Source organism: Lepidochelys kempii, chromosome 24 (genome assembly GCF_965140265.1).
Source record: "Lepidochelys kempii isolate rLepKem1 chromosome 24, rLepKem1.hap2, whole genome shotgun sequence".
In the NCBI taxonomy this organism is placed as follows: domain Eukaryota; kingdom Metazoa; phylum Chordata; order Testudines; family Cheloniidae; genus Lepidochelys; species Lepidochelys kempii.
The window spans coordinates 12,799,045-12,937,448 of NC_133279.1; the positions used below are offsets into that span (position 1 = coordinate 12,799,045).

Sequence of the window (138,404 nt, forward strand, 5' to 3'; positions counted from 1 at the left end):
GCCCCCGGCTAGCCCAGCCTTGGCCCCCAAGCTCTGCCGGTGCCCCTCTCTCCCGACCCGCAGCCCCTGGCTAGCCCAGCCCTGCCCCCCAAGCTCTGCCGGTGCCCCTCACTCCCGACCCGCAGCCCCCGGCTAGCCCAGCCTTGGCCCCCAAGCTCTGCCGGTGCCCCTCTCTCCCGACCCGCAGCCCCTGGCTAGCCCAGCCCTGCCCCCCAAGCTCTGCCGGTGCCCCTCACTCCCGACCCGCAGCCCCCGGCTAGCCCAGCCTTGGCCCCCAAGCTCTGCCGGTGCCCCTCTCTCCCGACCCGCAGCCCCTGGCTAGCCCAGCCCTGCCCCCCAAGCTCTGCCGGTGCCCCTCACTCCCGACCCGCAGCCCCCATGCTTTGGCTGATGTGCTGCGCTCGGTGCCCGTGCCGTTAGGTGAGTGGTGGCGGACGGGGCATTTCCAGGAGCTGGTGAGGCCAGGCACCGTCATCACCAAGGCCCCGGCAGCATTTCCTGCCCCCGCCCCGGCGCTCGGCCCCCCCCCGGGCGTCACTGACAGGCTGAATCATCGCCCAGGCGAAGGGCCCATTTCCAGGAAACGAAACCCCACAAGAGCCATTTTGCTGACCTGCCCCCACTCGAATCTCAGCCCCCCCTGCTGGAGGGCGCAGCACGCAGCCCCCCTTGGTAACCAAGCTCCTCCCCCGCTTGTGCCAGCCGCTTTTCCCCACCCCGGCAAGATGGGGCTGGTGCCCCCTAGAGGGGTAAGACCCTGTGGCCCATTCCCAGTCCTCCTAAGCCAGCTGTAACCCCCCCCAAATCTCGGGACCAGATCAGAATTTTTAGGGATCTGCAAACAAAAAAAGGTTGAAATCCCCTGAGCTGGGACAGCGGGATCCCTGGGGAAAAGGGTCTTGGGTGCAGATGTGGGAGCAAAGCGCCCCCTAGTGCTGCAGTGCAGTATGGGCACTGACTGTGTGAGGAGAGCGACCGCTATTCACAGCCCGCCCCGCTCCCTGCAGCCCAGCCCCCCCCCCCCCCTTGCTGGGCCCCCGCCCTGCTCCCTGCATCCCAGCCCCCCCCACCCCACGCTGGGCCCCTGCCCCGCTCCCTGCGGCCCAGCACCCCCTGCTGAGCCCCTCAGTTTGGAGTTTGCTGCTCAGTCTCCCATCCAGCTCCTGACCCCTCCTGTGTGTGGCTGCCCAGGGCCCTTTGATGGCCCCTAGTCCCATGACAGCAGGGTGGGATGGGGGCCGTGCAGGAGCAGGGGGGTTGTCATCACCATAGCGATGGCTCTGCAGCCACCTCCCTTGAAGCAGCTGTGGCTAGAAACCCCCTTGCTGGCGGGGCAGGAAGGGGTACTCCAGGGGGTGCTGAGGGTGTTCCCGGAGGGGCTGGTTGAGGAGACTTGGGGGTGGGGGGTCGTAGCCCCAGGCCAAACCCGGTCTGAAATTGTCTTGACATCTAAGGCAGACAGGTTCAATTGCCCAGCCACCCAGCCCCATTCCCTACTCCCTGTCCCCACCCTGGGGCCAGATGAGAGCTGGCTCCCCCCGGAGGGGAAAGACCCCATATCATCCCATTCCTCCCCTCTGCCCACAGCCGAGCCTGATGCTGTTCAGCCCCTTGGCTGGGAACCCCAGGCCTGCGAGGGGGTTAGTGGCCTGCCCCAGAGAGAATCCACCAGGGGGGATGCAGCAGTCCCCCCTCCCCCAGCTGTGAGGCCCTGGGGCTCCCCCTCCTCCTTGATGGGTACCGCGGGCGGCGGGGAGGGGGGAAGATGGGCGGCAATGTCTGCTGGGCCCTGCAGGTGACTCACCCGGCTCCTGCCCTCGGGACGGTCCCTAAACCGCCCAGCCACTGGGGCTGAGTCAGTCGGGGGGGGTGGGGGTGGGCTATGGGACCAGACGTGGGTCACAGCCAGCCCCGCACCAGGATGGGGGATGCCATGGGTCACAGCCACCCCCGCACCAGGATAGGGGGGAGCCGTGGGTCACAGCCACCCCCGCACCAGGATAGGGGGGAGCCGTGGGTCACAGCCACCCCCACACCAGGACAGGGGGGAGCCGTGGGTCACAGCCAGCCCCGCACCAGGATAGGGGTGAGATGTGGGTCACAGCAAGCCCTGCACCAGGATGGGGGATGCTGTGGGTCACAGCCAGCCCCACACCAGGACAGGGATAGCCATGGGTCACAGCCAGCTCAGCACCAGGATGTGTGTGTGTAGGAGGAATCCATGGGTCACAGTAAGCCCCACAGTGAGATGGTGGGGAGCCATGGGTCACCTCCAGCCCAGCATCAGGACGGGGTGTGACGAAGCTGAGGATTTTTGTAGTGTTTTACATAAATAGCATGTGCGCGCCTCAGTTTCCCTGTGTGCTGCATGTTTAACAAGGTGGTGGGAGAGGGTTTGTTGTTGCAGAGGACCAGGTATGACCTCGCCTAGCAGCTGGGACCCCCGGACAACAAGCTGGAGATGGGGAACCCTAACAACTGGTGACCTGCTGACTAAGAGGCCCACCCCAGCTTGGCTGTCAACTTGTTCTGGCCAGTGGGAGGACAAAGGGCTGAGGAGAGAGGACCCCAGCAACCTGTTTACCTGGTACGAAGACAAAAGACAGGGGAGGAGCTGTTGGGGCTGGTGATATCAGACACTCAGCTGGGAAGTGCAGGGTCTTTGGATTGGAGAGGGAGAGCAGGCAGAGCCCACCCAGATGCAAGGGAGGCTTAGATGTACGGTGCTGTGGGAGGCCAGGCCTGAGGGTCTTGAGAGCTTCCTATGCTGGGTTCAGACACTCAATAAACTCTCCTGTTTTAGGCTAGCTGAGAGTCGCTCCGGTCTAGAGAACAGGGGATATTATTCCCTCTGGGAGTGGAGGCCCCGGGGATCCAGAGCGAGTGGACTCCCTGAGGGGGCCCACAGCGGGAGACAGGTGTGCTGAGGCTCAGAGAGGTGCAGTTCCAGGAGGAGAGTGGACCCCTGAGAAGGGCTGTCTCACTGAATGGGGTTCCCCCCAGAGACCCTATGGGGCCAGGAGTGGGCATGACCTGGGAGTCCGTGACAACGTGGTAGCAGAGGATGGTTTGTGGATGCACCCTGTAGACACTTTGACTGCGAGTGGAGGCGCTCTGCAGTGAGTGGCTGCCCGCAATAAAACGAGGGGATTAAAGGAACCAGCGCGGAAATGGCCTATAACCAGCTCTGTAAGAGGGATCTGGCACGTCTGTGCAGGGAGAGAGGGCTGAGCATTGGGAGGCTCACCCAGGAGCAGTGATTGCCTGGCTGGTAGAGATTGACCAGTCCAAGGGCCAACTTCCAGATCCCAGCAGGGCTTCCGGGATGCCTGGAAAGCCTGGGAGTAGCAGGGGGGCAGTTGGGGTAGTGGCAGGGGGTCCACTGGACCGAGTTCTCCAGCCAGGATCGGGGCTTCCCACCAGTGCGTGTGAAGAGATGGGAACTGGAGTTGGAAGTGAAGGAGCTGGAGGAGCAGAGGCTAGCTGGCCGCTCGGAGCAGAGACAACATGAGCTGGAGTTTTAGGAGCGGCGGACCAAGAGGACCTGCCGGGGGGTAAGTGGGGAAGGGCCCCGAGACACCAGTTCTGCAGGGAATCTAGACATCAAACTGCTACCCGCATTTAAGGGGGGGGATTTTGATGTCTACCTCACATCCTTTGAGAAGACTTGTGATCTGAACCAGACTGACCCCGCAGACAGGTTCCACTGTCTGACCCCCCTGCTGGATCCCAAGGCCACAGATGCCGTCAGCCAAATGGAGGGTATTCAAACAGGCTTTGGTGCTGAAGTTCTAACTGACCCCCGAGGCGTACAGGAAACGATTCCGGGGTGTACGCAAGACCTCAGGCATCACCTACAATTAGGTCGCCAACCTGCTGGGGGAACATCTCTCTGCAAGTGGGGAAAGGGCACAGGAGCCACTACCGTCAAAGACATGTATAACCTGGTAGGGTTGGAGCAGCTGTATGACATCTGCCCTCCAGACCTTAAGATGTGGTTAGTGGACTGGAAGCCTAAAGATCTGCACTGTGCGGGGGCACTGGAAGATGAGTTGTGGACAGCAGACTGGGGGCAGGAGGGAGACCCACATTGGGGACTCAGAAGGGGAGTCACCCAGAGACCTCTTAAAGGTGGGACTCCAGGAAGCCCAACTCAGGGGTGCCCATGAAGGCTGGGGTGGGCCGACCCCCATCATGGGACTTGAGGGACCTGAAATGTAATTACTGTGGCTGAAAAGGACCCAAGGTGGTGTCATGCCCAAAGACACAGGAAATTTTTGCCCAAGAGAACCCTCAAAGGGTTAACGGGCGAAGGGGAGACAGCCTGTAACAGAGGCTGAGAGAGTGGGAACCTGTCACCCAGCCGGCCCCTGGGGCAGAGCTGGCCAGAGGAAGGGGGAAGGCAGACAGGCTTCTCCTCCAAGCCCAGCAGATATGTCTGCTTGTGACCCCTGGGCTCAGGCCCCAAGTCAGTGGGGAAACATTCACGGAGGGAAGCGATTCTGGGATGAGACTCTTGTGGGTGTGATGCAACCTCACCAGCTGCTATGGGGCTGTATAACTTGGGGAAAGGCTCTCAGATGGCAGCCATTCATCCAGGGTTCGTGTGCAGACACAGGAAGGATCGGGGTGCAGGGCTGTTAGCTAGGGTCCTTCAGCACATCAGCTTTGATGTACTCATAGTTGCATCCAATGAAGTGAGCTGTAGCTCACAAAAGCTTATGCTCAAATAAATTGGTTAGTCTCTAAGGTGCCACAAGTACTCCTTTTCTTTTTGCGAATACAGACTAACACGGCTGTTACTCTGAAACCTGTCATAGAATCATAGACTATCAGGGTTGGAAGGGACCTCAGGAGGTCATCTAGTCCAACCCCCTGCTCAAAGCAGGACCAATCCCCAATTTTTGCCCCAGATCCCTAAATGGCCCCCTCAAGGATTGAACTCACAACCCTGGGTTTAGCAAGCCAATGCTCAAACCACTGAGCTATCCCTTCCTGAAAGATGTACTCTTGGGAAGTGACTGCGTCTCTTTAAGACAGGATCTGGACCCCGTGCCAAGAATGGCCAAAGAGCTGAACCCAGAGATCGGAAGGTGCAGAGGGCAGGAGCCAGTGAGCATGTGAATGGCCCATAAATGGCCCGCTGGCAGGGTCGGGGGTACTTTTCCCCCTGGCAAGTAGTACAAGGGAAGAACTGAGAAGCTCTGGTTTCCTGCCTGTCTGTAGCCAGGCCCTGGAGCTGAGTGGGACAACAGCCCTGCACAGGGGAGAGGTGGCTCACACTGGCTCTGATGCGGCAACCAAAGCAGTGGGCTTGCTCCCTACCCTCACTGGGACACGGGTGCTGGGGGTGGTCGGACCCCCAGTTAAGATCCTGTAGCGAGGACACATCTGAATGGGGGCCCCAAAGAGGTTGGGGTGCATGATCAGATACCTGCAGAGGTGTAGGTGGGGGATGGACTGAAGAACTGGCCAGACAGTGCCCTGGTCCTTGCCTGTGGCTGAGGTCAGGGAGAGCCACTTGGCTTGGCACCAGCAATCCACCCTGCAGGGGGGCGTGGAACCTCCAGTGCGGGGAAGTGAGTTGCCAGGGACAGGGCTTAACAGGGCTGAGACCAAGGCCTTGTCCCGAGATGGAAAAACTAAGGCACAGCAATGAGGGCTGGACCCCAAACCCAGCAGCTGAATTCTAGACCTAGCTGCAGAAGGATCCTTCCTGGAAGAAGCAGGGGCCTTGTGGACCCTGGTGTTGCGAGATCCTGGGGAAGGATCCAGGTGAGAGAAGCAATCTGGTACCAAGAAAGGGCTCCCTGAGGGAAAACTGAACTTGGGGGATCAGAGGGTGTCTGGTGGTCCCCCAGAAGTACCACCGGGGGGATGTCCTGTCTTCTAAACATCAGGAGGTTCAGTGCACCTGGCAAGAGCTGCTGCAGAATGTTTACTGCTCTGGAAATTCACAGGGGTCCACCCTTTTGAGTTGGGGTGTGGAAGGAGAAGGAGGGGACTCCTGGACTTGATGAGAAACAAATGGGGAATCGGTGGTGGATTCTGAACTATCGTTCTGGGGAAAGCTCACTGAGCTCAGGAGTTTGGCCAGGAAGAACCTAGCTAGGGCCCAGGAATTGCAAAAGGGCTTGTCCTAAATATAGAGAATAATATACCAACCAATTGGTTAGTAATGTGAGCACAGACCAGACCCTTTGTCTTCAGGACACTGAAAGTCAATCAGGTTCTTAAAAGAAGAACTTTATTTATAAAGAAAAATTAAAAGAATCACACCTGCAAAATCAGGATGGAAGATTACTTTACAGGGTAAATAAAATGATTTAAAATACAGAGGATTCCCCTCTGGCTCAGCTTCACAGGAAAGAGGATGAAGGGGCTTGGGGGGAGGTTTTGGGGGGATAGGGATTCCAAGTGACCCTTCCCTGAAATTTTGTGTAAATCACTTGGTGGTGGCAGCAATACCGTCCAAGGACTAGGAAAGGAATTTGTACCTTGGGGAAGTTTTTAACCTAAGCTGGCCACTGTCGGCAGGCAGGATACTGGGCTAGATGGACCTTTGGTCTGACCCAGTATAGCCATTTTTATGTTCTTAAGCTGGTAGAATATAAGTTTAGGGGTTTTTTCATGCGGGTCCCCACATCTGTACCTCAGAGTTCAGAGTGTGTGTGGGGCGGGGGAACCCTGACAGGGCTGGTACGACAATGTGCCTGATCGGGGACCAGAAGAGGGGTCTCAGCTCAGTGTGGAGAGCGCCTTGGGAGAGCCCTGTGAAATCAGCAACCAGCTGAGGGAGGTGATGCATGTGCTGAAGATGCCCAATTGGGCAGTTGTACCATGTCACCGTAATGAAGCTGTACTTTGACACGGAGACTGTTGGAGTGGCTGTGTGTGTGGACAGGGAAAATAGAAGGGGAAAGGGAATCTCTCTCTTAACTCAGGAGCTGACCTCCTGCTGGAATAACTTCCCCCTCTGACCAGCTAACCCCTCCCCACTGGCTGAGTTCAGAGGGGGTTTGTACCCGCAGCCTGGCGCCAGCTGGCCTGGGCTCACTAATCTAGCTGTCCCTAGGGGGAGAGGAGGTGTTCTCCATTCACAGGCATCAGGAAAACAGCATGGGATCTGGAATGAGAGGGCAGTGATATGCTGGTGTTAGGGTGATCTAGCCACCCTCCAGCCCCTGGGACTCACCCTTGGGGCTGGACCCCAAGTAAGACGGGTCAATCAGATCCAGTGTGCACTATTGGAAGCTCAATGCCGTCACCGTGTTTGATGCCTGCCCCATGCCCAGGACTAACAAAATCCTAGACGGGGGCGGGGGGGGGGGTGGCGTTACCTCATGTGACGAAGTGGGGATTTTCACTTGCTATGTTGTGTGTGTCCTGCTGTTCTGTATGGATGCTGTGTGTGACTTTTGCGGAAGCTGCTCCAGCTGCCTGCATGGATGCTATGGCTGCCCCTTCGTAACCTGAGAGCCAGGAGGGGGATGCGACCAGGTGACTCTGGCCCAGGAAGCAAGACAAAGGTTGGAGGAGGAGCAATGGGCAGGGCAGGGGCCAGGCAGCTGGAAGCAAGTCAGTCTCAGCTGGCTTGGGGCTCAGGGGGACAACCAGAACCCTGGCTCTGGGCTCCCCTCCCCCCAAGATGGACTTGGCTGAAAGTCACTGATTTCTGTGCTAACAAGTTCTGTTCTACGCTGTGTTTCTGTCGACTAACAAACATTCTGTTTTACCGACTGGCTGAGAGTCATATCTGACTGCGGAGCTGGGGTGCAGGGCCCTCTGGCTTCCCCAGGAGCCCTGCCTGAGCGGACTCACTTTGGGAAAAGCGCACCGTGTGGAAGGGGATGCTGAATGCTCCGAGGTCAGATCCAGGAAGGTCAAAGCTGTGTAAGCTTCTTGCCCTGGAGACAGTGTAGGGCACAGAGAGGAGGCTCCCCCAGAGTCCTGACTGGCTTTATAGGGAGTAGTTCCAGAGCATCACCCAGTGATTCCGGTGATTCCGTGGGGGGGGAGGGATAGCTCAGTGGTTTGAGCATTGGCCTGCTAAACCCAGGGTTGTGAGTTCAATCCTTGAGGGGGCCATTTAGGGATCTGGGGCAAAAATTGGGGATTGGTCCTGCTTTGAGCAGGGGGTTGGACTAGATGACCTCCTGAGGTCCCTTCCAACCCTGATATTCTATGATACCTCACTATTGTGAATCTAACCAGGGGATACTGGCAGGTGCCTTTGGACCCAGTTGCCAGTTGAAATCTGTTCCCATCACCCCTATAGGGCTCTGAGTTCCTGGTCCTTCCTTTCAGCCTCAAAGGGGCGCCTGACAGCCCCCAGTGCCAGGGGATCAGTTACCGAGGAGGGTGGAGGACTGTGTCTGGCATAGATTCATGATATCCGTGGCTACAGCCCGACCTGGGAGAACCGTGTGTCTTAGTAAAGAGGGGGCTGGTACGCCTCCAGGATGCAGGACAGATGATAGAGGCTGGAAAGGGTAAGATGAGGATGGCAGAGGTGTCGTACCTGGGCCACAAGGTGGGAAGCGGCTGCCTAAAGCCAGAGCCAGCCAAGGTGAAGGTACCCAGAGATTGGCCCATTCCTCAAACCAAGACGCAAGCTCAGGCCTCTAATGGGATGGCCGGGTACCACTGAAGGTTTGTACCCCACCTTAGCCCCATTACAAAGATTGCTAAATTGGACAAGCCAGACAAGGGGGTCTGGAGTGAGCAGTGCCAGGGGAGCGCTCTTTGTGCTGAAGGAGGCTCTAACCCAGGGGCTGGTAAAACCCAGACTTGGACAAACCCTTTAGGGTGTTCACCAGCACACCTCAGATGCAGGGCTGGGTGCGGTGCTGACGCAGGCCAAGCCGAAGGGGAAGAGACACCCCATTGTGTACCTGAGCAAGAAGCTGCTCCTCCGGGAGTAGAACTACGTGGCCAGAGGGAAGGAATACCTGGCCCAGGGATGGGCTCTTAAAAAGCTGCAGCCGTATCTATTTGTAGGGCGCTTTATGGTGTACACTGACCACTTGCCCTGACATGGCTGCACCAGATGAAAGGGGCCAATACCAAATTCTTAGTGTGGAGTCTGATCTTCTTTCTTATGGGGGTGGTCCATATTAAGAGGAGCGCAAATGTTATAGCTCAGAGGTGGGCAAACTATGGTGACTTGTTTACCTGGTACGAAGACAAAGGACAGGGGAGGAGCTATTGGGGCCGGTGATATCAGATGCCCAGCTGGGAAGCGCAGGGTCTCTGGCCTAGAGAGGGAGAGCAGGCCGAGCCCACATGGATGCAGGGGAGGCTTAGATGTACGGTGCTGAGGGAGGCCAGGCCTGAGGGTCTTGAGAGTTTCCTATGCCAGGTTCAGATGCTCAATAAACTCTCCTGTTTTATGCTGGCTGAGAATTGCTCCGGTCTAGAGAACAGGGGTGCATTCTTCCCTCTGGAAGTGGAGGCCCCAGGGGTTCAGAGCAAGTGGACTCCCTGAGGGGGGCCCATAATGAGAGACAGGTGTGCTAAGGCTCACAGAGGTGTAGTTCTAGGAGGTAGAGGTCTTAACCCCGAGAGAGAGTGGACCCCCGAGAAGGGCTGTCTCACTGAAGGGGGTTCCCCCCAGGGACCATACAGGGCCAAGAGTGGGCATGACCTGTGAGTCCATGATACATGGGGGTAGCAGTGGGTCATAACCAGCCCCGCACCAGGACAGGGGTAGCTGTGAGTCACAGACAGCTTAGCACTGGGACGGAGTGGGGTATAGCCATGGGTCACAGCCAGCCCCGCACCAGGATGAGGGGAGGAAGTGGGGAGGCCATGGGTCACAGCCAGCCCCATACCAGGACGAGGGGGAGGTATGGGTCACAGCCACGCCAGCACCAGAACTGGGGAGGTGGAGCCAGTGGTCACAGCCAAATAGCAGCAGGAAGGATGGGGGGAGCCATGGGTCACAGCTAGCCCCACACCTGGGCAGAGGGAGCTGTGGGTCACAGCCAGCCCAGCACGAAGATGGGGGTGGGGGTAGCTGTGAGTGACAGTCAGCCCTGCATGAGGACAGGGGGAGCTGTGGGTCACACCCAGCCGTGCACCAGGATGGGGGGGGGGGAAATCCATGGGTCAGCCCCGCACCAGTATGGGGTGGGAGCTGTGGGTCACAGTCAGCCTGGCACCAGGACAGGGGGAACCATAGGTGTAATGATGCTGCCTCTGGGGGGACACTACTAAGAGTACCAATATAGAACAAATTGCTTAGCGCAGGGCAGTCACAGCCCAACAATGGAATTAACTGCAGCTTCAAATCAAGTCTCAGCTGGGATGGGTCATTCAGTCCATTGTTCAGAGCTTCAGGTAAGAAGCAGGACTGAAGACAAGATGGAGGGGTTTCCAGGGCATTTTATATTCTCTGCCATGTGGAAGGAAACCTCTTTGTTCTTACTGTGGAAAATCACAGCAGCAAGATGGAGTTTGGAGTCACATGGGCAAGTCACACATCCATGAATGACTCAGTTCTTTTACAGGGAGAGCAGCCATTGCTCACATTGTACCTTGAATGTTCCCAGGAAGACTTTTCATGTGGATTGGAGTCTCCCAAGATCCATTGTCAGTTAAGTGTTTCTTGATTGGGCACTTAATCTGCAAATTCCTTTCTCAAGAAGCTGACCAAATGCTTCCCTAATGTAACTTGTATCTCAATGTGTTTGATTTTAAGTATATAGCCAATATTCATAATTTCAACCACAAAATGGATACATGCATACAGACAGCATAATCATAACCAGCAGATCATAACCTTTCCATAGACACCTCCTTCCATGGACCTCCTTTGTACAAGATTTGGTGCAAATATATAACAGTGGTTGCAACAATGATCTATACGTTCACAGTTCATGTTGATAACGTCACACCCCCAATGCAAAATTGATGCAGGAAGGGATAACACAAACATTGCTGACTGTATCCCAAGAGCTCCCCATCCTTGGTTCTGTCTTACTACAGCTAGTATTGTATTAGAAGCCGTACCAGTGTATAACTGAAATGGTTCATCAAAGTCATGTTCAATAACATGATTGAATCTCTTTACAAACTCAAGGTAAAACTTCGTTAGAACAATAGTGGATTGGATCTGCTCTTGCAGCATGATTCCTGTGTGTCTCGTGATCTTTCCAAGAGCTAGAGAACATAGCTACTTATCCATACAAGCTCTGGCAAATGTTTGGAAATCAATTAACATCAAGTTGCTGTAGATATTAATGTTGTCCACAGTATAGAAATCTTGGCATTTAGCCATGAAAGCAATATGGTAGTGTGCCTCAGTTTCCCTTTTCATACAGCACATTAGGTTTGGAACATCTTTTCCTCTGTGAAAAGTTCCAATACTGTTTACAGGCATTAACTGTGCAATGTCAGTATAACCAGGCCTTTTAGCATAAAGTGTGTTCTCATGTATTCCTTTTAACATGTTCAAGGGTTTTTTCAAAAGATCAGGCACATTGTACATTAATGTGTTGCTATTACCAAGAACTGTAGTTACAAAAATTACCATTAGCAATAACAACAAATCCATCAAAGAAAAGGAGGACTTGTGGCACCTTAGAGACTAACCAATTTATTTGAGCATGAGCTTTTGTGAGCTACAGTTCACTTACACGAAAGCTTATGCTCAAATAAATTGGTTAGTCTCTAAGGTGCCACAAGTCCTCCTTTTCTTTCTGCGGATACAGACTAACACGGCTGCTACTCTGAAACAAATCAATTGCAAGTGTCCATCTACAATCATGTTTGTTATTCCACACCTTTGGCTCAATACCGTTGGGGTTTTGGCATTTTAGGGTTAACCTGTGGCTTTCATTTGCAAACTTTTCTCTTTTTCCTCCTTGCCCTGAAGGATCAAACCCTGATTTCTCTTGCTTAATAGAATTCACTGGCAGATTGGGTGTGCTCTCTGTGCTAACAGCTATTAGCAAGTTTTTCTCCCTTCAGTCAGGTAACTTGCATCAACACAAACACTAGCTTTTAAATTCTCAGCTGCTACCAATTTCAAGGCTGGACATTCATTCTTCCCTTCAGCAGGATTGGGTTCTTTTCCCCTATGCCGTTTTTCTAGAAGGCTGAAAACTGAAACTTCCTGCTCACAGGAATTCCTTTGCTGGATAGGTGTGTTCACCAACTGCAGATTCTCTGTGCTTTGAGCATCTACACAGAAGCTCTTCTGCCTGCTTGCGAATCTACCACCCCCAGCAACTTAGAGGCTGGATTTTGTTTTAAAGCGATACCAAAACAATTCAAAGTACCTAAGGGTGAGTTTGCTTGCTTTCCCCTGTATTCTTAGGCCAGGGGTTGGCAACCTTTCAGAAGTGGGGTGCCAAGTCTTCATTTATTCACTCTAATTTAGGGTTTCCCGTGCCAGTAATACATTTTAACGATTTTAGAAAGTCTCTTTCGATAAGTCTTTAATATAGAACTAAACTATTGTTGTATGTAAAGTAAATAAAGGTTTTAAAAATGTTTAAGAAGCTTCATTTAAAATTAAAATGCAGAGCTCCCCGGGACGGTGGCCAGGACCCAGGCAGTGTGAGTGCCGCTGAAAATCAGCTCATGTGCGGCAGATTGCAGGTTGCCTACCCCTGCCTTAGGCATTCAGCCATAAAATTGCTCTGCTTTGAAACACCAATAACCAAATCTGGTTATTGGCTCGTTCACCTGCACATCCACCAATGTGATCTATGCCATCATGTGCCAGCAATGCCCCTCTGCCATGTACATTGGTCAAACTGGACAGTCTCTACGTAAAAGAATAAATGGACACAAATCAGATGTCAAGAATTATAACATTCATAAACCAGTCAGAGAACACTTCAATCTCTCTGGTCACGCAATCACAGACATGAAGGTCGCTATCTTAAAACAAAAAAACTTCAAATCCAGACTCCAGCGAGAAACTGCTGAATTGGAATTCATTTGCAAATTGGATACTATTAATTTAGGCTTAAATAGAGACTGGGAGTGGCTAAGTCATTATGCAAGGTAGCCTGTTTCCTCTTGTTTTTTCCTACCCCCCCCCCCCAGATGTTCTGGTTTAACTTGGATTTAAACCTGGAGAATGGTCAGTTTAGATGAGCTATTACCAGCAGGAGAGTGAGTTTGTGTGTGTATGGGGGTGGGGGGGATGTGAGAAAACCTTGATCTATGCAGGAAATAGCCCGACTTGATTATGTAAAGAGTTGTCACTTTGGATGGGCTAGCACCAGCAGGAGAGTGAATTTGTGTGGGGGGGTGGAGGGTGAGAAAACCTGGATTTGTGCTGGAAATGGCCCACCTGTTGATCACTTTAGATAAGCTATTACCAGCAGGACAGTGGGGTGGGAGGAGGTATTGTTTCATGATTTCTGTGTGTATATAAAGTCTGCTGCAGTTTCCACGGTAAACATCTGATGAAGTGAGCTGTAGCTCACGAAAGCTCATGCTCAAATAAATTGGTTAGTCTCTAAGGTGCCACAAGTACTCCTTTTCTTTTTGCGAATACAGACTAACACGGCTGTTCCTCTGAAACAAATCTGTCCTCAGACTTATGGGCATTAACTGTGAAGCACAGACTGCTCACTCAAAGAATTAGCATGGAGACATTTCTTTCTTAACAACCTTGTTTCCCCAACAAACTGGTCAAGCACAGGCACTTGGTTATAGGGCTGTTAAACTTTAACAGCTTTTACTCCATCTGAGAGTCTCAAAGCTATTCTTTCAAAAGGAAAGTCAGTGGATCCATTCACAACAGAAAATTTCTGGCTGTTAGGAACTAAAACTTCCTTGATCAAATTACTTCCACACCCTTCAGTTGTAGCAAATTGCTTGCTAAGACTACCATGAGGATTCCTTTCCCTAGGAGCTTCTCTATTTCACCCCTCACAGAAATTCTGCCCTTACCCCCTTCACCTAGGGCTTGTTCTAAAGGAACATTCCTGAGCAACAGACTCTTTCTGATCTCACTTACCAGATATCGGCTGCCAACTAGACATCGAGCAGTTGATCGCTACCCATTGAGCCCAATGATCTAGCCAGCTTTCTATCCACCTTATAGACCATTCATCCAATCCATGCTTCTTTAACTTGCTGGCAAGAACACTGTGAGAAACAGTATCAAAAGCTTGCTAAAGTCAAAATATATCACATCCACCGCTTTCCCCATATCCACAGAGCCAGTTATCTCATCATAGAAGGCAATCAGGTTGGTCAGGCAGGACTTGCCCTTGGTGAATCCATGTTGACTGTTCCTGATCACCTTCCTCTCCTCCAAGTGCTTCAATATGGATTCCTTGAGGTCCTGCTCCATGATTTTGCCGGAGACTGAAGTGAGGCTGACAGGTCTGTAGTTCCCTGGGTTCTCTTTCTTCTCTTTTGTCAAGGTTCCTTCCCCACTCTGAACTCTAGGGTACAGATGTGGGGACCTGCATGAAAACCTCCTAAGCTTACTTTCACCAGCTTAGGTTAAAACTTCCCCAAGGTACAAATTAATTTTATCCTTTGCCCCTGGATTTCCACTGCCACCACCAAACTTTAACTAGGTTTACTGGGAAACGTAGTTTGGACACATCTTTCCCCCCAAAATCCTCCCAACCCTTGCACCCCACTTTCTGGGGAAGAAGAAAAGGAGTACTTGTGGCACCTTAGAGACTAACCAATTTATTTGAGCATAAGCTTTCGTGAGCTACAGCTCACTTCATCGGATGCATACCGTGGAAACTGCAGCAGACATTGTATACACACAGAGACCATGAAACAATACCTCCTCCCACCCCACTGTCCTGCTGGTAATAGCTTATCTAAAGTGATCATCAAGTTGGGCCATTTCCAGCACAAATCCAGGTTTTCTCACCCTCCGCCCCCCCCAAACTCACTCTCCTGCTGGTAATAGCCCATCCAAAGAAAAGGAGTACTTGGCACCTTAGAGACTAACCAATTTATTTGAGCATGAGCTTTCATGAGCTAATACAGACTAACAGGGCTGTTACTCTGAAACCTTTCTGGGGAAGGTGTGGTAAAAATCCTCACCAATTTGCATAGATGACCACAGACCCAAACCCTTGGATCTTAGAACAATGAAAAAGCATTCAGTTTTCTTACAAGAAGACTTTTAATAGAAGTAAAGGAATCACCTCTGTAAAATCAGGATGGTAGATACCTTACAGGGTAATTAGATTCAAAACATAGAGAATCCCTCTAGGCAAAACCTTAAGTTACAAAAAAGACACACAGACAGGAATAGTCATTCTATTCAGCACAGCTCTTTTCTCAGCCATTTAAAGAAATCATAATCTAACACATACCTAGCTAGATTACTTACTAAAAGTTCTAAGACTCCATTCCTGTTCCATCCCCGGCAAAAGCAGCATACAAACAGACACAGACCCTTTGTTTTTTCTCCCTCCTCCCAGCTTTTGAAAGTATCTTGTCTCCTCATTGGTCATTTTGGTCAGGTGCCAGCGAGGTTACCTTTAGCTTCTTAACCCTTTACAGGTGAGAGGATTTTTCCTCTGGCCAGGAGGGATTTTAAAGGGGTTTACCCTTCCCTTTATATTTATGACACCTTTTTTAAAGATGGGCACTATGTTTGCCTTTTTCCAATTGTCCGGGACCTCCCCCAATCACCACAGATTTTTTTAAGATAATGGCCAATGGCTCTGCAATCACATAAGCCAACTCTCTCAGCACCTTTGGATGCATTAGATCTGGACCCATGGCCTTGTGCACGTCCAGCTTTTCTAAATAGTCCTTAACCTGTTCTTTCACCACTGAGGGCTGCTCACCAACTCCCCATACTGTGTTGCCCAGTGCAGCAGTCTGGGAGCTGACCTTGTCTGTGAAGACCGAGGCAAAAAAAGCATTGAGTACTTCAGCTTTTTCCACATCTGTCACTAGGTTGCCTCCCCCATTCAGTAAGGGGCCCACACTTTCCCTGACCTTCTGTTTGTTGCTAGCATACCTGTAGAAACCCTTCTTGTTACCCTTCACATCCCTTGCTAGCTGCAACTCCAATTGTGCCTTGGCCTTCCTGATTACACCCCTGCATGCTTGAGCAATATTTTTATATTCCTCCCTAGTCATTTGTCCAAATTTCCACTTCTTGTAAGCTTCCTTTTTGAGTTTAAGCTCACAGAAGATTTCACTGTTAAGCCAAGCTGGTTGCCTGCTATATTTGCTATTCTTTTTGCACATCGGGATGGTTTGTTCCTGTGCCCTCAATAAGGCTTCTTTAAAATACAGCCAGCTCTCCTGGACTCCTTTCCCCCTCATATTAGCTTCCCAGGGGATCCTGCCCATCAGTTCCCTAAGGAAGTCTAAGTCTGCTTTTCTGAAGTCCAGGATCCATATTTTGCTACTCTCCTTTCTTCCCTTTGTCAGAATCCTGAACTCAACCATCTCATGGTCACTGCTACCTAGGTTGCCACCCACTTCTACTTCCCTTACCATTTCTTTCCTGTTTGTGAGCAGCAGGTCAAGAGGAGCATGGCCCCTAGTCGGTTGCTCCAGCACTTGTACCAGGAAGTTGTCCCCAACACTCTCCAAAACCTTCCTGGATTGTCTGTGCGTTGCTGTATTGCTCTCCCACCAGATGTCAGGGTGATTGAAGTCCCGCATTAGTTCCAGGGCCTGTGATCTGGAAGCTTCAGTTAGCTGTCCAAAGAAAACCTCATTCTTCTGATCTGGTGGTCTATAGCACTCGCCCACCACGACATCACTGTTGTTGCTCTCACCTCTAAACTTAACCCAAAGACTTAACATGTCCATGCATGACTCAGCTCTTTTACAGGGAGAGCAGCCATTGCTCACATGCTACCTTGAACTTTCCCAGGAAGACTTCTCATATGGATTGGCAAAAAGAAAAGGAGGACTTGTGGCACCTTAGAGACTAACCAATTTATCTGAGCATAAGCTTTCGTGAGCTACATCCGATGAAGTGAGCTGTAGCTCACGAAAGCTTATGCTCAAATAAATTGGTTAGTCTCTAAGGTGCCACAAGTCCTCCTTTTCTTTTTGCGAATACAGACTAACACGGCTGCTACTCTGAAACCTGTCATATAGATTGGAGTCTCCCAAGGTTCATTTTCAGTTAAGTGTTTCTTGATTGGGCACTTAATCTGCAAATTCCTTTCTCAAAAGCTGACCAAATGCTACTTAAGAAGAAAAGGAGTACTTGTGACACCTTAGAGACTAACAAATTTATTAGAGCATAAGCTTTTGTGAGCTACAGCTCACTTCATCGGCTGCATGTAGTTCAGGAAAGCTTATGCTCTAATAAATTGGTTAGTCTCTAAGGTGCCACAAGTCCTCCTTTTCTTTTTACGGATACAGACTAACACGGCTGCTACTCTGAAACCTGTCATAATGCTACTTAGAATCAAACACATTGAGATACAAGCACATAGCCAATATTCATAATTTCAACCACAAAATGGATACATGCATACAGACAGCCTAATCATAACCAGCAGATCATAACCTTTCCATAGACACCTTACTGGACCTCCTTTGTACAAGATTTGTGCAAATATATAACAGTGGTTGCAACAATGATTTATACGGTCACAGTTTATGTTGATAACGTCACAGTGGGTCACAGCCAGTCCTGCACCAGGATGCGGGGGAGCCGTGGGTCACAGCCACCTGCACAAGGACAGGGGGAGCCTTGGGTTCAGCCAGCCCTGCACCAGAACGGGGGCAGCTGTGGGTCACAGCGAGCCCCACACCAGGATGGGGGGGGAGCCATGGGTCACAGCCACCCCCACACCAGGACAGGGGTAACTGTGAGTCACAGCCAGCCCAGTACCAGTACTGGGGGGGAGCTGTGCGTCACAACCAGCTGAGCACCAGGACCGGGGGGAGCCAGGTGCCGTAGCCAGCCCTGCACCAGGATGGGCGAAGCTGTGGGTTACAGGCAGTCCAGTACCAGGATTGGGGGAACCGTGCATCACAGCCAGCTCAGGATGAGGACAGGGGGAGCTGTGGGTCACAGCCAGGGCAGCACCAGGACAGGGGGAGCTGTGGGTTACAACCAGCCCTGCACCATTACAGGGGGAGCTGTGCGTCACAGCCTGCCCCACACCAAGACTGTACCAGCCCAGTACCAGTATTGGGGGGGAGCTGTGCGTCATAGCGAGCCGAGCACCGGGACCAGGGGGAGCCATGGGCCATAGCCAGTCCCGCACCAGGATGCGGGGAGCCATGGGTCAGAGCCAGCCCTGCGGTGGGTCCCTGAGTTTCTGGCTCACCCCCCCGTATTTTCCCCTTCGTAGACAGTTACAGGCCCCGGCCCGTTCGATTTGCATCTTCCTTTCGCTATGAATCAGCCCGCGGAGTCCCTGGCCCTGCCCAGAGGCCCTGGAGTCCTCACCTCTGTGGGACTGGAAACCCCAGCAACCCAGCAGGTCACGCCAAGGGGCAGTGACTGCTCAGGATTCCCGCCCCTCTCATCCTGATCCCGTCTGACACAGCTTGTTCAGGGGAAACTGCGGCACAGCGAGGCAAGGAACTTCTCCAAGATCAGACAGCAGCGAAAGGAGCCAGGTGTCCTGAGTTCCAGCCCTCCCTCCAACCACTAGATCCCACTCCCCTCCCAGAGTCAGGGAAAGAACCCAGGTATCCGGGCTCCCACAAGATAATTCCCTCTGAACTGGTTTCACATTGCACTCAGCCATGCCACTCTAATGTCATCTCTGAAGTTGAATTTCAGTGGCCAGAAATCACAACTTGGACCCTACAGTCCAGAGAAGAACCCACTTGTGGTTCTGAAGCCCCCCACCCCGCCATCCCAGCCCTAAGCTCCCCACCTCACTCCCAACCCACAGCCCCCTGCTAACCCAGCCTTGGGTTCCTCCTGAGCTCTGCTGGCGCCCCTCATTTCCGACCTGCAGCCCCCTGCTAGCCCAGCCCTGGGCTCTCCCCTCTTGTTCTACGGGTGTCCCCACTCCCGCCCCACCCCCTCTCTGCTAAGGCAGGGCAACTCGGCCCCCAGGGATGTGTCAGCGGGTGCCTGCTCTTCCTGGCAGAAACTTGCCCTGTCCCCATTTCCCACAGTTGTGGGCGCTGAATCATCCCCAGGCCCCACAGTGTCCCCTGCCCCCGCCCCCACCCTTCACTTTTGTTTCTCAGTAAAACGAAAACCAGCCCCTCTCGGTTATTTCTGGGGGGAGGGGGGGAATCGCCAGAGTCAGCCCATCCCCCACCCTGGGGCTGGCGCCCCCAAGAGGGGAAAGGCTCTGTGCCTCCCTCTGCCCCCCCCCCCCCCGCAAGCCAGGCAGAGGCAGTAATAGCATGGCTGGAGTGGGGCAGGGAACACAGGTGACCCTCGGGGTGAGGTGCCAATGTGGGGTGAAGGTGTGGATGGGCGGGGGGAAGGGTCAGGGAACAATGTGTTTTGGGGGCAGCCTCCCCATACAGGAGGTTCCCCCAACTGGCTGCAATGTGTGGGGCGTGAAGCTGTTGGGCATTGGCTCAGCCTGGCACCCCCAGGGGGGTGGGGCGAGATCCTGCTGGGAGGGCAGCAATGGGACAATGCAGCCCCCCTACCACTGCCATGGGGCCCTGCTGAAGCTGGGGGAGGCTCAGGAGAAACTGGACCCTGAGTTCTCATGACAGGATGGTACTGTCTGCCCCTCCCAGTCACTGGGGTGTGTGTGTCAGAGTCACATTCAGTCCCCCACACTCGTGTGTAACGTTTGTTCCCCAGCTGCCCTGCCCCAGAGGTGGCTGCATCCCAGCACCAGGCGAGCCGTGCCCATGCGGTGTTATGTGTGGTTGTTCCCCAGCTGCCCCGCACCACAGCTGGCTGCATCTTAGCGCCAAAAAAATCAAGTTTCCCTTCAAAGAAAACATAATTTTTTCTCCGAAAAGTCAAATCCCTCTGGGTGGTGCCAGATTGGTCCTTGCTGACAGCTCCCCTTGTCCAATGTGAGCTCACCAGACACCTTCCCCAGCCAATGGCAAGGCGTGGGTGGGTCCCCTGGCCCATCGATGGGACCCAAGACCTTGACACCTGATTGACAGGGACTGTCAGTGGAAGAGACGTCTGCTGCGGGTGAAGGATGGATGGGGCTGGCTCGGTGCTCCTGGGCAGGGTGAGTGGCAGGGCTTTGGCTCTGGGGAGGGGAGAGGAGGGGGAGGAACCTCGGGACAATCCCCCAGGGAGGCGGCTGCCCGTTTCCACCGCACCTTGCATTTTCTCTTCCCTCCTCTCTAGGTTCTGTGCACGTCTGTTTCCTCGTGTCACAGCACAGGATGTCCCACGCTCGCCACCCTCTCCACCGCGGTGTGCGTAACCCTTTCCAACCAAGGCAGCCCCTCTAGGGCCCGGGGTGGGGGGAACCTGAGCACTGGGGACAACAGCAGTGCGAGTTGCCAGCCCCTGCCGCTGTGCCCCCAGGGAGACCCCCTAGCTGGTCCCTGCTCAGCCCCAGCTGCTGAGGGAGCTGAGAAAGCGACAACTCATTTCTCCAAGGTCTGCGACTGCTTGTGGGTTATGCCACCAATGCAGGGGTCTGCACTGGGGTGGATGAGGGCCAGCGCCCCCTAGAGGGGAAAGGCCTGATGTTCCATTCCCCACCCCCTAAGCCAGCCAGTCCCCTGCCCTGGGACTGGATTGGGGCCAGTATCCCTGAAATGGGACAGGCCCCTGCCCTATTCCCTGCCCCCCTGAGCCAGCCCCTCATGTTTTCACAGCAACTGGGTCCCTGCGGATGGTCTCTAGCCCCCTCACCTTCCCCATCCCCCAGTCCGGCTGCACTGTGCCCCCTGACTTCCAGCTGTCAGCAAATCCATAGGGTGTCCTGCCAGCAGGGAGAGGAAATCGGGGCAGGACCCCCTGTGGAATTAACCCGACTGGTGTACTTAACTCACTGAGGCCCCCACCACCCGCATCACCCAGATGCCAGCTGTGGGTCCCACTCTCAGCCCTCCATCAGCGTGTGCCCTGTGCCGGCACCCTCCTCTGCTAGTCCTGAGCCTTCCAGTCACTTACTCCTGGCCTGGCTGGGCCGTGGCTACCAGGTTCGCTTTAAAATGCCCCCCGATTCCTGTCCCCTCCCATGGGCTGTGCTGGGGTTACCCCCCTCCCAGGGAGCTTTGTTAAATAGATAGCCATTGTCAAGTTCAGGGTCCCTCTCCCGGCTGTAGTGTCATTATGGGGAGGATTCTCCTCTCCCCCAGCTCCTCACCTGGGAGCCCTAGCCACGGCCCTGGGCCCCATTGTGCCAGGCACTGGACAGGCCAAACGGAAAGCCAATCCCTGCCCCCAAGCTGGTTCTAGGGGTCCCCATTGAACTGGGTGCGCAGCCCGTTTCCTGTCTGGTCCCAAGACACCAGCTCAGGGAGTCCCAGGCCGGATTAACAAGGAGACTCAGCCCCACTGACCCCTGGGAGCTGCTCCCCATTTATGCCAGCGTGGGAAGGGAATGGGCAGAAATCTGGCCCCGTCACTCCTCAAGGGTGCTGCCCTGGACCAGCCATGGGCCCAGCCAAACTACATCCCCCATCCCTGCTCAGACCACTGGTCCATCAAGGCCAGTAATGAAGATTCTTTGTAGTTCCACTGATGTGCATGTGTCATGTGTCCTATATTGCTGATTCCCAAGGGGGATTCTTCCAGGCTAATGATGCTCATGGCAGGGCTCTGGGATCTACCCCCTGCCATCCCCTTCTGAGTGCCCATGGACTAGTTGCAGTCTCCTTCTGCCCCTTATTTACTGGGATGCTGGGAAAAGGGGAGGGATTTTTGTACCCACACAATCAGGAATTTACCGAGCTGGCAGCTGCCACAATTGCTGACAGATGCCGTGCAGGGGCCATATGGCCAGGAAACTGGCCCTCCCGAAGGTGCCCTGGAACATGGGGGAGTCTGGGGGAAATGAGGGGCACTGCCCTCTTTCCCTGGTGCTTTCTAGTGATGGCTGGAGCTGGTATTTGGGGGGTCCTTGTTGCTTCGACACTGGAAATAGGCCTGGGTCCCCCCAGCCCTGCCCTGTTTTTGCCTGGCAGTCTCTGTAGAGGACGGGACATGCATGCCCTACGAAGAGAAGTTTTTAGAGTGTTTTGCTCCCAATGGTTTTGCAAGTGTCTGAGTTGAGGGGGAGGGGGGGGCTGTGGGCTTTGGTTCTTTGTTTTTTTTTATTTTAAATTAATAATAACCAGAACATGAGAACTCACCCCACCTGGGCCTGATTCCTAGCTTTGCCATGGAGTTCCTGAGGGAACTTTGGGATGTCACCCAGGCTGTCTGGGCCTCAGTTTCCTCATGGAGTGCATAACCCTCTTTTTGTCTACGTTGTCAATCTGAATTGTAAGCTCTTCAGTGGAGGGAATCACTAGCTATATATCTGCAGCGCCTGGCACAACTCGGGGGCCCTGATCTCAGTTGGGGTCTGGGCAGCACCCGGCACAATTGGAGGTGGGGGGAGGGAGGTCCTGATCTTGGTTGGGGCCTATGCAGCACCCGGCACAATCGAGGGGGTGAGGGGGTCCTGATCTCAGTGGAGGCCTCTGGGTTTTCGGCTGGCCAAGGAGGGCCACCCTGCTGCAGTGACTTAGAAGCAGTTTGATGGGGCTAGAAGCATCCATCCGAACTTGGCCAGAACCCTCGGCCTCCGCAGAGTGTCCCTGCGAGAACAGCAGAGGGCAGGAGGCGCCCCCACAAACCCAGGCATAGGGTGTAGGTGGAGCTGGCCACCGGTGTCCCCATAAAGTGCGGTGCCCATTATAGCTTTGCCCTGGAACGGCCCCATCTTACTCCCTTCTGCCCTGTCCCCTGCCCTGTCTGGGGGGCATGTTTGGCCACTGCTTCTGAAAAGGGGCTAGTGCTTTTAGATGCTGATGCCTGACACCCCAAAGGGGGTCCTGTGTCCAGGAAGCACCAGGCTCCCGGCACAAAAAATCAGGGGTCTCGTTAAGACATCTGGGCACCTGGATATCTTGGATCAAATTTCAGGGGACTGTGGGAGAAGAGTAGCTCAGGGCATCTTTTAAAAAGCTTCTGTGTGGGGGCCAAAACTCCTGGGTTCTCCCCCTGGCACGGGCAGGGGAGTGGGGTTTAGTGGTTAGAGTGGGGGGGCTGGGAGCCAGGACTCCTCGGTTCTCTCCCCGGCACTGGGAGGGGAGTGGGGCCCAGTGCTTGCTCCATATGTACAATGTTGCACTGAGCGCTCACCACTGCACACAGGAGTTTGAGGGGAGCTCTCCCCGGGCGGAGTACTGGAGGGGCTCAGGATGCACTGGACGGGGAAGGGAATCCCTGTGCTGGCTCCCAGTCAACCCCCAATCTGGAGGGCCCCACTCCCCCCAGCACTCTCTGGCGGGGCCGCCTCTTTCATGTGCCGAATCTGCACTAGCCTCGCTGCCTTTGTTGTGGGAGCAGAGCCAGCGAGTGGGGGGAGACAGACACTTTCTCATGCACTTGAGAGACCTGGGTGCTCACCCCCCGCCCCCGTCTCCCATCCAGCTTCCTGCCTCACAGACAACAAAGCGAAAACCCCAAACCCCACAGCACTGCGCTGCGGAGGCCCTGCCCCCGTGGTCCGAGCTCACGGCCCCCCCCAGCCAGCTCAGGCCCTGCCCCCCCCGAGCCGGCCCAAGCTCTGCTCCCCTGTGAGATGAGCTTACAGCTGGCCTAGGCCCTGCTCCCTGCAAGCCGGGCTCATAGCCCCCCGAGCCGGCCCAGGCCCTGCCCCCCACGAGCCGGGCTCATGGTCCCCGCAACTGGCCCAAGCCCTGCCTCCCCACGAGATGGGCTCATGGCCCCGCGAGCTGGCCCAGGCCCCACCCCCTGTGGGACAGGCTCACGGCCTTGCCCGACCCCCACAGCTGGCCCAGGCCCACACTCATGCCCCCACTGAGATACTGCTCCTGCCAACCTCTCCTTCCCATCTGCCCCTCTGCTCTCCGCTCCCGCCATTCCCTCCCCCAACACACTGTTCCCAAACCCCCACTCCTGCCTGTTCCTCATCTACACACCAATGCCCCCAATTCCTGCAAGGCCACCACCTCTTCCACGCAACCCCCAGCAACCCTCTGCCCTCCCCCACAACCATCCCCCTCCATGCACCCCTCCTGCCAGCCCCTCCCCCCAGGCACAGTCCCACCCAGGGCTGGCAAGAAGGGAGCGGAACGAGGGACAACTGTAGCCCCCAAATGTCTGTGTAACTAAAGTGAAATGGGAGGAAGTGGGGGTCCAAATTCCTCTCAACGGGCATGTTCCCGCCATCCCTGAGCATTGGGTCTGTGACCCCAATCTTTTGCAGTCCTCCCCCATCCTGCCCCACGCACACTCCTGCCATCCCTGAGTGTTGGGTCTGTGACCCTGGTGGCCATTTTGTGCAGTCCCCCTGCCCCCCACGCTCCTGCCATCCCTGACCCTTGGGTCTGAGAGCCCGGCAGCCATCTTGCACAGCCCACCCCCACTGATGATCTCCTTGTCTTGTCCCCAGGAGGAAGAGCCCCGTGGCTGATGGAGGAGCTGACCCCTGACCGGCAGCGCCCCTGAGCCCCGCAGCAGGGAGATGGCGCGGCGGATCAGGCTGCACAGCCCCTCACACCCAGACCTGCTGCTGCACCGGGCTGGTGAGCTGAGGCATGCACAGGCCCTGTGTGATGTGTTGGTGCGTGTGGGCCAGCGGGACTTCCCGGCCCACAGCTTGGTGCTGGCCTGCGCCAGCCGCACCCTGGCCCGGCTCCTCCTGCTGCAGGGCCCCAGCAAGCTCTGCAGTTTGGACTTCCTTGCACCTGCCACCTTCAAGCACGCCCTGGACTTCGCCTACACTGGCAGCCTTGAGGTGGCACCTGAGGAGCTCACCAGCCTCCTGGCCACTGCCCGGGACCTGGAGATGGAGGAGCTAGAGCAGGCTTGCCTCAGGGCACTGGGGACTGGAGGCCCCGATGGGACTGGCATTGGCGACATGGCTGGTGGCCATGATTCAATTGGCGTTGGCGACAGGACTGGTGGCCGTGATGGAGTTGCAATTGGTGGCGGCACTGGTGGCCATGATGGAATTGGCATTGGTGACAGGACTGGTGGCCATGATGGGGTTGCCACTGGCGACAGGACTGGTGGCTATGATGGAGTTGCCATTGGTGACAGGTCTGGTGACCCTGACGAAGTGGGCATTTGCGACAGGACTGGCAACGGGGATGGTGGCCATGATAGAGTTGTCAATGGCGACAGGGCTGGCAGCCATGATGGGGTTGGCGCCCAAGACACAAGGAAGGAGACAGTGGCTGGGATGTCCCAGATGAAGTCTGTGGTCACCAGCCCTGTTGGCAAGACTGTAGCACCAGGCAACCACAACCTAGTTTTATTGGCCGATGGGCCCTGCCTGGCCCTGGCTAGGCCAGACAGTAAGGGGAGCCAAATCCAAGATGGCAGCTTGGCACCCAGTTGGGTCTTGTTTGAACAGTCCTCCCTCAAGCCACGGGAAAGTGTCATCACGGCCCGGCCACTGCCTCAGGAGCGCCGCGCCCATCCCTGGCCGCCAGAGGTGCTCTGGGGGCCAGAAGGGGTGGTTGCTGGCTACCAGCCCTGCCCGCCATTGCTCAGCTACCAGCTGCGGTCGCTGCCTTCGCCCTTGGGTGACCTGGGGCCCGGGCACATGGCCCTCTCGGCGTCCGTGGGTTTCCATGGCTACATCCGACCCTTCCCCTGCGGGCTGGAGACGGGGAAGCCGGGCACCCCCATTGGGATCTCGGGCAGAGAGAAGCAACTGGAAGACCAGAGGTGAGCGGGGTGGGGGTGGTAGAGAAGCCATAGGTGATGGGAGTGGGTTGTGGGAGGCTGGGAGCAGGACTCCTGGGTTCTATCCCTGGCTGGCTCTGGGAGTGGAGTGGGATCTAGTGAGTTAGAGCAGGGGGGACTAGGAGCCAGGACTCCTGGGTTCTATCCCCGGCTCTGGGTCGGGAGTGGGGTCTAGTGGATTAGAGCAAGGGGAGCTGGGAGCCAGGACTCCTGGGTTCTATCTCTGGCTGGCTCTGGGAAGGGAGTGGGGTCTAGTGAGTTAGAGCAGGGAGGGCTGCGAGAAAGACTCCTGGGCTCTATCCCTGTCCCTGGGAGGGGAGTGGGGTCTAATGGGTTAGAGCAGGGGGAGCTGGAAGAAGGACTCATAGGTTCTATCCCTGGAAGTGGAGTGAGGTCCAGTGGGTTGGAGCTGGGAGCCAGGACTCCTGTGTTCTATCCCTGTCCCTGGGAGGGGAGTGGGGTCTAATGGGTTAGAGCAGGGCGGGGGCTGGGAGCAGGACTCCTGGGTTCTAACCCTGTCCCTGGGAGGGGAGTGGGGCCTAGTGGTTAAAGCAGGGGACCAGGGGGGATGATTCAGGCCATGAGGTTGCTGCCCTCCCCTCCTCCCGTGGCTCCGGGGCACACTGGCTCTCGCCCGAGGCTCCTGTTCCATGGGAACTGGCCTCGTCACTTGTTTCCTGCCTGGTCTCCTTGAGGCACCCTCCCCCTGAAGGCAGGCAAGGCAGGCGTTGTTGCAGCTCTGAGCAGGGCAGGAGGGGCAGGCACCTTGCTGAGCACCGCTGACCTTTTGTACCTGTGGCCGGAAGCCGCTCGCCTCCGGCACCAGGCCATCTAGATTAACCCTGGGGTAGGGGCACTGCAGCCCGGGGGAGCTGAGGGGAGGGAAAGTATTGTCCATGAGGGGAGCTCCTGGGTACCCCAGCTCTGGCCTGGCGCTGTGGGGGGAAATCCCCCGATCTCTCTGGTTTGCAGTTATGCCGGTCATGGCTCAGGGCCCCCCGCTCCCTCAGTGACACACAGATCCTGAGCCCAGCAGGTTGCTGCCCCAGAGAGCAGAGGAGCCTGAGATGAAACGGTCCCCACAGGAGGGGGTGGGCGGGTGACTCGCCAGTGGGGTTTCCCCCAGCTGGCCCCACACCCACATGCCCGACTTCAAAGGGCTGAGTTGTTCCTAGATGACACATTCTTCCCCCCCGCGCCGTTCACATTTTCCTCTCGGCAAATTACCTTAATTCAGAGGGTGGGGAAGTGAACGGGTATCAGGGGGCTGTAGGGGTGGATCGGGGTACAGCGGATGTAGGAGTGGATCTAGGTGGGGGGAAGTGGGGATATGAGGTTTAGGAGTGGATTGGGGGAGGGGGCTATGGGGTGTAGGGATAGATCTGGGTGGGGCCAGGGAGCTACAGGGTGTAGGGGTGGATCGGGGCAGGGAGCTATGGTGTGTAGGGTTGGATCAGGAGGGCAAGGGGGCTACTGTAGGGGTGGATCTAGGAGTAGCAGAGGGACATGGGATGTAGGGTTGGTTTGGGGAGCTGGAGGGATATGGGGTTTAGGGGTGGACTGGGGCAGGGGGCTATGGGCTATAGGGGTAGATCTGGGGTGGGGAAGTGGGGGCTATGGGGTGTAGGGGTGGATTGGGGAGCAGTGGGATATAGGGTGTAGGGGTGGGGCAGTGAGCAATGGGGTGCAGGGGTGGATCGGGGGCAGGGGGACATGGGATGAAGGGTTGGTTTGGGGAGCAGGAGGGATATGGGGTATAGGGGTGGATCTGGGGTGGGAGAAGTGGGGGATACGTGGTGTAGGGGTGGATTGGGGAGGAGTGGGGATATGGGGTTTAGGGTTGGATTGGGGACCGGGGGCTATGGGGTGTAGGGTTGGCTCGGGAGGGCAGGGGGCTACTGTAGGGGTGTATCTGGGAGTAGCATGGGGACGTGGGGTATAGGATTGGTTTGGGGAGCAGGGGAGATAAGGGGTTTAGTGGTGGATCGGGGCAGGGGGCTATGGGGTGTAGGGGTGGATCTGGGTAGGGGCAGGGAGGGCTATGGAGTATAGGGGTAGATCCGGGTGTGGGATATGGGGTGTAGGGGTGGATCTGGGAGGAGCAGGCGGGATATGGAGTGTAGGGGTGGATCTAGATGGGGGCAGTGAGGGATATGGGGTGTAGGGGTGGATTGTGGGCAGGGAGACTATTGTTGTAGGGGTGGATTGGTGGGCGGGGGGATATGGGTTGTGGGGGTGGATGTCGGGGTACATACGGGGGCTGGACATTGGGCAGCCCCAGTTCTCAGCCTCCTAGACCCAGAGACTGTAAGGTCAGAAGGGCCCATTGTGATCATGCTCTACCCTCCCGTGCTTCACCCCCAGAGCCTCACCCTTCCATCCGCCTGTACCGACCTACAGCCTCTGGCTGAGCAGCTGCCGTGGTTTGAAGACTTGAACCTTTCACCCTCATGTGGGGTGCACTAGGGGCCGGGGATCGCGTGGCGGCTCTTTCCTGTTCCCAGATGTGGGGCAGGAAGTGTATACATTGCACACAGGGTACTGTGCGCCCTTCCCCTGCTCAGCCCTGCCCCTCACCATGGGACCAGCCCCCTCGACCCGCACAGCAGCCCAGCCTGCACCCTCGGCACTTGGGCCAGGTCCCAAAGCTTTCTGGGTTGAATGAGTCTGGCTTCAGTTTCCAGCCTTCCATGGTGCAGATCTTCCTCTGGTGATCCAGTTATTAACAAGCCGTGCCCCTGTCAGCATGCCAGACTGCAGCCAAGTTGCCCCTCAACCTGGCCCGTGTCCAGCTAAATTGATCCTGTGCCTGGAGTATCTCCTCTCAGGATCCCTCTCCAATTTATCCACATCCCTTCTGAAAGAGGGGCTCCAGGACTGGCCACAGGGTCCCAGCTGCACTCACACCACGGCCAAGTACAGAGGTCAAATAACCTCTGGGCTTCTCCAGATTCCCCTATTTATAGACGCCGGGGTCGCCTCTTTTGGAGCTAAAAGAAAAGGAGTACTTGTGGCATCTTAGAGACTAACAAATTTATTTGAACATAAGCTTTCATGAGCTACAGCTCACTTCATCGGATGTACTCCTTTTCTTTTTGTGGATACAGACTAACACGGCTGCTACTCTGAAACCTGTCTTTTGGAGCTGTCCACCATCAACATTCTGCGGTCCCAGGTGGATACATTGACATTTAGCTGTATTAAAATGCAGAGTGTTTGCTTGTGCCCTGTTTACCAAGCCACCCCGATCTCCTTGAATCGGTGACATGCCCTCTTCAGTATTTCCCATTTGTCCAATTTTTGTATCATCAGACAGTTTATCAGGGATGATTTTATGTTTTCTTCCAGGTCATTGTTAAAGATGTTAAATAGTGCAGGGCCAAGAGCATTTAGGATTCTTTTTTGTTCCCAATATACTTCAAAAACTCCTTCTCATTGTCCTACTCTCTGCTGGACACAGATTGCATCTGGCATCCTTTTGCTTCCCTTATCCAGTTTCTACAATTCCAAGCTTCTGAGTGATAGTCATTGCTCTCCATTCCCCCATTTTCCAATTTGCTATGTATTCCCTTTTTGTGTTTTAGAGCCACCTGCACTTCCCCTGTAAGCCAGGTTGGTTTCAGATCCGGCATAGCCGTTCTCCAGCTTGGCTTTCCTGGCACCTAGTAAAAGTGTTCTCAAACAATTCCTAAGGGTCACTCACATTTTTCTGCTGAAATCCTGTCTCCCAGATAAGACTTGTTGGTGCATGGAGCCCCCTAGTGCCCAGCTGGGGATGGGCACCGCATTGCTCAGCCCTAGGCTCAGAGCTGGGCACCAGCCGGGGTTGTGGGAGTGTCACGGATTGGGGAATTGGGGAGTGCAGAATTGGGGCTGTGCCCCCAGCTTTGGAACAGTTCCTTGGTATAGCCCCTGTGATGTGCCAGACCCCCCAAGTGGCTCACATTGTTCTGCCACATGGCCTCAGCGCCTCTAGGCTGCACCTCGGGCCCTTCTTCTTCACTCTGTTCAGCATGGCAAACAGAGCCTGACGCGCTGGAGGGCCTTGTCCACTCTGCAGGACTGATGCCAGCTCCTGTGCCCCCACCATGCACCTTCCCTGTTCTGGGGTCTCTGCCCAGCTCTCCTGCGGTGAGGCAGGGGAATCCTAGCTCCTCTGAGTCGTGGGCTGGCCAGGGACTACGTCCTGGTGACCAGTTTTGCAGCTGTCTTCTCCAATTGCCCATTGACATGGGGTCAGTGAGTTTGTTTTCATGACCTCGTTAACAACCCCATCACACCTTGGCCAGCCAGGTGACATTTATAGCTTTGTCTCCCGGCCTGCCCTGAGAGTAAAAACAGACCTTTACCCCACACCAGGCAGCCATGCATAGGGGAAACTGAGGCACCTATTGGGGTCATAAATATATTATGAAAATTGCCACGTTGTCACAGGGGAATGCTCCCTGCATCTCTTCTTCTGATGAGTGGTGCCCCCAGCCCGGCAACCCCCCAGGGTTTGGCTGCCACAGTGTTGCATGTCTAGCAGGCGTGTGTGGGGCCTGCATTACCCAGACAGGCAGGAATGGGTGCCTCTCAGCCCTGGCCTCCGGGGCTCCCGTTACCTGCATCTACCAAAACCGGCTGCAGCAAGAGTTCTAGAGCACCAGCAAGCCAAGGATGTAGAGGGCCAGGCAGCAGGATGCAGGCAGCCTGGGTGTGGTGTGGAATGTGGTGAGGTGGGGTTCTAGAGCATGCAGGAACAGCAGGGTTGCATTCTAGAGCACCACACAACTGGAGACTGTTCTACAGTAGACACAGGAGCAACTGGGTTCTAGATTGCTTCAGCATGTTGATGTCCCCGTTCTGGAGGAAAATGTATGGCTAGGTGGTTTTCTCGAGTCACTCTGATCATCTGCTGTGAGGTTCTAGAGTGTTCCCTGGTGGTATTGACAGATGGGTTCTCATGTGGATGGTGGGGGAAGTGTTGCCACATTCTAGAGCGATACATGCAGCCAAGTTCTAGAAGTGTGGGAAGATACTAGCTTCACTCTAGAGTAAGAATTGGAGGTGCCTAGGTTCTGGAATGGCCTAGGTTCTGTGGCATATGTTGAGGGCAGCTGGGTTCCAGATCATTTGATGGGGGCTGCAAGATTCTAGGGGGATGGGGATTTGCAGGGTGAGCTGGGGGGGGTGTCTGCCGGCTTCTAGGCAGATGGGGACCTGCAGGCTGAACTGTGTGGGGCTGCTAGGTTCTAGGGGGATGGAATCTCCAGGGTGAACTGTGCGGGGATGCCGGTTTCTAGAGGGATGGGGAAGTGCAGTGTGAAATGTGGGGGACTGCTGAGTTCTAGGGGGATGGGATCTGCAGGATGAAATATGGGGGGCTGCTGGGTTCTAGGGGAATGGGTTCCAGTGCGATGGGATCTACAGTGTGAACTGTGGGGGTGTCATGGACTCACAGGTCGTGCCCACTCTTGGCCCCATACAATCCCTGGGAGGAACCCCCTTCAGGGCAACAGCCCTTCTTGGGGGTCCACTCTCTCTCTGGGGTTAAGCCCCTCTGCCTCCTGGAATCGCACCTCTCTGAGCCTTAGCACACCTGTCTCTCGCCCATGGGCTCCCTCAGCGAGTCCACTCGCTCTGGATGCCCAGGACCCCCCACTCCCAGAGGGAATAATGCAACCCTACCCTCTAGACTGGAGCGACTTCCAGCTAGCATAAAACAGGAGGGTTTATTGAGCGTCTGAACACAGCACAGGAAACTCTCTGGGCTTCAGGCCTGGCCTCCCTCAGCACAGCTCATCTAAGTCTGCCCTGCATCCAGGTGGGTTCTGCCTGCTCTCCCTCTCCAGTCCAGAGACCCTGCCGCTTTCCAGCTGGGCATCCGATATCTCTGGCTCCAACAGCTCCTCCCCTGTCCTTTGTCTTCTGTCCCTGGTAAACAGGTAACTGGGGCCCTCTCTCTTCAGTCCTTTGTTCCCCTCTGACTCCAACTGGCTGGTCAGGTCACCGGGGTCCTCTCTCCTCAGCCCTTTGTCCTCCCACTGGCCAGAATCAGCTGACTGCCAAGCTGGGGTGGGCCTCTTAGTCAGCAGGTCACCAGTTGTTAGGGTTCCCCATCTCCAGGCCGTTGTCTAGGGGTCCCAGCTGCAAGGTGAGGGCACACCTGGTCCTCTGCAACAACAAACCCTCTCCCACCACCTTGTTAAACATGCAGCACACAGGGAAACTGAGGCGCGCACATGCTATTCATGTAAAACACTACAAAAATCCCCAACTTCCTCACAGGGGGGCTCCCAGGTTCCAGGGGGATGGCATCTGCAGGGTGAACTGTGGGGGCTTCTGGGTTCTGGGGGGATGGGGACCTCCAGGGTGCACTGTTGGTGGCTGCTTTGTTCTAGGGCATTGGGATCTGCAGGGTGAAATGTAGGGTGGGGGGGTTCCTGGGTTCTAGGGGGATGGAATCTCAAGGGTGTACTGTGGAGGGCTGCTGAATTCTAGGGGGATGGGATCTGCAGGGTGAACTGTGGGGGGCTGCTAGATATTAGGAGGACGGAGACCTGCAGTGTGAACTGTGGGTGCCTCTTGATTCTAGGGGGATGGGAACTGCAGGGGTGAACTGTCACGGGCTGGGGTTTTCTGGGGGGATGGGGACCTGCAAGGTGAACTGTGGGGAGCCACTGACTTCTTGGAGGATGGGGACCTGCAGGGTGAACTGTGGGCAGCTGCCAGGTTTAAGGGGGACAGAATTTGCTGGGTGAACTGTGGAGGGCTGCCGGGGTCTAGGGGGATGGGATCTGTAGGGTGAACTATGGGGTGTAACAAAGCGGCCTTTGGCGGGACACACTGAGAGTATTAATTCAGGACAAATTGCTTAGAGCAGGGCAGTCACAGCCGAAGGCTGGGGTTCCTTCTCTACTAAGGCACACCAAACCAGCCAAACAGAGAGGACTTTGGTTTTACCCCACTGGCTAACCAGAAGTCATACAAGCAATTCCCTCAGACACTCCAGTTTCCCAGTATCACCATAAGTGCCACTCCTTATGGGGATGAATGGTTATGAAAATCAATACCCCAGTAAAAGAAAAAAAGGTTCTCCCAATCCCAAAGGACCAAGCCCCAGACCCCGGTCAATATACCCGTTAGATTTTACCCACAAATCACGCTGTTGCCAATCCTTTAGAATCTAAAATCTAAAAGGTTTATTCATAAAAAGAAAGAAATATAGATGAGTTAAAATTGGTTAAATGGAATCAATTACACACAGTAATGGCAAAGTTCTTGGTTCAGGCTTGTAGCAGTGATAGAATAAACTGCAGGTTCATATCAAGTCTCTGGAGAACATCCCCAGCTGGGATGGGTCATTCAGTCCTTTGTTCAGAGCTTCAGTTTGTAGCACAGTTCCTCCAGAGGTCAGAAGCAGGATTGAAGAAAAGATGGAGGGGTTTCCAGGGCATTTTATATTCTCTGCCATGTGGAAGGAAACCTCTTTGTTCTTACTGTGGAAAATCACAGCAGCAAGATGGAGTTTGGAGTCACATGGGCAAGTCACATGTCCATGCATGACTCAGTTTGCAGGTGGCAGCCATTGCTCACATGCTACCTTGAATGTTCCCAGGAAGGCTCCTCAGATGTGGATTGGAGTCTTCCAAAGTCCATTGTCAGTTAAGTGTTTCTTGACTGGGCACTTACTCAGAATAGTCCTTTCTCAAGAAGCTGACCAAAGGCTTGACTGATGCTACTTAGAATCAAACACATTGAGAAACAAGTACATAGCCAATATTCATAACTTCAAATACAAAAATGATACACACATACAGACAGCATAATCATAACCAGCAAATTACAACCTTTTCATAGACATCTTACGTGACCTCCTTTGTATGAGATTTGGTGCAAGTATAGGACCTTGGTTGCAACAATGATCTATATGGTCACAGTTCATGTCAATAATGTCACATCGGGGCTGCTGGGTTCTAGGGGGTTGAGGCTCTGTAGGCAGAACTGTGGGGGGCTGCCGGGTTACAGGGGACCTGCAGGATAAAGTGTGGAGGGCTGCTGGATTTTAGGGGGATGAGATCTGCAAGGTGAACTGTGGAGGGCTGCTGGAATCCAGGGGGATGGGATCTGCAGGGTGAACTGTGGGTTCTGTTTGGTTCTAGGGGGATGGGAACTACAGGGTGAACTGTGGGGGCTGCTGGGTTGTAGTGGGATGGGACCTGCAGGGTGAACTGTGGTGGCTGTCAGGTTCTAGGGGGATGGGATCTGCAGGGTGAACTGTGGGGGGCTGCCATGTTCCAGGGGGATGGGATGTGCAGGGTGAACTGTGGGGGGCTGCCATGTTCCAGGGGGATGGGATCTGCAGGGTGAACTGTGGGGGGCTGCCGGGTTCTAGAACAGCAAGCCAACACCCCCAGATGCTGGGGCACAGGCCAGCAGTGCCAGCAGATTCTTGCGCCGGGGGTGTGGGGGAATGGGGACCTGCAGGGGACGGTGCACAATCGGGTTTTTGATCTGGCGCCCAGCTCCCTCCATGCTGCGAGCTGGGGTTTCCCAGCTCAGGGACATGCCCACGACTCAGGGCAGCTTGCACGTGTATAAACAGCCCTGGAGCTTCGGCACAGCTGCCCGCTGGCACGCGCCAGCCATAACCACATGGTCCAGAGTGAGGTGTGGGAGCTCCCAGTGCTGGGATGGAGCGAGACTGTCGCTTGTGGTTCAGGGCAGCGGTTGCGATGAGATGATGTAGGGGGTCCCGGATACACAGGATTGGTGCTGTGCCCCTGCTTTTAACCTGTCCCTTGGATGAACCCATCAGCATCCCAGCCCCCCTTGGGCAGTCCCTGCCCCTAAGTCTGAGGCTTTGCCCCATGTCGGTCCCACCCCAACTTCCCATGCTTAGCCCTGGGCCAGGGTCTCGGGGAGTCCTCTGGCCATGGGGGGTTTCCATTGTCTTCTCAGCTTGTCCATCACTATGGGTCAGCCTGGGCGTCTGAGCGTGGACACAACCCTTCAGCCCCTGCTGGGGAGCAATGGGACATGCAAGAAACCTGAGGCATGAACTTTGTCACAGAGGGTCAGAGTGGTGGGGGATTGGAGGGCAATGGGGGTCAGAGCGGTAGGGGGGCCAGGGAGCAATGGGGTCAGAGCTGTGGTGGGCTGGGGCAATGGAGTCAGAATGGTGGGGTCCAGCGGTGATGGGGTCAGAGTTGTGGGAGTCCAGGGGGTGATGGGGGTCAGAGCGGTGGGGGGCTAGGGGGCAATGGGAGTCAGAGCAGTTGGAAGTCAGAGTGGTGGGGGGGTAAGGGACGATGGGAGTGTTACGGCGTAACTGGGGCGATGCTCTGGAACTACTCCCTATGAAGCCAGTCAGGACTCTGGGGGAGCCTCCTCTTTGCGCCCTACACTGTCTCCAGGGCAAGAAGCTTACACAGCTTCGACCTTCCTGGGTCTGACCTCGGAGCATTCAGCATCCTCTGCCCCTCTGTGTGCTTCCTGCAGCGAGTCCGCCAGGGCGGGGCTCCTGGGGAAGCCAAAGGGCCCTGCACCCCAACTCCTCAGTCAGACGTGACTCTCAGCCAGCCGGTAAAACAGAAGGTTTATTAGTCGACAGAAACACAGCGTAGAACAGAACTTGTTAGCACAGAAATCAGTGACTTTCAGCCAAGTCCATCTTGGGGGGAGGGGAGCCCAGAGCCAGGGCTCTGGTTGTCCCGCTGAGACTGACTTGCTTCCAGCTGCCTGGCCCCTGCCCTGCCCATTGCTCCTCCTCCAGCCTTTGTCTCGCACCTGGGCCAAGAGTTACCTGGTTGCATCCCCCTCCTGGCTCTCAGGTTACGAAGGGGCAACCATAGCATCTATGAAGGCAGCTGGAGAAACCCCTACAAAAGTCACACCCCCTTATTCCCACCACCTAGACATTGGTGCAATACATAGGGAAATTGAGGCACGCACAGCATTCATGCAAAACAGTAAGACTCACATATATTATAACATAGGCGCCGACTCCATGGGTGCTGCAGGGCTGGAGCACTCACGGTGAAAAATTAGCGGGTACTCTGGACCCACCAGCAGCCAAGTTCCCCCCGCCCCCACTCTGTCCTCGCCTCTTCCTCCCCTGAGTGTTCTGTGTCCCCGCTCCTCCCCTCCCAGCGCTTCCCGCCCTGCTGATTAACAGCTGTTTGGCAGAGCTTAGGACTTTCCGGGAGGGAGGGGGAGGAGTAGGGACATTGGCGGAGGGGGGGGAGTAAAGAAGCGGGGCAGGGGCGGGGACTTGGGGGAAGGGTGTGAAATTGGGGCGGGGAGAGGGTAGGACAGGGACCGGAACAGGGGTGGGGGTTGAGCACCCATGAGGCAGAGGGGAAGTTGGCGCCTATGCATCATAACACTACGTCCCGTCTCCCCGCTTTGAGACTGAACTGACCGGGGTCACTTTAGCCAGTGACCTGGGGAAGTTCAGGCCTCCCTCTCTGGGATAAAGCATCAACTATAACATTTGTACTCTCCTTAATGTAGACCACCTTCATGTCATAATTCTGGAAGGACAGACTCCACCTCAGGAGCTTGGCATTGGCCCCTCTCATCTGGTGCAGCCATGGCAGGGCGAGTGGTCCCGGTATACAGTGAAGCACCGCCCAACTAGATCCGTCTGCAGCCTTTTAAGAGCCCACTCCGTGGTCAGGCATTCCTTCTTTATGGCTGCATAGCCCTGCTCCCGGGGCAGCAGCTTCCTGCTCAGGTACATGATGGGGTATTTCTCCCCCTTTGCATTGGCCTGCCTCGGCACCACGCCCAGCCCTGTGTCCGTGGCACTGGTGAACACCATAAAGGGCTTGTCAAAGTCTGGGTTTCCCAGCACCAGGCCCTTGACCAGATCCTCCTTCAGTGTGCAGAGAGGCCTCTGGCACTGCCTGGTCCAGACCAGCTTGTCTGGCTTACCTTTCTTGCATAGCTCAGTGATGAGACCTGACACAGAGCTAAAGTGTGGCACAAACCTCTGGTAGTGCCCCACCATCCCAATAAAAACCTGGGCCTGTTTCTTAGTCTGGGAAGCAGGCCAATCGCTGATCGCCCCTACCTTGGCTAGCTCCAGCTTCTGGTGGCCGCTCCCCACCTTGTGACCCAGGTACAACACCTCTGTCATCCCCACCTTGCACGTCCCAGCTTTTACAGTCAGCCCTGCATCCTGGAGGTGACTCAGTCCCCTCTTCACCTGGGACACATGGTCCTCCCAGGTCTGGCTAATGGCACAAATATCATCAATGTACGCTAGGGTAAAATTCTCCATCCCCCTCAGTAACTGATCCTTGAGCCCAAAAGGTAGGACCAGGGACTTGTACAGCCCCAAAGGGGTGACAAAAGCAGGTTTCAACCTGACATCTGGATCCAAAGGCACCTGCCAGTAGCCTTTAGTGAAATCCCTGGTCATGGGGTACCGAGTCCCGCCCCAACTTGTCTAGGATCTCATCAGGCCTAGACATGGGCAGGCACCAGACGTGGTGATGGCACTGAGCTTCCAATAGGCCACACAGAATCAGATCGACCCATCTTTCCTGGGGACCAGCACCACGGGAGAGGGCCCAGGGGCTGGCGGATGGCTGGATCACCCCTAAAGCCAGCATGTGTCTGACCTCTCCCTCCAGGGCCTGGGCTGGGTTCCCAGTTACTCTGAATGGGGAACACCTGATGGGAGGGCTGGCTCCCGTCTCCACCCAGTGGTCAGCTCAGTTAGTGAACCCAGGCTGGTTGGAAAACAACTGTGGTACGAATGCAGGATCTCTCTGATCTCTGCCTGCTGGGCAGGGGTTAGCTCAGGGGTGGGCAAACTTTCTGGTCCGAGGGCCACATCCGCGTGCGAAACTTTATGGAGGGCCGGGGTAGGGAAGGCTGTGCCCCCCAAACAGCCTGGACCCTGCCCCCTCCCACTTCCTGCCCCCTGACTGCCCCCCTCAGAAACCCCCACCCATCCAACCCCACCTCGCTCTTTGTCCCCTGACTGCCCCCTCCTGGGACCCCTGTCCCTAACCGCCCCCTGAGACTCCACCCCCTATCCAACCCCTCTGCTCCGAGTCCCCTGACTGCCCCGACCCCTATCCACACCCCCGCCCCCTGACTGCCCCCCGGGACCTCACCTCCTATCCAAACCCCCCTACTCCCCGTCCCCTGACTGTCCTGACCCCTATCCACACCTCCGCCCCTAACCTCCCCCCAGGACCCCACCCTCTATCCAACCCCCCGCTCCCTGTCCCCTGACTGCCCCCCCAAACCTTCACCCCATCTAACCTTCCCTGCTCCCTGTCCCCTGACTCCCCCCCGGGATCCCCTGCCCCTTATCCAACCCCTCCCCGCCCCCTTACCATGCCGCTCAGAGCGGCAGGGGCTCACAGCCACACCACCGCCCTGCCTGGCAGGAGTGGTGGGCCAGAGCGTTGGCGAGCAGGGTGCTGAGGCTGCGGGGGAGGGAGGACAGCAGGGGAGGGGCTGGGGGCGAGCTTCTCTGGCCGGGAGCTCAGAGTCCAGGTAGGATGGTCCCGTGGGCTGGATGTGCCCTGTGGGCTGTAGTTTGCCCACCTCTGGGTTAGCTGGTCAGAGAGGAATTGATTCCAGTAATGGGCTGGCTCCTGTCTCAGGGAAGAGACCCACCAGGGGATCTTTCCCATTCTCCCACCGGCCACACACGGCCAGTACCAGCCTCTCCCAGTCACAGTACAGCTCCATCATGTTGACCTGGTCCCCTTGGTGGCTGTGAGCCCCGTTGGGCAGTTCCACCACATCGTTCTCCCCATTCAGCTGCTTGATGATCTTGAAGGGCCTGTCTTATGCAGCTTGTGGCTTATTCTTCCTCACCAGGATGAGAACCCTCAGCTGGTCCCCGGTGCCATAGGCTGAATGATCCTACCAGACCTGCCTCCCTTGGGCTCTGGCTAGGTTCGCCCTGGCCGCACTCTCAGCGAGCTTTTCCCGGAAAGTCAGGACATGCTTCACCCTGATTCTCCATTGGAGGAGGCCTTCCCCTCCCATTCGTCCTTCATCAAGTTGAGGGCCACCTTCTGAAAAGGCTCCTCTGTGGCAGGCATGTGTCTGAAGGCTGCTTTACCCTTCTCCCAGGCCTTTTGCACCTCTGGACAAGTCAGCCCTGGTTGGCAGCTGTCCCGCTCTGGCTGTGTTTCCCCACACTCAGCTGGGGTCTCCGGTCCCCCTGAGCTCTGCTTTGCCTCTGCTGTCCCAGTGAGGGCAGGCAGCAAATGCAGGCGTTTCTCACAGCACCAGAGCCAGTGTGAGCCACCTCCCCGTCCACCCCGGCCTCTGGAACCAGCTGATCATTCTATTCCAGCTGAGCAATCAGCTGTGCCTTAGTGAACTTTCCAATGCGCGTCCCTCTCTCTGCACAGTTCTACAATGTCCTTCTTAAGGAGATGGTTATAGGGCACCTCCACAATGTTCCCAAGTGGTCACGGACTCACAGGCCTGTGCTCTCTCAGCTTCCCATGATCCCTGGGAGGAACCCTTCAATGCAACAGCCCTTCTCGGGGGTCCACGCTCTCTCGGGGTTAAGCTGTAGGCTCCTCCACCTCCTAGAACCGCACCTCTCAGAGCCTCCAGCCTGCCTGCCTCTCGCTAATTCCCCCTCGTTTTACTGCTCCCCAGTCACTTACTGCAGGATGCTCTGTCCACAGTGTGCAGTTTATCCCACCTTTACCACCAGTTGTCACAGAGTCACCGGGCGATGCTCTGGAACTACTCCCTATGAAGCCAGTCAGGACTCTGGGGGAGCCTCCTCTCTCTGAGCATACTGTCTCCAGGGCAAGAAGCTTACACAGCAAGAGGGTCAAAGCGATTGGGGGCTAGGGGGCGATGGGGGTCAGAGCAGTTGGGGGCTGGGGGCAATGGGGCTAGAGCTGTGGGGGACCAGGTGGTGATGGGGGTCAGATCAGGGGGAAGGCTGGGGGACGATGGGATCAGAGTGGTGGGGGATTAGGGGGCAATGGGGGTCGGAGCAGTGGGGGGCTAGGGGTGATGGAGTCAGAGCGGTGGTGAGCCGGGGGGCAGTGGGGTCAGAGCTGTGGGGGGCCGGGGAGATGGGGTCAGAGCAGTGGTGGGGCCAGGGGGTTGGGGTCAGAGTGGTGGGGGGCTAGAGTGCAATGGAGTCAGAGCTGTGGGGGGCCGGGGGGTGATGGGGGTAGAGCGGTGGGGTGTCAGGGGGTGATGGGGGTAGAGCGGTGGGGTGTCAGGGGGTGATGGGGTCAGAGTCGTTGGGGGCCAGGGGGTGGTAGGGTTAGAGCAGTGGGGGGCTGGGGGAAATGGGGGTTTATCTAGAGCCGGGTTTATCTCTGGTTCAGCTGGCAGCTAACAACCTGGACAGTTCTCTTCCTGGCAGGCTTTACGCCCCCATCCCTTCCTGATGTGGTGTTGCCTCCACTTCTCTGAGCCTCATTTCTGCCTGCCACATTTGAGACTCACGGTCCTTTGCCTTCTCTTCCACTTCCAGTCTGGTCAGCTCTGGTTTTGTAGCTGCCTCACTCATAGTCATTTTTCTGCTTTCTTGTGCTTATTTCCCTCACCCGAAATAAACAAACAGCAGATAACAGAACGGTGACTTCCTCCTGACTGCTCTTAGCCACTGCACTTAAGACTCACTTAAAATCACAAACATCAGTGCTTAAAGTGTAAACTTCACTTGGGGTAACAAACTGCACATACACCCTGCTTGCTGCGTCACTGTGATGTTCCCCTCTGGGTTATCCGGACTGGTGATCTGCTACGTCACTCCAATCCTCGACTGTGGGAGCCAGCCTTACCCTACTCTGCTGTGAGAACCCCCACTCCTGGGCTGTTCACACACAGCCTCTGGCATATAAGCTGCTCCTTGGATTGTGCAACCGAATGATACTAGCCAATATCTCCGGTCCCACACACAAACCTAGGAACCTCCATCTTGCAGTGTCCAGTTATGCCCGCTGGACACTGCAAGCTTATATGAGTTTGTCAATTTAACAAAGAAATTGATAGGTTCCAGGTTTGTTCTCCCAAGGGGAGTCTCTGTCATGCTTCAAGTCAAACACACGGCTTCAGGTAGAATAAACAAACAGATTTATTAACTATAAAGATAGATTTTAAGTGATTATAAGTCAAAGCATAACAAGTCAGATTTGGTCAAATGAAATAAAAGCAAAATGCATTCTAAGCTGATCTTAACACTTTCAGGGCCCTTACAAACTTAGATGCTTCTCACCACAGGCTGGCTGGTTGCTCTTCAGCCAGGCTCTCCCCTGTGATCAGCACTTCAGGTGGTGGTATCTGTAGATGTAGCTGTAAGAGAGAGAGCATGGCAAAATGTCTCTCCCTTTTATCACATGCTTTTTTCCTCTTGGCTTTGCCCTCCCTCCTTAGAGTCAGGTGAGCATTACCTCATCGCAGTCCCAAACTGACCAAAGGAAGGGGGTGACTCCCTCCAGGGTCTAACAGATTCTTTTGTTGCTACCTAGGCCAGCGCCCTTTTGTTCCTCTGAGGCTGGGCTGGGTTTGTCCCATACCTGCCCTGATGAGATGTGAACTGCCCCTCTGCTCTTGGAGAGTTTTTGCCTGGGCTTGCTTTAAGCCATGAGGATACATTTTCAGCCTCATAACTATATACATGAAATGATAATCTACAACCTCACTATAACATTACTGTAACAGGTTTCAGAGTAGCAGCCGTGTTAGTCTGTATTTGCAAAAAGAAAAGGAGGACTTGTGGCACCTTAGAGACTAACCAATTTATTAGAGCATGAGCTTTCGTGAGCTACAGCTCACTTCATCGGATGCAACAATAACTGTAACAATTACTATAACATCCTATAACAACCATGCTCAGTGCATTATGAGCCTTCTGAAGACACGCAACATGACAAACTTTGCATTGGATACCACACAATCATTTTATAAAGATAAACCTGGGGGTGTAGGATGTTGCCCTGAGGTATAGAGCATCACAGGGGCAATGGGGTCAGAGCTATGGGGGACTGGGGGGCGATGGGGGGCTCTGGTTGGAGATTCACCTGGCCCCATCCTGAGTCCTGTGGGTCACTTGCCGTTTAACCCCTTGTTTTCCTCTTCTCAGGCTGCTGGTGGCTCCGGTCAAGAGTTCGGCATACGACCTCTGTCCGCAGCAGGGCTCAGACGCCCTGCGCCTCCCACTGCTCTGCCACCCACGTAAGGACCCCCCTGTCCCTCCTGCCCACACAGCTGTGGCACCCATGTAAAAAGCCCCCTGCCCCCCCACTGTGCCACCCATGTACACCCCCCACTGTGCCACCCACATATGGACCACCCACCCTACCCCCCTGGCTGTGTCACCCCTGTATGGACCCCCCATCCTGCCCCCCCCGGCTGTGCACCCATGTACGGACCCCCCACCCTACTCCCCACTGTGCCACTCACATAAGGACTCCCCTGCCACCCCGCTGTGCCACTCCTGTACTAACCCCACACCCTGTCCCCACTGTGCCACACAAGTATGTACCCCTCTGCCCCTCCATGCCATCCATATATGGACCCCCACCCTGCCCCCCCACTCTACCACCCATGTATAGACCCCCCACCATCCACCCCCCTCACTGTGCCACCCAGGTATGGACCCTGCCAACTGCCCCACCTTGACCCGTCTCCTCCCACTAGGAGCTCCTGGACCCCTGACCCCAACCACCCACTGCCCCATTACCTCCCCTGGCCCTTCCTCCTACCTTGCCCCTCACCGGCTCCACCGGGCCCCTCCAACCTCCCAGCCACCCCATTGCCCTTGTCTCCTGAGTCCTCCAGTCCTACCCCAACTATCCCCTCCCCTCCGAGATCCTTGATCCCATTCCTCATTGCCCCTCCTCCAGCTCCCCTCCCTGTAACTTGCCCCTGCCCCAGACCCCTCACCCCATCCACCCCACACCCCAGCTGACAGTCACTTTTTCTCCCCAGGGCCGCATCCGTTCCCCCTCCCACCCTGCCGGGCCCGGCGGAGCTGTGACAAGGACCTGCCACCCCTGAGCACGGCACCCCCTGGAGGTGAGAGGGGCAGGAGAAGGGAGACCAGGGGGGCACTGACAGTGGGGGGTCCCTGAGAGGCAGTGTCAGTGTGGGGGTGGATGTTTCAGTTGTTTCAACTGGGCACGTTGTTATTGTTGGGTCACCCAAGGGCAGCGGGGCTGGAAAACCCAGGTTAGATGGCCCATGGGTCTGATTGGGGGGGTGGAGGGTGGGAGCCAGCTGGGCTCAATGGGGAGGGGCTGGTGGGGTGGGCTGGACCCATCTTTGAGCCGTGTCTCTCCTGCTCCTCCCCAGAGCCAGCCGCAGCGGCGTCACCCATGGCGTCACCCATGCTGTACTTGATGTATGGCCTGCGGTGCCCCCCACGGGCCCAGCCGGCCAGCGCCTGGAGCTACGTCTGCCAGCTGTGCCAGCGGCGGTTCCCCAGCCAGATGGTGCTGCGCAGCCGCAGCCGCATGGGTACAGCCTGGGCTGTGAGCGCCCCTGCCCCGCCCCTGTCCAGCTGGCACCCCTCACTCCTGACGTGCAGGACTGACCCCGCTGCCATCCCTGCAGGCCAGCGGCTGTTGGAGCGGGAGTTCTGTGCCCGCGGGTTCCAGGCTGAGGCCAGGCTGCGGGAGTCCCGGCGGGCGCCCCCCGAGAAGCCCTATGAGTGCGGCGAGTGCAGCAAGCGCTTCACCCTCAAGCATCAGATGGAGACGCACTATCGGGTACACACTGGTGAGTGGGACCTGCCGGCCAGAGTGCCAATGCCCCCCGCCCCGTGTGGGGCGCCAGCCCCCCAGTGCTGCGTGCCGCTCCGCCATGGGTGTCATCCCCCCCTTGCTGTGCGTCCCTCCCCCACAGGCATCAGCCCCCCAGTGCCGCGTGCCCCTCCCCCATGGGTGTCATCCCCCCCTTGCTGTGCGTCCCTCCCCCACAGGCATCAGCCCCCCAGTGCCGCGTGCCGCTCCCCCATGGGTGTCATCCCCCCCTTGCTGTGCGTCCCTCCCCCACAGGAGCCAGCCCCCCAGTGCCGCGTGCCCCTCCCCCATGGGTGTCATCCCCCCCTTGCTGTGCGTCCCTCCCACACAGGCATCAGCCCCCCAGTGCTGCGTGCCGCTCCCCCATGGGTGTCATCCCCCCCTTGCTGTGCGTCCCTCCCCCACAGGCATCAGCCCCCCAGTGCCGCGTGCCGCTCCCCCATGGGTGTCATCCCCCCCTTGCTGTGCGTCCCTCCCCCACAGGCATCAGCCCCCCAGTGCCGCGTGCCGCTCCCCCATGGGTGTCATCCCCCCCTTGCTGTGCGTCCCTCCCCCACAGGAGCCAGCCCCCCAGTGCCGCGTGCCCCTCCCCCATGAGTGTCATCCCCCCCTTGCTGTGCGTCCCTCCCCCACGGACCTCAGCCCCTGGTGCTCCCTGACTGTGTTGCACCCCTCCTAACTCCTGGGAACCAGGTACATACCTGTCTTTTACCCCTGCAGGCTGGGGTGTCGCTCCCACACCATCACCCCCAGCCCTCCCCCCACTGGGAGTCGGGGGTGCTCTGGTCCCCCCACCTCCCTGGGTCCTGGGGGGGCAGCCCTACCCCTCCTGCCCCCCACCCTGCCATGGCCTTAATCCCGTGCTTCCCCCAGGAAAGTGAGGCTGGATTTGGGGGGAGGGGCGGCGGGCTAGGGCTGGGGGGAGGGCAGGGAGGGCTTTGGGGGAGAGTTGGGGGGCCAGGGCAGGGGAGAGGGGTGGGAGGGGCTGGGGTACTCCCCCCCCCTCACAGCCCATTGCCCCCTGCAGGCGAGAAGCCGTTCCAGTGCAAGCTCTGCCCCCAGCGCTCCCGTGACTACTCTGCAATGATCAAGCACCTGCGGACCCACGGTGGCGCGGCTCCCTATCGCTGCACCCTATGCTGCCAGTTCTGCCCCAGCCTGGCTGCCATGCAGAAGCACATGAAGGGCCATTGCCCCGAGGAGCTGCCCTCGGACTGGACGATCGAGACCACCTACCTCTACTCCTCCTCCACCTCCTCCTCCTGAGCCGCCCGCGCTGGTACAGGCACTGGGAGACTCATGCGTGGCCTAAGGCGGGCGCAGGGACCAGCGTCGGCGTGGCAGACGGATCTGTGTTGGTGTGTGGCACGGGGAGGGCACGGGGACCAGCGTTGGCGTGGCAGACGGATCTGTGACGGTGCGTGGCACGGGGACCAGCATCGGCGTGGCAGACGGATCTGTGATGGTGTGTGGCACGGGGAGGGCGCGGGGACCAGCGCTGGCGTGGCAGATGGATCTGCGATGGTGGGGTGGGCATGGGGACCAGCATCGGCGTGGCAGACGGATCTGTGTTGCTGTGTGGCACGGGGAGGTAGCGGGGACCAGCGTTGGCGTGGCAGATGGATCTGCAATGGTGGGGTGGGCATGGGGACCAGCGTTGGCATGGCAGACGGATCTGTGATGGTGCATGGCACGGGGAGGGCGTGGGCACCAGCGTTGGCATGGCAGATGGATCTGTGATGGTGCATGGCAGACGGATCTGTGATGGTGCATGGCACGGGGAGGGCGCGGGGACCAGCGTCGGCATGGCAGATGGATCTGCGATGGTGCATGGCACAGGGAGGGCGCGAGGACCAGCATCAGTGTGGCAGACGGATCTGCGATGGTGTGTGGCACGGGGAGGGCATGGGGTCCAGCATCGGTGTGGCAGCACCTGGCATGGGGAGTGGGCACCACTGGCCATGGCTGGACCCGCAGAACACAGATCCATGGCTCGCTCCCCTGCCTGTGACACACGGTGCACTGGGAGCGCCACCCACTGGCTGGGAGTCATGCGTGTGGCATGGGCACCATGGCCAGCCTGCTTCAGAGGGCATGAACCTGCCGCAAGCCAGAGAGCTGAGACTGGAGGGGAGGGATTCTGCCAGTCCCGGGCTGCAATGTCGCAGAGTCAAAAGTGGCTGTGAAAAGGCCCACCTTGATTACCGTGGGTCACTCATTACCTGGCAGCGGGGTGGGACTCATTAGCCCGCGGGAATCCAGGCGATGCTAAATGGTCCAGAGCCAAAAGTAGAGAACTGGGAAGTTATCTGCGGTGGGGGGTGGGGGTAAGAACTGGCCCCAGGGCCAGGGACTGGAGAACTGGGGGACGGGGACAAATAGCTGGAGTTCATTCGGCACTGCTCCTTCTATCCTGCCCCACACGCCCATTGCTCCCACACCCCCTCTGCCTGCTTTGACTCCCCTGTCCCTGTGGGTGCTGCACAGACCCCTCAACAAGACTGAGGTCCCCATCGCACTGGGCGCTGCACAGACCGCCCCCATCACACTGGGAGCTGCACAAACACTGAGTCAGAGACACTCCCTGCCCCAAAGACTTTCCCTATCTGGACAGGCAGAGTCTCCCATTACACAGCTGGGGAAATCGAAGACCAACAAGCCACAGCAACCAGAGTGCCTCAGGCCACTCACCAGCCAGCCCTTCACGTTCCGCTCTCAGTCTGGCTTTGCCAGCTGTGTTGCAGTGTCGATTGCCATTGTATGTTGTGTCCCGTCCCTTGCCCCTTTGTGGCAAGGCCCCACAAGCTGTATGTGTGGTGGGGTGGGGGCGGGATCTCATTTTCTATTAAATGTCTCAGGGATACTGAAGGGCTCTGTTATTTTCTGTTGATCACAAAAGTTCTGTCCTGCCCCTGCCTGCAGGACATTACCCGGCGGCACTTTGGACATGGAAAATCGCATGACTGCAGAGGGTCTCACAAATCCATTCATAGATCACTTCTCGCCAGCCGGGCAGCAGGGAATGCAGTTGAGAAAGGTGCCCCGCGGGGTCTCTGCTGCTTTTGTCCAGCGCCCCCAGCAGGCGGGTTAAAAGGGGCATTTGTCATTTGCCGTGCGGGACGTCTCCAGTAAAAGGATCTTCTGCCACTGTGTGCAGGCCCTGCTGCTCCATCCCCCTGCAGTGGGACTCCTCAAGGAGAATCCCCAATAGCCGTATGGGGCACATCACACATGGATCAGTGTGATGCCTGCTGGCTGGACAACTACTGCAAAATCTGGGGCAGACGGCTGCCTAGCCCAGAACTACATTTCCCACAGTGCATTGCAATATCATGCAGCACAATGCTTCCTGGGAGTTGTAACCTTTTATCCCCTTCAGCCTATGGGGTGGTTGTGATCAGTGTCTCAGAACTACATTTCTCATGGTGCCCTGGGCTAAGAGTGGGCAGGATGAGCCCAATGTATGCTGGGAGTTGTAGGCTAATTGCCACCCCCCCCCAGGCATTGTGAGAGGGAACTGACCATTTAGGACAGCGTTTCCCATGGTACATTGCTGCTGAGCCTGAATGGCTGACACAGCTGTGTGGAGACAGGGCCTGCTGGGAGTTGACCTCGCAATGCTGCATGGGGATGGAAAGGGAGCTGGGGCTGCATATCCCAGCATGCACTGCATCTCTCCTACCTTGGCAATGCCTTCAGGGAGCTGTAGTCCTCTCTTGTTCTAAGTGCCATACAGGACTACAACTCCCACAGTGCATTGCGGAATTGCTGGACACCATTCCCCCTCCTCTCCACCTTGGCAGCTGCAATGCCTGCTGGGAACTGTAGTCCCCCGTATTATTGTCTCGATCGAGTTACATGGCACCTCCCTCCCCAGACTCCATGCCCCATGATGCCCTGCGGCTAGTGGGAGCCGCAGTGCCTGCTGGGAGTCGTAGTCATTTAATTACATCTAGCTCTTTCATGTGACAGGAAGAGAGGAGCTGGGGCCACCTATGCCAGGCTGCACAGTATTTCTCCGAGTGGAGCATGGGAGATGAAGTTTTCTGCCCTTCCTGCAGGCCAGAGAGGACTACAACTCCCATGGTGCATCAAAGAACTGCCCTCACCATGGATTTCCATCCCCATGATGCAACGGGGTCTCTCTCTGAGGCTGGGTAGCACCAATGCCTGCTGGGAGCTATTATTCCTTCCATGCTGCGCTCCTCTCTGCCTGGACTCCATTCCCCACGGTGCCCCACGGCCGGGCCGGGGGGGGGTGGAGAGCGGAACCGCATTACCTGCTGGGGGCTGTAGTCCCGGCCCTGCTGTGGCCAATGGGCGCCGCCGCCGTCCGGACTCCATCCCCCAGGGGTGCGCCGCAGCTGGGCTGGGCGGGGAGCGAAGCCGCAATGCCTGCTGGGGGCTGTAGTCCCGGCCCCGCTGTGGCCGATCGGCGCCGCCCCTGCTCGGACTCCATCCCCCATGGTGCCCCGCGGCCGGGCCGGGCTGTTATTGCGGCGGCCCCGCCCCCCCGGGCCAGGCCCCCCCCAGCGGTTAAAGATGGCGGCGGCGGCGGCGGCTGCGGCGGGCGGCGGTGGCGGCTCCGCCTGGGCTCGGGGCCGCTTCCCCGGGCGGCCGGGCGGGGGCCGCCCTCTGCCCCGGGCCGGGCTGCGCGCGCGGCTGCCCCTGCGCGGCGGGTCCAGCGGGGACGGGCCCGGCCTGGGGGACCCGGCGCTTCGGAGCCTTCTGGGCCTGGGCTGGAGCCTGCGCCGCCTGCGGGGCCTGCTGGGCGGGGGCAGCAGCGAGGAGGAGCCGGTGAGCGGTGGGGGCCAGGAGCTGTAGGGGGGCAGGAGCTGTGGGGGGCAGGAGGTGGAGCGGGGGAGGATTGGGGGGAATTTGAGTGGAGCAGTTGGGGGGCAGGAGGTGTGTGGGGAGCGACTTGGGGGGTGGATAGCTGGAGCGGGGGGGAGGATTGGGGGGAATTTGAGTGGAGGAGCTGGGGATTGGGGGGCTTGACATAGGAGCTTGTGGGGTTGGGGCTGGGGAGAGCAGCTGGGCTTGGGCAAGGGCTAGAGCTACAGCATGGGGGAGATGAACTAAGTTGGGGGTTGAGGGGCCTTGGGATAGGAACCTGGGGGGAGGGGAGAGCTGGGGGGATCGTGTAGGAAGGGAACTGGGGGTCTGGAAACTCATGGGGGGGCTGTGGGGAGAGGGCTGGAGCTGGGAGTCTGGGAGCATGTGCAGGAGAGGTTGGGGGATGTTATGGGGGAGTGGGAGGTGGAGCTGAGGAGAACGTGGGGGCTTGGGGGAGCAGTTGGGTGGCTGGGAGCCTGGGGGGCTGCTGAGACAAGGGGTAGGAACTGAGGCCCCAGGGCTGGGGGGCTGGTGAGGTTGGGGAATGGGGTGCTGGAACCCTAGGGCTGAGAGGGGACTGAACAGTTTCTGGGGGAACTGGGAAGTATAGGGAGAAGCTATGGGGGGCATCCCTATGGGGAAAGGATCTGGGGCCCCAGGGCTGGAGGTGTGGGGAAGATTGATGGGTGGGATATCATGGAGGGTCTGAGACTCTGGGGCAGGGGGTATCTTGGGGGTGAGCTGGGTGACCTGTGGGGGTGGGTCCCCGTAGGAGTGTTATGTGTGGCTGCTGGTGGGAGAGGGGAAAGTTAGGGGGGTCAGTGGACTCTATGGAGCTGGGTCGAGGTGGCCCCTGTGTGGGGCTGGGACAGTGTTGGGGTTCTGCTTGGGGGTAGGTGTCATTGTTTGTGGGGCTAGGGAGTTGTGGGGTGTAGCCTATCAACATGTAGAGGAGTTTTGATGCTGCATGTTGGGAAGTGACACCTGGCCAGGGGAGCCCATCCTGTAGGAGTTCTGGGTGCCCCCTGCCTGAATAGTTCTGTTGGGCTGGGGTGGGTCAGACGAGGGTCTGTGGGGAGACCTGCCCATATGGTGTGCGTTGGGCAGCAGAAGGCACATGTAGTGGCCATCTCACCCTGGCTGGCTGTAGCCGGCACTGGGCTCAGCTTTTCCATGCTCCCCTCCGGAGTTTGGCTTCAGAGTCTGGGTGGCAATTGGCAATGCCACCCCCAGCAGCTTCCCGACCTGCCCCAGGCATGGCACTGCTCGGAGCCCTCCCTGCACAATCAGTGGTGGAAAGTCGCTGTGAACTAGTCGTCATCTGCCCTGGAGTCATGTTTGGTTCCTTGCCCGCCCCCTCCTCAGTGCATGGGCCCCTCTTTGTGGGTACATACAGATGGTCTCCCCCTTTACCTTCTTCAAGTGGGCCTGCGTGCAGTGAGGGGTGGGGGGTTTCCTCATCCTGAGGGACCTCAGTGAACGGCCAGCTGGCTCGTGCTGCTGCGGCTAGTGGCCAGGAAGGTGCCCTGTTTCGGGATTGGGGCGAGTCTCTGGCACCAGCCTTCCTAGCCCTTGCTGTCATGCCTCATGCTTCTCCTGCCAGAGGCTAGTATGGTCTGGATGGGCTCTTGCTGTGGGCAGGCTGGCTGGTGCTGGGGAGCTGGGTTTGGCTCTGAGCTGGCCTCCCACATAGCACAGCATAGAGAACGTTGCTGGTCTTGTGCATGGGGCGGGAGCTGCACTGGAATCAGGAGTCAAACCCCCGGATTAGGGAATAGGCAATGCTGGGGAGGTGGTGCGGCCTAGTGGATGGAGCACTGGCACTTTGGAGACTTAGGGTCCAGCCCCAACTCTGCCACTGGCTTACTCCCCCCTCCATACCTCAGTTTCCCCACCTGTCTAAGGGGGCTGGTGACTCTGCTCTCTTTGGAAATGATTGGAGTTTATGGATGGAGATGTGGGGCTGTCCTAGCACATGAGGGTCCTGGCCTGAACAGACCCTTCTTTGCTAGATGTTGCACATGCCAATCTCTGCCCCAGAGCTTGAGCCGTCACTCTTGTATGTCTCTGTGTACACTGGGTCGGGGAACTTGCCCTTCCTGTTTGGAGAGGAAAGCGCTGCATTTCACCTGGTCACGGGACTCCAGGAGCCCGGCCTTGGAGAGAGGTGCCAACATTGCTGGGCTGGGCCAGCTGCGGTGAGGGCAGCCAGCTGGCAGGGATCCCACGGGGCGGGAGAAGGCCAGCGCTGGATCAGCCTGCCCTGCAGAATGGGTTATTTGTCTCCTGTGGGTATGGGGTGCTGGTTGTTCCCAGCCCATGGGCCTTGGGTTGTCCGGTTGCAGGGGCCTGTGGACAGTGGAGTGCAGCTGTCTTCTGCAGGGGGTGCTGGGAGCTGCAGACTCCAGCAAAGGCGCTTGGGATAAGGCCACTACAGACCTGGGGCCCAATTGGAGCCGGTGCCCCCTAGAGGGGGAAGGTGCCATGACCCATTTCTTGCCCCCCTGAGCCAGCCAGTCCCTGCCCTGGGGCCTACTCACAGCTGGAGCCCCTAGAGGAAAAGCTCTCCTGCTCTGTTCCCTGCTCTCGCTATTCCTTGGCTCATTTTGCTGCAGTTCTGCCAGCGTAAGGTTGCTGGTTCCTGACCTAGCTGGAGATCCTTCAAGGGGCATGTAGAGGTGGCTGCCAGTCTCCTGCTGTGCCAGCAGAGGGGCTGGTTCTGTTTCCTCCCGAGTGGAGTTACCCATGTACCAGTGGGTGGTGTGGTCTCTTGGCACCTGAGCCGAGGAGTTTGTCCTGCCGTAGCTTGGCCTTGCTCTGTTGCCTAGCGAACCGTCAGGTGCACCTGCAGCGCCGTGCCCAGGCTGACCTCAGGCAGGCCCTGGTTCTTCCCCAGCACACAGGTGAATATCGCCACCGCCTCCTCCAGGTGCGTGAGACACCCCCAGTGCTGGCCGCTGCTTGAGGCGGCATGTGGAGAGGGGGAGTCTGGTGGTATGAACCTGCATAGCCCTGCATGCTTGCGGCTTGGACCCAGCTCATGCTGGGTGCCCTTGAGCTGGCAAAGCAGCCCATTGTGAAGAGCCTGCAACAGAGGGGCAGCACCACCTGACTGGCAGAGAGGAGGGGGCGCTGTTGTGCAGGGTTCATGCCCCAGGGCTGCTTCTAGCTTCCCAACGTACCCAACTGCTGGGGCTAGTTGAGCTGAAGCATGTTGTGCAGGGACGGCTCGTCCAGCACTGAGATCCAGCCAACTCTGGGGGATGCTGGGAAACAGCCACATGGGGATGACTTATCTGGCGCTGAGATGGGGCACCTGAGGAACAGTCTCTCATTGACCCCGCTGACATGTTGCTGCTTCTGGGGTCGGGTAGCTGGGTACGGCTACAAGATGATGAAGTGCTCATGTATTGTGTGCCTGCCATACTCCACTATGAAGGCCAGGGCTTTGGAGCGGAGCCCGGAGCTGGAGCGCGGAGCAGCTCCGAAGCAGTGGGGCTGCAGGATTTTGCCTGGAGCTGGAGCGGTGCCGGAATACAGCTCCAAAGCCCTGGTGAAGGCAGCTGCATCTAGTCCTGGGCAAGCCTCCCTGGGTGGCATTGTATGCGGCTTTCCCCAGCTGCCCTGCCCTAGAGGCAGCTGCATCTCGGAGCTGGGGGAGTGCAATCCGTTAAGGCCCTTGCTATCCTTTGGGGCCTCTATCAAAGCTGCAAGGGAATGGGCAACATATGTTGGGGCAGGGTATCCCCTCGTGGTGGATTGCACGCTGGCTGGGGCAGTGCTGACTCTTGGGCATCTGAGGGTCCCCGATTGTGCCTGATGCAAGGGTCCTATGGGCCGTGTCTCCGTGTGCAGTATGGAAGCCGGGCGACCCGGTACAGGAGGAAGCCAGCAAGTTGGAGTTACTTAGGGGTTAGTGCTGGTTAGATCACTGCAGCTGCTGGGTGGGCTCCACTGCCTGCCCCATTCGGGGCTGCTGAACGCATGGCGGCTGTGGGGCTGGGTTCAGCAGAGGGCTGCTGGAGGAGGGATTGGTCCCAGTGGCTTGTCCAGGCCTCACCTTGGGTACAGTCCCGCTGGCAATGGGGGAGGAGCCCACCCCACCTACTGGCTCAAGGGGAGTCTGTGTCCCTGTGATGGGGAGCCCCCCGCCCCATAGCCGTAGCATGGAGCCCACTGGGATTATCTCATCCCCCCATTGCTGGCATGGCAGTGCCGCAGTTGCTCATCCTGATCCTTCACTGTCCCACGGTGGGGCTGTGCCAGCCTACCTGCCTGGGCACTTGCTTCCAGCTGTGTGGCACGTCAGTAGGTGGGGCCTGTGGAGGGGGTGTATGTGGGACAGCTGCTGGGTGGGTGGAGCCTAAAGGGTGTGGACATGGCCACCTCTAGTTGCTCTGAATAGGTGTATTGGATGGGGCCTAGGGGGTATGGCTGGGGCCAGGTGGGTGAGGTCATCCTGGGGGCAAGTGGGAGAGTGGGACCTGGGGCTATGGGTAGGCCCAGCTTGGTGCTGCTTGGAATGTAGCTATGTAGCAAGGGGTGGCTGGAGCCATCCCCAGGTATGGGCAGGGCTCATATTGGGGCTGGAGCTTTGTACCCTCCATCTAACCACAGCCCTTTTCTGTTCCCTCCCTGCAGGAAGAGTTCCAGGGCTTCCCTCCCGATGAGCCTGTCTCCCAGAGTTCCTTGCGCACCGTCCTGCGCTCCCAGAGAGGTGAGGGCACTGGCCGGCCCGACCCACACGGACACCCCCTCAATCCGGCACCAGGGAGGTGTCAGCACTGGCATCCCACGTCCCCAGCCCCTCATCACGTCTCCTGCGCTGTGCTTCTCCATGGGGCCCTTGGGGTTCCCCAGCCCCCTTTGGCCGAGCACCGCTGCACAGGGGCCTGGCCGTCTCTGATTGCAATGGGGCTGCTGTCTGGAGGCTACCTCTGTCCCACAGGGGTCAGCCTGCAGGACCTGTAGGATTTTCTGAGGCTGCTGACGGTGAAGGGGATGTGTCGTGAGTGCGCAATGGGTGGGGCTCTGGTCCTGTTACGACTCAAATCTGAACACTCAAGACAATCCACTTCCCTCTGTCCTGGGTGTAGTGGGGTGGTGGGCCCAAGGGCACCAACCTGCAGGACCAGGCACGGTGTGAAATCAAAGGGCACACCCGCGGGGATGCACTCATCTCGCTGGGGCAGACCAGGGCACGATTCAAGCTGAACCATCACCTGCTGCTCCGACACTGAGTTAATTGTCCCCCCCAGGACTCTGCACTGACTTTACAGCAGCTCTCCCAGCTGGGCCTCCCCATTCAATGTCCCTTCGCATCGCAGCACAAGGCCTGGCATGAAGACTGATCTTGGGGGGGAAGGAATCTTATTTAAAAGGAAAGGAGTACTTGTGGCACCTTAGACTAACAAATTTATTGGAGCATAAGCTTTTGTGAGCTATAGCTCAGTTCATCGGAAGTGAGCTATAGCTCATGAAAGCTTATGCTCAAATAAATTTGTTAGTCTCTAAGGTGCCACAATTCCTCCTTTTCTTTTTGCGGATACAGACTAACACGGCTGCTACTCTGAAACTTAACTAAAATAGCTACCCCTACCTCCCGCCATAGGGTGGGCCCAGTTACACCAGCCATAGCTCATGCCCGCAGACAACAGGGAATTGCTGTTTCATCCCCGCCGCATAACGGCGGTCCCGCTGGGGTCTAGGTGCCAGCTTCTCCTGGCAGAGTTAACTTGGGTGTGGATAAACTGAGACCGCTTCCCACTGCGAACATGCTTCTCTTCTGCTTGAAACTGCTTGGCCACGCCAGCTTCCTGCAGTACCCAGGGTGCCCGGTCAGGGTGAGGGCCCCTCCTGGGGATGCAGGATTCCCTTTGTCCAGTGCCCACAGACCCCCTGCCAGCCTTGGCTTCCCTGCTGTCTGTTCCCAGCACGTTTCCAGCATGGAAGGGGAGGGAGAGGTGTGCAGTGGGGGGTGGCTGGGAGGAGGGATGCCAGACAAGCTAGGGCTCTGCCGCTGACTCCTGGCATCATCCTGAGCAGCTCACTGCTTCTCCCTGGGCCCCAGTTTCCCCATCTGTGAAATGGGGGTAATACGCCTCTGGCTGTTTAGGCAGGTCCTGTCTCTCACTGTATCTGTGCAGTGCCTGGCACAATGGAGCTCTGATGTAAGCTGGGGCAGGGTCTGTCTCGGCAGCGGCTGGCACTCACACTAATGGATATGGGGTGTCTGTGCAGTGCCTGGCACAATGAGGGGATCTCATCTCAGTTGGGGTGCCCTGGTATGAATGGTGGGGGGGGAGGGGGTCCTATCTCTATACTGCAAGGCACACAGTGCCACCCCTAGTGTTAAGCCAGGCCTTGGTTGGGTTGATGGCTGCTGTCCCCCGAGTGTTAAGCCAGGTCTTGTGGTGATGGCTGCTTTTCCCCCCAGCACTGGGGGGCTGGGATGGAGTTGTCACATGTTAACCACCCTTACTAGCTGGTTGGCCGGGTGTGTGGTGGTGCACGGGTGGGGTCCCGAGTCCCACCCCCGCGGTTCACCCCCTCCCCTTTCTCGTTTCAGGCATGTCGCCCCAAGCCAGCAGTAGGAAGAAGAGGGGCGTTTCCCTGCTTGCTGCCCCCTCCAAGGTGCTGGCCAAGCCGAGGAAGGGCGAGGCCCAGCGGGAGCGCATGGTCAAGGCCCTGGCTGAGCTGCTCCAGAGATCTAGGCCCCCACTGGCCAGGCCAAGCTTGCCTCCGGGTGCTAGCCCTGTCCAAACCACCAGGACGCCTCCCGAGCAGGACCCAGGGCCCTCTGAGGTCAAGCCCCATTCCCCATCCCCCAGCAGCCCCCCAAGGGGGCAGAGTCAAGACTCCATGGTGCCCCACCGGCCACGGGGCCGCCCCCGCGGCTCATTCAAGAAGAAGCCGGGAGCTCCTCGGCGGGGTGCCAAGGCTCCTGTTGCTGCCCCTGCGCCACCTAGGAAGAGCCAGCAGCCGGCCCCGGCTTCCAGGCCGAGCTCTGGGGGGAAGGGCCCTGGGCGTGGGCGGAAGAAATTGCCCTTGCTGCTCAAGTTCGTCTCCAAAGCCAAGCGGCTGAAGTCGGGGCGGGTGGCGCTGGCCCGTGCCAGGCTAAAGCCCCCCATGGGCAGGAAGCAGGGCAGCAAGAGGATGAAGAGCAGCCCACCAAAGAGGAGGGATGTTTCGCCAGGGGGCTCCCCCACTTCCCCTGACCCCCCGAAGGAGCAGCGGCCCCATGAGGCACCAGCCGAGCCGGCCTCTCCGACTCAAGCTCGGTGGAAGCGGCGGAGGCGGCTGCAGCCACCGGCCCAGGGCGAGGGTGCTGGGGAGGAAAGGCCGGTGTCCCCGACATGCCCGGCCCAGGCAGAGGAGGAGTCAGCTGCCCCGGCCTCCATCGCCCAGTCCACGCGGGCACAGTGTCTGAAGCGGGGTCGGGGTCGGCCGCCCCTCACCCCCAGCCAGCGGGCCGAGCGGGTGGCGGCTGCCCAGCGGGAGGGGGCTGGCGCGGCGGGCGAGGAGCCCCCCGGGCACAAGGCCACATTCCTGAAGAATATCCGCCAGTTCATCATGCCTGTGGTGAGCGCCCGCTCCTGCCGCCTCATCCGCCCTCCCCGGCGCTTCATGGATGAGCCCCCCCGGCGAGCGCCCCGGGCCAAGGTCCCTGAAGCAGGGGAGCTGCTCCGCAGGGAGCCCCCGGTCCCAGAGCAGGCCCCTGGCCAGGAGGTGGTGCCTGGCCAGCCCCCCCGCTCACCTGACGAGTACCCCTCCCCGCTCTCGTCATCCCCTCCTTCCCCTGGCCTCTCGCCCCCAGCCTCCCCCCTCCCCACCCTCCCTGGCAAGCGACGCTCTATCCTGCGGGAGCCCACCTTCCGCTGGACCTCCCTCAGCACCTCGCCGCCTCTGCCCCCCGAGGCGGGCAAGTCCCTCTTCCGGCTGCCCCCTGAGGAGCCCCACATCTTTCCGCCTGGCCCCCTCCTGGCCCCCTCCCCACCAGCCAGGCGGCTCCCGCTGCTCCGGGCCCCTCAGTTCACCCCCAGTGAAGCCCACCTGAAGATCTACGAGTCGCTGACCGTGTCGGCTGAGGAGTCGGAGCCCATGTGCCTCAGCGAGGCCGGGAAGGACCCCCCACTGTCCCCCGTGCCTCGGCCGGAGCCCCCCTCCCCCCACTACGAGCCTGTGGTGACCCGCAGTGGCAAGCGGCTGCTGGGCCGAACGAATCACCTAACCCTGCCCCTCTTTGGGGAGCCCCCCCAGCACCTGCCTGCCCCTCCAGACACAGAGCTGATCAAGATGGAGGATGTGGACGCGCCAGGCGTGGTGCGCAAGGTAGCCATCCGCCGCGTGGCCTCGCTGGCCAGCCATGAGTCCGAGGAGGAGGGCTCTGGGTGTGAGGCCGAGGAGCAGGGAGCTGTGGCACCCACCCGGGAGGAGGCAGCGCCGGCTGCACAGCCAGCCCAGTTGTCGGGCATGGACAAAGTCTACAGCCTGCTGACTCGTGCCAAGGTGCAGCTCTTCAAGATTGACCAGCAGCAACTGCTCAGATTGGCCCCGGTGAGAGACCAAGCCCCCGTGCGGGGGGGGGAAGGGAAGCGGGCACTGGGTCTCCGGGTGCCTTGGGCGGGGAGGAGAGTGGGGGGCGCTGTACATGCTGACCTGTCAGCCTGCCTTAATGACCGTGCTTCCCATGGGGCCAGGTGATGGGGCTGGGAGCCAGGACTCCTGGGTTCTCTCTCCAGCTCTGGGAGGGGAGTCGGGTCGAGCAGTTAGAGCAGGGGGCTCTGTGAGCTGGGACTCCTGGGAGCTGGGACTCCTGGTTTCTTCTTCGAGTGCTTGCTCATGCCCATTCCAATATGGGTGTGCGTGTGTTGCATGCACGGTCACTGTAAGTAAGGCTTTTTCCCCCTGATCGCAAGTGGTGTCTGTTGGGTTGACTCTGGTGGCGCCTCCACGGCGCAATTGGTGGGCACCTGTTGACTCCTCAGTTGTTTTGTTTCTGTCTGGAACTATCTTTTCTTGCTCAGCAATAGATCCCCTCATGGTGGTCTTCCTGTAAATAGATGGTAGATAAGCGTAAATAGTTCGTTAGCATAAGTATAAAGCTAGTTAGTTTTCTAGTAAGCACCCGCCCTGGCCCCAGGGCATGCCTTGGTCCCAGGACTTAGTTTAAACAGTGTGCCGGGCACATGCCAGTTAGTGACCCTCACGAGCAATGTTTTGAAGTGTCCAGGAGAGGGTCTCATCTAGGGTAAGTGCCAGATCTGTAGGAACTTCAAGAACCCAAATATAGAGAATCAACTGAAGTTCCTACTTACGGAAATGGCACTCTGTCCCGCTTCAGAGCGGTGACCAGACCCAGTACTGAGCGCTCCCTCTACCAGGTGCGCGCTGGCATCTGTCGGGTCCCCAGCACGCATCTCTGGCACCCAAGAAGTCTGCACTGATGACACAGCACTGTTTCCCACATCACTGGGGCCAAAAAGAAGTCTGATCGGGGCGTTGGGGGATGACTGAGCTGTGGTGAACCACTCTCAACCGGGTGCATCTCAACCAGCCCATTGACTCCAGCCCCAGGGATGGGAGACCTGTCAAGTCCAGTATTGAGGAGCTCCCCACGTGGGGAGCTCCTCAAGAAGAGGACATGAACCTGGCAGCACCAGAGGCTTATGGGGCAGTGCAAAACCTCTTACCCCTACCGGCACCGTTGTCTCCAAACTGCAGTCTACGAGGGACAAGTCAGGCATTGCGGGGCCCAGCAAGACAGTCATTAAGAGGGCAAGCACCAGTCCTGGTCAAGCCCATGAAGATGGCTGTAACCGGGTTTAAAAGAGAACTCGATAACCTCCATGAATTTAAGTCCATTAATAGCTATTAGCCAAGATGGGTAAGGAATGGTGTCCCTAGTCTCTGTCTGTCAGAGGGTGGAGATGGATGGCAGGAGAAAGATCACTAGATCATTACCTGTTAGGTGCCCCAGAGGGAGTGAACCTGGCATTGGCCACTGTTGGTAGACAGGATGCTGGGCTGGACGGACCTTTGGTCTGACACAGTATGGCCATTCTTATGTTCTTATGGCGAGGCACTGCCCTCCATCCCACTCGTCGTTGGGAGACTCAGCACCCAGGCCATGCTTGCTTCAGCGATGCCTTGTCTCGTCTCCAGTACCGGTCGCAATCCCTACGCCGCTAGCAGTTGTGGCGCCGCCCCCAGCAAGACAGTCATTGGGCCCCATGAGGCACAGCGCCATCCTGTCACCTAGGAGCCAGTCCTTGCGCTCCGAATCTCAGGCAGAGTCATGTGCCTTGCAAGGGACCGGACCTTAGGCAGATCAGACCCCCCACGGATATGGCCCTGGGACTTTTCCCACCAGGGTGGGGTTCCGTCCAATGGCAGATGCTGGACCCCTTGGCCGCACAGGTCCAGGGCTCCCATGGGGGACACTCCTTTTTGGCACCCTCAGAGACAAGCGCACCCCCTCCATCCCTGTTGGAAAGAGGATTGGTTCCTGGGGCAGAGATCAGGGGTTCTCAAGCCACACCGGCAGGAGACTGCCAGGGCTGGAGGAGAACCAGGTGCCGGCAATGGTCCAGACCACTTTGTCACCCTCCCCGATGAGACAGTGGTGGGTATGGCTGCAGCCCCGACGCAGGATGGCTACAAAGCCCACCAGGAGCTCCTGTGTCGGATGGCTCAGAACCTTAACCTCCAGATAGAGGAGATCACAGAGTCAGGCCAGCGTTGGTGGACATTGACTGCTTCAGGGCCAGCAAGAATTGCGCTGCCCCTGAACAAGGCCATTCTGCAGCCTGTGAGGGCCTTGTTGCAGACCCCAGCCTTTCTCCAGCCTAAGGCCAAGTGGGTGAAGAGGAAGTATTTCCTGCCCCTAAAGGAGCCCAGCATAAAGGTATTTGTAACCCTGGTTGTCACTGCAGCCAACAAGAAGGAGACGCGAGGCAGCAGGGGGCCAGAGAGGCAAAGAAGCTGGACCTCCTGGGGAGGAAAATCTATTCCACAGCCGCCTCCAGCTTAGGGTCGCGAAACACCAGGCTCCGTTTAGCTGTCACAATTTTAATTCCTGGTCAGCGGTCCAGAAAATTCAGAGAGCTCTTGCCCTCTGACTCTAGGGCTACGTCTACACTACCCAGCTTTTAGCAAAGTGACTGTGTTGCTACAGCCTTGCAGCCAAAAGTAGGGTCCTGTAGCTGCTGTTTGTCAGCTCTCCTGCCGACAAAATCTTCCACCCCAACGAGTGGGTTTTTTGAACACCTGTGAAAGACCAAAGTTTTGTCGTTCAATTGCCAGTGTAGACATAGCCTAGGGCAGAATTTGCTGCCGTGACTGAAGAGGGCAGCGCCATAGCCAAGGCATCCCTCCAGGCGGCCCTAAGCACCGTGGACTCAGCAGCCCGGGCAATGGCTACTGGAGTTGTCATGAGAAGTTCCTGGCTTCAGTCATCAGGCCTCCCCCATGAAGTCCAGCAGACTGTTCAGGACCTCCTATTCGAAGGGCAGTCTTATTTTCAGAACAAACTGACGCCCAGCTGCACAGCCTGAAAGATTCAAGGGTGACCTTGACATTGTTGGACTGTCCCATCCTGGATAAGCCGCAGCCCATGGGCCATATTTACTAGTCCCACTAGAGGCAGGACTTCAGGTGACAGAGTAATAGGGGTTTCAGGAAGAGACCAGCCTCTCACTCCTCTGCAGCCTCAACGTCTGCACACATGAAACAACTGTCGGGGAACAGACGATGCTTTTGAGGGGGCACCTGAGGACAGGGCACCAGCCCAGTACCTGGATCTTGGCCTTATATTTGTGGACCGTTTGTCCCACATTTACAGAGCTTGGGCCAACATCATGTCCAACTGGTGGTTGCTCTGCGCGGCAAAAGTAGGAGAAGCCTTGCAGTTTGTCTCTTCCCCACACCACCTGCCCATTCCTCCTCACAAAAATCTCCTGGCCCAGGAAGTGCAGTTGCTCCTAAGGGCGGGGGCAGTGGAGGAGGTTCCCGGGGAACTAAGTGGCAAGGGGTTTTACTCCTGCTCCTTCCTGATTCCAAAGTCCAGTGGGGATCTCGGGTTTATCCGAGACCTCAAACTTTAACAAGTTCTTAAAGAAGCTAAAGTTCTGCATGGTTTTGCTGGATCCAGGGGGCTGGTATGCCGCCCTTGACCTATAGCTCTCTTCCGGGGACACAGATACCTTCGGTGTGTGGTAAACTGGAACCACTGTCAGTTCACTGTTCTGCCCTCCGGCCTCTCAGCTTCCCCGGGACTGTTCACAGAATGCATGGCAGAGGGGGCAGCTTCTTCGGGAGGAGAGAGGCACATGTCTGTCCTGACCTGGACAACGGTTGGTTAGAGGTCAGTCCAAGGTGCGAGTGGAACAACCCATGGAAATTGTTCTATCCGCTTTCAAGAGCTTGGGACTCCTGATCAATGAGCAGAAGTCAACTTTCACTCCCGCCCAGAGGGTAGAACTCATAGAAGCAATCCTCGACATGACTCAAGCAAGGGCCTGCCTGCCGGAGAGCCGCTTTCATGGCCATCTCAGCCCTCATACCAGGCCAGACAGCATACCCCACCGCTACAGTCAGGAGCTGCCTAAAGCTCCTGGGGCACATGGCCTCCTGCACGCTGTACCATGTAAGTGCACGTCTCAGACTCCACCCTCTGCAGCTGTGGCTGGCAGCGGTGTACATTTTACCAGGTGTCACTCACTAGACCGAGTGGTGGCTCTTCCCCAGACGATGCTCAACGCCCTTCAGTGGTGGCTGGGTGAGGACAGTGTGTGTGCTGGTGTTCCTTTTGCAAGGCCCACACCAGCTGTAGAGCTGGTGTGAGATGCCCCAGATATGGGGTGGGGAGCCCACCCGGGGCCTCTCCGGACACAGGAGGTTTGCCTGCATATCAGTGTCAGGGAGCGAAGGGCAGTGCGCCTTGCCTTCCAAGCCTTCTGTTGCAAGCTCTGGGGCAGATGTGTCAGTCCTCATGGACACCATAGCAATGTTCTATATAAACAAGCAAGGGGCAACCCAATCCTCTCCCCTGTGTCTAAGGCATTGAAACTCTGGGACTACTGCTTAGCCCACTCCATTCACCTGGAGGCTGCTTAGCTTCTGGGCTTGCAGACCACCTGAGCAGGTCCTTCACCAGTCATCACCAGTGGTCTCTCTGGCTGGACGTCCTGGAGGCTATTTTCTAGAAGTGAGGGTTTCCCTAGGTGGACCTGTCTGCAACCAGAAGCAAAAGGAAATACCCCAGTTCTGCTCGTACCAGGGACACAGCCTGGTGTCTCTCTCAGATGCCTTCTATCTGTCATGGGGAGGCCGGTTCCTTCTACTCCTTTCCTCCCACACCCTCATCTGCAAAGTGCTCCTCAGGGTCAAAAGGGACAAACCCCACATGATTCTCCTAGCACCAGCATGGCCGCGCCAGCATTGGTTCAGAATCTTGCTGGACCTCTCAATAGATGCCCCAGTTGGTCTCCCAGTGTGGCCAGTTCTGATCTCCCAGGGCCGTGGCCGCATGCAGTCCCTGCATCTGACCGCTTGGCAACTTCATGGCTGAGACAAAGTCTGTGTGTGTCATCACATGTCCTTCCTTCTGAAAGTGGTCTCCCATTTCCACAATAGTCAGGACATCTTCCAATCTTCTGTCTTGAACCTCATGCTAATAGACACGAACAGAGGCTGCACTCTCTGGACGTTAGACGTGCTCTGGCCTTTTACATAGAAAGGACCAAACCCTTTTGAAAGTCCACCCAGTTATTCGTTGCTGTTGCAGAAAGGATGAAAGGCAGCATGGTCTTGTTGTGGAGGACCTCCTTCTGTATAATGTCCTGCATCTGCACATGCTATGGCCTGGCAAAGATGGCTCCCCCATGCTTAACAGCGCACTTCACACGGTCACAGGCCTCACCAGCAGCGTTCGTGGCTCATGCTCTGTTTGTAGATACCTGGTCCTCTAGCCACACATTCATGGGCACTTATCCCTTACCCAGCAGGCAAGGAACAATGCAGTCTTTGGGGCAGTGCTCCTTCATTCAGTCTCACAGGAACTCTGACCCCCCCCCCATTGATGGATTGTGTGGGAGTCCCCTACATTGGGCTGGCCATGTGCAAGCGCTCCAAGAAGAAGAGACGGTTACTAACCTTTCCGTAACCCCTGTTCTTCAGGATGCGTTGCTCACGTCCATCCCACAACCTGCCCACCTGCCCCTCTGTTGGAGTTGCTGGCAAGAAGGAACTGAGGAGGTGGCTGGTGCCTATCTACCGTGCCATGGAGGTGCTGCTCCAGGGGGCACCAGAGCCAAGCCCACGGAAACCGCTAGGGGAAAGTCTTCCAGCGACGGTGCAAACGACGTGCACACACCCATAATGGCATGGGCATGAGGAAGCACTCGAACAACAGATAAGGGAAGGTTAGTAACTGTCTTTTTCTCCCCAGCTCTGGGAGGGGGAGTGGAGATGCGTGGTTAGAGAAGGGCAGGGCTGGGAGCCAGGACTCCCGGGTTCTGTCCCCAGCTCTGGAAGGGGAGTGGCATCTATTAGAGCATGAAGGTGGACCTGGGAGCCAGGACTCCTGGGTTCTATCCATGGCTCTAGGAATCCTGGCTCTTAGCCCCCTCTTTAACTCACTAGACCCCACTCCTTTCCCAGAGCCAGGGAGAGAACCCTGCAGTGCTGGGTACCTGATGCCTTAACCAAGCCCACCAATGTCCCAGAGCCAGAGAGGGAAAGGGGTCTGTCCCCGTAGCTCTGGTTGTGCTGTCACAGCTGTGTCTGTCTGTGTCCCGCCTGCAGCCATCACCCAGCGTCAAATCGGAGGAGAATGCAGAGGCTGCACCAGGGGAGGCTGTGCCAGACCTGGCCAGCGTGGACAGGAACGAGATCAAGAAATTGGTATGCTGGGCTGGGAGCTGGATCGTTGCCACTGTGTGTGGGGTGGGGGGCTTTGTGCAGAGGTGATGGGGGACAAGGAGGAACACAGTGGTGGGGGGAGGATATATCTTCTCCAGCCCTGCTCCGCACACCCCCTCCCAGTGGTTGGGGAGCGAGGCAGCCTCTTGGCCTCGTGGCACTTCCTGCAGGACAGCATCTCTGCCTCTGGTACCCAACCTGCTGTGATATCTCCACAGGGCCAGGAGTCCCCAGTGCAGGGCCCCCGGATCAAGCATGTGTGCCGGCATGCGGCAGTGGCGCTGGGCCAGTCGCGTGCCATGGTGCCCGAGGACATGCCCCGCCTGAGTGCCCTGCCCCTGCGCGAGCGGGAGGAGATCGCTGCCTCGCCGGCCGCCGAGGGTGAGTATGGAGATGGTGCCCACTCAGGGCGGTGCCTCCATGCAGGGCTGTCCCTGTGGGTGACTCTTCCATCACCATCGGTGCTGGCTTTGGGGTGACGCCAGGGAGTGCTGGGCTGCATTTAGGGGTGGGGTGGGGTGTGGGGGACTGCACTATAGGGTGGCTCAGCAGGGTGCCGTGTGGGAGGGTTTGGAGGGGGCTGCTGTGCTGCAGGGATGGCAGTGGGGTGGGGGGCTGCGCTATGAGGTGGCTTGGCAGGGGGTGATGTGCTGCAGGGGCAGGGTGAGAGGGCTTGTGGGGGGGGGGGACTGTGCTACGGGGTGCTGTCCTGCAGGCGGCCCCATGCCTCACATGGTGGGCCCAGGGGCACCCCATGGTAACCCCGCTGCCATCTCCCCCACAGAGACCTCCTCCGCCTCAGAGAGCGAGGGCGGGCGAGCACGACGGGGGAAGGTGGAGCCAGTGGCGGTGAAGGCCCCGCCCCCTGTGCGCCGCCCCGTCCCCCACCACCATCACTCAGGCAAGAAGAACCGCATGACACGCTGTGGCAAGTGCAAGGGCTGCCTGAAGCTGCAGGACTGCGGGGCCTGCGTCAACTGCCTGGACAAGCCCAAGTTCGGGGGACCCAACACCAAGAAACAGTGCTGTGTGTGAGTGTCCCCGGGGCAGGGGGCCGGGCGCCCGACTGCCAGGCTGGCTCTGGGCAGGGAGTGAGGCATGGTGGTTAGAGTGGGGAGTTGGGGGCCAGGACTCCTATGCTTTCCCCCTGACTGTGCCCCTGTGTGGCTTAAGGCAAGTCATGTCACTTTGCCGGAGCTCCCTGTATTATTTCCCCCGACCCCTCCAGCTCCCCTTAAAGCACTGTGTGAATGCACTCACCCTCCTGCTAGCTCCCCTTCGCATCACATGTGATGGACACAACACACACATACCCATGCGTGTTGCTGCCCCCTTCTGCGATCCCGCGCCTGTGGCCCCCTCACTCTGACCGGCTCTCTGCCCTGGCAGGTACCGCAAGTGCGATAAAATCGAGGCACGCAAGATGGAGCGGCTCTCCAAGAAAGGTAAAGCCAGTGCTGCTGCAGCCTGGCAGGGGCCTGGGCTGGGAGCCAGGACTCCTGGGTTCTCTCCCTGGCTCTGCCAGTGTCTTGCTGAGTAACCTTTAGATGTCCTGGGGCTTCCTGTGTGCTGCAGACCCCCGCACACGCTGGGTTTGTACACTGAGCGCTGCAGGCAGTGGGGGTGGGCGGGTGGTGGAGTGCTTTCTCTTCCTGCCCACTCTCATCTGGGGCCCATACCCCATCCTACTACAGCAAAACCGCCATGGCAGAGCCTGGAGGGCACCCTCAGCTGGGTCCTGCTCACCCAGTCCTCTGAGGCTCTGAGCTGCATGTTCCAGGGACCTTCAGAGCTCCCCATCCTGTCCCCTGTAGCCCAGCATCGCCCTGGGAAATTGGGCCAGCCCTGCCCGTGCTCCCTGCAGCACAGCAGCCCCTAGTGCGGCACTGGGGCCATCAGTGGCTTAGGGGAGAGCTCCCCCTACTGAGTGACCCCCCCCCCCCCCCATTGCCTTCGCCACAGTGTCCCTCCCCTGGCCCATAGCAACCCTTTTTGAAAATATCTGGGGTGTTCCTGTCTGACTGCTGGAGCCAGGGGCATTGGGGGAGCAGCCTGTATGCCCTCTTCTGGCTGCGGGCCACGGTGTGAATCTAGAAGCTGTCCTTGCAGAACTCCTGGGTTCGGTGGATGTTGGTGCAAGGTGGGGTTGGAATGGAGTCACAGCTCTCACTTGCTGCCTCCTTGCTAGTTCGCCAGTGTCCTCTTCATGTGTTTCACAGAGAGGACCCAGTCCCCCTCAGGAGGGACACCCCCCTGCTCTGCATACGTCTAACCTCCCTGGCTAGCTCCATTCCCCGATCCTGTCCGGGAAACGCTCAGAGGTTGTAAGTAGCAAGGGCTGCAGTGGCATCTCATTAGAGTTCAGAGTTAACACAACAACAATTGTGGGGTAGTAGTTGAGGATCAGGGTTAACACAACCCGAGGTTGCCAGTCTAGTGTTGTTCATTTATAATGGAGTTGTTAGGTTTCAGAGTGAACACAGCAAGGTTGACACATATTGTTATTAAGGTTCAGAGTTAACGTAGTGTAGAAGTTGATGCACCTTCCTTAAGGTTGTGAGAGAGCTTGCTGGCAAGGATGGCACATGAGTGGCCAGTAAGGGTTAGGGTTAACCTGTCCACATGTCCCACACAATCCTTGTGGGGGAAAGGCCCCGGGCGCCCTGGCCAAGGGATGAGTCCCTGTGGCACTGCTGGGCCCAGCAGGGCTGCGTGTCTTCACCATGGCATAGCTGCTGAGCTGGGAAATGGCCGGGAAACTGCCCAGGGTGAAACTCGCCAGTGGGTGTTTGCTCTGAGGCCAGGGATTGCTGAGCTTGGGGAAGCAGCGCAGCCTAGCGGATACAGCCCTGGGCTGGGACGCAGGAGACCTCTGCTCTGTTCCCAGCTCTGCTTGCTGGGTGAGCGAGTAAGTTGTCATCGCCCTGTGCCTCAGTTTCCCCACTGTGTGGGGTGCTTTTGAGATCTATGGATGGGGGCACTGGAGGAGAGCCGGATATTTTCCTCAGTGCTGCTGGGACCCCCCCTTTGCCTGCTTAGATTGGAGGGGCCTGCTGCATCTTTGAGACACCTGGCCTGCCAGGGGAGGAGGCAGCCCCCAAGCTCGGGCAGGGTCTGTGGATGCTGCACCAGCTCCTCCTGCTGTGGGTAGGCCAGCCCTCCTCACCTGCTCTGTGGCTGAGGAGGGAAACTGGCCTAGCCCCACCACCCTGTCCTTTGTCCTCCGCTCCCTGCCCCCAGCTCACCCAGAGCCGGCCCTGCTCTGCAGCCAGCATGGTGGGGCAGGAGGAGGCTGTGGCGGGGGCCTGAGCTGGGGGGCACACAGGCTGCTCTGTGCTGCTGCCACTGGGAAGGCTCAAGGCCTGTGTGTGGGGGAAAGGTCCCAGCCCCTTGGGGAGGGGGAGTGGAATGGGGGGGGTGCTGCATGTATGTGGGGGAGGGGTGTGTGTGTGGGGTCGTGAGCCATATGTGGCTGGGGGGAGAGATGGAATGGGTGGGGTGGAGTCTGTGGTGCTGGGTGTGTGGGGGGCAGGAGGGGAGCCCTGGGGTGTGTGTCAATGGGATGGGGGAGGGGAGGAAGCTATTCACGGAACCAGACTTGCTCCAGCACTAGGCTGGGAGCCAGGACTCCTGCATTCTATCCTGCCCCTTCTCTCCCTCCTCCCCCCTGTGGGGCCCCTGCCCCCTCTGTGCTCTGTCTGCAGATCACAGGCCCCTGGGGCAGGGCCCATCCCTACAGCATCTGGGTCTGTTTGGGGTGGGGGGTGTGCAGAGCACAGTGGGGTGGGGTGTGATCTCTGGCCCCAGCCCAGCATGCCGTGTTCACTTGGGTGCCTGGTCCCATGTGGGGGGTGGATCTGGAGCATGGGGGGCAGGCATGAGCTGGTGGGTTGTGTTGACTGGAGGTGGGTGCTGCGAGAAGCCATAGTGGGACAGTTCAGGAGGCCACTGCGTATGTGGCGCTTAGTGGGGCGGATGGGTCTGCGACCTACTGAGAGGAGCCGGGCTGGGGGGCAGCTGCTGCATTGCTGTGTATCAGTGTCTCTTGGCAGGTTGCCTGGTGGTGGGGCTGTAGGACCCGTCTGTGTCTCTGAGCTGCTCCCATGGCACCTGGGGCTGTCTGTGTGTTTTGGTTGCCCCCTGTGGTTTGTGTGGTTGTGGGGATGGTGGGGGCTATCTCTTGGCTACCCTGCGATGGGGCTGGCGCCTGCAGGTCACACAGTGATGGGGCCAGCAGTGCCATGGGCCCCGTGTTTCAGTGACTCTCGGCCGCCCACAGGTCGCACGGTGGTGAAGCCGGTGGTGGCGCGGGACTCGGAGGACTCACAGGAGGAGTTCCCAGCGCCCTGGGAGCTGATGCTGGGGGCGACAGAGACAGCAGAGCAGGAGGCCCTGCTGCAGCGCAAGTCGGCCCGGCGCTGCGTCAAGCAGAGACCCTCCTACGACATCTTCGAGTCCACGGATGACTCGGATGCTGAGCCCCGGCCTGGCTCCACCACGCCCCGTAGGAAGCCCTCCCGTGACTCGGGTGAGCCGCTCTGCTGGGACCTCCGTCCCCCCTGCGCCTGAGCTGGCTCCCACCCGCCCCCCACTGCGTGGCGGCCGGCTCCCCTCTCCCCGTGACAGGTTGCTGGCTTCCCTGGGCTGTCTCCCCCACCTGTGTATTGGGTACCTGGGGTGCAGAGGGGTCAGGGCCTGGGATGTTGCCGTGCCAGCAGGTGGGCTGGGGCTGCTGGCCCTCTAACAGTCTCTCTGCCCCTCCAGACCTGCTCCCCATGGAGGCAGAGGAGCAGAGCCGGCCGCGGAGGACGCCGCTGCAGCCCGTCGTGCAGCTCAAGGCGAGAAGGAGGCTGGAGAAGGTGAGGTGGCCCCAGGCATGGAGTGAGCAGTGTATGGGGTGTGATGCACCTATGCTCCAGCACTGGAAGGACCCAGGCCCAGAGCAGAGGGAGAGGAGCCTGCATGGGGCCCAGGGATTCCAGTGCGAACACCATCATGGGTGGGCAGGCAGGGGTCTGCCAGGATGGGGAACCCCACCTTGTTCCATCCAGGCCTCCACATGACTGGCACAGCTCTCACTGGCTGGTTCCAGGACCCGTGTCCTGTTTTCTGCCCTCTGAGCCAGCCATTCTCCTGCTTTGTGGCTGGATCAGAGCCCGCACCGTCCAGAGTGGAAAGGCCATGTGTCCCTTCCCTACCCCCATGAGCCAGCCAGTCTCCTGCCCTGGAGCCAGATGGGAGCTGATGCCCCTTAGAGGGTGGAGGTCCCCTGCCTTCCCTCCCACTGACCTCCTTCTCCCCCCAGGACACACTCTCCTCTGGCTCGTTCCCTTCCTTCCCCAATGGCTGGAACGGGAAGCAGAAATCCACTGACGGGGTCCACCGTCTGCGTGTTGACTTCAAGGTGAGGGGGCAGCGCTCTCTGGTCCCCAGTGTTGGGCAGAATCCACACCCAACTCGGCCCTGCTGTGGGAGGGGTGTCAGCACTGGCTCCACATCTCAGCGCGAGCCTCCAGCCCCCTCCCCTTGAGGTGCTGAGGACACAGGGCAGCTCAGTCCCACACAGGTGGTGGGGCAAAGGAATTAAGCCCCTTTCTGGTGCTGGAGCCCCCCCCCCCACCAGGCAGGGCTGGAGGAGGGGCTGGCAGGGGGTGGAGGTTGTCGGGCCCCTCTGGAGGCTGGCAGGTTGCCACCCCCTCCCTCAGGTGTCCCACCACTCCCTGCCACCCGTCAGGTGTGCCCAGTGGCTGCACTGGGGGTGGGGAGGCTGGTCCCCATGCTTCCCTTTGAGCTGGGAGGCACCACTGAGGAATCTCCAGCCTGTGCCCCACGGTGTGAGGGTCCCCTCTGGCCTGCCCACTTAGGATCCTGTGGGGTGGGTGGGAACAGAGGGTGGCATGGCTCTGTGTCCCTGGCTGCGGCCCCAGCCCATGTCTGTCTCCAGGGTCCCAGCAAGCCGTCTGTGGGCAGGGCGAGAGGCTCATAGCTGTGGGGTGGGCACCATCTCTTGCAGGAAGACTGTGACTTGGAGAACGTGTGGCTGATGGGGGGGCTCAGCATCCTGACCTCTGGACCTGTCACAGCCCAGCTCGTGTGTCTGCTCTGCGCCAGCAAGGGCTTCCATGAGGTGAGAGCGTGGGGCCCGGATGCTGGGGTTCTCCCCCCGCTCTGGGGGCAGGGGGTGCTGGGAGCCCAGACACTGGGGTTCCCCTTCTGCTCTGGAGGTGGGGGGTGTCTAGTGGTTGTGGGGAGGGCTGGGAACCCAGAGATCAGGTTCTCTCCCAGCTCGGGGGGCTGGGAGCCAGGACTCCAGGGTTCCCTCCTGGCTCTGGGCGGAGCCATCTCATCGGCCCGTCCCCTCCCCAGCTGGTGTTCTGCCAGGTTTGCTGCGACCCCTTCCACGTGTTCTGCCTGGAGGAGGACGAGCAGCCGCAGCGGGAGCAGGAAGCGAACTGGTGCTGTCGCCGCTGCAAGTTCTGCCACGTGTGTGGGCGCAAGAACAAGGTCTCCAAGGTAGGTGCCCTGGCAGGAGGTCGGGGCCCTTCCCGCCAGGCAGCGTTAGCCTGTGCCCTAGCACGGCACTAGGGGGCGCTGTGCTGCAGGGAGCGCGGGTGGGGGGCTCTCCCTGGCAGTCGGGGCTGGCCCCAATGCCTAGCGTTGAGGTCTGTCCTCCCCCTGCGCTGTACACCCACCTCCTGACTCCTCTGGGTTCTGTACAGTTCTTTGCCGCCAAAAGCCAGGTGTGAACCCCAGTGTCCGGCCCGTTAGTCCCCCTCGGGTGATTCCGTTCTGCTCCCCAAAATCACCCACGTGGGCAGCGTGACTGGGGCTCGGCTTTCATTCCTGCCCAAACCTGGTAATGCCAAGCAGCTGGGAATTCCCAGCCGGGCTGTGTCTTAATGCCAGGTAGGGGGTCCCTGGGTGACCAGCTACTCACCCGACCCCAGAGGGTGCCGGGCGAGGGGCCCTGGGTGACCTGCCCCACCCGAGAGTGGACCAGCCTCCCCACCCCCAGTGCAGCCACTGGGCACACCTGACGGGTGGCAGGGAGTGGTGGGACACCTGAGGGAGGGGGTGGCAACCTGCCAGCCTCCAGAGGGGCCCGACAACCTCCACCCCCTGCCAGCCCCTCCTCCTCAGTGCCAGGTGAGGGGGCCCTGGGTGATCAGCCTTTGGCCTCACCCTGAGGCAGCTGCATCTCAGCCCTCGCCATCTCGGGGTGGGGCAGGGGGTCTCCATCCGTGTCTCATGCCTGCCTTCTCCTTTCTGCCCTGTCACAGCCCCTGCTGGAGTGCGAGCGCTGCCGCAACTGCTACCACCCGGCCTGCCTGGGCCCCAACTACCCCAGCAAGCCCATTCGCAAGAAGAGGGGCTGGGTGAGCACAGGGGCAGGGCCGTGCCAGGATGGGGAGGAAGGGGGCAGGGTCTATCCTGGGATCGGCAGGGTTGAGGTGTTGTGAGGGGGGGCGTTTCTCCCACACTAACGCTCTTGTTGGCTCCCCAGATCTGCTCTGCCTGCATCCGCTGCAAGAGCTGTGGGGCTGCCCCAGGGAAGAACTGGGACACAGAGTGGTCCCATGATTACAGCTTCTGCCCCCCCTGCTCCCTGCTCTATGACAAAGGTGTGTGTGGTGGGGAATGGGGCGCAGGGCCTTTCTCCTCTATGGGATGCAGGCTCCCATCCAGCCCCAGGGTGGAGGACTGGCTGGCTCAGGGGGGTGGGGAATGGGATGCGGGGCCTTTCTCCTTTAGGGGACGCCAGCTCCCATCCGGCCCCAGGGTTGGGGGCTGGCTGGATAAGGGCAGCAAGGAATGGTGCATGGGCCTTTTCCCCTCTAGGGGACACAGGCTCCCATCTGGCCCCAGGGCAGGGGACTGGCTCGGGATGGGGAATGGGGCCTGTTCCCTCTGGGGGTGCCAGCCCCATGTGCAGCACTAACCCCTCTGCCCCCCAGGTAACTACTGCCCCATCTGCTCTCACTGCTACGAGGACAACGACTACGAGAGCAAGATGATGCAATGCGCCAAGTGCGAGCACTGGGTTCATGCCAAATGTGAGGGGCTCTCAGGTCAGTCTGCGGGCTTGTCCAGTGAGCTGCGCTGGGTGTCAGGGCTGGCCCTGCCAGCTGGGGAGAGCCCTGCCCCCTGCAGCACAGTGCCCCCTAGTGCTGCCCTGGGGCTTCGGTGCTGGTCTTGCCAGCTGGGGAGAGCCATGCCCACCTGCAGCACAGAACCCCCACAGTGCCCTCAAGCGCTGCCCTGGGGCTTCAGGGCTGGCCCTGCTGGTTGGGGAGAGCCATGACCCCTTTGGCACAGCACCCCCTAGTGTGTCCCCTCAGTATCTGCAGCACACCCCTTTTGCCTTGGGCTGCCATCTTAGCCCTGGCCCTGCTTTACTGGCCATGGTTGGCCCATGCACCCCCTGCCCCTGGCTGCATGGGGCTGGGGCTGCCTGAGCTGCTATGCTCTCTCCCCAGACGAGGACTACGAGATCTTGTCCAGCCTGCCAGAGAGCGTGGTCTACAACTGCCGGCCCTGCTCTGGCAGCGACCGGGCCAAGTGGCGGGATGTCCTCACCTCGGAGCTGCGCAAGGGGCTGCGTAACGTGCTGCAGGGAATGCTGGCCTCCCAGCATGCTGAGCCCCTGCTGCAGTGCGCCCAGGTACGGCCCTGCGCCCCGGAGCCAGGAGAGACCCCGCCCCCTGGCTCCCAGCCCCTGCTGTAGTGCCCCCAGGTACGGCCCTGCGCCCCGGAGCCAGGAGAGCCCCCGCCCCCTGGCTCTCGGCCTCTCCCTGCGCTCTAACCCACTAGTTCCCACAGCACTCCCAGCTGGGAGAGACCTCAGCCCCCTGGCTCCCAGCGCCCCCTGGAATCCATGAGTCCCCTTATTCCTCTCAGCTGTGGGTAGAACCTAGGTGTCCTGGCTCCTAGCCCCCGTTAGTCCATGTTGTTGCAGTGACACTGTCTGGTGCCCCCCCCTCCTGGCAGCTGGCTGGGAGCTGATTGTGGGGGCGTTTCTGGCTGCAAGGCGCACAAGGCCCATGCCAGGTGGATGAGTCCCTGCCTGCGGGGGGGATGGACCCTGGTCTGGGACAGTGGAACACAGACGGGGGCAGGGTGCAGACTCTGGGGAGAGCAGACCCCTCCCCACCAGCGACCTGTGGTTTTCCTGGGTGCTGACCCCCATTTCCCTGCAGTGCTGCCCGGATGACGGCGTGAAGGTGCACCGGCGACCCTGCAACCTGCGCACTATCAGCAAGCTCTTCGAACAGGGCCACTACAGCTCCGTGGTGAGGGGGCCGCGGGCCGTGCAGGGCACGGATGGAGCATGAAGGATGGGCAAGGGAGGTGGGGGACAGAGCAGTGCAGGGGGGCTCAGAGGGGGTGGTGGGCAGGGCGGGGTAGTGGTTAGGCTCTGCCCCCACGGTCGCTCTCCCCCCAGCACGGGTTCAGCGAGGACGTGGTGGGCATCCTGTTGCGGCACCTGGAGGAGCATGAGGGCCTCGAGGAGGAGCAGGGCGGTCCCTCTGCCAAGGCGCTCTACATTGAGGTATCGCAGGGAGCACGAGGGGCAAGCATGGTGTGCGTGCCAGGGCACTCGGGGGGGCGCTGCACATGGGGGGCGAGACAGGATTCTGGTCAGCTGGGCCCACTGTGGGTCTGGTTGGGGGCGGATGCTGGGCCCCCGTGGCGGTGGCTGGGGGGCAGCAGCGGTGGGCGGGGTGGCTGGGGGGCCCTGTGGATGTGGCAAGCGTTCCCCGGTGCAGCCCCCACCACTTGGCTCTCTCCTGCAGCTCATGGCGCGCTCGTTCAGCTGGTTCAACGCCCAGGACGCCAAGCGCTGGCAGCGGTGCAGCTGCCTCCCCAAGTGAGTACTGGGAGGTGGGGGGGACTGGCAACAGGGACACTGGGGGGTTCAGGGAGGGCTTGGGGTGACTCCCAGGGCCCCGGCTCCCTTGCCCTCACGCTGTTACTCTGCCCCCCCCCCCCACAGTGGCATGCTGCCTGACGCTGTGCTGCCCCCCTCCTCCGACCACATGTATGCGCAGTGGCGCCGGCCCGAGGAGCCCAGCGCCACAGAGAATGGCCAGTTGGCACCCGGAACCGTGGGCACCTGTGAGTACAGGGGGGCTGGGAGCCAGGACTCCTGGGTTCTGTCCCTTGCTCTGGGAGGGGAGTGCGGTCTGATGGGTTAGAGTAGGGGGATGGGAGCTGGGAGCCAGAACTGTGTTCTCCCGGGCTCTGGGAGGGAAGTGGGGTCTAGTGGTTAGGGCAGGGGTGGGCGAGTGGTTGGGGGAGAGGACTCTTGGGTTCTGTCCCTGGCTCTGGGAGGGGAGTGAGGTCTGGTGGGTTAGACTGGGAGAATGGGGGCTGGAAGTTGGGCCAGCTGCTGAGTTGGTAGGGGTGATGGGGGAAGGAAGCTGGTGGTCACTCTCCATGTGCATTAAGGCCTCTCTCCTACGCCCCCACCCCATCACCACCATCGGGTCTCTGCCCCCAGCAGCTCTCACCCTCTCTCCTGGCAGGTGGGAAGGGCCAGGAGGTGGCGCTGTCGAAGCAGGGGCTGGGCAGCGGTGCTGAGGACAAGCGTCAGTGCGCCCTGTGCCTTCAGTATGGGGACGCCCCGTCCAAGGTAAGGCCTGGCCCACCCCAAGGCTGCACCAGGGCTTGGGTGAGTCATCAACCCCCAAACGCATGGCCTTGGGCCGCTGGGGATCCAGGGGAGCATGGAGTGTGGTTCCGTCCCCTGCTCAGGGTGGGGGAAGTGGGGGCTAAAGGTTACAGCAGAGGGGGCTAGGAGCTGGGACTCCTGGTTCTGTCCCAGGTCACTGCTGGAGTTTTTTGCCCTTTGCTCCCCCTCTGGCTGGTGATGCTGACCCTGTCCCCTTCGCTCTCCACCCCTCCCCAGGACGCAGGGCGGCTCCTGTACATCGGCCAGAATGAATGGACCCACGTCAACTGCGCCATCTGGTCGGCCGAGGTCTTTGAGGAGAACGATGGGTCCCTGAAGAACGTGCATGCTGCCGTGGTGCGGGGGCGCCAGATGGTGAGGGGGCAGGTCCCTGCAGGCGGGGGGTCGGCCTCGGCTGAGTGAGGGGGCGAGGCTGAGGTGCTGGTGGGGTAAGGCTGAAGGGGAGCAGGTGTGTCTGCATTTGGGGCAAGGGCTGCTGCTCTCCCATTGAGGTGGGTGGTGGGGCCTGTCTGCCACTGGGGGGTTGGGGTGGGTGGGGCTGAAGCCTTCGGGGGTGGGGCCTGTCTCCTGGTGGGGGGCAGGGCTGAGGGCCGGGGGTGGGGCCTGTCTCCCCCTGTGGGGGCGGGGCAGCTGTTGGCCAGTGCGGGGGCAGGCTGAGGCCGGGGTGTGGTGGGGGGGCGCCTGAGGCCGGCTGTTTGCCCTCTGCACTGGCGCAGGCCAGGCTGCGAGCGCTGCCCCCTTACCCCCGCTGTGCCCCCAGCGCTGCGAGCACTGCCAGCGTACCGGCGCCACAGTGGGCTGCTGCCTGTCGGCCTGTCTCAGCAATTACCACTTCATGTGCGCCCGCCTGCGCCGCTGCACCTTCCAGGAGGACAAGAAGGTTTTCTGCCAGAAGCACACGGACCTGCTGGATGGGACGGTGAGGGGCCGTGCCGGATGCACCTGCCGGGGGGCGGGGGCTGCGAGCCGGGCGGGTTGGGCTGTGGGGTGCTACTCCCCTGGAGATTGAGGGCTAGGGCCCCATGGTGTGTTTGCGGGGTCCCTATGGCCAGGCTGGCCCTTGCGGGGGGTCCCCGCTAAAGTGCTTCCAGGCAAGGGGGTACTGCCCAGCTGCTGACCCATACCCCCACCCGCTCCAGGAGATCGTCACCGAGGACGGGTTCGATGTGCTGCGCCGGGTCTACGTGGACTTCGAGGGCATCAGCTTCAAGAGGAAATTCATGGTTGGCCTCGAACCCGACACAGTCAACATGATGATCGGTGAGTGCGGGGGGGCTTCTTCCTTCTAGGGGGCGCCAGCTCTCATCCGGCCCCAGAGCGGAGGACTGGCTGACTGGGGAAGAGGCGGGCAGGGAATGGGGCATTTGGCCTCCCCCTCCACGGGGTGCCAGCTCTCATCTGGCCGTAGGTGCGTGCGGATGTCCTCACCTCATCTCCTATTGTAGGTTCCATCAAGATAGACAGTCTGGGGCTGCTGACGGACCTGTCGGAGTGCGAGGGATGCCTCTTCCCTGTCGGCTACCAGTGAGTATCTGGCCCCCGGCGCGGGGCTTCCCTGGCTCCCTGCCCTGCAGTGTGTGCACTACAGGGATGACCCCATCCCCAACCCTCCCCCGCCCTGGGGCTGCCTGTGTACCCCACCCCAATTTCCAGCCCCCCATGCCCCTCTTCGGGGGGCTAAGTGGGCGGCTGGGGCCATGCCGGAGCAGCCAGGGAGGGTTGAACTATCAGCACAAGGGAAAGGTGGCAAGGACGCATATGGTGCCGAGCCAATGTCGAGACCCGTCTGGCCGCAGGCGTCCAGCCCGTGGGACGGTTCCCTGGCAGGTTCATTGCAACTCACTGGCCGCACCAGGCGGGATAGGGGCAACCAGTGGAGGGAGTGGCCAGGGCACGGTGCAGTGACTTGGGCCAGCCACCTTTCGGGGAGGTGCTTTAGCCAGATACCTGTGGCTGGGCTTGGGGCGGGGGTGGAGTCTCTGGCTTGTGCTGTCCCAGAGCTCAGGTGGCTCTGGGCGGTGCCCTCTCCTGCCAGGTGCACTCGGCTGTATTGGAGCACCGTAGATGCCCGGAGGCGCTGCTGGTACAAGTGCCGAATCCTGGAGTGCCGGCCCCAGCCGAACCAGAAGGAGCCAGACCCGCTGGTGGGGCAGGAGGAGAACCAGACCATCGTGCACAGCCCTACCACAGGTGAGGGATGGGGTGGGGGGCTGACCCGGTTGAAGGGGGAGGCACTCTGCCACCATACAAGGGGGCTTTGTGGGCTCTGCACAAGCCAAGCGTGTTCTGGGTGGGGGCTCCCATCCTCGGGGGCGGGGCTGTCCTTGGTGCACCAGCCCCTGTGTCCTGCCTGGGAGCTGTCCTCTCACCCTGGCAGAGGATAAAATACCCGCTGCTGCAGCTAGGGGAGACTCCTTTCAGCTCAAAGTGCAGCGTTGTGTGGCTGCTGCCCTGCCCCAGAGGTGGCTGCATTTCTGTACCAGGCGCGTGTCCTGGTGCTGTCTCCAGGGCCATGCAGTCGGGTCTCCGTGCCGTAGGCGGCTCCTCGCTCTACCTAGCATGTTGTTTTTGCTCCGGTTTCAGACGCTCACCTCTGGGATCTGCACCTCCCGAGTGCAGCGCCTGCCATGCTGGCACCAGAGTGCCACTCGCCTTCCTGCAACCCGGGGCCCCTGCCTCCCCCGGAGCCGGCCACCACTTCCGTGCCCCGCTCCTTGGCTGGAGCTCGCATCAAAGTGCCCAACTACTCTCCGACGCGCCGGCCCCTGGCTGGGGTCTCCTCCCGGCCGCTGCCATCACCCGGTAAGTGCCCCCTGCCTGGTCATGAGGGGCAGGGCTGGTTGCCTTGTGGGGGGAGGGAGAAGGGTGGGTTGCTGCTCGTGGCCTGGTCTCTCAAAGGATTCTGGGAAACAAGCACTGTGGAGGGTGGGGGGTGGCGGGAGGAGTTGTGGCCTAGGGGGTTCTGGGATGCACTCTTTGGGGTTTGGAATTGGGGGCAGTGTTGTGGGCCAAGGGTTGTGAGATGCTTTCTGGGGGCTGGTGGTCTGATCCCGCCTGGGAGTGGTGTGCGGGGTCCCCCCAAACCCGGTGCCAGCATCTCACCCCCCCGTTTTCCCCCCTCAGGCAGCACGTCGTCCATGGCCCACCACATCCTGACGGTGGGCGACCCGGACTTCACACCACTGCGCCGCCCCCGGCGCCACAGCCCCCTCTCGCCGCCCCCGCGCCGGGCCCCCTCCCCCCCGCGCCCCACCAGGACTCGGCCGCCGGGCCCCACCTCTCTCAGGGCAGGAGCCGCTCCCCCGGGGAGCAGCCCACAGCACCCCCCTACCTCAGCCAGGCCCGGCCCACCTACCTCCCCCCCGGCAATCCCCTCGTCCCCCGGCGTGCCCCCCGAACTGACCTTCGATGAGCTCAACGTCTCGGACCTGGAGTTCGACGACAGCCTGCTGGATGAGCCCTTCCAGGTGGGGGGTGAGGGGCGGGGGCCCTGCTCCTCGCCTGGCCTGCCCCTGGCCGGCCCCAGTGACGAAGACGAGGAGGAGGAAGGGGCTGGGGGCACTGGGCGCTACTTCCGCTTTTCCCGCACGGTGGTGACACGGGAGCTAGACCTGGCGCCGTACCCGCTGGACCTACCGCTACCCCACATCGACCAGCTGGATGGGGTGGATGATGGGGAGGGTGAGGGGCGGGGTGCCAATGGCAAGCGGGTGGAGCCAGGGGCAGAGCAGGGGTCAGCTGGCCCCGCCCCCCCACCCGAGGACCTGCCTTCGGAAATCGTGGACTTTGTGCTGAAGAACCTGGGCGAGGGCAAGGCCCCGGAGCCCAGCGTGAATGGCAGCGAGGCAGGCCCTGCACCCGAGCCAGCCCGTGCCTTGGGCTGGGTGCCAGGCAGCCCGGGCGTCCGGGTGCTGGGCCCCGAGGCGCCCGCCCCGCCCAAGCCTGGCTCCAAGGTCATCCTGGTCAACAAGCTGGGGCAGGTGTTCGTCAAGATGCAGGGCGGGGAGGAGGCGCTGGCAGGGGGCAGCCTGGAGGGGCCGGGTGCCCCCGCCAAGCCAGGCCCGGCTCTGCCCCCACAGCCCCCAGCCAGCCTGGGCACAGTGATCTTCCGTGCTGCAGCCCCACTGGGCGTGGCCAGGAGCCCAGTGCCCACCTGGACCATCCGAGCGCCTGTTCTCAGCATGGTGCCCATGATGAATGTGCTGCGGCCACCAGGTGCTGGGGGGCAGCTCACCCTGGGCCCCTCAGCCCTGGTTACGCCCTCGCTGGGGCTGCCCCAGCCCTGCCTGCTGCAGCGCCTGGCCCTCAACTCAGGCTTGCTCCACCTGCCTGTCCCCCCACCCCAGCCACATGCCCACCAGCTCCCCAGCAGTGCCAAGAGGGTTTCTGCCGTCGCTGGTGCCCACCCCAAGAGGCCCAAGCTGGAGGAAGAGGAAGAGCTGCTGCCCCCTGCATTGCCAGCTGGTACCCCTGACAGCCAGAGCAGGAACGGCCTCACCAGCCCCCCGCAGGGCCCCAGGTAGGTGACCCCAACCCCATAAGCTGTGGGGAGTAGTGCATTCTGGGACATGGCCGCCCAGTGCATGTCTCCCTGTAAGGACATGTCAGATCTGTGCCATGGGGTGCCTTAACCCCGCCCCCCCCAAGCTCTGCCAGTACCCCTCAATTTTGACCCACAGCCCCCTCCTGTCCTAGCCCTGGGCTCCCCACAACCTGCCCTGCTCTGCCAGGGCCCCTTGATCCCAACCCACAGCTGCCATTGCCTGCCCCCTAAGTCCACTGCTGTGCTGGCATTGTAGGCCCGGCCGGGTGCGGATGAAGACCCCCTCGGTGAAGAGTGTCCTGGAGCTGGCGGCGCTGAAGGAGCAGGCGGAGCTGAGCGATGGGGGCAGCACAGGGTGAGTGTGAGCCCTGCTGGCCCCCCGCCCTGCCCCACCTTCCCGGCCGGTGGCCTGTCCGTGCTGAGCTCTCTCTGCCTGACCCCTGCAGGTCACCCTCGGATCCCTCCCTCGTCCCGGAGTGCAGCCCCCGCATGCCGGATCCCAGCCTGGAGCCTCCGCCAGAGCCCACGTGGCACCGCTACACAGGTACTGCCTGGGCAGCCAGTGTGGGGAGTGGGACTGGTGTGGTGCTGTGCCATGGGGGGGCGGGGGGGTTGGGGCATCATGCCATCCTGTGAGGGGGTTTGGGGGATGCCGTGCTGCAGGGCTTGGCTGGTAGGCAGAGGGGAGCCTGGGACTGGAGCAGGGTGGGAGGCGGCGTGGAGACGTGAGCCAGGACTCTGTGCCCTGCCCCACCCTGCCCCATTCTCACTCTCTACCCCTAGGGGAGTTGTCCAGCTCCGATGAGGACGCCCTGTACTGCGAGGATAAGGAGAATGAGGCGCCACCCAAGAGCCAGCCGCACCTATGCTTCGAGATCAGCAGTGAGGATGGCCTTAGCGTGCAGGCTGACAGCATTGATGGTATGGGGCCTTTCCCCTCCAGGGGATGCTGGCTCTGAGCAGCCCCGATGGGAGGGGACTGGCTAGTGGGGGAAAGGGACACTGGGCCTTCCCCTCCAAGGGGCACCGGCTCTGATCAGGCCTCAGGGAGGGGACTGGCTGGCTTAGGCGGAGGGAGGGGTAGGGAATGGGGCACAGGGCTGTGGGAGTGCCAGGCAGCCTAGGGGCTCATGCTCTCCCCTGCTCTCTCCCCAGGTGCCTGGAAGGCTGTGATTGAGAAGGTGCAGGAGGCACGAGCCAATGCCCGCCTCAAGCACCTGTCATTCGCTGGTGAGTGTGGGGAGCCCTGGCCTAGGGTCTTGTGGGTTAGAGCAGGGGGGCTGGGAGCCAGGACTCCTGGGTTCTCTCCCAGTTCTGGGAGGGCAGTGGGGTCTAGTGGTTAGAGCGGGCAGAGCTGGGAACCAGGACTCCTGGGTTCTCTGCCAGCTCTGGGGCGGGGCGGGGCTCAAGGCCATGCGGGTCTCTGATGCCTGGGGGTCTCCCCAGGCATGAACGGGGTGCGCCTGCTGGGCATGCACCATGATGCAGTCACCTTCCTGGTGGAGCAGCTGCACGGCGCCAAGTCCTGCCACAAGTACAAATTCCGCTACCACCAGCATGAGGAGGAGTCGGAGTCACTGCCCCTGAACCCCAATGGCTGCGCCCGCGCCGAGGTCTACGTCAGGTGGGGCCGAGGGGACGTGGACCTGGGTGGAGCAGGTCTGGTCTCAGGGAGTGGGGGAGACCCCCCGGAATTGGGAATCCACCCTGGGGTGAGGATGCCATTGGGAGTGGGGCTTGCGACCTGGCCGGTAGGAGAGTGAGGGGTCTGTCAGGAGTGGGGTGGGGGGTGCAGGGTTGATCGGGGTGGGGATGTGGGTGGGAATGGGGGAGGGGTCGATGGTGCTTTAATCCTGCCCTCCCACCCCCCCTCACCCAGGAAATGCACCTTTGACATGTTCAACTTCCTGGCGTCGCAGCACCGCACGCTGCCCGAGGGCGGCACCTATGACGAGGAAGAGGATGAGGTGCAGCTGAAATCCACCAGGTAATGGAGCGGGGGGGGACTGGGAGCCAGGACTCCTGGGTTCTGTGTCCAGCTGTGGGAGGGCTGCCCTGTGTCTATTGGCGGGGGCCCTGGGTGGGCTCGGTTCTGATCCGCTTTGTGCCCTGCTCTCTCCCCAGGCGAGCCACCAGCCTGGAGCTGCCCATGGCCATGCGCTTCCGGCACCTCAAGAGAACCTCCAAGGAGGCTGTGGGCGTGTACAGGTAACGCATCTGCCCCCCCCCAAGCCCATCCCAGGGCCCAGCACATGGCCCCGCTCTTACACGGCATGTACAGGGGGGCAGAAATGGGCATCTGGCTACAGCTGGCGCCCCCTCTCACTCTGCTGCTTTTTGCCCTGGGGACACTTGCTGTTGGCTTGCCCTGCTTCCTGGGGCGCCTCCCTGTGGTGCTTGGCTAGTGCTGCCTGCCTTCCCCCCTCCCCCCAGTGCGCTGCCTCTGATCTCAGGCCTGGCTCCTGCGCTGACCCTGTGTGCCCACCCCCTCCCCCCCAGGTCGGCCATCCACGGGCGTGGGCTGTTCTGCAAACGCACCATTGATGCGGGCGAGATGGTCATTGAGTACTCGGGCATCGTCATCCGCTCGGTGCTGACCGACAAGCGTGAGAAGTACTACGATGGCAAGGTGTGGGGGGGCTGGGCTGGGGGAGCTTCGCTGCGAAAGTCTCAGTCTTGGGGGTGGGGGGAGGTTGTCAGCACTGGGGGAACAGGAGGTGGGCTGCTGGGACCTGGTCCATAGGGGCTGAGGGCGGGGGGGGGGGCAGGAGAGGGGTAGGTGAGTGGAGGTTGGTGGCTGTGGGGGTTGCGGTGAGGTGGGTTACCAGCTTGCGGGGGCAGGAGTGGCGGAGGGGGGGTTGCTGGGGGTGGGTTGCTGGCTCGGGAGATCGGGAGGGGCGGCTGGGGGGGGTTGCAGGCTCGGGAGATTGGGAGGGGTGGCTGGGGGGGTGGGGTTTGCTGGCTCTGGAGATCGGGAGAGGTGGCTGGGGGCAGGAGAGGAGCAGCTGGGGGGAGGGCTGGAGGCTGGGGGGGGGTGGGGTTTGCTGGCTTAGGGGGTGCAGAGGAGTGGCTGGGGGTGGGTTGCTGGCTTGGAAGATTGGGGGGGGTTTGCTGGCTCAGGGGGTGCGGAAGAGCGGCTGGGGGGGTTGCCGGCTCGGGGGCCCAGCAGCGGCCATGGAGCCTCCCGTGACCCGCCCCCGCCCCGCAGGGCATCGGCTGCTACATGTTCCGCATTGACGACTTCGACGTGGTGGATGCCACGATGCACGGCAACGCCGCCCGCTTCATCAACCACTCGTGCGAGCCCAACTGCTACTCGCGCGTCATCCACGTGGAGGGGCAGAAGCACATCGTGATCTTCGCCCTGCGGCGCATCTTCCGCGGCGAGGAGCTCACCTACGACTACAAGTTCCCCATTGAGGACGCCGGCTCCAAGCTGCCCTGCAACTGCGGGGCCAAGCGCTGCCGCCGGTTCCTCAACTAGCGCTCCCTGCTCTGCCTGGCCCAGCCTTTGGGGGCTGGGATCCAGCCTCGCTGGGACCCCCTATTTCCTGCTACCTCTCCCCATCCCCTGACCACTTCCAGGCCCCCAACAGCCCGGGGTTGGGTTTTTGGGGGGTGAGGAAGCCCAGCTGCTCAGCACCCCCCAGACACTGGCTTGAGGAGGGAGGGCCCCTAGTGTTAGTGCTGGGGGCAGGGCCCGGTGCCCCAGACTCCTCTGCTGTGATCTCCCCCTTTTCTCCCCCCCCCCCGCCCCTGGTTCCAGGGCAGCTTGTGGCTCCTGCCCCTCAATTGACCCCCTTTCCTGGGCGGGGAGGAGCAAGACTTGACTTGGGGCAGGCCCCTTGGGGAACAGGGTCTTGCCCCCTTTTTCAGAGCCCCCAATGTGGGCTGGACTAGTGGGGTTCCCCCCAGAGCAGGGGTGCACAATAACCCCCCTGCTGATCTGCACTAGCAGAGGCATGAGGGGTGTGTGGGGAGGGGGGAGTTTGCCCAGCTGCCGCCTCCTGAGACTGAACTCCCAGCTCTGGCCCAGGGGCTGTTTTCCTTTTTGTATGGGGAGGGTGTGAGTGGGGGGTGGGGGGCCAGGGCAGGCCCCCCAACGGCCCCCCAACCCTGTAGATATTTGTACAGATGTTTCTAAACCTGTTTATTTTCTATGCACTTTTTTATTTAAAGCGGTGAGTCGGCCCTGTGCCCCCCGGCCCCGCCCCGTTGGTATAATTTTAAATAAATGGTCATTTTCACATGCTGTGCTCTTCCTCGCATAAGTGCCTGGGGAAGGGGGGGGCGCTCTCATGCGGGGGGGGGGAGGAAATGGGCTTTGTTGAGATGCCCAGAGGTTGAGGGGGGGTCTGGGCACACTGCCCCCAGCTGGGAAAGGCCTGCCCCAGCTCCTCCCTCCTGCTCTGCAACAGGGCCTCCTCTGTTCCACTGGTTCAGGCCTGGGGCAGCCACAGCTCCCTGCTGCTTCCCCAGCCGCCTCAACCTGGCTCTGGCCAAAGTCACCATCTCTGACACCAGGAGGAGGATGCTGGCCGAGGGGGTGCTCTGCGACTCTGGGACATATTTCCGTTCCTCCCTCGTCTCACGCCTCCAGGCAGAGTTCCACTGGGCAGCGTCCGCTGGCTCCCGAGACACCTTCAGGGCTTGTGCCTGCTGCTCGGGCCAGGTTCATTGCAGGGGCTGGCCCCATCCCGGAGGTGGCTGCATCTCTGTGCTGGGCGAGCTGTCCCCCTGGGTTGCTGCAGTGTGGCAGTTACTCAGATGCTCTGCCTCAAACGCTCCTGGCCTGCATCAGACTCGGTCTCCTGGGCTTGGTGGTGGTGTCAAGGTCTTCAGTGCGGCTTTGGCGCCTCCTGCTGGCCTTTGATGTGACCAGCTGCACCATGGGCTCTGAGACTAGTTGGGGAGGGCAGCCCCTCTGGCTGCTTGCCCCTCAACCCTCCTCTAGCATGGGGGCAAATACTGCCCCCAGTCCCCTGGCAACCCAGGTGTCCTGGCCTTCACTGTAACGACGCTCCTTGATGGTTCTTGGTGCATAGCCCCCCTTGGGAAGAGGCCAGCAGCGGAAAACCAGCTGTCCTGTGCTCTCTGTGATTCTGGCCGAGGGGGATAGATGGGAACCCCAGTGGCCTGCCCCCCTTCCCTCCCCCGGGCAGGGGGGCTGTAGCAGTGAGGCTGCGCAGCTAGAGAGCGGAGGGCAACGTGAACGAGGTCCTGGCTTGTTTCCTTCCTGTGGTTGGTGGGGGGGGTCTGAGCGTCAGTCCAGGCAGGCAGCTTACACCCCCACCTGTGCCCTTTCCAACACCTGTAGGGCATCCTTGCGCCCCAGGGCAGCCAGCAGCCCGGCCAGCTGCCCCAGCGTGGCATCGGGCTGGCGGGCAGCCACTGTCTCCAGGGTGGCACGCAGGGGGCTCCGTGTGCTGCGCAGGGAATAGGCGTAGTCAATCCAGGTGGCCGAGAGGCCGTAGCGCGCAGCCAGGTGCCGGGTCCCCCCCCCGGCCTTGCCCTCGGGGTCCAGGAGCATGATCAGCTCCTCCAGCACGTCCACGTTGTCCAGCAGGTGCTGCAGCGGTGCCCCCCACAGGCCTGTGGGGCACAGAGCGGGGGTGAGCTGGGACCGGGGAGGTGTGGGTGTAGGCATGGCTGGTGGGGGAAGGGAGCTGCACCTACCTGCATGGCCAGCGGGGGGTGCTATGTTGCCAGATGTCTTGTCTGTACTCTGGGGGGGAAGCAGCCGATGGGGCTTAGCCATGGGGCTGGAGGCTGGGGGGCAGAAGGAGGTGGTGAGGGTTGAGGCCCTGGATCCCCAGCCCGAGGGGAGCACTGAGCAGCTACCAGAACCCTGCCCCCCGCTCATGGAGCGGAGCTTCACCCCCCAGGCATTAGGCCCCCACCTGCTCCCCAAGGAGCATCAGCTGAGGGGCTAGGCCCCCACCTGCTGTCCAAGGAGCACTGCCCCCAGGATATGGGTTTCGAGTGCTTAGAGCAGCCCTTCTCTGGGGGCAGGCCCCTCCCACTCTTCCAAGGAGCTCCTCGCAGAACAGAGCAGACCCACCCCTTCCCAAGGGGGCAGGCTCCTCCTAGTCTCTGCCTCAGGAGTTCAATGAGAATGGGAGTGGGGGATGGAGAGGCTGGGGTATGGGGGAGGAGCCTGATGGGCAGTGGGGGGGCTCTCAGCAGCGGGAGGAGCTTGATGGAGTTGGGGGTCTATTGCAGCATGGGCAGAAGGGGGGCAGTGCTGCAGGGCAGCCGTGGGGCTGGCTGGCTACTCACCCTGGTGGGGGCATAGGCCACGCTGCATCCAGACCAGGAGGGCAAAGGCCCCAGCCAGCAGCACGAGCAGCAGCATCAGAAGAGCAACATACCCACCATAGCCTGCAAGGGGGCGACAGTGAGTCACGGGGACAGCTCCTGGCTACTCTGGCCTTGGCCAGCAGGGGCCGCTGTGGGCACAGGGTGGGTGTACTGGTGTGGGGGGAGCTCCCTGTGACTCCAGACCCGGTCTGGCCCAGCTGGGGCGCTGACAGACCCCACATACCTGCCGTGTCCCTGCGGGATTCGTGCCCTCCAGGGCACTGAGGGGTCCCAGAGGTGGGGGCCAAAGCAGAGCCTGGGGCATGGCCAGAGCGCCCCGGTATCTCTGAAGGTGGAAGCCAAGTGGGGGACCTAGGGGAGGCAGAAGACTCGGCGCCGGGAGCCTGAAAGGCAGAGCCATGCAATTGGGAATGAACACATCTGACACCGCCCCCCCCCGCCCAAGTCTGAATAGAACCCAGGAGTCCTGGCTTCCAGACCCCTGCTCTAACTGATACGGCCTCCCCACCCCCGGCACCTACCTCCGCTGGGCTGCTGCAGTCGAGGTAAGCCCGGACCTCGGGGTGACACTGCTCGTCAGGGAAGCAGCACCGGGGTTGGCACCTGCCAGCCGGCCCCCACCGCTGCCTGTGGAGCCGAGAGCAGCCAGTCGGACAGGGCAGAGAGCAGCACCCCTCCCCCCGCCATGGAGAGAACCCAGGTGTCCTGGTGCCCAACCCCCCCCAACCACTAGACCCCACTCCCCTCCCAGGCCCAGGGATTGATCCCAGGCATCCTGACTCCCAGCCCCTGCTCTAGCCAAGGTGGGTCCATGTCATACCCGGGGGGGCAGCACTGGGTGTCCTGCAGAGGGGTGCAGGGGCTGAGCTGGGTGCCGGGCGGGCACTGGGAGCAGGGCTGGCACAGCAGGAATTGCCCATTGTTGAAGGACCAGGGGGGACACGCCTGGCTGGGAGTTGCGAAACGGCCGCCTGTGTCCCTCATGCCACAGTTCACGGTGAACTCCTGCCCTGGGGAGACCATGGAGTGGATCAGAGCCCCATGGCACAGTGCCCCACAGCATGCGCCCCAGGGCCCCCTGCTGACCACCCCACAGCACAACGCCCCCTACAGAGCCCCCGCCCCGCTCCCTGCAGCACGGCGCTCCCCCCCCTGCACCCCAGGGCCCCCAGCTGTCCACCCTCCCCACAGCACAACGCCCCCTACAGAGCCCCCGCCCCGCTCCCTGCAGCACGGCGCTCCCCCCCCCGCACCCCAGGGCCCCCTGCTGATCACCCCACAGCACTCCCTACCAAGCCACCCACCCCACAGCATGGTGCCCCCTGATGAGCCCCCCACCCCGAAGCGCGGTGCCCCCTGCTGACCCCTCTCTGCCCTCCCACTCACCACGCAGCGGGACCAGGTGTGCATAGCCGATCTCACAGGGGACGCAGGCCTGGACCTCCTGGTGCCAATACTGCAGGTGGCCGCACTTTCTGGACAGGGAGCCCCGGGCCCTCGCCCAGGCGCCGGGGGGCGGCAGGAGACAGAGAAGCAGGGGCAGCAGCATGGCAAGGACCGTGGGGAGGGGAGGGGGGCTGGGATGTGCTGGGACCTGGGAGAGGGGGGAATGTGGGGAGGGGAGATGGGGGGGTTCACCTACAAGCCCCCCACATCTTCCAGCTCACCCCACAGTAACCCCCCCACATCCAGCTACTCCCTCCCCCAGCCACAGCCCCTGCCTTACTGATACCCCCCACAGCTGACCCTGAGCCCAACCACATCCAGGTCCTTAAATCCCCGTTCTCCACCCCTCCCGCCCCCAGCCAGCTGCCCGTAACCCCCCAGCTCACGTCAACCCACCCCACCTGTATCCCTTCCCCACAGGCCCCCTGGCTGCTTCAGCCCCCACCCCACTAATCCTACCCCTACAGCCTGTACCCCTCCCCTCCCAGCTCACCCCTTTAGTCTGTACCCCTTCCCCACACACCCTCCATAATCCCACCAGCCTGTGCCCCCCCCCCCCGATCCCCTACCAGCCCCAGCTGTCCCCAGGCTCTCACCCCTGCCTGGCGTGTGTATGCTCTTTCCTGCTATCCCACCACGTTCATCTGGGCTGGTGAGTTGCACGTGTCTGCTTCACTGCTCACCTCTGTAAGGCATGTGGACTCTGTGGTGCTGGCCTCCCCTACCCCAGCCTGTCCCCCATTTCCCGTCTCCACCCTGCACACTTCCTGCCAGCTTGAAAAACAGCAGTCAGCTGAGGCTGATATAACCAGTCAACTCAGCACTGCGAACCGCCTGGGGATTACCCAGCCACCACCAGGGCGGGGGTGCTGGGGAACGGCTGTACAGAACACCAGACAGGATGGCGCACCTGGCGCTGAGCTTCAGCCACTTCTGGGACGGGGCAGCCAAGGAACAGCCACACATAACGCCACATGGCGACCGCTTGCCCGGCACTGAGGTGCAGCCAGTTCTGGGTCAGGGTAACTTGGGAACAGCCGCACAGAACACCACACAGGGAAGGCTCATCAGGTGCTGAGATGCAATTACCTCTGCCGGGGTCGGGGGGGGCAGCTGGGGAGCGGCCACATGTATTGCCGCATAGGAATGGCTCGCCCGGCACTGAGACACGGCCAGCTCTGAGGTTCTTGCAGTTGATGAATCTAGATAAAATACAGGGGATGTGAGTGCAGGAAAAGCCAGTGACACTAAATGGGCAGGACTGAGAAGGGGTGAGATGGTTCTTGGTAGAATGAAGGTCACTGAGTGGAACGCTCTCACTCCTATAAGCCTGGTGCTGGTGCTGCACGGCTGTTCCCCAGCTGCCCCGCCCTCAGAGGTGGCTGCATCTCAGTGTCGGGCAAGCTGTCCCTGTGTGCATTATGTGTGGCTGTTCCCTGGCTGCCCCACACCAGTGGTGGCTGCATCTCAGCATTGGGCATGCCATCCCCCTGTGGCTGTTACAGTTCCTGTGCGGGAGAAAAGCTTTTTACCATCAGCATTTGGGATGCAGTTTATGGGGCAGGTGCAAAGGGCACATTTTTTGTCTTTTGGGCCCAGTTCATTCAAATCGCACCACTGCTTGGGAGCTGAAAAAGCCAGAAGCTTCTTTTCCCTCTTTCTGTGAATCCAGAGCAGTCGGGAGAAACTGAGAGCTACAAGTTCTGCAAAGCCACAAGGCCAGAGTTCGACAGGGGTGTAAGAATCAAAAGTGCAGATAGTCGCCTTGTGGAAATTTCACAGATTCCCAAGTTACATTCGTGACGCTGGCAGGCCAGATGCCAGCCCACGCCCAGGCTGCAGGCATTAGCGAAGACCTAACGGACTCATAGCTGAAGCCCAGACCAGGTCACCTGTTTGCTAGTTTTGCCCAGAATAGGTATTAGTCTAATGAGGACGGATTTAGTGGTTAGCCTCTATGACATGCTCGTAAATTGCTGCCTGGGTTCATCTCACTTGCAATGTCGGTATTCCCGGCGAGAAGGAAAGACATGAGTTTTGCTTTAAACCTCTGAAAACGTTTTGCAATGCGAAGGATTGTCCCACTGGAGAACTGCTCTGTGCAGGGAAGCTCGGCTGGGGGCTTAGAAGCTGAATGAAGGAAATCAAAGAAAGTCACAGGAACAATTTCCATCTGGGCACGTCGGACAGGGCCAGAGGCTCTCACTGAAGCCAGAGATCCCAGGGGGTCCACCCCAAAAGACAGATCACTACAACCTCAGTCACTCTTCAGATCAGATGGTAACTCATCAGTGTGTTGGTTGTTAGGAGAATGTAAAGTAAATAGGGTAGAGACTAAACAATAATAACCTTGCTTCTGGCTTTGCTTTAAACAGGCTAAATAAACAAGTAAGAGAATGTAAGTGAAAGCACCAGGCTGCCCCCCACTTCTTCCCCCCACAGCTGGTACCCTGGAAGATAAGGGGCTAATGGAGCAAGGGGTTGCAACGGTTACCAAGTAGCTGGAGGGCAGGGGAGGGTGTAAGGAGGAGACGCAGAGGCTGCAGAATAGTGACCGTGACCAAAAGAATCCCTGCTCTTTACCCCTCGCCTCAGGTACAAAAGAGGCAGTCTTATCGACCCCAGCCTCAGGACCCCCCAGAACAGAACACGACTATGTATGGAAAGGGGAGGTAGCGGGGAGGGGCACTACCAGTAGAAGTATGTTTGCCAAGGTCGGCGGGCGAAGCTCGGGGTCAGGAGAAGAAGGGGTTCTGGCAGCTTATAGAACTATAGCTGGGGGAGAGGAAGAGGAAAACTATCGGTGTCTAGCGATAGCCCGACTGGTGCGATGGGCTTCGGAAGAAGATTGTTTGTTTAGCCCCAATAAACCCATCCAATTGCCTGCAAACGGGACTCTGGACAGCTATTTTTCGGCAAAGTGGGTCTGGAACTGTAAGGGAGGAGGGAGCTGGACCCCTGCCAACATACATAGGTTTGCTTTAACTTGTAAATAACTCGCTCATTCCTAATTAATAGATGGCTGATCCTGTAATAGACTATAGACATCCTCTTTGGGGGAAGATCTAGGCCAGTTGTTTTCAACCTTTTTTTCCATCTGCAGACCCCTAAAAAAGTTTGAATGGAGTTTGGATAGTCTGCGGCCCACACGACATCTGCGGACACAGGCTGAAACCCACTGATATAGGGTCCCATGGATCTGGGGTGAGCAGTCTCTTGGACCAGACGTGACATGAATGTGTCAGTGACCATTGATCACGAAGTCCAGCTTGTCTGGGTGGCGAGACAGAATGGAGAACCCACAGACTGTCTGGGACTCTATGGTGAGACGGGTGCCACGATCCAGGCGCTCTCATCTGTTACTGGATCAGGGAAATCTAATTACAGACCACACCACCAGCCTGGGGGTATCTGCTCTGCTTGTGACAATCTGCGGGAGCCACCTCGGACAGCGTGACAGTTAAACACCAACCCCAGTGTTGTAACAGGCCAGCTTTGTGACAAGTTTGGAGATGCGCTGCTGGGAAGTGCTAGCTAAAAGCAAAGGTTTATAATTACCCACCTTGTTAGATCTCCAAACCTGGCTCATTGAGCGCCCAGTCCCCGCAGTCACTACATGCAGTTCACACTTACTGCAGCAGGTCGTTTTAAAGGCCAAAGGTTTTGTTTCACATCTGGCTCCAGCCTATTGAAGGGCGTTTTCTTGAAGAAAGAAGAAACCCTTGGAAAATATTGTGTTTGTGCCTTGTTACCAGAACTGCCCTTGCTACTCCTGGGGGAATTCGGCACCAAAAAATTAAAAATTCTGCACACGTTTTAAAATTCTGCATAACACAATATAATCACACCAGTTTCAATTATTTTTGGTCATTTATTTCAAAATACTTGTCAGCAAGTATGTTTGTAACCCCTACAGACAACAGAAAATATTTAGGAAATGTTTTTTGACAAATAGATTCCTTACTAGGCATATTAATACAGACCTCTGAGTAATAATTCATTTAAACTACAATACAGAACCGTATTTCCCGCACTCCTCAGAAGCGGTGCAAAAGCTTGGGGGAATCCGGTGTAACGGAGTTGCTGAGGGAGAGGGAAGTAAATTGCTGGGAAGGAGCCTACATGTGAACTTGGAGGGGTTTTTTTTGGGGGGTGGGGTGGGGCGGGACTGTTCAGGAGATTCCCTCATGCAGACCCTGGCTGACCCCGAGCCTCTCCCATTCAGTCAGGCACATCTGCCCCATCCCCATGTGTTCTTGCACCCCTATGTGTCCCTCCACCACCACTCAAGACACCCACTACCCCCATCCCCAAGTGGCCCTGCACCCCTCATCTGTCCCTGTACCCCTTCCCCATGTCTCTCTCTGCCCCCACCCAACCTCTCCCGTCCCTATGTAGCTCTGCCCCCCCCCATCACCATGTGGCCCTGCACCTCCCTCCCCACTATGGCTCTGTGCCTCCACTCCCATTGAGCCTCTGCCCCAGTCTGTCCTCCCCCACTAGCCCTTGTGAGCCCCTGTCTGACCCCCCAGCACCCCACGCGGTCTGTCTCCCCATAGCCCCTGTCTTCTGGCCTGGCCTGGCAGGCACTGTGCAGAAGGCCGGCTCTTACTCTGCCCTCACTGGTGGGGAGCTGCAGCTTTGTTCTAGCACCACAACGCCCTCTGGTGGGAAAAAGGCGGCACTGAAGCAAGAAAACTGCAGCAGCTTCTTTCTGCTCAAAATGTTGGCGATCTGCAGGACTCGTTAATTGTGCGCACACGAAGTAGCGCACAATCCCCCGGAGTAACCTGGCAGCGTAACACGACTCCGGTGTACAAAGCGTGGACGCAGAACCAAGGAAAAGCAGCTGGCCCGGTTTTCTAACACCGTTAAAAAGGTCAAAATGCAGACGCTTGTTCGTGGCTGAGCCGCTCGACAGCTGGGGAAATAGCCAGGCCCGGAGACGGGCAGCGTCCTGCTTAGCCAGGGGAAGCGCCAGGCTCGGCGGGAAGGTCGGACGTAGCTGCAAGACAACACATTTTACAGGGACGAAGCTCATTTCGGGAACGGAAACTCAACAGGACAAATGCAAACCAAGACTCAGTTCCCCTCCTGCACTCCCTGCCCTGCGTAAGGCTCCCCACCCCACGCCCTGCAGCACAATGCCCCCCACCCTGCAGCATGGCCCCCCTGCCCCCCAGCATGGCACGTCTCCTGCTATGCCCCCCATCCCACGGCACGGTGCCCTCTGCCAAGCCCCCAGCCCTGCCGCATGGTGCCTCCTGCCATGCCCCCACCCATGGCACAGCCCCCCACTCCCCGCAGCACAGCGCTCCCTGCCATGCCTCCAACCCCTCAGCACAGTGCCCCAACCCCGCTCCCTGCAGCACAGCACCCCCTAATGGTCCCCTGCCCCCTCCCCATGGCAATGCGCCTCCTGCTGCCAATCGACCTAACCCCTAGTTCATGCTGCAACCAGAGTGAAGCAGACAGGAGTGGGGTGGATCATGTCTACTGTATTCCAGCTCTCATCATACATCCCACACAGGTGGAGGGAGAAAGTTCAGACCATCACTCCCTGAGCACTGCTCCCCAGATGCCTGGGTGCTATCGACTCCACAGCTGGGGACAGGCCCCCCCAATACAATCATGGGCTATGCAGGGTTAGACTAGCAGAATGTAAATAGAGAGGGGCCTTAGGGATCCCCAAACCCTCCCACTGTGGGGGCTCCAGCTGCCGCACTTCCGCTGGGTCTATGGCAGGTCGGGGGGCTGACCTGGTGGCTGGGGGAGGCTAGGGAAGGCAAGGAGCCCGGGAGGGGTCAGAAGCGTCCATAGCGATGGTCAGGTGAGCGCTGGCGTTTCTTGCCCCGGGGCCGGTCGTGGAGCGCGAGGGGGATGGGGCTCTGGGGAGAGAACAAAGTCAGTATGGCCATGGCCAGACCCCAGGGGGCGCTGCGTCACCCCCCGGCCCCTAGAGCTCCCCCTGCCCCCCAGGGGGTGCTGTGTCACCCTCTCTTCCCTCCTGAGCTCCCTCTCGGGGCACTGCCCCTCAGCCCCTATACCTCCTCCTGCCATCATCATTCACCCAGCACCCCTGACCCCTGCTACCCATTCTGCCCCAGCACCCCACAACCTCATTTGTACAGCCCAGGGACTTCCCTACCCTGCCCCCGCAGGACCCCTGTGCCCCCCTGCTCCGGGACAGCAGCTGACACTGCAGAGCTGCCCCTGCCCTCCAGTCACGCCCCAGGAGCCCAGGCCCCCTACCCCCACTCACCGCCGGCGCCGGCTCTGCCCGTAGAGCTGCCGGCGCAGCTCTCGAGATATCGGCCGCAGGTGCATGAAGTTGCAGAACCCTCCACGTGGGGGGCAGAGAGCAAGGGTGTGATGGTCGGCGATGGGGGCACCTTGTGGCAGCTGGTGCTGCCCAGGGGGCACTGACCCTGAAGGGTTAACGGGGGCCGGGGTATCTGGCGGGTACCTGCCTGAGGAGAGGGATCCCCAAGGGTTAACGGGGCCCCGGGCGCCTGGTGGGTACCTACCTGGGGAGAAGAATCCCCAAGGCTCTCAGTTCCCTCCCTGCGTGGCCACACAGCTGCCTATTAAGTGCCACACAGGTGCTTAGGGCTAAGACAGGGAGAGATGCTTCTCCCCAAGGCCCAGACCTCCCCCGGCCCCGAACCTGCCGCGGGCTGGGGGACAGGCGCCTGTGCCCCCGCCCCGCCCGGACCTGCTGCGGCTGGGGGAAAGGCACCTCTCCCCGCCAGCCCAGGTGCTGCTGTGGGGACAAAGAGATGGGGGGAGTCCTCTCTCCCCACGGTAGCCCCAGGGAGCCCCACTGCACCCCAAACCCCTCCTCATCTCCAGCCCCACCCCAGAGCCCACACTCCCAGCCCCCCAACCCTCTGCCCCCGCCCTGAGCCCTCTCCCACACTCTGAATGTGGGTTCAACCCCTCCCCACCACATGAATTTTGTTAGGTGCGCCAACATGGAGGGGACGTGTCACACAAAATTCATTCCGCACATGGGTGGAAAAAATGAGAGGGAACACTGCCAAGGGTTAATGGGGTCTGGGCGCTCAGTGGGTACTTGCTGGGGAGGGGAGGTCCCCAAGGGGTTAACAGGACCAGGGAGTCTGGCGGGTACTGGCCTGGGAGAGGGGGGTCCCTGAGGGGTTAGAGGGCTGGGGGTGACCGGCAGGTACCTTCCTGGGGAGAGGTGATTCCGAGGGATTATGGGGCCTGGGCGGCCCCAGCAGGTACCGGCCAGAAAGGGGGATCCCTGAGGGGTTAACGAGGGCAGAGTCCCAGAGGTGCCATCCCTGTGTCCGGTCACTTACCCCATCTCGTACTGGCGGCAGCAGGACTCGCGAAAGTCGGTGACTGGGGACAGCTCGGCCCGCACGGCCTGGCCGTTGAACCAGCGATTGTTCAGCTCCCCCACGGCCCTCTCGGCGTCCTCCTCTCGCCGGAACTGGGGAGGAAACGAGAGTCAAAAGGGCCTGCCTCTAAGGGCTTGGGGAGGGTGGGAGGAATGAAGCACAGGGCCTTTCCCTTCCAGGAGGCGCTGGCCCTGATCCGGCCCAGGCGGGTACTGGCTGGCTTGGGAGGGGTGGGAGGAATGGGGCACAGGACCTTTCCCTTCCAGGAGGCGCTGGCCCTGATCTGGCCCCAGGGCAGGGCCTGGCGGTTTACCTTGACATAGACATTGCCGACCAGGTGGTCCCCGAGGTTGTCACAAACGTTCATCTCCTCTATCTCCCCATACTTCTCCTCCAGCTCCGTGAAGACCTCCTGGCACAGGGACAGAATGAGCTTCATGGGGCGAATACCCAGCGACACTGCACAGAGACGAGTCACCTGCCCTGGGATGCAGCCACCTCTGGGCAGGGCAGCTGGGGGACAGCCGCACATAACACTGCACAGGGATGGGTCGCCTGGCCCTGGGATGCAGCCACCTCTGGGGCAGGGCAGCTGGGGAACAGCCGCAAGGTGATACCACATCAGGATGGCTGCTGCTGTGAGATGGAGTCAGGATTTCTGGCTTCTATTCCCAGCTCTGGGAGGGGGAGTGGAGTTGCTGGTTGTAGAGTGGGGGGAGTTGGGAGCCAGGACTCCTGGGTTCTATCCTAGCTCTGGGAGGGGAGTGAGGTCTAGCGGTTAGAGCTGGGAGGGGGGAGCCAGGACTCCTGGGTTCTATTCCTAGCTTGCTTTCAGTGACTTACCTCAAAGAAATTATCATAATGCTCCTGCACTTCCACATCGCTGACATGACCTGGAGGAGAGAGACACAGACTCACTATGCTGTCGGACAATGGGCAAGCTGCATGCGGTACCCCCTGTGCCTCCTGTCGCCAGGAGTGAGGGGCGTCTCCAGAAGGAGGCACCGAGCTTCCTCACAAGCAAGGCGGTGCCCAGGACCATGGACGGAGGCCCAACAAGGGCGTTAAAGGGACGGGAAGGGCTGGGAGGCCGTACACTTCCCCAGACCTTGTCTCATGCAGCTGGGCCAGGAGGGGGTATCGGGTACTCACAGTGCGAGCCGTCTGCCGACTGGGCCGTGTTCTGTGGGTTCCGATACAGATTCAGCAGGACGATGGTCTACAAATGGAGATGGAGACACAGTGAGGTGTCTGTGTTCCCCAGCTGCCCCCCGCCCGAAGATGGCCGTGTCCCAGCGCCAGGTGAGCAGTCCCCATGTGGCGTTATGTGTGGCTGTTCCCTGCCCGCCCCGTCCCAGAGGTGGTGGTTTCCTGATCCTCCAGATTCTGTGCCCCGGAGCCCCACTGCCAGGCTCACCTGGCTGAAGGTGGGTCTGTTGTGGAGGCGGGAACACCTGTCTCCGTGCCGACAAGCCCCGATCTTAAAGTAAAAAGAGCAGTTAACCCTGGAAAAGGGCCAGAGACGTTTAGTGAGCGAGGGGCTGGTGGTGCCAGCAACCCGCAGAGTGTCTGGGACCCAGGAGTCCTGACTCCCAACCCCCCAGCCAGGGAGAGAACCCAGGAGTCCTGACTCCCCCCCCACAACCTCCCAGCCAGGGAGAGAATCCAGGAGTCCTGACTCCCAGCCCCCCCCCCCCCCCCAGCCAGGGAGAGAACCCAGGAGTCCTGACTCCCAGCCCCCCCCACCCAGGGAGAGAACCCAGGAGTCCTGACTCCCAGCCCCCCCAACCCCCCAGCCAGGGAGAGAACCCAGGAGTCCTGACTCCCAGCCCCCCCCAACCCCCCAGCCAGGGAGAGAACCCAGGAGTCCTGACTCCCACCCCCGCCCCCCAGCTAGGGAGAGAACCCAGGAGTCCTGACTCCCAGCCCCCCCAACCCCCCAGCCAGGGAGAGAACCCAGGAGTCCTGACTCCCAGCCCCCCCCAACCCCCCAGCCAGGGAGAGAACCCAGGAGTCCTGACTCCCACCCCCGCCCCCCAGCTAGGGAGAGAACCCAGGAGTCCTGACTCCCAGCCCCGCAGCTAGGGAGAGAACCCAGGAGTCCTGGTCATCTGACCTTTGCCCCCCTCCCCCCACTCACTTGTCTTTCTCGGTGCCGAAGATGGAGGCCAGATACTCGGCCATCTTCCCTCTTCCACCCGCCCCAAGGCACGCTGGGAATTGTAGTCCCCACCCCATAGGCCCCCAGACAGACGGGGCGGTTGGCTTGTACTGAGCATGCGCGTCCGGACCGAGCATGCTCGGTAACACCTGCTGAAGCCGCTGCCCTCGCTCTGCCCTTACTTGGAGTGGGGAGGATGGGCAGGGTCTGGGGGGTGGGGGGGGTGAAGCAGCTGGAGGCAGGGGCAGGAGAGGGGCCAGGGGGGAACAGGACCCGGGGGTTCAGCCCAGGGATGAGGTTCAGACCAGAGAGTGGCAGGGGGCAAAGCCGTGGCATGGGGGAGGGGCACCTGCTGGGTTTGCAAAAATAGGGTGCAAGCATTTTTTAAAAATTTCCCCCTCTCCCAGGCCAACATGTCTCAGCACCCACTGCCCAGGGCTGCGCTGTGCCAGGTGCCCCGGGCAGCCCACCCGCCTGCCCCAAGGCATGGTTCTTTTGGTAACAAGTCGGGGGGACGTGGCCCTCCCGGCTCCCCCGGCTGAGACACACTGTCACAGTGTTTCAAGCAATATGAAAATGTTTTTGTCGCAGCCCATGTGCCTGGGTCCTCACACCACTATGGGTAGCACACCCTGGGACCGCAAACATCCCCACTGTAATGTCAGGAAGGTGAGGGAGACAATGCTGAGTCTGGAAATTCAGCTCTCCTGAGAACATGTGTAACCCTGACAGACCCCAGTTGTCGTCAGGTGGGATCGAACCTGGAGCCTCTACACATGAGCTAAAAGCCACCTGGCTGTTAGCTAAGGCTGTAGAGCAGACTCATTTTCTCTCACTCTGTCTGTAAGTCAGGGGTTCTCAAACTGGAGATAAGGACCCCTCAGGGGGTCACGAGCTGTCAGCCTCCACCCCAAACCCTATTTTACCTCCAGCATTTATAATGTTAAATATATAAAAATGTGGTTTTAATTTATAAGGGGGGGTGCACTCAGAGGCTTGCTGTGTGAAAGGGATCACAGTACAAAACTTTGAGAACCAGTGCTCTAAGTGGTCTCAGTGCGACTAGATGGGACAGAACAGCACATCCAGGACGTGTGGGGGTTACACACGTACAGCAGAACCGCAGAGTTACGGGCACCGTGAAGTTATCTTTGAAAACTCATGGCAATCGGGGGAGGTCCCGGACGACTGGAAAAAGGCTAATGTAGTGCCCATGTTCAGAAAAAGGAAGAAGGAGGATCCTGGGAACTACAGGACAGTCAGCCTCACCTCTGTCCCTGGAAAACTCATGGAGCAGGTCCTCAAGGAATCAATTCTGAAGCACTTAGAGGAGAGGAAAGTGATCAGGAACAGTCAGCATGGACACACCAAGCGCAAGTCGTGCCTGACTAATCTAATTGCCTTCTATGATGAGATAACTGGCTCTGTGGATGAGGGGAAAGCAGTGGATGTGTTATTCCTTGACTTTAGCAAAGCTTTTGCTGCGGTCTCCCACAGTATTCTTGCCAGCAAGTTCAAGAAGGATGGGCTGGATGAATGGATGATAAGGTGGATAGAAAGCCGGCTAGATTGTCGGGCTCAACGGGTAGTATCAAGTGGAGTGCCCCAAGGCTCGGTCCTGGGGCCGGTTTTGTTCAATATCTTCATTAATGATCTGGAGGATGGTGTGGATTGCACCCTCAGCAAGTTTGCAGATGACACTAAACTGGGAGGAGAAGTAGATACGCTGGAGGGTAGGGATAGGGTCCAGAGTGATCTAGACAAATTGGAGGATTAGGCCAAAAGAAATCTGATGAGGTTCAACAAGGACAAGTGCAGAGTCCTGCACTTAAGACGGAAGAATCCAATGCACCTCTACAGACTAGGGATCGAATGGCTCGACAGCAGTTCTGCAGAAAAGGACCTAGGGGTGACAGTGGACGAGAAGCTGGATATGAGTCAACAGTGTGCCCTTGTTGCCAAGAAGGCCAATGGCATTTTGGGATGTATAAGTAGGGGCATTGCCAGCAGATCGAGGGACGTGATTGTTCCCCTCTATTTGACACTGGTGAGGCCTCATCTGGAATACTGTGTCCAGGTTTGGGCCCCACACTACAAGAAGGATGTGAAAAAATTGGAAAGCGTCCAGCGGAGGGCAACAAAAATGATTAGGGGACTGGAACACATGAGTTATGAGGAGAGGCTGAGGGAACTGGGATTGTTTAGTCTGCGAAAGAGAAGAGTGAGGGGGGATTTGATAGCTGCTTTCAACTACCTGAAAGGGGGTTCCAAAGAGGATGGATCTAGACTGTTCTCAGTGGTGGCAGATGACAGAACAAGGAGCAATGGTCTCAAGTTGCAGTGGGGGAGGTTTAGATTGGATATTAGGAAAATCTTTTTCACTAGGAGGGTGGTGAAACACTGGAATGGGTTCCCTAGGGAAGTGGTGGAATCGCCTTCCTTAGAGGTTTTTAAGGGTCAGGCTTGACAAGGCCTGGCTGGGATGATTTAGTTGGTGTTGGTCCTGCTCTGAGCAGTGGGTTGGACTAGATGACCTCCTGAGGTCCCTTCCAATCCTGATATTCTATGATTTAAGGGAGGGGTTCATAACTCTGGTTCTTTCAAAAGTTTACAACTGAACATTGGCCTAATGCAGCTCTGAAACTTTACTAGGCAGAAGTAATCATCTTCATTGAAATGAAACAAGCACAGGCAGTTTCCTTACCTGGTCAAGTCTTTTTTTAAACTTGCCCTTTGTTTTTTAGTAATTTGCGTTTAACACAGCACCGCACTGGATTGGCTTTTTTTTTTTTTGTTCTCTGCTGCTGCCGGATTGTGTACTGCTGGTTCCCACTGAGGTGTGTGGTTGGCCGGTCAGTTCGTAACTCTGAGGTTCGACTGTAGTAAAAGGGCAGGTTTACATCACGTGTGGGCAGTGAACAGGCCGAGGCTGAGATCAAAGAGGAATCTTCACATTAAAACCCAAATTTTCCCTCTTGAGCTCAATCCTAACCCACAGCCGGCAGCCCACTGCTATCGCAGCTGTCTGCTCCCCACCCAACAGCTCTGTCAGTGCTGCTGAATCCTGGTCTGCAGCCCCCTGCTATCCCAGTCCTGGGGTCCATCCTCCCCCAGCAGCTTTGCTGGAGGCCCTCAATCCTGACCCACAGCCCTCCATTGTCCAGCCCTGCATTCCTCGCACAGCTCTGCCAGTGCCCCCCCAAAGCCTGACTGAGCACCGTCTCCACTCTTTTCAGGGGCTGGAGTCCTGCTCTAACCCTGTGCCATAGACGGGGGATGTGGGGCGACGCTGAGTCACAGGAATGTTGAGGCCTGTCGCTGACAGGGTCTCACTGCACCCCCCCACCCTGACACCAGCCAAGGCCATCGCAGAGTGGGCTGGGGGCCAGCTGTGAGCGCTGGGCTCTGGGGCTGGCAGGGAATGCAGAAGAGGGATTTGTGGGGGAGGATGGTGTGTGGAGCTGGAGGGGGGTGGGTCACAGGAGGGCAGATCTGACGGGAGAGCTGAGGGCATGTTTGTGGAGATGGGTACCTGTGAGGGTGCAGCAATGGTTGGGTTTTGCCAGCAGGTGGCGATAACGCTTTGTCTGCAGAGCCCAGCTGGGTGCAAAGAGAAGCCAGGGAGAGCTCTTCAAAGACGGGGGTGTGTTAGTCTAGGGGGGTGAGAACAGGTATGAGGGCTCAGAGGAGCTTGGTTTTGAAGCAGAGAGAAGAAAACAGGATTTTAGAACCAGAACAGGCTGGGCTGTTCTGAGAGACAGAGCACTGGGGTTTCATTCAGGAGCCCTCATCACTCTGAACTCTAGGGTACAGACGTGGGAACCTGCATGAAAGACCCCCTAAGCTTATTCTTAGCAGCTTAGGTTAAAACTTCCCCCAGGCACAGATTCCTTTCTTGCCTTGCGGTCACTTCCACCACCAAGTGGTTTAACAAGCAATCAGGGAAGGGACCACTTGGAGTCCTATTCCCCCAAAATATTCCCCCAAGCCTACACCCCCTTTCCTGGGGAAGGCTTGAGCATATATCCTCACCAATTGGTTACAAAGGGACTACAGACCCAAACCCCTGGGTCTTAGAACAATGGAAAAATCAGTCAGGTTCTTAAAAAGAAGGATTTTATTTAAAGATAAAAAGGTAAAAGAATCACCTCTGTAAAGTTAGGCTGGTAGTTAACCTTACAGAGTAGCAGAAAATTCAAAGAGCACAGAGGAACCCCCTCTAGCCTTAGTTTCAAAGTTACAACAAAACAGGGATAAACCTCTCTCAGCAAAGGGAAAATTCACAAGTTGAGAAAACAAAGGTAAACTAATATGCCTTGCCTGGCTGTTACTTACAAGTCTGAAATATGAAAGGCTTGTTTAGAAAGATTTGGAGAACATGGATTGATGTCCGGTCCCTCTTAGTCCCAAGAGTGAACGGCCACAGAAACAAAGAACCCAAAAACAAAACCTCTCCCCACCACCAGATTTGAAAGTATCTTTTGTCCCCATTGGTTCCTTTGGTCAGGTGCCAACCAGGTTACTTGAGCTTCTTAACCCCTTACAGGTAAGGAGGAATGTAGGCTACCCCTATGGTTATGACAGGGTGTCTGGTGACTTTCCTTTAACCACCTCCTCCAGGAGCCATTTGGTGCCCATGGAGCAGAGAGATTTCTGTGGAAGCCCTCAGCCCTGCAAACCAGCTGGGATTTGCAGGGTCCCGGTGCACAGACAGCCTGTGCCAACTAGATCACAAACACCCACTGGCCGGAGTACCAGCTATTCTGTTCCCACTTGTTTTTGTTGCACCAACAGTCCCTTCCCCGCAGGGAAACTCCCATCTCAGGGCAGCATCAGACACAACAAGTAGGTGACCTGGCAGGAACCTAAGGATTGCAGGCTTGGGTCAGCCCAGGGAGGTCTGGGGGTAGGGGTTGGTGTCTGAGGTACATGCTGGGGGTGCCTCAGGCATGGGTTTGGGGTTATTTCCTTGTTTCACCCCCTGGCAGGTGACCAGGTCTGTTTGTTTGCAGGAAGCTCCTTTGCTTTTCACATCCCAAGTCTGATGCTTCCTTCCCTTCCCTGGAAAGACAAACCAAGGGCATTTCTAGCTTGGATAGGTGGTTAAGAGGAGGCGTCAGGGCCGGGTGGGAAGATAGTCCCAGAGTGAGCAATGGGGCCAGTTGTTCTGGGGGCCATTAGGTAGCAGGTACAGTTGCGGGTTGGACCCCCCCTGCCCTGGGATGGAGTTTTCATAGAATATCAGGGTTGGAAGAGACCTCAGGAGGTTGTCTAGTCCAACCCCGTGCTCAAAGCAGGACCAACACCAACTAAATCATCCCAGCCAGGGCTTTGTCAAGCCTGAGCTTGAAAACCTCTAAGGAAGGAGATTCCACCACCTCCCTAGGTAACCCATTCCAGTGCTTCACCACCCTTTAATGAAAAAGTTTTTCCTAACATCCAACCTAAACCGCCCCCACTGCAACTTGAGACCATTGCTTCTTGTTCTGTCATCTGCCACCACTGAGAACAGTCTAGATCCATCCTCTTTGGAACCCTCTTTCAGGTAGTTGAAATCAGCTATCAAATCCCCCCTCATTCTTCTCTTTTGCAGACTAAACAATCCCAGTTCGCTCAGTCTCTCCTCGTAAATCATGTGCCCCAGCCCCCTAATCATTTTTGTTGACCTCCGCTGGACTCTCCAATTTTTCCACATCCTTCTTCTAGTGTGGGGCCCAAAACTGGACACAGTACTCCAGATGAGGCAGCACCAATGTCAAATAGAGGGGAAAGATCACATCCCTCGATCTGCTGGCAATGCCCCTACTTATACATCCCAAAATGCCATTGGCCTTCTTGGCAACAAGGGCACACTGTTGACTCATAGCTAGCTTCTCGTCCACTGTCACCCCTAGGTCCTTTTCTGCAGAACTGCTGCCGAGCCATTCGGTCCTTAGTCTGTAGCGGTGCATGGGATTCTTCTGTCCTAAGTGCAGGACTCTGCATTTGTCCTTGTTGAACCTCCTCAGATTTCTTTTGGCCCAATCCTCTAATTTGTCTCGGTCTCTCTGTATCCTATCCCTACCCTCCATCGTATCTACCTCTCCTCCCAGTTTAGTGTCATCTGCAAACTTGCTAAGGGTGCAATGCACGCCATCCTCTAGATCATTAATGAAGATATTGACAAAACCGGCCCCAGGACCGAGCCTTGGGACACTCCACTTGAAACCGGACACCAACTAGACATGGAGCCATTGATCACTACCTGTTGAGCCCAATGATCTAGCCAGCTTTCTATCCACCTTATAGTCCACACATCCAGCCCATAGTTCTTGACGTTGCTGGCAAGAATATTGTGGGAGACCGTGTCAAAAGCTTTGCTAAAGTCAAGGAATAACACATCCACTGCTTTCCCCTCATTCACAGAGTCAGTTATCTCATCATAGAGAGCAATTAGGTTAGTCAGGCATGACTTGCGCTTGAATCCATGCTGACTGTTCCTGATCACTTTCCTCTCCTCTAAGTGCTTCAAAACTGATTCCTTGAGGACCTGCTCCATTAGTTTTCCAGGGACTGAGGTGAGGCTGACTGGCCTATAGTTTCCAGGATCCTCCATCTTCCCTTTTTAAAGATGGGCACTACATTAGCCTTTTTCCAGTCATCCGGGACCTCCCCTGATCGCCATGAGTTTTCAAAGATAATGGCCAATGGCTCTGCAATCACACCCGCCAACTCCTTTAGCACTCTTGGATGGCCCCATGGACTTGTGCTCGTCCAACTTTTCTAAATAGTCCTGAACCACTTCTTTCTCCACAGAGGGCTGGTCACGTCCTCCCCATGCTGTGCTGCCCAGTGCAGTAGTCTGGGAGCTGACCTTGTTCGTGACGACAGAGGCAAAAAAAGCATTGAGTACATTAGCTTTTTCCACATCCTTTGTCACTAGGTTGCCTCCCTCATTCAGTAAGGGGCCCACACTTTCCTTGACCTTCTTCTTGTTGCTAACATACCTGAAGAAACCCTTCTTGTTACTCTTAACATCTCTTGCTAGCTGCACCTAAAGGTGAGATTTGGCCTTCCTGATTTCACTCCTGCATGCCTGAGCAATATTTTTACACTCTTCCCTGGTCATTTGTCCAATCTTCCACTTCTTGTAAGCTTCTTCTTTGTGTTTAAGATCAGCAAGGATTTCACTCTTAAGCCAAGCTGGTCACCTGCCATATTTACTATCCTTTCTACACATCGGGATGGTTTGTTCCTGAAACCTCAATAAGGATTCTTTAAAATACAGCCAGCAATCCTGGACTCCTTTCCTCTTATTATTTTCCTAGGGGATCCTACCCATCAGTTCCCTGAGGGAGTCAAAGTCTACTTTTCTGAAGTCCAGGGTCCATATTCTGCTGCTCTCCTTTCTTCCTTGTGTCAGGATTCTGAACTCGACCATCTCATGGTCACTGCCTCCCAGGTTCCCATCCACTTTTGCTTCCCCTACTAATTCTTCCCGGTTTGTGAGCAGCAGGTCAAGACGAGCTCTGCCCCTAGTTGGTTCCTACAGCACTTGCACCAGGAAATTGTCCCCTACACTTTCCAAAAACTTCCTGGATTGTCTGTGCACCACTGAATTGCTCTCCCAGCAGATATCAGGGTGATTGAAGTCCCACATGAGAACCAGGGCCTGCGATCTAGTAACTTCCGTTAGTTGCCGGAAGAAAGCCTTTTCCACCTCATCCCACTGGTCTGGTGGTCTATAGCAGACTCCCACCGTGACATCACCCTTGTTGCTCACATTTCTAAACTTAATCTAGAGACTCCCAGGTTTTTCTGCAGTTTCATACCGGAGCTCTAAGCAGTCATCTTGCTCTCTTAACCCTGGTCTACACTACGAGTTTAGGTTGGATTTAGCAGTGTTAGATCGGTTTAGCCCTGCATCCGTCCACACTACGAAGCCATTTTTTCCGACTTTAAGGGCTCTTAAAACCGGTTTCTGTACTCCTTCCCGACAAGTGGATTAGCAGTGAAATCGACCTCGCTGGGTCGAATTTTGGGGTAGCGTGGATGCAATTCGATGGTATTGGCCTCCGGGAGCTATCCCAGAGTGCTCCATTGTGACCGCTCTGGACAGCACTCTCAACTCAGATGCACTGGCCAGGTAGACAGGAAAAGCCCTGTGAACTGTTGAATTTCATTTCCTGTTTGGCCAGTGTGGAGAGCTCATCAGCAGAGGTGACCATGGAGTCCCAGAATCACAAAAGTGCTCCAGCATGGACTGAGCAGAAGGTACTGGATCTGATCGCTGTATGGGGAGACGAATCCATGTTATGAGAACTCTATTCCAAAAGACGAAATGCCAAAATATTTGAAAAAATCTCCAAGGGCATGAAGGACAGAGGCTACCACAGGGACCTCCAGCAGTGCCACATGAAACTTAAGTAGCTTAGGCAAGCCTACTAAAAAACCCAAAAAGCAAATGCCTGCTTCAGGTCAGAACCCCAGACATGCCGCTTCTATGATGAGCTGCATGCAATTCTAGGGGGTGCCCCTACCAGTGCCCCACCCCTGTATGTGGACTCCTGCAAGGGGGAGTCTCACGCAACAGGGATGAGGACTTGGGGGATGAGGAAGATGATGAGGAGGGGGAGGTTGAAGATAGTGCACACCAGGCAAGCGGAGAAACCTTTCTCCCTGACAGCCAGGAACTGTTTATCACCTTGGATCCAATACCCTCCCAACCCGGGCTCCTGGACCTTGAAGGTGGAGAAGGCAGCTCTGGTTAGTGTACCTTTGTAAATATAATACACTGTTTAAAAGCAAGCATGTTTAATGATTAATTTGCCTTGAAGACTTGGGATGCATTCACGGCCAGTATAGCTACTGGAAAAGTCTGTTAACATGTTTGGGGATGGAGCGGAAATCCTCCAGTGACATCTCAATGAAGCTCTCCTGGATGTACTCCCAAAGCCTTTGCAAAAGGTTTCTGGGGACGGCAGCCTTATTCCGTCCTCCACGGTAGGACACTTTACTACGCCAGGCCAGTAGCACGTATTTGGGAATCATTGCAGAACAAAGCATTGCAGTGTATGGTCCCGGTGTTTGCTGGCATTCAAGCAACATCTGTTCTTTATCTCTCTGAGTTATCCTCAGTAGAGTGATATCATTCATGGTCACCTGGTTGAACTAGGGGAATTTTCTTAAGGGGACATTCAGAGGTGGCTGTTCCTGCTGAGCTGTTTGCCTGTGGCTGAACAGAAATCATCCCCGCTGTTAGCCATGCGGTGAGGTGAAGCGATCATCCCAGAGAATTGTGTGTGTGTGTGGGGTGTTCAGTTGGGTTTGTGCTGCACGTTAACCCAAAAATCACAGCCCCTCCTTTTAAATGGCCAACCCAACGGGTGCTTGGTATGTGAAATGAGGGTGCTGCTGTTTGAAACCATTCCCACATGTTAGGAAGGTTAAAGAAGCCAAAAGACTGTGGCTTACCATGGCTGCCTGCAAGCCGAATTCTGTTGCCCGCCGGCCCTGTGTGTGTGATCTCTCACACCAAACCGGCAGGCCTTCGATATAAGAGGAAAAATGCGACCTTGTAAAGAAAGCACACATGCTATGTCATGTTAACAGCTTGGTTCACCGTGAAAGAATCTACCCATTGTTCTCTAAAATGTCTCATTTTAAAGACTAATCTCCCTTTTTTCCCTCCCGCAGCTGCAAATATTTCAATGCTCCCCCCTATCATCTCCGTCCCAGAGGCTACCAAAGATTAGAAGCCAAAAAAACCGCACTCACGATGAAATGTTCTCTGAGTTCATGCAGGCCTCCCACGCTGAAAGAGCCCAGCACAATGCATTGAGGGAGACAATGCCAGAGTCCAGGAAAGCACAAAATGAACAAGAGGAGAGGAGGGACGAGTGAGAGGAGAGGTGGCATCAGCGTGATGAGAGGAGGCAGGATGCAATGCTGAGGCTACTGGAGGATCAAACTGATATGCTCCGGCGTATGGTTGAGATGCAGGAAAGGCAGCAGGAGCACAGACCACCGCTGCAGCCCCTGTGTAATCAACCGCCCTCCTCCCCAAGTTCCATAGCCTCCTCACCCAGATGCCCAAGAACGCGGTGGGGGGGCCTCCGGCCACCCAGCCACTCCACCCCAGAGGACTGCCCAAGCAACTAAAAGCTGGCATTCAGTAAGTTCTGAAGTGCAGTATTGGCCTTGTCCTTCCATCCTCCCCCACCCCACCTGGTGCTTCCTTCCTCCCCCACCCCTCCTGGGCTACCTTGGCAGTTATCCCCTGATTTGTGTGACAAATTAATAAATAATGCATGAATTTGAAACAACAATGACTTTATTGCCTCTGCAAGTGGTGATCAAAGCGGGGAGGGGAGGGCGGTTGGCTTACAGGGAATTAGAGTGAACCAAGGGGGCAGGTTTTCATCAAGAAACAAACAGAACTTTCACACTGTAGCCTGGCCAGTCATGAAACTGGTTTTCAAAGCTTCTCTGATGAGCAGCGCGCCCTGCTGTGCTCTTCTAACCGCCCTGGTGTCTGGCTGTGCTTAATCAGCGGCCAGGCGATTTGCCTCAACCTCCCACCCCGCCATAAACGTCTCCCCCTTACTCTCACAGATGTTATGGAGCACACAGCAAGCAGTAATAACGATGGGAATATTGGTTTCGCTGAGGTCTAACTGAGTCAGTAAACTGCGCCAGCGCGCTTTTAAATGTCCAAAGGCACATTCTACCACCATTCTGCACTTGCTCAGCCTATAGTTGAACAGCTCCTGACTACTGTCCAGGGTGCCTGTGTATCGCTTCATGAGCCAGGGCATTAAGGGGTAGGCTGGGTCCCCAAGGATAACTATAGGCATTTCAACATCCCCAACGGTTATTTTCTGATCTGGAAAGTAAGTCCCTTGCTGCAGCCATTCCCACAGACCAGAGTTCCTAAAGATGCGAGCGTCATGTACCTTTCCCGGCCATCCCACGTTGATGTTGGTGAAACGTCCTTTGTGATCCACCAGTGCTTGCAGCACCATTGAAAAGTACCCCTTTCAGTTTATGTACTGGCTGCCTTGGTGGTCTGGTCCCAAGATAGGAATATGCATTCTGTCTATTGCCCAACCACAGTTAGGGAATCCCATTGCAGCAAAACCATCCACTATGACCTGCACATTTCCCAGGGTCACTACCCTTGATAGCAGCAGCTCAGTGATTGTGTTGGCTACTTGCATCACAGCAGCCCCCAGAGTAGATTTGCCCACTCCAAATTGATTCCTGACTGACCGGTAGCTGTCTGGTGTTGCAAGCTTCCAGAGGGCTATAGCCACTCGCTTGTGAACTGTGAGGGCTGCTCTCATCTTGGTATTCTTGCGCTTCAGGGCAGGGGAAAGCAAGTCACAAAGTTCCATGAAACTGCCCTTATGCATACGAAAGTTTTGTAGCCACTGGGAATTGTTCCAGACCTACAACACTATGTGGTCCCACCAGTCTGTGCTTGTTTCCCAGGCCCAGAATCGGCATTCCACAGCATGAACCTGCCCCATTGCCACCAGGATGGCCAAATTGCCGGGGCCCGTACTTTGAGAGAAGTCTGTGTCCATGTCCTCATCACTCTCGTCACCTCGCTGCTGTTGTCTCTTCACCTGCTTTTGCAGGTTCTGGTTCTGCATATACTGCATGATAATGCGTGTGGTGTTTAGAGTGCTCACAACTGCCACAGTGATTGGAGCGGATTCCATGCTTGCCGTGGTATGGCGTGAGCAGAAGAGCAGAGTGGCAGTGGAAGCGGCGGGTGGATGACGATGCTGACAGCAATATGGCGCCCGCACGGAAAAAGGCACAAAATGATTGTCGGCCGTTGCTTTCACGGAGGGGTAGGCTGGCAGTAGATGGTGCTGCTGGCTGGGAGAGCAGCCTGGTCCCCTCAACGACTGAACTCACAACCCTGGGTTTAGCAGGCCAATGCTCAAACAACTGAGCTATCCCTCTGCCAATATTCTAGGCAGGACTGACTCTCCATTAGACAAAACTTAAAGAAGAAAATGACTGTAGTCACTCCCATTTATGTGCAGGCGCCCCTGACAGACTTTACCGAGGTCCGCCAGGAGCACTCATGTCTGCCCAGGCGCCCCGACCGACCTGACCAAGGCTGGCCAAGAGCATCCAGGAGATGACGAGGATGGCTACTGGTTGTATTGCACTACCTGCTGCCACAAGGCAATGAGCTGCTGCTGTGTAGCAATGCAGTACCACATCTGCAAGCACCCAGGAGACATACGGTGACGGTGAGCTGAGTGGGCTCCATGCTTGCTGTGGTATGGCGTCTGCACGGCTAACCCATGAAAAAAGGTGCAAAACGATTGTCTGCCCTTGCTTTCACGGAGGGAGGGAGGGAACGGGGGCCTGACGACATGTACCCAGAACCACCCGCGACAATGTTTTTTGCCCCATCAGGCATTGGGATCTCAACCCAGAATTCCAATGGGCGGTGGAGACTGCGGGAACTGTGGGATAGCTACCCACAGTGCAACACTCCGGAAGTCGATGCTAGCCTTGGTACTGTGGACACACTCTGCCGACTTAATGGCCTTAATGGTCTTAAGTGGGGACACACATAATCGACTGTATAAAATTGTTTTCTAAAAATTCGACTTCTATAAATTTGACCTAATTTCATAGTGTAGTCATACGGTTCAGAGGGAAGACTGGGTAGCTGAGTGCGCAGAGCAGAACAGCTGTGCAGGTAATCTCTTGAGAATGCAGGGGATGGCAGGTATACTCTCATCTCTAGACACTTTGGATATGACTTGTATTCTGTCAGTGAACTTAACATCTGATTCCATGTGGAAGCAGAGGTTGGTAAGGGAAGGACAACAGAACTTTGAGTCTGGCTTGTTAGTGGAAATGGATGGTATCTCTTTAAGACAAGAGTCCAGCATTGGAATTGGTAGCAGTTGAGGATCTGAAAACTGGTGAACTGGCTCCTGTCTGTGGTAATGCAAATTACTTGGTTGGCAGGGAGAAAAAGGACTTGCTAATAGCTGTTAGCACAGAGAGCACACCCAATCAGCCAGTGAATTCTGTTAAGCAAGAAAAATCGGGGTTTGATCCTTCAGGACAAGGGGGAAAGAGTGACCTTAATTCTGCAAAGGGAAGCCACAGGCTAACCCTAGAAGGCCCAAACCCCAATGGTATTGAGCCAAAGGTGTGGCATGACAAAAATGATTGTAAATGGACACTTGCAATGAATTTGTTGTTATTGCTAATGGTAATTCTTGTAACTGATGTGTTGCTATTACCAAAAACTGTAAAAATGTAAAATGTGCCTAATCTTTTGGAAAATCCCTTGACTATGTTATGACTATGTTATGACTATGTGATACGTAAGATCACATTTTATGTTAAAAGGCCTTGTTATACTGATGTTGCCTGTAAACAGTCTTGGAACTTTTCACAGTGAAAAAGATATTCCAAACCTGATGTGCTGTATGAAAGGGGAAATTGAGGCACACTACCATATTGCTTTCATGGCTAAATGCCAAGATTTCTATACTATGGACAACATTAATGTCTACATTGACTTGATGTTAATTGGGTTTCAAACATTTGCCAGAGCTTGTATGGATAAGGTAGCTATGTTCTTTAGCTCTTGGCAAGATCACATAAGACATACAGGAACCATGCTGCAAGAGCAGATCCAATCCACTATTGCTCTAACCAGGTTTTACCTTCAGTTTGCAAAGAGATTCAATCATGTTATTGAACATGACTTTGATAAACCATTTCAGTTATACACTGGTACAGCTTCTAATACAATACTAGCAACCCAGGATGGGGAGCTCTTGGAATGCAGTCAGTGATGTTTGTGTCATCCCTTCCTGCATCAATTTTGCGTTGGGGATGTGACATTATTGACATAAACTGGGACCGTATAGATCATTGTTGCAACCAAAGTCCTGTAGTGACACCAAATCTTGTATGAAGGGGGTCGAATAAGGTGTCTGAGACAAGGTTATGGTTTGCTGGTTATGATTATGCTGTCTATATGTGTGTATCATTTTTGTAGTTGAAGTTATGACTATTGGCTCTATACTGTCTGTATTTCAAACTTGTGCTATGCTTCTGAGTGACACCCCAGACAAGTTGGTGTCAGCTCTGCCTAGCCTGCTTGATGGCCCATTAAGGACCATCAGCTATAAAACTGACCCATTGAGAGAAGGTGGATACACCTTGCGACTTAGCAAGGTATGCAGGGACATGCCTATGGACAGAACTCTGACGTTTTCCAGGCCATGTGATGGACAGCTTGTCTTTGGAACAAAGAAAGAAAGACCACATGGCAAGAGAACATAAAAACCTGCTGCAGCTCCTCCATCTTGTCTTCAATCTGCTTCTTACCTCTGGAGGAACTTTGCTGCACTGAAGCATTGAACAAAGAACTGAAAGACCCATCCCAGCTGTGGATGTTCTCCAGAGACTTGATTTGAACATGTAGTCTATTCCATCACTGCTATAAGCCTGAACCAAGAACTGCCATCACTGTATGTAATTGATTCCATTTAACCGATTCTAGTTCTTATCTGTATCTTTTTCCTTTTATGAATAAACCTTTAGATTTTAGATTCTGAAGGATTGGCAACAGCGCGATTTGTGGGTAAGATCTGATTTGAATATTGACCTGGGTCTGGGGCTTGGTCCTTTGGGATCGAGAGAACTTATTTTCTGTTACTGGGGTATTGGTTTTCATAAAGTGGCACTGGTGGTGATACTGGGAAACTGGAGTGTCTAAGGGAATTGCTTGTGTGACTTGTGTTTAGCCAGTGGGGTGAAACCAAAGTCTTCTCTGTCTGGCTGGTTTGGTTTGCCTTGGTGTGCATAGAAACCCCAGCTTGGGCTGTAACTGCCCTGCTTGAAGCAATTTGTCCTGAACTGGCACTCTCAGTTGGATCCCGCCAGAACCAGCATCGTTACAGAGGTGTCCATGGGGTGGTATGTAATTTTTCCAGGTTACAGGGTGGGGGCTCGAGCCGGTTCTGTGTTGTATTGTTGAAAAGTAACCCCTAGATATTGAACCTGGCCCTGGTTGGTGCCAGTCCCGCGTGGCAGAAGGGTTGCACTTACTCCCCACCTTCATGCTCTGTAGTCTCTCAGCAACTGGTGGGTATGTGCTGGGAGTGTGGTATGTGGATAGCTAGAAAATGGAGTACAAATCTTGCTGCCAACACCACTGTTATGTTTCTCAGGCTTACCCAGTAGTTTCCTTCAGTGAGAGGCATCTTTCTTGTGGCAGCTCGGAGTCAGATCCCTGGCACTGCCAAACACTCTCCTCTGGGCTATTCCAGCCCTGTCTTTACCTGGCTGGTTAACAGTAGGTGTACCCCAAGTTCCTTTGAATCATTCCCGTGTGATATCAAGCCCCTACCACTAGCCACTCCCAGAAATACCAGATCCTCTGCACCCAAAGGGGCAGTGTGCCCCAGTTTATCAGTTTTTCCTTAAACCATTGCTCTTGCAAACCACGTAGCACTTGTGAGCACTCCCAATAAATCAGAATAGGGGTTATGTAAATGAGAATAAAGATCCAACTGTCTGTCCTTCCTGAACAGTTTATATCCATCCATGACAGTACTCCAGTCATGTGAGTTATCCCACCAAGTCTCTGTTATTCCAATCACATCATAATTCCTTGACTGTGCCAGGACTTCCAGTTCTCCCTGCTTGTTTCCCAGGCTTCTTGCATTTGTGTATAGGCACTTAAGCTAACTCGCTGATCATACCTGCTTTCTCATTATGAGAATTGAGTGTAAATATAATGTAACTGGAATAAGCTTCATGCAAAAGGTCTCTTGTAAGGTATCATTACAAAGCTTATAATCTACTGAATGTATTTATCCTATTTGTATGAATGTATCATCCTTGTATGTAAAGCTAGAAATACGAAGTATTACTCTGAAGTCCTATAGTAACTATGCAAAGTGTGGGCCATTAATGGTGGCTTGGAATCTTGATGGCTCTCATTAACTAGGACAATTGGTTGTAAATGGTTTTGTTTACTTGTGTCTTCCTCTGGGTGCCAGTCAGTGAGTAATGAAGTCTCACAGGACATGTGAACATGTCACATGATACTGGAATCCATCTTAAACCTGGTGCTTTTCCATTTAGAAGGAAGGGTGGGAACCCAGAGAGAGACAAAGGATTTCCGCCTTGTGCCAAAGCTATAAAAGGGGGTGGAACAGAACAAAGGGCGGCCAGTCATGAGAAATCCCCTAGTTACCACCTGAGCTGGCACTAACAAGAACGGTACCAGGGGAAATGATTGGGCCCAGACTAGGAAGAAATCTAGACTGTGAAGGAAGCTTATTGGAACATCTCTGAGGGTGAGATTTACCTGTATTCAGTTTCTTAATGTATTAGGCTTAGACTTGCGTGTTTTACTTACTTTGTTCTGACTGTTATTACTTGAAACCACTTATATACTTTTATACTATTAAATAACCACTAGTATATAACCACTTATACACTTATATACTAGTATATAAAACACTTTTTATACTTAATAAAACCATTTTGTTTATTAATTAACCCAGAGTAAGTGATTAATACCTGGGAGAGCAAACAGCTATGCATATCTCTCTATCAGTGTTATAGAGGGTGGACAATTTATGAGTTTATCCTGTATAAGCTTTATGCAGAGTAAAATGGATTTATTTGGCATTTGGATCCCATTGGGAGCTGGGTGTCTGAGTGCCGGAGACAGGAGTACTTGCCGAGCTGTTTCCAGTTCAGTCTGCAGCTTCGGGGGCATGGTTCAGACCCTGGGTCTGTGTTGCAGCAGGCTTGTGTGTCTCGCTCAACAAGTCAGGGTTCTGAAGTCCCAAGCTGGCAGGGAAAATGGGCTCAGAGGTAGTTTCAGCACATCAGGTGACAATCCCAAGGGGGTCTCTGTGACTGAACCTGTCACATTGAACTTGGTCCCACTGGAAGCGATGTAGGTGATGGGGGTGTCTCTGTCGATTGTAAATGGCTTTAAAGGGTTGCACCATAAGTTGGGCCTCTGGGTCAATGAATTTGGGGTCCACCAGAGATTGGTGGGTAGCTAACACTTGTGCTCCACTGTCTCTCCACGCAGTAATCTTCCTCCCGCCCACACTCACAGTTTCCCTTCGCTCTGGGGATATTTGTGAGGCATCTGGCCGTGAAGGCTCTTGTTGGGACCCTGGGGTGATGAGTTGCAGTTGGCTGGTGCTCTTGGGGCAGTTGGCCTTCACATGCCCCAGCTCATTACATTTGAAGCATCGCCCAGCTGACTGTGGGCTGGGGCGAGGTGGGTGGTTGGAGAGTGGGATGGTGGGACAAGAGGGCATCTGGGGTCTCTCTGGCTGCACGGAGGGCTCCTCCTTGCGAGGTGGGGCCTTGGGCTGACCCTGATGGTGGGGTGTTGTCTCGGATTGCCCCTTCTGGTATCTGCTCCAACTGCTACTAGCTTTCTCTTTCTCCACCACCTCCACCCGTTTGGTTCCGATCTCTCCCCTGCCTCAGTTACAGTTTTGGGCTTCCCATTGAGGATGAACCTTTCTATTTCCTCAGGAACACCCTCTGAGAACGGCTCCGTTTGCATTAGGAGAGACCGATCTTCCCGAGACTCAACATGTGCTCCTGATATCCAGACATCCCAATTTTTCACAATGTGGTCGGCATGTCGGGGAAATGCCACGTCTGGTTTCCATTGTAGGCCTCTGAACCACTGACAGGCCTACTCGGGTGTTAGCCCCATCCGAATTCTGGCCTTTTGTTTAAAAAGTTTGTGCTCGTTCATGTGTTCTTTAGGCACTTCAGCTGCCACCTTGCTAAGGATCCACTGATTTGTGGCCTCAGCTCCACCATATACTGGTCTGCAGGGATGCTGTACCTAAGGCAGACCCTTTTGAAATTGTCTAAGAAGGCCTCTTTATCATTGCCTACCTTGTAAGTGGGGAATTTCTTGGAATGGGGAGCTGTACCCGGAGAAGGACTGTTAGGGCTACCTGATTGTCTGCCTAAAAATTTTGTACCTGCTCTTGTTACAAGTAACACCTAAAGCTTTCTTAAGGCAACTAACAGAAGTTACTAGATCGTAGGCCCTGGTTCTCATGTGGGACTTCAATCACCCTGATATCTGCTAGGAGAGCAATACAGCTGTGCACAGACAATCCAGGAAGTTTTTGGAAAGTGTAGGGGACAATTTCCTGGTGTAAGTGCTGCAGGAACCAACTAGGGGCAGAGCTCTTCTTGACCTGCTGCTCACAAACCGGGAAGAATTAGTAGGGGAAGCAAAAGTGGATGGGAACCTGGGAGGCAGTGACCATGAGATAGTCGAGTTCAGGATCCTGACACAGGGAAGAAAGGAGAGCAGCAGAATATGGACCCTGGACTTCAGAAAAGCAGACTTTGACAACCTCAGGGAACTGATGGGCAGGATCCCCTGGGAGAATAACATGAAGGGGAAAGGAGTCCAGGATTGCTGGCTGTATTTTAAAGAATCCTTATTGAGGTTATAGGGACAAACCATCCAATGTGTAGAAAGGATACTAAATATGGCAGGCGACCAGCTTGGCTTAAGAATGAATCCTTGCTGATCTTAAACACAAAGAAGAAGCTTACAAGAAGTGGAAGATTGGACAAATGACCAGGGAGAAGTATAAAAATATTGCTCGGGGATGCAGGAGTGAAATCAGGAAGGCCAAATCACACCTGGAGTTGCAGCTAGCAAGAGATGTTAAGAGTAACAAGAAGGGTTTCTTCAGGTATGTTAGCAACAAGAAGAAAGTCAAGAAAAGTGTGGGCCCCTTACTGAATGAGGGATGCTACCTAGTGACAGAGGATGTGGAAAAAGCTAATGTACTCAATGCTTTTTTTGCCTCTGTCTTCACGAACAAGGTCAGCTCAAGGTCAGCTCACTGGGCAGCACGGCATGGGGAGGAGGTGACCAGCCCTCTGTGGAGAAAGAAGTGGTTCGGGACTATTTAGAAAAGCTGGACGAGCACAAGTCTATGGGGCCGGATGTGCTGCATCCGAGAGTGCTAAAGGAGTTGGCGGATGTGATTGCAGAGCCATTGGCCATTGTCTTTGAAAACTCATGGTGATCGGGGGAGGTCCCGGATGACTGGAGAAAGGCTAATGTAGTGCCCATCTTTAAAAAGGGAAGATGGAGGATCCTGGGAACTACAGGCCAGTCAGCCTCACCTCAGTCCCCGGAAAAATCATGCAGCAGGTCCTCAAGGAACCAATTCTGAAGCACTTAGAGGAGAGGAAAATGATCAGGAACAGTCAGCATGGATTCACCAAGGGCAAGTCATGCCTGACTAATCTAATTGCCTTCTATGACGAGATAACTGGCTCTGTGGATGAGGGGAAAGCAGTGGACGTGTTGTTCCTTGACTTTAGCAAAGCTTTTGACAAAGTCTCCCACAGTATTTTTGCCAGTAAGTTCAAGAAGTATGGGCTGGATGAATGGACGATTAGGTGGATAGAATGCTGGCTAGATTGTCGGGCTCAGTGGGTAGTGATCAATGGCTCCATGTCTAGTTGGCAGTCGGTATCAAGTGGAGTGCCCCAAGGGTTGGTCCTCAGGCCAGTTTTGTTCAATATCTTCATTAATGATCTGGAGGATGGTGTGGATTACACCTTCAGGAAGTTTGCAGATGACACTAAACTGGGAGGAGAGGTAGATACGCTGGAAGTGTAGGGATAGGATACAGAGAGACCGAGACAAATTAGAGTATTGGGCCAAAAGAAATCTGATGAAATTCAACATTGCCCCCCAAAATGGACCCAGCTGAGGGGTCCTGTTCTCCGCACCTACAAGCTCTATTTTAGACAATGTTCCTGTCGTCTAATAAACCTCTGTTTTACTGGCTGGCTAAGAGTCACGTCTGACTGCGAAGTTGGGGGCAGGACCCTCTGGCTTCCCCAGGACCCAGCCTGAGTGGACTAACTGTGGGAAGCGCATGGAGGGACAGAGGATGCTGAATGCTGCGAGGTCAGACCCAGGAAGGTGGAAGCTGTGTGAGCTGTGTGTCCTGGAGATAGTCTGCTCTCAGAGAGGAGACCTCACCAGAGTCCTGCCTGGCTTCATAGGGAGCAGTTCCAGAGCATCGCCCGGGGACTCGGTGACAGGGACCGAATGGCTTGGCAGCAGTTCTGTAGAAAAGGACCTAGGGGTTACAGTGGACGAGAAGCTGGATATGAGTCAATAGTGTGCCGTTGTTGCCAAGAAGGCCAATGGCATTTTGGGATGTATAAGTAGGGGCATTGCCAGCAGATCGAGGGACGTGATCGTTCCCCTCTATTCGACATTGGTGAGGCCTCATCTGGAGTACTGTGTCCAGTTTTGGGCCCCACACTACAAGAAGGATGTGGAAAAATTGGAAGACATCAAGCGGAGGGTAACAAAAATGATTAGGGGACTGGAGCACATGACTTATGAGGAGAGGCTGAGGGAACTGGGATTGTTTAATCTGCAGAAGAGAAGAATGAGGGGGGATTTGATAGCTGCTTTCAACTACCTGAAATGGGGTTCCAAAGAGGATCGATCTAGACTGTTCTCAGTGATAGCAAATGACAGAACGAGGAGTAATGGTCTCAAGTTGCAGTGGGGGAGGTTTAGGTTGGATATTAGGAAAAACTTTTTCACTCGGAGGGTGGTGAAGCACTGGAATGGGTTACCTAGGGAGGTGGTGGAATCTCCTTCCTTAGAAGTTTTTAAGGTCAGGCTTGACAAAGCCCTGGCTGGGATGATTTAGTTGGGGATTGGTCCTGCTTTGAGCAGGGGGTTGGACTAGATGACCTCCTGAGGTCCCTTCCAACCCTGATATTCTATGATTCTATGATTAGCATATTTCAATTGCGGAAGAAAAATGCAGTCTTCACTCTTAGCTTGTTTGCAACAAATCAGAGACAGTTTATTCTCAAGCAATGGCAAGGGGGAGAGTGCGCACGGACAGGGATTCCCCCTTCCTCAGCAGGTCTCCGCCAGATAAAGAATTAGGGCAAGCATTTATACCTTTTGTTGCATAATAATGATCAACAGCTGCATCTTGTTTATACATATTCCTTCCTGATATCTTACTTTTCTCAGCAGTTCCTGCTACAGTCTGCGTTCCATTCTTATCTGACACAAGGTCAAAACAGCATCTCTTACAGTTTTCCCACTCGCTTTCTACTCGCCCAGGCCCTGCCTTAACATCTTGCTTTATTAGAGTTAGAGTTAGCCTGACTCTTGCTCTATTCCTAAGAAAACTAAGATGTCTGTGTTCAAATTCCCTTTATCCCTTTTTCCACTTCCACACCATAAAACATATGGAGTGCGACGTCACACCCAAGTCCACAACCCAAGAGGAACTGATGTCTCCAGCATCAAGGGAGCAGTTCCAAGCAGAGCAGGAAGCAGATGAAAGCCTGAGCTTAGACAGCGGCACGGAACAACCCACCGCCTCTCAGCTCTTCCAATAGGTCCAGGTTTGTTGTTGAAGGAGGACTCTTATCCAAGGAAACCCTTTTTGGTGGGAACAAGAAGGACTGGCATCCTCAGAGACAGATGGTAATTCCAACTAAGTATAGGGTAAATCTCCTGAGCTTAGCCCACGATCACCCTAGTGGCCATTCTGGGATGAACTGAACCAAAGACCATTCAGGGAAGTCATTTCACTGGGAGGGAATGGGCAAGAATGTTTCTACCTACGTCCGATCTGGTGAGGTGTGCCAGAGGATCGGAAAGCCCCAAGACCAGATCAAGGCCTCTCTCCAGCCACTCCCCATAATTTTGGAAGTCATCAAGACACACTTTCCAACTTCAGCAAAGGGGCATGGTGAGCTTTGAGTGTACTCCCTTGGTCTGTTGATGCAAAGCACTTATTTTCAAAGCTGGACTACCTCCAAGACAGCAAGAGGCTCAACGTGAGGGAGAATACTCTGAAGAAAATTATGTGAGCGTTTGCAAATCAGGATTTCTGGAAACGCTACTAGCTCTGAGAGAGAGAAAGTATACCTTTGTACATTACATTTTTTCCCAATTATACTGTAGTAAAATGTATATATTATAAATGTTCTTTTGTTTTTCTTTTCCCCCGATTTTTCCCAATTTTTTAATTTTTTATTTTTAACCTGATTTAATCCTGGTTTTAATGCTTGGAAAATAAACACTGAAAGGTTTCCAAATTTTTTTACAAAAAACCCCTGAAAATGCTTACTCTTTATGGATAAATGTACTGCAACTCGTGTTTGGTGTAATGAATTTGTTAGGTCTGAAAGTTGTTTGCAAAGAATAGGGAAGGGACCCCATCTTGGTGTCCCAGTGTACTTTGCATTGTTGCTATAGCTGAGTGGGTCCCAGGATATGAGAGAGACAAGGTGGGTGAGGGAATATCTTTGATTGGACCAACTTCTGTTGGTGAGAGAGAGACAAGCTTTCAAGCTACACAGAGCTCTTCTTCAGGTCTGAAATTTGGAATAAATTGTCCATAATATTCTGCTGGCCCTGTGAACAATGATGCCTGATTCTTGGTCTTAGAATCATAGAATCATAGAATATCAGGGTTGGAAGGGACCCCAGAAGGTCATCTAGTCCAACCCCCTGCTCAAAGCAGGACCAATTCCCAGTTAAATCATCCCAGCCAGGGCTTTGTCAAGCCTGACCTTAAAAACCTCTAAGGAAGGAGATTCTACCACCTCCCTAGGTAACGCATTCCAGTGTTTCACCACCCTCTTAGTGAAAAAGTTTTTCCTAATATCCAATCTAAACCTCCCCCACTGCAACTTGAGACCATTACTCCTCATTCTGTCATCTGCTACCATTGAGAACAGTCTAGAGCCATCCTCTTTGGAACCCCCTTTCAGGTAGTTGAAAGCAGCTATCAAATCCCCCCTCATTCTTCTCTTCTGCAGGCTAAACAATCCCAGCTCCCTCAGCCTCTCCTCATAACTCATGTGTTCCAGTCCCCTAATCATTTTTGTTGCCCTTCGCTGGACTCTCTCCAATTTATCCACATCCTTCTTGAAGTGTGGGGCCCAAAACTGGACACAGTACTCCAGATGAGGCCTCACCAATGTCGAATAGAGGGGAACGATCACGTCCCTCGATCTGCTCGCTATGCCCCTACTTATACATCCCAAAATGCCATTGGCCTTCTTGGCAACAAGGGCACACTGCTGACTCATATCCAGCTTCTCGTCCACTGTCACCCCTAGGTCCTTTTCCGCAGAACTGCTGCCTAGCCATTCGGTCCCTAGTCTGTAGCTGTGCATTGGGTTCTTCCGTCCTAAGTGCAGGACCCTGCACTTATCCTTATTGAACCTCATCAGATTCCTTTTGGCCCAATCTTCCAATTGGTCTAGGTCCTTCTGTATCCTATCCCTCCCCTCCAGCGTATCTACCACTCCTCCCAGTTTAGTATCATCTGCAAATTTGCTGAGAGTGCAATCCACACCATCCTCCAGATCATTTATGAAGATATTGAATAAAACCGGCCCCAGGACCGACCCTTGGGGCACTCCACTTGATACCGGCTGCCAACTAGACATGGAGCCATTGATCACTACCCGTTGAGCCCGACAATCTAGCCAGCTTTCTACCCACCTTATAGTGCATTCATCCAGCCCATACTTCCTTAACTTGGTGACAAGAATACTATGGGAGACCGTGTCAAAAGCTTTGCTAAAGTCAAGAAACAATACATCCACTGCTTTCCCTTCATCCACAGAACCAGTAATCTCATCATAAAAGGTGATTAGATTAGTCAGACATGACCTTCCCTTGGTGAATCCATGCTGGCTGTTCCTGATCACTTTCCTCTCATGCAAGTGCTTCAGGATTGATTCTTTGAGGACCTGCTCCATGATTTTTCCAGGAACTGAGGTGAGGCTGACTGGCCTGTAGTTCCCAGGATCTTCCTTCTTCCCTTTTTTAAAGATTGGCACTACATTAGCCTTTTTCCAGTCATCCGGGACTTCCCCGGTTCGCCACGAGTTTTCAAAGATAATGGCCAGTGGCTCTGCAATCACAGCCGCCAATTCCTTCAGCACTCTCGGATGCAACTCGTCCGGCCCCATGGACTTGTGCATGTCCAGCTTTTCTAAATAGTCCCTAACCGCCTCTATCTCCACAGAGGGCTGGCCATCTCTTCCGCATTTTGTGATGCCCAGCGCAGCAGTCTGAGAGCTGACCTTGTTAGTGAAAACAGAGGCAAAAAAAGCATTGAGTACATTAGCTTTTTCCACATCCTCTGTCACTAGGTTGCCTCCCTCATTCAGTAAGGGGCCCACACATTCCTTGGCTTTCTTCTTGTTGCCAACATACCTGAAGAAACCCTTCTTGTTACTCTTGACATCTCTGGCTAGCTGCAGCTCCAGGTGCGATTTGGCCCTCCTGATAACATTCCTACATGCCCGAGCAATATTTTTATACTCTTCCCTGGTCATATGTCCAACCTTCCACTTCTTGTAAGCTTCTTTTTTATGTTTAAGATCCGCTAGGATTTCACCATTAAGCCAAGTTGGTCGCCTGCCATATTTACTATTCTTTCGACTCATCGGGATGGTTTGTCCCTGTAACCTCAACAGGGATTCCTTGAAATACAGCCAGCTCTCCTGGACTCCTTTCCCCTTCAAGTTAGTCCCCCAGGGGATCCTGGCCATCCGTTCCCTGAGGGAGTCGAAGTCTGCTTTCCTGAAGTCCAGGGTCCGTATCCTGCTGCTTACCTTTGTTCCCTGCGTCAGGATCCTGAACTCAACCAACTCATGGTCACTGCCTCCCAGATTCCCATCCACTTTTGCTTCCCCCACTAATTCTACCCGGTTTGTGAGCAGCAGGTCAAGAAAAGCACCCCCCCTAGTTGGCTCCTCTAGCACTTGCGCCAGGAAATTGTCCCCTACGCTTTCCAAAAACTTCCTGGATTGTCTATGCACCGCTGTATTGCTCTCCCAGCAGATATCAGGAAAATTAAAGTCACCCATGAGAATCAGGGCATGCGATCTAGTAGCTTCCGTGAGCTGCCGGAAGAAAGCCTCATCCACCTCATCCCCCTGGTCCGGTGGTCTATAGCAGACTCCCACCACTACATCACTCTTGTTGCACACACTTCTAAACTTAATCCAGAGACACTCAGGTTTTTCTGCAGTTTCGTACCGGAGCTCTGAGCAGTCATACTGCTCCCTTACATACAGTGCTACTCCCCCACCTTTTCTGCCCTGCCTGTCCTTCCTGAACAGTTTATAACCATCCATGACAGTACTCCAGTCATACGAGTTATCCCACCAAGTCTCTGTTATTCCGATCACGTCATAGTTCCTTGACATCACCAGGACCTCCAGTTCTCCCTGCTTGTTTCCAAGGCTTTGTGCATTTGTATATAAGCACTTGAGATAACCTGTTGATCGCCCCTCATTGCCAGTATGAGGCAGGAGCCCTCCCCTCACAGACATTGCTGCCTGTGCTTCCTCCCGGTATCCCGCTTTCCCACTTACCTCAGGGCTTTGGTCTCCTTCCCCCGGTGAACCTAGTTTAAAGCCCTCCTCACTAGGTTAGCCAGCCTGCTGGCAAAGATGCTCTTCCCTCTCTTCGTAAGATGGAGCCCGTCTCTACCCAGCACTCCTCCTTCATGGAACACCATCCCATGGTCAAAGAAACCAAAGCCTTCTCTCCGACACCATCTGCATAGCCATTCGTTGACTTCCACGATTCGACGAGTCTTCGATTCTTGGGAGTCCACGATTCTCCACGAGTCTTGGGAGGAGACTGGCCTGTTATGTCTTCTACCTTACTACGCTCCTGCCTCACAACTTCATTTCCTTCTCAGTATCTGAGATACGTTACTTGGTTACTTGGTCAGACCCAGTTTGGATCTTACCACTTTAGTTGTTAAGCCAGCTTGCACATGTGGGAGAGGAGAGTCTCCCATTTTGCTGTAAATAGCTTTGTCGTCAGTATATGTCCCCCAAAGGTAGCTATTGGCAATGCCTGCTCCCTCGGTTTCGTGGGAATTACAAGCTTCCTTCTGACTGCCTGTGACACGTGCATCACTGGAGCTTCTCCTGGTGGCTGAGTCTGGGGATTAGCTCTGCTGGGTCCAATGCCCCCTACTTAGCTCGTGGTGCGGCCCCTCTTGATCTCTAGGAGTCGCAGTGCTTCCTCTTTGTGGCTTGGCCCTTCCTCTTCGTGGTTTAGTCACTACACAGGTTTCCCCTGCCAGGGTATCAAAGTCTCACTGGACCAGCTATCTGGGTGCCATCCCAGGCAGTCTTCTGATTCAAGAGTGTGCCACTTTCCCATTGGCTGGCAGGGGAACCAGGGACCGCCCACTCCTCTGGGTTCCAGCCCACCCCAGGTCTGCACTGTTCCAAACCTTGCTGGCGTTTCCCTGGGCTTCTTCCTACTCCCGCCTCTGTGGTCATTTCCTGGCTTCATACAAGGAGCCCTCCCACAGATGGGTTCCATCTTCAATTAGTCCTTGTCAATCCAGCCTAAATCTCCCCCCAGATGCTGCTAGGTTAATTAGCCCATTTCTTAGCCACCTTTGCCCCCTCATACTGCCCTGGCCTTCTAAGAGACCCATTCTCTAAACAACAGATTTTTATCCCAGACCACTCTTTGCCCACCGGGGCCCCCCAGTATTCACACTACATGCTACTGCAATGATATTTGTCCTGAGTATTCCTTGGAAGGCACCCCTGGAAAACTAATAGCACCCTGGTCACGAATATCATTGTAAAATGTGAGCGTTAGCCCCATATGTGAAGTTATGAAGTAATTACTCCACCAGGGCTGTCCGAGGCAAAGGAATATGGGTCTGCCTCAATTTACCGAGTAGCCAGAAGCCAAGCTATCCGAATATGGGTCTGCCTCAATTTACCGAGTAGCCAGAAGCCAAGCTATCAGGCAAACCAGCGTGGGTTGTCTTGAGTTTTCACTTGAGAGACAGAGGGCTGATCTACAGCAGAAAATGAGGTCGACCCAACTGTGTCCACGCTCCTGAGCAGCATAGTTAAGCTGACCGAAGTCCCTGTATAGACAGCCCTAGGTTGATGGAAGAATTCTGCCTTTGACCTAGCTACGGCCTCTCAGGGAAGTGGATTACATACACTGGCGGGAAAACTCCCATCGGCTGCTGTAGCATTGTAAGTATAGACAAGTCTAGAGAATTAACCTGGCTCCTGCATCCCAAGAGACACAGGAAACACAATCCCCATGAGGCCTTCCTGACTTTGAGAACAAAGACAATTCTCTGGGAATAGACGGAACAGAGACTCTGGCTTTACCTTTCACCTAAGAAGATAAGGGAAACCCAGTGCCTCGTACTTCCCTGCAAGGCCCTACCTGACAGACAGTCACCCATGATGGACCAAGAGTAACTGGTGAGTCAAACCATCTTAACCAAAGGCCGGTGTTAGGATATAGATATTCAGGCCTGTTTGTAAAAGCCTATACTCTAAGAATTTAGGTGTATTCTTATCACTTAGCTAGTTATAGAAGTATAAAAGAAAGAATCAAAATCACTGTCTGCCGGTGTAAGGGCCTTCTCTTACTGTGACAGTCTGAGGCCCTGTTCTTAGGCTAAGGCCTTTGGCTAAGCAGCAGAGGCAGCCATAAGATGGGAAGCGAACAGTCACCTCCTCACATTCCAAACTAGTCACATTGAAATAAGGTGCTATTGGGCTGTTAGGAATACAATCCTGTCCTGATAATGCCGATCGCCTCCAGAGAAAGAGAAGTGCCTCGAAAATGTAAAAGGAAACTTAGTTTGATAGCATCCTGTCTGGTAAGAACTCACTTATCAATAGCTGGGATGTGAAATCCTCACTTCTGTATTGTTCTATCACTGTAGTCCCCATTTTCCTATTGTTTGTCTGTATAATCTCTGTCTGGTTCTGTGATTGTTCCTGTCTACTGTATAATTAATTTTGCTGGGTGTAAACTAATTAAGGTGGTGGGATATAATTGGTTAAATAATCATGTTACAATATGTTAGGATTGGTTAGTTAAATTTCAGGAAAATGATTGGTTAAGGTATAGCTAAGCAGAACTCAAGTTTTACTATATAGTCTGCAGTCAATCAGGAAGTGAGTGGGTGGGTGTGGGGGGGATGGGAACAGGGAATGGGGGTGGGGAAATTGGAATCATGTTTGGCTAAGGGCAGGAATGGGAACAGGGACACAGGTGTAAGGCTCTGTGGTGTCAGAGCTGGGAAGGGGGACACTAAGGAAGGAAACTGGAATCATGCTTGCTGGACGTTCACCCCAATAAACATCAAATTGTTTGCACCTTTGGACTTCGGGTATTGTTGCTCTCTGTTCATGCGAGAAGGACCAGGGAAGTAAGTGGGTGAAGGAATAAGCCCCCTAACAGCCGGGCCTTGCTAGAGTAAGTTTTAGACATTTCGGTGCACGTTTTCACTTTTATTTTTTTGTCACCATCTCCCCCTTCATTTGGGTTTCCTCGGTGTCACTGAACCTATGTCCTTTTGTTAATCAACTTGTCATATTTTAGTCTAAACCAACCCAGTGCTGCCTTGGAATGGGAGTGATTGTTAATTCCAGTCAACATGGCAAGCTGCTGGGGATTGTCTCTTTAAAGGAGCAAACCAACCTCGTTATTTCTCTGAGTGGCCCAGGAGGGGGTTGGCCACTTTGGGGATGATTGGGCTGAGAAGAATTCGGGACTGGAAGGGTGGTGGGATCACCCGCAAAGCTGGTGGAAAGCAGGGTGGGGCTGTCGTGTTGTCAGCAGGCTGCTGGGGTCACGAGTGCTGAATCAGGGCAGCATACAACATGGGCACTCAGGATACTGGCATGCTTGTCTACTGGCTGTTGTGTGCGGACTGTGTGTCACAGCACCCCAAAGCATGACACCTACAGCTGTCAGGGAGAGAACATTCACTTTCCCAGTGGCTAGTTCCCTGAATTGGGCCTGAGATCTATCCCTCTGCTGGTCTCAAGTTGCAGTGGGGGTGGTCTAGGATATTAGGAAACACTATTTCACTAGGAGGATGGTGAAGCACTGGAACGGGTTACCTAGGGAGGTGGTGGAATCTCCATCCTTAGAGGTTTTTAAGACCTGGCTTGACAAAGCCCTGGCTGGGATGATTTAGTTGGGGCTGGTCCTGCATTGAGCAGGGGTTGGACTAGATGACCTCCTGAGGTCTCTTCCAACCCCAATCTTCTACGAGTCTATGATTCTTTTCTAAATTCCTCGCTGTGCTCCAACGCTTCAAGGGGTTGTTTCAGAGCTGGGGCTTCACCCTTCATCTTTCTGCGCTTCAGCCTCAAAGCATTCAGAAGTCACATCGTTCCCGTCACAGATTCATAGAGTCCATGGTCAGAAGGGTCCACTGTGGTCATCTAGGCCGACCTCTTGTACAGCACAGGCCAGAGAACTACCCCCAGATAACCCCTAGAGCAGGTCTTTCAGAAACACCACCTACCTTGAGTTAAAAATTGTCACTGATGGTGAATCCACCATCACCCTTGGGAAATTGTTCCAATGGCTAATTACTCTCATCGTTACAAATTTCCACCTTAGTTCCAGTCTGTATTTGTTGAGCTTCAACTTCCAGCCATTGGATCATGTTAGACTGAAGAGCCCACTACTAAATATTTGTTCCCTGTGTAGGTATTGCGATTGAGTCACCCCTTAGCCTTCTCTTTGTTACGCTAACTAGAGTGAGCGTGTTGAGTCCATCACTATAAGGGAGGTTTTCAATCACTGCTCCCTTTAGGACATGTATTTACTATCGCAGGCCATATCACATTGCTTCGTGACTGTGCACCTATGTGCCTGGGGCAGCCCTCACTGAAAATGTCAATGACAGGGCAGACTGCAAAAAGGAGAGCAGATTCTCCCAAGACAGGTGGGTCACACTGAAATTAAACTCCCCAGCCAGTCACAGACTGTGCTCCTGATCCCACCACTGGTTACTGAGAAGCTAAAAAAAGAAATTACACAGCCCCCTTCATTGCATTCCAGTTCTCTGGCTCCCAATCAGCACCTAGGTCCAGTACAGTAAGAAGTTATTTAAAAAACTCTTGCTCACTATACAAAATATTCTTCTGAACCCCAAAGGGCCTACCAGGTCAATATTAGTTTGGATCTTACCCAAAATACCACACTGCCAGCCAATCCTTTAGTGTAGAAAACTAAAGGTTTATTATAAAGAAAAAAGAAAGAAGAAGAAGAGAGTTGGTAAATGGTAAAGCAATCACATACATACAGAGACTTCAGAGTCCATATAACAGATTCTTAGCAGTGCTGGTGAGTTTGCTGGCTTGAAAGTCCCTCTGGAACACATCCATAGCTTGGGTGGGTCATTCAGTTCTTTGTTTAGAGCTTTGTTTGTAGAAAAGTCACTCCAGAGGTAAGAAGCAGGATTGAAGACAAAATGGAGCTGATTCAGCTGCCCTTTATATTCCTTTTGCCATGTGGCTCGTACTTCCTGTGTCCCAGGCACAAGCTTCACAGCACATGGCATAGAAAAGCCTTAGAGTTCTCTGTCCACAGGCCTGCCCCTACATGCCTTGCTAACTCTTAAATGTATCCCCTGGCTCCTTTCAATGGGTTCATTGTACAGTTGATGACCCTTGGCCATCAAACAGGCTAGGCAGTGCTGATGCCAATCTGTCTGGGGTGTCACCCAGAAACACAGCATAAGTTTGAAATACAGATATATCCTACATATCTATAACTCATAATACAAAGGTGATACAAACATATAAACAAGTTTATCATACTTGGCAGTTCATAACATTTTCACTCACACCTTACATGGCATATCTAGCATGATTCATTGCAATTTTATAATATTGGTATTAATACTAATAATAATAATTAATACAACGTGTCTCACAATTCCATACAACGTCACAACGACCATGAGCTCATTTTTCTGCTGATTTGCAGCCAGCTTTTCCCTTTGGTTGTGTGTGACCATAAAATCAATATTGGCATCTATTGCAGGGGTGGGCAAACTACGGCCTGGAGGCCACATCTGGCCCTTCAGACATTCTAATCCAGCCCTCGAGCTCCCGCTGGGAAGTGGGGTCTGGGGCTTGCCCCTCTCCGAACATGCCATGGCTCTGCGTGGCTCCTGGAAGCAGTGGCATGTCCCCCCTCTGGCTCCTATGCTTAGGGGCAACCAGGGGGCTCTGCACACTGCCCCCACCCCAAGTGCCGCCCCCGCAGCACCAATTGGCTGGGAACTGCAGCCAGTGGGAACTGTAGGCGTGGCGCCTGAAGATGGGGCAGTGCGCAGAGCTGCCTGGCCACACCTCTGCGTAGGAGCTGGAGGGCGAACATGCCACTGCTTCCAGGAGCTGCTTGAGTTAAGTGCTGCCTGGAGCCTGCACCCCTGACCCAGTCCTGTGCCCCAACCCCCCGCCCTAGCCCTGATCCCCCTTTTGCCCTCTGAGCCCCTCGGTCCCAGCCCAGAGCACCCTCCTGCACCCCCAACCCCTCATCCCCAGCCCCATCCCAGAGCCCGCACCGCCAGCTGGAGCCCTCACCCCCCCCGCACCCCGACCCCCCTGGCCCAGTCCGGAGCCTCCTCCCACACCCTGAACTCCTCATTTCTGGCCCCACCCCCAATTTTGTGAGCATTCATGGCCCACCATACAATTTCCATACCCATATGTGGCCCTTGGGCCAAAAAGTTTGCCCATCCCTGATCTATTGTCAAACCATTACCCCCAAGAATACCTACACTCATTGTGTCTGACGACTCAACTTCAACCAGACTTGAATCCCCAGGCCATTCCATGTCTACACGAGACAGAGGGACCACGGACAATGTGTACTCAATGCCGGTCAGAGACATCCCCCTGCAGGGGAGAACTATCTTTAGCTCTATTAAATTTAGTGGTTTGAGCATTGGCCTGCTAAACCCAGGGTTGTGAGTTCAATCCTTGAGGGGGCCATTTAGGGATCTGGGGCAAAAATTGGGGTTTGGTCCTGCTTTGAGCAGGGGGTTGGACTAGATGACCTCCTGAGGTCCCTTCCAACCCTAATATTCTATGATTCTATGAAATTGGACTGAACCATGATAAACCGAGACCCGGCGTTTCTCCACCCCCACAGGTCCTTTCTATCAACCTCTATGTGTGTGTGAATCACAGATTTCTGTAGTATGGTATCAAAGAAATGCTGAACTGAAAGGGACCTTGAGAAGTTTTCAAGTCCATCCCCCTGCGCTGAGGCACAACCAGGTAAACCCAGACCAGCCCTGACAAGGTGTTTGTCCAACCTGTTGTTAAAAACCTCCAGTGACAGGGATCCCACAACCTCCCTTGGAAGCCTATCCCAGAGATAGAATAGAGTTGAAAAGTTTTTCCTGATGTCTAACCTCAATCTCCCTTGCTGCAGATTAAGCCCATTATTACTTGTCCATGTTTATGACCAATGTGTATGACCCTGTACCTAACCACGAACTTTGTGCTGTTACCTACGGTGTCTATAAGAGTTAAATTGCTTCCCCTAGAATAGGGCTATAAGGCTGAGGCATGCCTGAGGTTGCCTGGCCTGACATGTGAAATTAAACACGTGGGGCGATGCCTCAGTCTTTGGATGATAGGATTAGGGAGGTAAATAAATCATCAGGCTGGAAACCAAATGTTTGTGCTAACCAAGGTAAGTAAATCTGTCAGTAAGCAAAAAGACAGAATGTCTGAGCTAGCTAAGAGAAGCGGGAGAACTCCCAGGGAAATATTTACTGTGAACAAATTCACAATAAGTTAGGAATGTAGAGATGAGGTAAAGAGTAGGTTGAACATGGACAATATGTACCCAGAGCACGCTGCACAGGGATTGGTTCCTGCAAAGTAACTAAGCCAAGCCAAGACTGTGTGATGCAATGTGTAGTGATTGCAATGAGATGTATAAATGTATTTAAAGGGAGAGAGTTTCTCTGTAACTTGGGAGCAGTGACGTACCCGCCATCCACCACACCTTTGTTTGCATCCCACCTGCACATTGCAGGTCACAGAATGTCACCCACCCACCCGGGAACCTCTGACTGAGGGATTGAAGTCCTCAAATCTTGATTTAAGGACTTCAAGTTAGTGGGACTCCACCATTTACTCCAGCAAATGGCCTGTTAAGAGGAAAGCAAAAGCCCCCCCGGATCTCTGCCAATCTGATCTGGGAGGAAACTCTTTCTTATAAGGTCGGTCGTGCCAAACCAACCTGATCTCTTTTCTATAGCTGCATATTTCCCGTCTGCCTTCCTACCATCCTGCTCTCCTTTGGGACAACTTTCCCTGGGCTTTCCTCTCTTGACCCAGTCACCCTGAATCTCTTTTCCAAGGAATTAACAGCTCCTTGCTCCCTGATGCCTCCCTATGGCTCTCCAGCACACTGGCCAATTCGGTTGCCTCCACCACTGTGGCACGTTCTTTATACAGAGTGTCCACCTTGAACTCTCATGGGCAACCATTCCACAACTGCTCTGGATCACCTGCTACAATGCCTTTTCCCAAGTTTCTGCTTTGTGCCCTGGCTGCTGGTGCTCTAAACACTCCTCCAGTGGGGAGCAAATATTTAGTAATGGGCTCTTCCATTGAGCAGAGGAAGGTCTAACACCATCTGATGGCTGGAAGTGGAAGAAGCTTCATGAGGTCAGACTGGAACTGAGGTGTACATTTTCAACCTTGAGGGGAATGAATCATTGACACCATTTCCCCAGGGGTGTGGTGGATTCTCCATCACTAGCCATTTTGAGCTCCCAGCTGGATGCTTTATAAACAGATCTGCTCAAGGGTTTATTGTGGGGCAGGTCTCTGGCCTGTGTTATCCAGGAGGTCAGACGAGAAGGTCACAATGCTCCCTTCTGGCCTTGGACTTCGTGACAGTATGAATCTGCCTCCTGGCACAAGCTTTCCCCACTTATTTGATGCATTTCCCTGAATTTCCTTCTGTGTTGCCCAGGGGTCAGTGTGATATTGCTTTTCACCAGTCTATCTATCACTGCATCCTTTGGTGCATCAACCTATTGTTCCATCCACCATCCACTACTCTCTCTTCCTCTCCCTCTCTCTCTATTTATCTATCCAGAGACTCAGTAGGGGGTGCTGGGGTGCAGAGAGCAGGACGGGGGCTGAGTAGGGGGCACTGGGGTGCAGAGAGCAGGACGGGGGCTGAGTAGGGGGCGCAGTAGGGGGTGTCGTGGGGGGGGTTTGAGTAGGGTGTGCCGGGCTGCAGAGAGCAGGACGGGGGCTGAGTAGGGGGTGCTGGACTGCAGAGAGCAGGATGGCGGCTGAGTAGGGGGTGCAGTAGGGGGTGTCGTGGGTGGGGGCTGAGTAGGGGGCACTGGGCTGCAGAGAGCAGGATGGGGGCTGAGTAGGGGGCACCGGGGTGCAGAGAGCAGGACGGGGGCTGAGTAGGGGGCGCAGTAGGGGGTGTCGTGGGGGGGGCTGAGTAAGGGGTGACGGACTATAGAGAGCAGGACGGGGGCTTAGTAGGGGGCGCCGGGCTGCAGAGAGCAGGACGGGGGCTGAGTAGGGGGCGCAGTGGGGGGTGTCGTGGGTGGGGGCTAAGTAGGGGCGCCGGCTGCAGAGAGCAGGATGGGGGCTGAGTAGGGGGCACTGGGGTGCAGAGAGCAGGACAGGGACTGAGTAGGGAGCACTGTGCTATTGGGAGCAGGGCAGCGGGGGCTCAGAAGGAGATTGTTTGTCTATTTAGCCACGTGCAAAGAGAAATGGCTAACTAACTAAGATGTAGGTGGGAGAAAAATAACGGCACAGAAGCAAATCCAAAGCCTTTGCCAGAAGCGTTTATTGATTCATAGATTCTTAGAGAGCTTTCAGTTGAATTCAGGATTCTCCTTCACTTCCTGTCCCAAAGTGTTGCTGTGCATCTGTGTGTTAAATACCTGTTGCACCCCACCCCAGAGGAGGCTGCATCTCAGAGCTGGGTGAGCCATCCCTGTGCGGCTGTTCCCCAGCTGCCCCGCCCCAGAAGTGGCTTCATCTCAGTGCTGGGCGAATCATCCCTGTGAAGCGTCACTGTGTGGCTGTTCGCCAGCTGCCTCCCCAGAGGTGGCTGCATCTCAGTGGCAGGTAAAGTGACCTCAACATAAATAATTAGCATAACACTTTGAGACAAAAAGGGCTTGGAAATATTAAGTAAAAAACACGGAGAGTTTTGAAATCAGGCATTAATTTGCAATCTAGACTAAGATCTTCCGCTGGTGGAAATCCATTGCTGGATCTACGCTGATTGACAGCAGCTGAGGACATCCACTGCCATAGCGTTTAAACAGCATCTCTGCATTGCAAGCAATCCACAAAGTCAGATGCTCTGCACAGGGATCTAGGGAAGGGAATTTAGTGCTTGTGCTAAGCTGGGATCCGTTGTGTCTCAGAGCCTGGTGGATTTCCAGAGGGTGACCCGAATCCTTAGAGGGCTTCAGAAATTCGTATTTCAGTCATATTCTAAAACAACAACAACAAAAAAAAAAGGAGGGAGGGTTCAAAAAAAAAGCAATCACTTAACTTCCTCTTCATTTGAGAGTCAAAATTCTGTTATTCCAAAAATACAGGGCTAGATGGGCCCATGGGTCTGAAATGGGGCCGTAGTGTGGGAATACTGGGTTGGATGGGCCCATTGATTTGATTTGGGGTGGTGATGGGGGCTGGGGGAACAATACCAGGGTAGATGGGCTCCTGGATGGCAGGGTGGAGGCGGGATACCAGGTTAGATGGGCCCATTGATCTGGTCTGGGGCAGGGGATACCAATCTCGGACACTGGCCCCATAGCTCCCTCGGACACAGGCTCTTGGTTCTGCTCTGCTCCACGTACCTTCCTGGGGGTTTTCGGAGAATCTCCAGTAGCTGAGGACCTCGCCGATGTTGTCCAGGACCGTCCCATCAGGCAGGCGCAGGTCATCGGCACTGTTCCCGTTGTAGTTCCCACAGGCGGCTTGCACCTTCCTGGCTAGCTTCCCATCAATTCTCACAGTCACGTCCCCACTGGTGCTGAAGAGAACCTGCAGTGCTGAGCCCTGGGCCACGGTCACCACGTTTCCTGCCCGGCTCACTGACACGACTCTGGAGGGCCTGGCCGGGAGTCGCACTGGGCGTCCATTCACCTGGAATGTACAAATGGAGAGGTCACAGCCAGAGACACCAAAGAGACAAAGAGAGGGGATAGAGAAACACTTCAGACTGAGGAGAGAGGGTCTGTGTTGGGTGGGTACAGAGACAGACACTGTAAGTGCCAGGGATGGAGGGATGGACAGACATTGCAGATGGCATGGATGGATGGATGGACACTGTAAGTGCAAGGGATGGATGGGTGGATGGATACTCCAGGTACAATAGACAGACGGATGGTTAGATGGATAGACAGATGCTATAAATGTTATGGATGGATGGATGCTAGGTGCTATGGATGGATGGAAGGGTGGGTGGACATGGTAGGTGGCATGGATGGATGGGAGATACAATAGATGGAGGGTTAGATGGACGGACAGATTCTATTGATGGATTGATGGATGGACAATGTACGTGACATGGATGGGCAGACGGATGGACAGACACTGTAGGGGCAATAGGAAGACAGACCGACAGGCCTCCCAGTGGCACCTCCCCACCTTTGCCCCTTACCAAGACTCTGCCGTTGCGGTTGACCAGGATGGTGAGCTTGTGAAAGTAGATGGTGATGGCCGTGACTCTGGGTGCACGGCACTTTTTGCAGGTCTGGAACTCTACCACCACTCGGAACCAGCTGGCGGCCCTAGTGTCGATGAGCGAGGAGATCTCATAGGTGCCGTCCAGGGGCACCTTCCCTGAGACCCCATCGTAGGAGGTGAAGACGTCTCCTCGGGTGATGGTGCAGTTCCCGTCCCGTCTCATGCAGCCCCATCGGCCTTGGCTCAGCTCACAGAGCTCCCCTGCCGGGCACTGGAATGACTGGCACACCACCCCCGCTCTCGGGATGCACCTGCACCGCTGCCGGCACCTTGGCGTGAGCACCCGCGCACCTGGCTGCCAGGAGAGACAGGCACATGGTTGGCGAGAGAGCAGACTCCAGGGTTCTATCTCCAGATCTGGGAGCAGGGTGGGGGCTGGTGCTTAGAGTGGGGGAGAAGGGGCTGGGAGCCAGGAGCCCTGGGTTCTGGGAGGGGAGTGGGGTCCAGTGGGTTAGACCAGGGAGACTGGGAGTCAGGACTCCTGGGTTCTAACCACAGCTCTGGGAATATCCAGAAAGGAATGTTACATCCTTTCTGATTTCATAGTAGCAGCTTCAGACTGGATGATTCCAATGTTAGGGTATTTTGAGCTATCCATCCCCATTCACACCCCTCCATCCATCTATCCGTCTCCCCACAGCCCCCTATCTCTCTCTGTTCCCCCCTCACACATCAGTCCTGTGCTGAACCCCTGGTTCCCCAGCTCTGTGTGGGGCAGCTGTGGATTCTCATTTGGGTCCTTCTCTGCCTCCAGATGCCGACCGCACTGGGCTGGCCCTATCGGGCGAGGGCTCACCTTGTAGTACCTGCCCTTGTGGAAGCAGTGGCAGTGCCGAATGGAGACGCACTCGCTGCCAGCCCAGAAATAGCCTTTGTTGCACTGGCACCCTTCAGCACAGATCTTGGGGCACTTGGTGATGTTGGCCACCCCTTTGCAGCCGCTGGAGCAGGGATTGGCACAGAGTTTGTAATGGCTGTTGGCTGGGCAGGTCATGGCTAGAGGGGAAGAGAGGGGAATGGAGAGGGTTAGTACATAGAGGACGGGTGGGGAGGAAATGGAGCAGCAGGAGGGGGAAGAAGGGGTTTTATAAGTGTCCTCTTTCAGCTACTCTTGGATGAATGGGTGGATGGATGGACAGATACTGCTGATGGATGGAAGGATGGAGGCAGGGATGGATGGAGATACTGAGGATGGATGGATGGAGGAAAGGAGCAGTGGAGATACTGCAGATGAATGAATGGAGGAAGGGATGAATGGATGGATAGAGATACTGCTGATGGATGGAGGAAGGAATGAATGGATGGATAGAGATACTGCTGATGGATGGATGGACACAAATATTGCTGCTGGATGGAGGGATGGATGGCTAAACAGAGATACTGCTGATGAAGGAATGACAGATACTGTAGATTGATGGATAGATGGACAAATACTAAGATGGATGGAGGAAGGGATAGGTGGATGGATAGACAGAGATACTGCTGATGTTTAGATGGAGATACTGTGGATGGATGGATGTGTGGATGCAGATACTGCTGATGGATGGATGGACGGATGAACAGATACTGTGGATAGATGGACGGATGGACAGAGACTGCAGATGGATAGGTGGAGGGATGAATGGATGGACAGATACTGTGGATGGATGGTTGGATGGACAGAGATATTGCAAATAAAGGGATAGATGGATGAATTGGTGGATAGATGGAAAGAAAGCTATTGTGGGTGGCTAGCTGGATGTATACTGCAAATGCATGAAAGGAGAGGAGAGAGATATCATGGATGGTGGAATAGATACTGTGAACTGATGGGTGGATAAATACTGTGGATGGACGGATCTGTGGAGAGATAGATCCTGACCAGGGATGGAGGGACTGAGAGAGATTTCAAACTGATGGATGGATGAATGTAGAGGGAAGGATACTGAAGAAGGATGGATGGACAGTTGGGTAGAGATATAGATATTGTTAATAGATGAATGCTGTGGAGTGGAAAGAGAGAGAAATAGATTCTGAAGAGAGGTGGATGCTGTGAATGGATGGACCAAGAAAGAAGTGGATGGAGGGATGCAGAGACAAGCTGTGATGAAGTTGGGGATTTTTGTAGTGTTTTACATAAATAGCATGTGCGCGCCTCAGTTTCCCTGTGTGCTGCATGTTTAACAAGGTGGTGGGAGAGGGTTTGTTGTTGCAGAGGACCAGGTGTGACCTCGCCTAGCAGCTGGGATTCCCAGACAACGGCCTGGAGATGGGGAACCCTAACAACTGGTGACCTGGAGACTAAGCCTGGCTGTTAGCTGGTTCTGGCCAGCGGGAGGACAAAGGGCTGAGGAGAGAGGGCCCCGGTGACCTGACCAGGCAGTTCCAGCCGGAGGGGAACAAAGGACGGAAGAGAAAGGGCCCCAGCGACCTGTTTACTTGGGATGGAAGACAAAGGACAGGGGAGGAGCTGTTGGAGCCGGGTGATATCCGTTGCCCAGCTGGAAAGCGCATGGTCTCTGGACTGGAGAGAGAGAGCAGGCAGAGCCCATCTGGATGCAGGAGAGACATAGATGTGCTGTGCTGAGGGAGGCCAGGCCTGAGGCCCTGAGAGTTTCCTGTGCTGGGTTCAGACACTCAATAAACCCTCCTGTTTTACGCTGGCTGAGAGTTGCTCTGGTCTAGAGAACAGGGGACATTATTCCCTCTGGGAGTGGAGGCCCCAGGGGTCCAGAGTGAGTGGACTAGCTGAGGGGGCCCACGGCAAGAGACAGGTGTACTAAGGCTCAGAGAGGTGCAGTTCCAGGAGGCAGAGGGACTTAACCCCCAAGAGATAACTCCCGAGAAGGGCTGTCGCACTGAAGGGGGTTCGCCCCAGGGACCATACGGGGCCAAGAGTGGGCAGAGGATGGTTTGTGGATGCACCCTGTGGACAGTTAGCTCTGAGTGTAGGCGCTTTGCAGTGAGTGGCTGCCTGTGATAAAACGAGGGGATTAAAGGAACCAGCGCGGAAATGGCCTATAACCAGCTCTGTAAGAGGGACCTGGGACATCAGGGCAGGGAAAGAGTGTTGAGCATTGGGAGGCTCACCCAGGAGCAGCTGGTTGCCTGGCTAGTAGAGATTGACCAGTCCAAGGGCCAAGTTCCAGATCCCAGCAGGGCTTCCGGGATGCCCGGAGAGCCTGGGAGTAGCAGGGCGTAGTTGGGGTAGTGGCAGGGGGTCCACTGGACCCAATTCCCCAGCCAGGATCGGGGCTTCCCACCTGGGTTCCTCCCAGTGCGTGTGAAGAGATGGGAACTGGAGTTGGAAGTGAAGGAGCTGGAGGAGCGGAGGCTAGCTGGCCGCTCGGAGCAGAGACAACATGAGCTGGAGTTGGAGGAGCGGCGGGCCAAGAGGGCCTGCCGGGGGGTAAGTGGGGAAGGGCCCCGAGACGCCAGTTCTGCAGGGAATCTAGACATCAAACTGCTACCCCAGTTTAAGGGGGGGATTTTGATGTCTACCTCACATCCTTTGAGAAGGCTTGTGATCTGAACCAGACTGACCCCGCAGACAGGCTCCGCTGTCTGACCCCCCTGCTGGATCCCAAGGCCATAGATGCCGTCAGCCAAATGGATGGTATTGAGATGGGGGACTATGACCTGTTCAAACAGGCTTTGGTGCTGAAGTTTGAACTGACCCCCGAGGCGTACAGGAAACAATTCTGGGGTGTATGCAAGACATAAGGCATCACCTACAAGGGGGTCACCAACCTACTGGGGGAACATCTCTCTGCAAGTGGGGAAAGGGCACAGGGGACACTACTGTCAAGGACATGTATAACCTGGTGGGGTTGGAGCAGCTGTATGACATCTGCCCTCCAGACCTTAAGGTGTGGTTAGTGAACTGGAAGCCTAAAGATCTGCACTGTGCGGGGGCACTGGAGGATGAGTTGTGGACAGCAGACTGGGGGCAGGCAGGAGACCCACATCGGGGACTCAGAAGGGGAGTCACCCAGAGACCTTTCAAAGGTGAGACTCCAGGAAGCCCAACTCAGGGGTGCCCATGAAGGCCAGGATGGGCCGACGCCCCTCGTGGGACTTGAGGGACCTGAAATGTAATTAATGTGGCTAAAAAGGACCCAAGGTGGTGTCACGCCCAAAGACACAGGATATTTTCGCCCAAGAGAACCCTCAAAGGGTTAACGGGCGAAGGGGAGACAGCCTGTAACAGAGGCTGAGAGAGTGACCTGGGAACCTGTCACCCAGCTGGCTCCTGGGGCAGAGCTGGCCAGGGGAAGGGGGAAGGCAGATGGGCTTCCCCTCCAAGCCCAGCAGATATGTCTGCTTGTGACCCCCGGGCTCAGGCCCCTGATCCCCAGTGGGAGTGGCAAGTGGGGGGCAGTGGGGAGACATTCACGGAGTGAAGCGATTCTGGGATGAGACTCTTGTGGGTGTGATGCAACTGCACCAGCTGCTATGGGGCTGTACAACTTGGGGGAAGGCTCCCAGATGGCAGCCATTCACCCAGGGTTCCTGTGTAGACACAGGAAGGATTGGGGTGCAGGGCTGTTAGTTGGGGTCCTTCAGCACATCAGCTTTGATGTACTCTTGGGAAGTGACTGTAACGGCCAAAGAGCTGAACCCAGAGATCGGACGGTGCAGAGGGCAGGAGCCAGTGAGCACGTGAATGGCCCATAAATGGCCTGGCTGGCAGGGAGGGGGGTACTTTTCCCCCTGGCAAGTAGCACAAGGGAAGAACTGAGAAGCTCTGGTTTCCTGCCTGTCTGTAGCCAGGCCCTGGAGCTGAGTGGGACAACAGCCCTGCACAGGGGAGAGGTGGCTCACACTGGCTCTGATGCGGCAACCAAAGCAGTGGGCTTGCTCCCTACCCTCACTGGGACACGGGTGCTGGGGGTGGTCGGACCCCGAGTTAAGATCCTGTAGTAAGGACACATCTGAATGGGGGCTCCAAAGAGGTTGGGGTGCATGATCAGCTACCTGCAGAGGTGCAGATGGGGGATGGACTGAAGAACTGGCCAGACGGTGTCCTGGTCCTTGCCTGTGGCTGAGGTCAGGGAGAGCCACTTGGCCTAGCACCGACAATCCACCCTGTAGGGGGGCGTGGAACCTCCAGTGCGGGGAAGTGAGTTGCCAGGGACAGGACTTAACAGGGCTGAGACCTAGGCCTTGTCCTAACATGGGAAAACTAAGGCACAGCAATGAGGGCTGGGCCCCAAACCCAGCCGCTGAATTCTAGACCTAGCCGCAGAAGGATCCCTTCTGGAAGAAGCAGGGGCCTTGTGGGCCCCAGTTTTGCGAGATCCTGGGGAAGGATCCAGGTGAGAGAAGGGACCCGGTACCAGGAAAGGGCTCCCTGAGGGAAAACTGAACTTGGGGTGTCAGGTGGTCCCCCAGAAGTACCACTGGGGGGATGTCCTGTCTTCTAAACATCAGGGGGTTCAGCGCACCCGGCGAGAGCTGCTGCAGAATGTTTACTGCCCCAGAAATTCACAGAGGTCCACCCTTGTGAGTTGGTGTGTGGAAGGAGAAGGAGGGGACCCCTGGACTTGATGAGAAAGAAAGGGGAACTCGGTGATGGATTCTGAACTATCGTTCTGGGGAAAGCTCACTGAGCTCATGGGTTTGGCCAGGAAGAACCTAGCCGGGGTCCAGGAACTGCAAAAGGGCTGGTATGACAATGTGCCTGATCGGGGACCAGAAGAGGGGTCTCAGCTCAGTGTGGAGAGCGCCTGGGGAGAGCCCTGTGAAATCAGCAACCAGCTGAAGGAGGAGATGCATGTGCTGGAGATGCCCAATTGGGCAGTTGTACCATGTCGACGTAATGAAGCTGTACTTTGACAGGGAGACTGTTAGTGTGGCCTTGTGTGTGGGCAGGGGAAGAAGGGGAAAGGGAATATATCTCCTGACCCAGAGCTGACCTCCTGCTGGAATAACTTCCCACTCTGACCAGCTAACATCTCCCTG

At 56.5% G+C, this 138,404-nt stretch overlaps 5 protein-coding genes across 8 annotated transcripts in view; 2 read left to right on the plus strand and 3 right to left on the minus strand.

Annotated features, from left to right (window-relative positions):
- The first annotated feature begins 24,530 nt into the window (after positions 1–24,530).
- ZBTB32 (zinc finger and BTB domain containing 32) lies at positions 24,531–44,766 on the plus strand. The gene is made up of 5 exons (XM_073323403.1): positions 24,531–25,741; positions 41,841–41,932; positions 42,689–42,775; positions 43,313–43,477; positions 44,528–44,766. Exons 1-5 carry the CDS (start codon positions 24,531–24,533, stop codon positions 44,764–44,766), a joined length of 1,794 nt encoding a protein of 597 aa, XP_073179504.1.
- Positions 44,767–48,021: 3,255 nt separating this feature from the next.
- KMT2B (lysine methyltransferase 2B) lies at positions 48,022–82,743 on the plus strand. The gene is made up of 37 exons (XM_073323398.1): positions 48,022–48,297; positions 52,978–53,053; positions 54,905–56,892; positions 63,142–63,240; positions 63,477–63,639; positions 64,043–64,289; positions 64,648–64,703; positions 67,538–67,786; positions 68,023–68,117; positions 68,564–68,662; positions 69,272–69,385; positions 69,625–69,771; positions 70,539–70,634; positions 70,763–70,880; positions 71,214–71,327; positions 71,736–71,920; positions 72,456–72,548; positions 72,701–72,808; positions 73,053–73,126; positions 73,253–73,374; positions 73,785–73,891; positions 74,168–74,305; positions 74,712–74,870; positions 75,091–75,211; positions 75,397–75,475; positions 75,987–76,141; positions 76,535–76,753; positions 77,075–78,470; positions 78,751–78,849; positions 78,941–79,038; positions 79,278–79,415; positions 79,650–79,724; positions 79,941–80,118; positions 80,374–80,481; positions 80,619–80,702; positions 80,994–81,123; positions 81,703–82,743. The coding sequence occupies exons 1-37, from the start codon at positions 48,043–48,045 to the stop codon at positions 81,976–81,978; spliced, it is 8,058 nt and encodes a 2,685-aa protein (XP_073179499.1). The 5' UTR covers positions 48,022–48,042; the 3' UTR covers positions 81,979–82,743.
- Positions 82,653–87,046, minus strand: IGFLR1 (IGF like family receptor 1). 4 transcript variants are annotated; one of them, XM_073323399.1, is made up of 8 exons: positions 86,858–87,046; positions 86,202–86,409; positions 85,636–85,825; positions 85,337–85,442; positions 85,039–85,198; positions 84,774–84,875; positions 84,171–84,263; positions 82,653–84,086 (listed from the first exon to the last, which is right to left on the minus strand). In XM_073323399.1, the coding sequence occupies exons 2-8, from the start codon at positions 86,362–86,364 to the stop codon at positions 83,776–83,778; spliced, it is 1,125 nt and encodes a 374-aa protein (XP_073179500.1). In that variant the 5' UTR covers positions 86,365–86,409; positions 86,858–87,046; the 3' UTR covers positions 82,653–83,775. The 4 variants fall into 4 exon arrangements, with proteins under 4 accessions (XP_073179500.1, XP_073179503.1, XP_073179501.1 ...); XM_073323402.1 differs by lacking the exon at positions 86,202–86,409 and having other exon boundaries at positions 85,636–85,820; XM_073323400.1 differs by lacking the exon at positions 84,774–84,875.
- A 6,205-nt stretch (positions 87,047–93,251) lies between these two features.
- Positions 93,252–95,812, minus strand: U2AF1L4 (U2 small nuclear RNA auxiliary factor 1 like 4). The gene is made up of 6 exons (XM_073323505.1): positions 95,785–95,812; positions 95,046–95,302; positions 94,781–94,847; positions 94,472–94,521; positions 93,942–94,040; positions 93,252–93,720 (listed from the first exon to the last, which is right to left on the minus strand). The coding sequence occupies exons 1-6, from the start codon at positions 95,810–95,812 to the stop codon at positions 93,583–93,585; spliced, it is 639 nt and encodes a 212-aa protein (XP_073179606.1). The 3' UTR covers positions 93,252–93,582.
- Positions 95,813–131,190: 35,378 nt separating this feature from the next.
- The window catches only part of LOC140902924 (uncharacterized), a 22,545-nt gene continuing 15,331 nt past the window's right edge, over positions 131,191–138,404 (minus strand). Inside the window, exons 14-17 of the mRNA XM_073323507.1 lie at positions 133,258–133,457; positions 132,376–132,756; positions 131,570–131,858; positions 131,191–131,201 (exon numbers count right to left, since the gene is read on the minus strand). Of these exons, the coding sequence (XP_073179608.1) occupies positions 131,191–131,201; positions 131,570–131,858; positions 132,376–132,756; positions 133,258–133,457 (881 nt within the window). The remainder of the gene's footprint in view (positions 131,202–131,569; positions 131,859–132,375; positions 132,757–133,257; positions 133,458–138,404) is intronic.

Coding starts and splice junctions, on each gene's coding strand:
- ZBTB32 (XM_073323403.1), top strand. CDS start 24,531: ATGGCGCGGCGGATCAGGCTGCACAGCCCCTCACACCCAGACCTGCTG. Junction 42,776..43,312: donor GAGCACGGCACCCCCTGGAG/GTGAGAGGGGCA, acceptor CCATCCCTGCAG/GCCAGCGGCTGTTGGAGCGG. Junction 43,478..44,527: donor GCACTATCGGGTACACACTG/GTGAGTGGGACC, acceptor TGCCCCCTGCAG/GCGAGAAGCCGTTCCAGTGC.
- KMT2B (XM_073323398.1), top strand. CDS start 48,043: ATGGCGGCGGCGGCGGCGGCTGCGGCGGGCGGCGGTGGCGGCTCCGCC. Junction 71,921..72,455: donor CCCTGCTGCAGTGCGCCCAG/GTACGGCCCTGC, acceptor ATTTCCCTGCAG/TGCTGCCCGGATGACGGCGT. Junction 73,892..74,167: donor ATGGGGACGCCCCGTCCAAG/GTAAGGCCTGGC, acceptor ACCCCTCCCCAG/GACGCAGGGCGGCTCCTGTA.
- IGFLR1 (XM_073323399.1), bottom strand. CDS start 86,364: ATGCTGCTGCCCCTGCTTCTCTGTCTCCTGCCGCCCCCCGGCGCCTGG. Junction 85,826..86,201: donor ACACCTGGTCCCGCTGCGTG/GTGAGTGGGAGG, acceptor TGGTCTCCCCAG/GGCAGGAGTTCACCGTGAAC. Junction 84,087..84,170: donor ACCCCCCGCTGGCCATGCAG/GTAGGTGCAGCT, acceptor TGTGCCCCACAG/GCCTGTGGGGGGCACCGCTG.
- U2AF1L4 (XM_073323505.1), bottom strand. CDS start 95,812: ATGGCCGAGTATCTGGCCTCCATCTTCG. Junction 94,041..94,471: donor ATTATGATAATTTCTTTGAG/GTAAGTCACTGA, acceptor TCCCTGTGCCAG/GAGGTCTTCACGGAGCTGGA. Junction 93,721..93,941: donor TCGGCAATGTCTATGTCAAG/GTAAACCGCCAG, acceptor TTTCCTCCCCAG/TTCCGGCGAGAGGAGGACGC.